Source organism: Odontesthes bonariensis, chromosome 17 (genome assembly GCF_027942865.1).
Source record: "Odontesthes bonariensis isolate fOdoBon6 chromosome 17, fOdoBon6.hap1, whole genome shotgun sequence".
In the NCBI taxonomy this organism is placed as follows: Eukaryota; Metazoa; Chordata; class Actinopteri; order Atheriniformes; family Atherinopsidae; genus Odontesthes; species Odontesthes bonariensis.
The window spans coordinates 7,094,544-7,201,567 of record NC_134522.1 but is presented as its reverse complement, the minus strand read 5'-3'; the positions used below and the strand labels follow the sequence as shown (position 1 = coordinate 7,201,567).

The 107,024-nt window shown below is 40.4% G+C and overlaps 2 protein-coding genes across 3 annotated transcripts; one reads left to right on the top strand and one right to left on the bottom strand.

Moving 5' to 3' along the window:
- Nucleotides 1-644: 644 nt before the first annotated feature.
- Nucleotides 645-54,860, bottom strand: sobpa (sine oculis binding protein homolog (Drosophila) a). 2 transcript variants are annotated; one of them, XM_075448241.1, is made up of 7 exons: nt 54,448-54,860; nt 38,094-38,214; nt 36,504-36,713; nt 30,933-31,084; nt 19,054-19,149; nt 5,765-7,811; nt 645-2,203 (listed from the first exon to the last, which is right to left on the bottom strand). In XM_075448241.1, the coding sequence occupies exons 1-6, from the start codon at nt 54,541-54,543 to the stop codon at nt 5,766-5,768; spliced, it is 2,721 nt and encodes a 906-aa protein (XP_075304356.1). In that variant the 5' UTR covers nt 54,544-54,860; the 3' UTR covers nt 645-2,203; nt 5,765. The 2 variants fall into 2 exon arrangements, with proteins under 2 accessions (XP_075304356.1, XP_075304357.1); XM_075448242.1 differs by lacking the exon at nt 19,054-19,149.
- Nucleotides 54,861-58,467: 3,607 nt separating this feature from the next.
- On the top strand, nt 58,468-96,806 carry pdss2 (prenyl (decaprenyl) diphosphate synthase, subunit 2). The gene is made up of 8 exons (XM_075448271.1): nt 58,468-58,947; nt 68,102-68,236; nt 78,681-78,879; nt 87,672-87,746; nt 88,655-88,825; nt 91,154-91,285; nt 93,105-93,140; nt 96,523-96,806. Exons 1-8 carry the CDS (start codon nt 58,700-58,702, stop codon nt 96,676-96,678), a joined length of 1,152 nt encoding a protein of 383 aa, XP_075304386.1. The 5' UTR covers nt 58,468-58,699; the 3' UTR covers nt 96,679-96,806.
- Nucleotides 96,807-107,024: the final 10,218 nt, after the last annotated feature.

Sequence of the window (107,024 nt, the reverse complement as noted above, 5' to 3'; positions counted from 1 at the left end):
AAAAATGCAAATCAACAGCCAAGAGAGAAAGAAGATGCTTAAAAGCAGCGTGTTCACCTCTTTAGCTTGCAGAGAAGTAAAGCAGAGGCAGTGAAGTGCTTAAAGTGACACCGAAGCTGCATGCTGATCCTAAATGGCTGACTAACAGGCAGCAGATAGAGTTGCACACTGCTTATTCTGAGTCAACACTGTGTAATCTCAGCTGGGCTCTCTGCTTGCACCTGCCTGACACACAGAGTTTCATTTACTAACCAGGTCTGACATGAGTATGTATGCCTGTTGTGTGTGAATAAGTGCATGTGGAAAGGTTGGGACTCTAATAACTCAGCGTCTCACTGTGACATAATGAAGTAAAACAACGGCTGCAGGACAAACATCTCTCTACATATTCTCACGTATCCTTTATGACTGTATAAAACAAAAACTGCACCAGCAATAATACTGCTTTTAACTTCCTCTTATTGTCACCTTCCTAAAATAATCGTCTAAGTCATTTGTCATCAAAGGTCATTAATTTAATCTTAGTTTTTATGAAAAACAATACGTGTTCTTATATGTCAAGCATCATCCTTTGATACATACTTACTGACTGAAATGATTATTTTATGCGATAATTTAACTTTTGGGGGGAGTTTTTTGTGTTGTCCTGAAAAACCTGAAAAAATGACTTATGCGATTATTTTAGAAAGGTGACGTTATGTTTTGCTGTGTCTTGCATTCGTTTGCAAGTTAAGTGCTTGTTCTTTTGGCAATAATAAAATGATCTGGTCCAAGCTTCAGTTTGAAATGTTTTGTCTCAACACTCCCGATGCCTTTGGCATTTAATAATAACTAGTCTGACACCGGTGCAACAAAACTCCCTCCATAGGAGTGTAAACTAAATGCTGGCTTTGTTTGACTGGGCCCCAGCATTTCACAGTTGTGATGTATGCACACAGAGCGTAATACCGAGTGTGACACTGGCTTGATTATTGGGCAAAAGAAAATTGAGTAACTTGTGGACCAGAAATGGAACATGTGCACCAGATTCTTTGTCTTCCTGCAGCATGTTTCCTCTCACAATTTATGGGAGAGCTGGCTTCTGTCTGCCCCCTCTAAATCCACCGCTGTCAGTCTCAAACGAACCCATGACAGGAACATCGCTGGTAATGTATTATAGAAGAGATTAAGCACTAGCCTGCGGTAGCGAGTACCCGCTTCATGTTGGCAAAGTTTCCACGCTGCCATGCCGTCTCGGTTCTTTCGGTGGAGCGTTGAGCCTGGAAATGCTCCCTGAAGTTCCCCGGCACGCCAGAGTGTTGAAGCTCACAGACAGCGTTTCTTCAAGTGTCAGTGAGTGGAATGATTATCATGACGACTCGGCCTCATTTTTGTGCAACGATGCATCTAAATTCAGCAAAGTTGAAGAGAGCGAAAGAGGAGATTGCATGATTCCACCCACACACCATTAGCTGCTGGTGAAGGTTAACATTGTGTCCAGTTTGTAGATGTTTGACAGAAATAACTCTCTCTACAAGACTGAGAGCGATTTTATATCCAAGTTTTCCAGCTTCTGATTGAAAGATCGACTTGAATTACCCTTTCGGTCATTTCGCATGAACTGTGATTTTGCTTTGAATGCTTGTTTTGAATCAGCCAGGTTGGCAAAAAAGAGAAAAAAATAACACTTATTTTGTACCTGTGGTTGTCACTACTTTCCAAACCTCAGCTTTGAATATTGAGCATAATAATTTAGTGCTCCGCATTAAAAAAAAAAAAGAGAATAAATAAATAACAGTAAGGACAGTGCTTGCTTTGAAAGTGGAGGGTGGGTAAAGTCTAAGGGGCAGTGTGGGCTTAGAGTCTCTAAAGAGGAGGGGAAGCAGCGAGGGGAAGCCCCCCTGTTGCAGAATCAAATTGTCTCAAGCTCAAAAGTCAAAGGTCAAGGGGTCCTGCTGGCCGTGATGTCCAGCCCGTAGAAATTCAGTCCATCAAAGTGTGTCGCTCGGACAAAAAGAGTCCTGTCCGCTCTGCTATGATACACAACATCATGTTTTCTTGGACTCTCATCAGTCGTCGAAGGCGATTTGTGGTGCTGGTAGACTGGACGATGTGAGGACGACAACAATGTGTGTGTGTGTGGGGTAGTTTCAGGTGGTAGGATTTAGAAGTTGGGGGTAGACAAGGGAGTCGTTGATGGCACTGCGGTCCTCCGAGCATCCATCTGCAAAACAGAGAGGGAAGAGAACGACCCTCAGCATTAGTTACAGTTAACTCGAGCACCATCTTTAGCACAGCTTACATGCACGGGAGCAGAATTCAGTTATAGACTGAAACACAAGTTTGTCTGACGTCACGACGCTGTGGGAGAAAATCAAGACATTCTGCTGTTCCTAATGTTCTCTGCGGGAGATATTTTGGGATTTATTCTCACTCGTTTGAGCAACCAGCATCAGCATCAACAATTTTAGACAAACAGAGAATAAAATTAGGGCTGGGCGAGTTAACTTGTTATTATCGCGTTAACGCTTTCATTATTTAACGCCGACAAATATCTTATCGCAAATTAACGCATGTTTTATTTTATTTTATTTTATTTTTTTAATTAAAAAAAATAATAACAATAATTTTTTGAGGGCTTTTGTGCCTTTAAATGATAGGAAAGTTCAGAGAGACAGGAAGCAGGGGGCAGAGAGAGGGGGAACGACATGCAGCACGGGATGTGGGACTCAAACCGCTGCAGCGAGGACTATAGCCTCTGTGCATGGGGCGCCTGCTCAACCCACTACGCCACGAACCACCCCTGTTTTATTATTTATTTTATTATTGTAAAAGTCTGTTGCTCACAGGCTTTTATTTTGTAAAAGTCTGTTGCTCACAGGCTTTTATTTTGTAAAAGTCTGCTGCTGTCTGCTGTGGAACCGGAAAAGAAAGTAATCGGCGGATCCACCAAACATGGAGAAGGGTACGGAACTTTTACTCGGCCATTTTCATTTTAAAGTTCTTCCAGACGGCGGAGTCGACAGAACCAAAGTCATCTGTAAACACTGCCAAGTTGAATTGTCTTCTCAGCGTAGTAGTTCCAGTCTAAAATATCACTTAAAGGCAAAACACACAACTGATAGCAGCAAGTCATTCAAGGAAACAGACAGTGGAGCGAGGCTTCTACATAAAAACTACAGAAAGATGCTGATGTTAAAAGTGTGTTTGCACAACAAATGTTATGGCACTTTCATTCATATGGCAGCACATTTAAAATAAAACTAAATGCTAAAGGCTATACACTACTTTTGGATTAATTTATGGATTTTGCGTACAAATACGATTAATCTTGATTAATCAGGGAAATAATGTGATTATTAGATTAAAATTTTTAATCGTTGCCCAGCCCTAAATAAAATATAAAGCTTTATCTGCCTTGGTGGCATCGATATTACACAATATTTAAAATACTTTACCATGACACTAAATGCAAAGGGAGAATATGAGAAACAGCATTCGAATATTTGCACTCTCCCACATCAGTAATGACACACAGCGTATTGTTAGATGTCTGAAGGTAACAGTACATCAACTCTGTTAATTTCAGCTGCTGCTTCGCTCTCAACAGTGTTAACAGTGCACGGGGGCTTGATTTCCATCTTTTGTCGCCGCTAATTAATCTTATTCAGAGCATTCGGCTCATGTTACCACAACGTGAATTGGTCTTCAAATTGCTCTTGACTACAATTTCATTTAATTAATAACTCAAGGAGTACGTCATTAAATTTAGCATTAATGTGCTGAATAAATCCTTTGACATGAAAGACTTCCCATTTTCCATTCTGGAGCTCAAAGAGGTAATCTCAATGTCACACCAAAGCAACGAGCTGGTGTGGAAATGTGTGTTTGGTAAATAATAAAAAAACGAGAGTGACTGCCATGGATTTCTTTTTAAAAGTTGCAGTTTGGGCTCGATCTATTTGCTTATCAGACACCACGTCTTTACACCTTTAGAGTCTACGAGCGCTCCTCCAGGTGACTTTTAAATACATCTTCTGCACACCATCTATCAAAGCGAATGCTCAGTGACGTGCACTCTGACATTACTGTGCGGTAATAATTCAAATGATGATTCTCTGACCTCTTTCAGACTCTCTGTGTGAGGTCACATTGCGTCTACCCTTGAATCAAGCATCACATTGTGAGACTCTGATTAAGTGATCAACCTTATTATTACACATCAAAATGCTAAAAAACTTTCCGGATTTGCAGATTATACAGTAAGACCGCACATTAAGAGCAAACAGCTCATTAAATAATGTTTTATAGATGGAGGAAATCATTTTGAGCAGTTCAAAGATACACTGTGGGAGGTGGGAAACATTTCAAATATCAAAACCGAGTGTTAATTTGATTGGCACCCCACTATGAACTGCAAAATGTCAGTGGAAAAAAATCTGAATGCAGTCATAATTACGTAATTACCGCATGCCCTCTTTCACATCTAAGGTTTTACATTCCAGGTATTAAAAATATCAACTGGTCTTTACCAGGTCTTAAAGTTAGGTAAATACTACCTCAGATGAACAACAACACATTAGATATTACACTGTGTCATTTAACAAAAACTAAGTGAAAATGTAGAAGCTGTGTGTGAAAAATTAGATTTATCCTGACTGCTTCCATAAGAATTAAGAGGGTAAGTAGCAGCCAGATGCTGCTGATCAAACACACTTAATGAATTGATCATCAGGAAGTGTGAGAACTTCTATAAAAGCAGAAGTTTAGTTGGTTTGCTGGTCTGGAGCATTCAGGTGTGTGTTAACACAATGCCAAGGAGGAAAGACATCAGCAACGATCTTAGAGAATTGTTGCTGCCCATCAATCTGGGAAGGGTTATAAGGCCATTTCCAAACTATGTGGAGTCCATCATTCTACAGAGAGAAAGATTATTCACAAGTGGAAAACATTCAGGACAGCTGTCAATCTTCCCAGGAGTGGACGTCCCAGCAAGGTCACCCCAAGGTCAGAAACCCAAGAGCTACATCTCAGACTCTACGGGCCTCAGTTAGCATGTTAAAGGTTAAAGTTCAGGACAGCACAATTAGAAAAAGAAGAAAAGGGCTGCAGGAGAAAGCCTCTTCTCTCTAAAAAGAACATGGCAGCACAGCTTAGGTTTGCAAAGCTGCTTCTGAACAAACCACAAGACTTCTGGAACAATGTCCTTTGGACAGAGCAGACCAAAGTGGAGATGTTTGCTCATAATGCACAGCAGCACGTTTGGAGGAAACCAAACACAGCATATCAGCACAAACACCTCACACCAGCTGTCAAGCACGGTGGTGGAGGGCTGATGATCTGGGCTGGTTCTGCAGCCACAGGACCTGGGCAACTTGCAGCCATTGAGTCCACCATGAACTCCTCTGGATACCAAAGTGTTCTAGAGTCAGATGTGAGGCCTTCAAACCTCAATGAGCTGAAGCAAGGTTGGACAGAAGAGTGGAACTAAATTCCTCCACAACCATGTGAGAGATAACGTCCCACAGGAAACCATTACTTCAACTTCCTGCTGCTAAAGCTGCTTCTACAAGCTGTTGGATCAGGGGGTTCAATTTGTTTTTCTGTATTTTGTCTTAATTAAACAAATAATTACATATGTTGTTCATCTGAGGCTGTATTTACATAATTTAAAGACCTTGTAAGGACCAGGTGATTATTTTTGATACATACTTAAAGTTGAAAGGACGAGGTTTGTCTTTTGTAACTAAATAGTGTCACTGGGATGGCCCGAAGGTGAACCCACCTCATTTGTTTTGATTGCGGATTCGCAGACACCTCCTCTTCAGCGGTGGCTCTAACTCTGGGCTCCCAGCTGCTGATAGTGGTGCACTGATGGAGCAGGACAGGATGGCCGTCTTGTCAGCAGTGGGCTTTGGCACAGGCTGGATGACAACACAGCCTCCAGCTGACAGCAGTGGCAGAGCGTAGGCATGCTCACCCTCCTCCATGCTGGAGTCAGGATCTGGCTTACCCTCCACTGCGTCCCCTTTCTCATCTTGTGGTGAAACCCGCTTCCCTGGTTCCCGTTCACCCGCGGAACAGTTGTTTTCTTTCAGTGCCTCGTGCTCCAGATCACCGTTGGCTGGTCGGGCCTCCGCCTCCTTGTCTCCTCCATCCCTGTCTCCTTTTCGGTCATGGCAAGACTCAAATGTAGGAGTGAGATGTGAATGCCATCCTGAGCCATTGACTATTACATTGCACATGGCAGCAGGGGTGGTTTGGAGCTGGGGCAGGGGCAGGTTGTGGGTCCGTACCAAACTGGGTGAGGGTACTGTGGTAAGGTTGGGGATACTGGGATTCAGCTGGCTCACCGGAGGATCAGATTTGTTGGGGGGGGTGTTGTTGCTTGAAGGTGGGGCTGGTGATTCTACCGTGTTATGGTTTGTGAACCCCTCTAGTTCAGTATCATTGCCCTGTGGGAAGAGAGTCCTTTCTCCACTTTCACCCGTACCTTCCCTCCCCAAACCAGCAGCTGGTGGAGACCTTGACTCAGCCTCTGGCTCCACTTTGACCTGGACTCCAGGTAGCATCCTCTGAATTACCTGCTGTTGGCATGGCCTTTGGGCCACAGTTAAATCAATTACTCCATCTATCAAGCCAGTACCACCAGTTAGACAAATGTTGCCTGAACTGTCCTCTGCCTTCACAGTCAAGTCCACTAATGTTGTCCTGCTCCTGTCTGAGCGTACAGGAGAAACATACTCGCCACCACCTGGCTCTATCTTCTGCTCCCCTCTGTCACCTCCAGAGGAACCCGAAGAATGAGGCCTTGAGGCTGATGTCTCAGAGGACTCTGGAGCTCTGTACACAGAGCCAGTGCTTTCTGGTTGGTCCCTGGAAGTTTTTTTGGGGTTGAAGGGGATTGGGATCGGAATAGGGATCGGGACTGGGAGAGGTACAATGACAGGATAGGGGACCAAGAGAGTTGGTGGGGGTACCAATGGAGCCAAGGATGGCATGTTAAAGTTCATCATTGGGGGCAAGGGAATGGGTCCATTATGCATCATGTTGACACGGGGGAAAGGGGGCAGGCCTGGCATATGGAGACCGGGGTGTGGTGGCATGAAACCATTGGGATTGGATGAGGGATGGGCATGTGGAGACATGAGAGGCCTGTGCATGGGACTTGATGATGTACCAAGGGTCCTTGGAGGAGGTGGTGGACCAATACCAGGGATTATGGGGTTTGACAGTGGGCTGTTAGGCCCTGCTGGGTGGACAGAAGGGCGAAGGAATGATGGCCGGATATGCTGCATCATTTGATGCTCCATGAACAGAGGCAGGGGCATTGGTCCTCGGGGTGTCATCACCATGGGTGGACTACCAGAGGGAACCCCAACAGGTGGGTGCAAAGTAGGAGCAGGCGGCGGGTGGAGTGTTGGGCTCTCATGAGGTCTGGGTGTGGGAATTTTGGCTGAATTGGACAAGGGGGAGCAGACAGCAGCTGTGTCTGAGGGTGAGGTGGCAGAGGAAGTGGAGGGGGCCACAGCAGAGGTGCTGGAATGTGCCCCTGGTGAAGGAGCTTTACGCCGAAGATCTGTTAACGGCGTTCCCCAGGATTCAGGAGTGAGCAGCTGCATCCCTCCACCGCAATCCGGCTTACCCTCCCCACCGGCCATGTGTCCGGGGTTACACAGTGCTCCAGGCAAGGCAGCCTGGGTCTCCTTGTAGAAAATGTCCATCTTATATTGGTTCAGGCATTTGGCACTGCAGAACTGCAGCCTCCGCTCCCCAGCACCAAAGTCCAGGTACTCCTTAGTGTGGCGAATATGTTTGCACCAGTCACACACCTGCAAGAAAAGACACACATAACATACAACGTTTAGTTTTAAGTGTCCTGAAAAACAAAAGGCCATCTGAAGATTCCTTTAAACCAAAATCATGCTGTTTCTACATACTTTTATAGCTGCATCAAAAGAAAACGCTGGACATAAATGCACTTGTTTGTGCTCAGTTTGAATTTTGAATGCATCTCCGTCAATGTGTTTTCTCGACTCAGCATTTACAGAGGTGAAGCTACACCTAATGACATTCTGCTGTTCAGTGCGGCTGAAGTGACTTTGCCTTCAATGATTTGTCAAAACAGGGAATTCTCATTTACACCTTCTGTTGGCATTTAAAAACCCTCAGTCTCAGGAGACGGCCGCTTAGAGCACAACAAACATGACGATTTCCCTCAAATGGCCTTTCACAGTTTGGTATTAAACTGTGCACCAAATAGTTATCTGATACAGTGTAATGATGATAAATGATAATGAGCTTTCAAGGTACTTTGAATGCTGCAGTGATTTACATTACAGTAAATATCTTCACAGGTATCAGGTGATTGCAAATGTGCAGAACTTTCAGATTTTCTAACATAAGCTCAGAGCAAAAAACACATATTTGCTAAATACTGATATTCAATATGCTGTTGTTTGTAAGTCTACTTTCTTGGTGAGTAGACAGAGTATAGCAGGGATTTTTAATGTATTATTGATGACAGTGAACACACATATTCTCTTAAAGAGAACACTCTACAAACATACACAATACACATATATAGTGTTGAAATCCATTCTGTTTTAAAAGCATTGAGCTGCCACGCGAGACCGAGGACAACGTCTCGGAAAGTACATTCATCAACGCAAAATCACCTCAAAAGACCAGAATGCAAAGCAGTCTTGGTTCCATCAGAAATATTTCTGTCCTGGGATGTTTTCGTGATTTAAATAAACGTTTCGGTGTGTAAAAACTGCTGTTTACTCCATGCTGCATCCATTGCAGTGTACATAGAGACACTGTCAAATGAGCCCTTTGTATTTTGTCTACATAACATAAAAAACAAAAAAAGTTGAGATTCTTTTATGAAAGTTTATCCCTGAAAATAGCGAGAGAAGAGTAATTATTTAGTTTTTAAGGGGGTTTGCAGGGATTCAGTTGGCTCTCTGCAGTATTAGCTTCGAACTGCTCTAAAAAAACGGGATTATTCTCTAATGCAGATCACTGCATGGGCTCAGGAACACTTCTTTAGTGCCTATGAAATTGGAAACCTGCACATCTGGAAAAGCTCCATCAATGCTGAAAGGTATGAACAGGTTTTAGAGCATCATATGCTCCCATCGAGACAATGTCTTCTTCAGGCAAGGCCTTGCATATTTCAGCAAGACAATGTTAAACCATATCCTGCATCTATTCCAACAGCATTGCTTCGTAGTAGAAGAGTCCGGGTGCTGGACTGACCTTTCACCACCTGAAAACATTTAAAATACAACAAAAAAGACCCAGGACTGCTGAGCAGCTAGAATCTTTTATCAGACAAGAGTGGGACAACATTCCTAACAGCTGGACTCCTCAGTTCCCAGATGTTTACAGATTGTTGTTAAAAGAAGAGGGGATGCTACACAGTGGGAAACACTGTCCCAACTTTTAAGAGACGTGTTGCTGCCATGAGATTGAAGATGATGTTAAAATGTCTCACTTTCAACGTTTGATATGTTTTCTATGTTCTGTTTCGGATAAATTGGAATTGAAGTTGTAAAACAACTTCAGAAAATCAAGAAAACTATCCAAATTTCAACAAGTTGAAATACAGAGTTGCTTTCGTTTTACAAACTTCGACTTTTTAGATTTTTGTAGAATTCTTTATAGAATTGATTTTAAACTTTTAATGATTGTTTTTAAAGCTCTTAGCGGCCTCGCTCCATCATATTTATCTGAGCTTTTAACAGTCCGCAATCCTGGTGGAGCTCTGAGGTCAACAGATCAATTTCTTCTGGAAGTGCCCAGGTCAGAATACAAACCCTGGGGTGAGCGAGCCTTTTCCGTCGCTGCCCCCAGGCTCTGGAATAAGCTCCCTGTTGAGCTGCGTCTTATTTCTGACCTGGGCTAAAAACCTACTTATTTAGGATTGCTTTTAATACCCAGTAGTATGATGACACTTTTATCTTATTCGATTTTGTTGTATTTTATTGCATTCACTGTTCTTTTATTGTTTTTATTTGTTTTTACTTATTATTCTCTTTATTTATTACCTGCTGTAAAGCACTTTGGTACACCGTAATGATTGTCTGTAAAGGGCTGTATAAATAAAATACATTTACATTTTTAAAAAGAAATTGTCATGGAACGATTTCTTTGTATCACATAGTTAAATGATCATCATCAGATAAGCTTTTACAGGCTGTAATCACATTTGTGATCAGCTAATTTAGCTTCTATTGTCATCGAATGTTGCTCTTTCAGACAAGATCGCATCTGCACGCAGAGAGCAAAGCAAAGCTGGTAAAAACAGGAGGCTAATTCAAAGAGTTGTCTCTTCTTAGCCACTGCAGTGGCACGCTGCTGCACTGTTTAATCAATGTTACACACCTTTCCAGTGCAAATCATGCACATTTTTCTTGGGGGAAGAAAATGAATGTGACCCTGGTAGAGCAGATAGCAGTGGGCGAGCCCTGAACACGGCGTTACTCGTCAGGCCACACACAGCTCACTCTGTCAGCTCATGGAGGAGTGGCAGGTCCTCGCTGGAGATAATTAAGGCATTAATCAGTTGTCAGACCTTTCAGCGACATCCATCCATCACACAGACCCTTTAGCCCCCCTGCTGCATGTTAATAAGTTCAGGGATGCAAGCGGAAGGTGGATAAACTCCTTTTCCAACAGCACTGGCTTATTTGGCGGGATCATGACTGGCAACAACCTCAAATGGGCTGCTTGGACAGATGCACTGCAGCTCTGGCTGCGAGTTCAATAGAATACATTGCATGCCGTCCTGCAGCTGCAAAATCTGATTCTTTGCATAGATTATGAGTTTTAAAATGTCCCACACCAGGTGGATGATTCCAGAGACTTACATTAAAAGAAAAAACAACTTAATATAACCGAGTAGTTTGGCTTCATCAGCTGGACTACCTTTAATTCTACATGTTTAAACAGCCTCTTTAGTCCCAGCTAATCCAATGAGCCATGACTGAGTAAAAGTCAAAAAGGTGCGCTCCCAAGTTGAGCTTGATAATGGCAGGCCTTGGATATTTTAAATAATAAATGTGCTGGAATTTTTCTCGACGAGGAAAGACAGATGGAGAGCACTTAACGACTTTCTGTAGCGTGAGTGAAATTTCACTGCACATTACACTAATGGAGATGTGCCTTCTCTTTCTCGCCGTCTCCCCACTCCTGCACACAGATGTTTGCCGTTCGATGTAATTACTGTTATTTATTTCCATCGTGGCCAACGAACCAGCATCGGTGGTGTACTTCATCCACTTTGCATTACAACAATTATCATGCTTCTAAACAAGCAGAATCACCTCAGCCTCCTCTCACCCTCCGACCTGGTAACCAGAGCAGCAAAATTCAAGAATCCTCAGATCAGACGGCAACTGGTTTAAGTGCACAATTAGCTCAAACGAACAAGTTGCTCTCAGGGCTCGGTGGAATGGATGAAGAGCTGCAAACGCACAAAAGGAGAAGAGGTTTGTGGACCAACAGGTTGTGGAGGAAGAAGGAAAAGAAGAGGATGTGGTGGATTGAAGGGGGAGAAGAGGAGGAGGATCCAACCCCTGAGGATGTTCATTCAGCTCATTTATCCTGTCAAAAATAAATAAAACACAAATATGACATAAAAGACTTTTGTTTTATAGCTGAACATTCTGGCTTTGTAAAATCACAGTTATTAATTTGTTTCTCCTCCGGCTTTTATGACAGCTTGCACACTAAATAATAAGAAGCAAAACAATAATCTTCATAAATCAGGTTTGAGCTTTCATGTATAGTAGTTGGAGTCTTGTCAGTTACTGTTTTTCCACGTTTCATTGGATCTGCACCAAACTAAAGCTCCAGATTGTTGATTCATCACCAAACATCACTTTCATCCAACCATCCACAGTCCATGACCGCCTCTCTTCAGCCCACTGTGACCTTCTTTTCTTCTCTTTAAGTGTTAGCCATGGTTTAAGTTGGTCTTTCCTGAATGGAAATCCCATTTCTTTAAGCTTATTTGTAACAGTTCAGTCACAAACGATGACTCCTTTTGTTTCTTTTCTTGTACATTTCCCACTTTCAGACATATTTCTTTGAGTTTTCTGTCCGACTCTGACTCTCTGACGTCTTCGTTCGACCTGTATGCTTCCCTTTGACAACCTTCCCATTTTGTTTGTACTTGCTCCACATCTCAGACACAGCTGATTGGGAACAACCAACATCTATTACATTGAGTCGAATCACCTTCTTGAAGGACTTTCCTGTAAATCAGCTCATTGGGTTCTGTAGGTGTTTGTTTTAGGGATGCAAATTAAAAGATGATTGCAGATGTTTTCCTCTACTTCATCGGATTAAAAACCCCAAAAAAGTCAATTTCATTCACATTTTTTTAGGTATGTCCTACACAGCTGTTTAGTGTAAAATTGGTGTTTTCTCTCTTTTTTAAAATGTATTTTCCCAAAACAAAAAACGCTGAATGAACATCCTCTAATAACATTTTGTTATTATCTCAAATTAGCTTAAGTGGTTTGATAAGAAGGATGAAGAGGTTTCTGAGAACGAGGAGGTTCAAGAAGGAAATTTACATTGTGTAGAGGCTATCAGCTAAGTCCTATTAATAGGGCTGGGCGAGTTAACTCTTTATTATCGCGTTAAGTTATTAATTATTTAATGCCTATAAATATTTTATTGCGCATTAACGCAGTTTTTTTTTTTTTTTTTTTTTAAACAAAAAAAAAATTGGGGCTTTTGTGCCTCTAATGGATAGGAAAGTTTAGAGAGATGGGAAGCATGGAGCAGAGAGAGGGGGAACAACACGCAGCACAGGGCCGTCTGATGCGGGACTTGAACCGGGGCCAGCTGCAGCGAGGACTATAGCCTCTGTACATGGGGCACCTGCTCAACCCAGTACGCCACGGACCACTCCTGTTTTATTATTTATTTTATTATTGTAAAAGTCTGTTGCTCACAGGCTTTTATTTTGTAAAAGTCTGCTGCTGTCTGCTGTGGAACAGGAAAAGAAAGTAATCGGCGGATCCACCAAACATGGAGAAGGGTACGGAACTTTTACTCGGCCATTTTCATTTTAAAGTTCTTCCAGACGGCGGAGTCGACAGAACCAAAGTCATCTGTAAACACTGCCAAGTTGAATTGTCTTCTCAGCGTAGTAGTTCCAGTCTAAAATATCACTTAAAGGCAAAACACACAACTGATAGCAGCAAGTCATTCAAGGAAACAGACAGTGGAGCGAGGCTTCTACATAAAAACTACAGAAAGATGCTGATGTTAAAAGTGTGTTTGCACAACAAATGTTATGGCACTTTCATTCATATGGCAGCACATTTAAAATAAAGCTAAATGCTAAAAGCTATGCACTACTTTTGGATTCATTTTTGGATTTTGCGTACAAATGCGATTAATCGTGATTAATCAGGGAAATCATGTGATTAATTAGATTAAACATTTTAATCGTTGCCCATCCCTACCTATTAAGGTAGGTGCACACATATTTTTAACACTTCTCACGATGGAAACGACACGTGTTTGAAGGGCAGTTTGTTGGTTTCTTGGATAAGCTGTCTTACACCTCGATAAAATCCTGACAACGCACCTCAGCGATGATAGAAGCAGGCAAACGTAAAACACGTGATATTATAACAGACTGCCACCTTCATGCAACACGTCCATGGGAAAAAACAAACAACACAGAGCTTAAACTGAGGTTTACACAGGAAAATTACACTTTGGCAAAGCTCAAAAGGCACCATATGTTATACGCAGACTGTTTATTATGATTAGCTAAACTGTTAGTTTACAGAGCCCCCATTCATTGCTGTGATGGCTATAATTATCTGGCCTACTAAAGAGAGACATATCTGGTTCATCTCCTGTTCCAGTGTTTTATCTACTACAATGTGCGCCCGACTTCATTAAAATCTGAATGGAGCATGAAGAGTTTAAACTGTAGATTAAAGCTAAAGAGGACCCGAGCTCCCCTCCCTGTGAGAAAACATCTTATCACAGGCAGCCGTCCCATCACTCTTTATGGATGTGACATGCAAACCAGGTGAGGCTCAGCGGCGGTATTTCACAGCACAGCACATGTTTGCCTTTCAACTTTAGCCAAAAGTTGGACGTTTCTGCTTAAAATTACACGACGAGATCAATAGCGGTCTAAAATCAAACATCAAAGTTGTTGAGTTTTTCCGAACAGAATGAAATCCCCTCACCAGCACCTTTAAAGCTCACACCGAACACCTTATAAGTGATTTGTTTAATCTGGACAAGAATAACAGCACACTGAGGTTTTAGGGGGATTCCATGTCAGACTTTTTATTACCAGGGAGCTATTATTTCTTTCCTAGTTGCTTGGCAACCTCGTGATGATGTCAAGACTTCTCATTTTTACTCCTTTTTTAATGGATCACATAAACCGGGTGCTGATTTTGTTATGTTCAGGCGGTGCTGGCGCTGAGCTAAGATACCGACTTTTTAGAAGATGTGAGCAGTGTTGATCTTTAGAGGCGTGCTAAATTATGAGCCGTTTGACCCCAGAGAGAAAAACCAGATGTAGAGTCATTTCAAGTCCCCATGAAATCAAAGTCGCTGTGTTTTCACGGGTTACGTCTTGTGCTGCACCTTTACAACTCGTTTCTCTGCGAGGAAGGACAAAGAGAGTTGCTTTGCTGGTTCGAGAGTGTCTGGAAAGCAAATTAAAACTACTCGCTGTGCAGCTGGAGGCATGAACCGGTTTTGCATTCAATAAAACACTTCATCAAATGTTTATATCCCTCTCATTGGGAATTAAATTCAGACGAAAGCTGTGGTTTTAACTACGCTCAGGCAGTTAAAACCACCAAATCTTCAGCACTAGTCATCAAGGTGTATTCAGTAGGAGTATTTCCTTCTGTTTAGTGTTCGGGTGGTCCTTTTTTATAATCGAGCGGACATTAAGACACAAAGATCTGCATATAATTGGCTTGATTGGCAAGTCAAGGAGCCAACATTTGGGTTTCTGTGCGGCACCATTATAGTGGTGCAACTGGGCTGCAGGAAGCAGTGCTTATTCTGGCTCCTAAGAAGAGATGACACGGCAGCTAACTGTGCCAACCACAGAAAAAGATGGATGGAGATTGTTCAGCATTGTGAAGAGCAGGAGAGGATTGTGGATCCAGGCCGGTAATCTGTTTTTTTTTCTTTGTATAAACACTGAACTTCTCTCATTTAAAAAGGTCTAAACATTTGTTGTCAGCTAAAGCTTCCGCATCTGGTGATTTATCATCGCATTTGATAACAAACATGTTGGTATAAACTAGCTCTCGCTCGTGCCTTGTGCGGCCTTGTTCACAGTAAAGCTCATTTCTCACAGATGTGGCCGTGCGACACTAACTTTTAATAACGAGAACAGAAACACACAGCTCACCAGCTCAGATCATTGTGGTTATTATATTGTTGGCTTCTTGTTTTAGTTTATATTTTCATCATTAAGTCATCATTATTAAGGACATTTATGAGTCTCGTGACTGTGACACCTCCAGTTAAAGGGGAAGTTTGTTTTTTTTTTTAAACCTGGACCTTATTTCTGGTGTAAAATACGTTCATCTACTCACCGATAACAGTTTGGTAAAAGTCGGCGTTCTTCGGAAGATATTTAGATCACTGGAGATCCGCGTATATCCATATAACGGGAGAGAACAGGGCAGAGACAATACAGCCTCTAAATAAGGCATTATCTGTCTTTATTTCACCAATACTTTAAGACGAATGAATGAATGAACAGGGGTGGAAAGTAACGAATTACATTTACTCACGTTACTGTAATTGAGTACTTTTTATGAGTAATTTGTAATTTTCTGAGTAGTTTTTGAAATGTGTAATTTTTACTTTTACTCAAGTACATTTTGACCCAAGTACTTTTACTTCGCTACATTTGAAACCCCTCACGTTACTGAGTAAAACAAATATTTATGGTGAAAAATTAAATGCGGACGGAAATTTAAACAGCTGTCCCGGAACTGAACGTCAGCTGGGTTTCACTTGACGTCACTTCTGTATTTTCTAAGCGCGCAAACCTAAGTGGTGGGCAACTGGAGCTGGGTCCCATTGAAAACACTATTTTGTCTGCCACTTTTTTTTGCCCAAAATGCCTCAGTTTTGTGCCGTTTTTGGATGTAGCAATCGGTCTAACTGAGAGAAGGGAAAGGGTTACTATCGTGTACCGAAGGTAATCGCCCATAGAGGTGAGAAATGGAAAAAAACTCACAGAACAACGCCGTAAAAAGTGGATAGCTAACCTACGTTTACAGACTGGAGGGGCTCAATCTGCAAATGCTCGTGTCTGCGGTGACCACTTCGTCAGAGGTATGAGCGAAATCTAACTGTTTTGTAGTAGTGCAGTAAAGTATTATGTTGTTAAATGCCAATCAACAGTAATGTAATACGGGCTACGTTTGGGCTTTGTTTTGAAGGCTGCCCCAGCGCGTTGTTGGCTACTGAGTCAGTGGACTGGGCTCCGACGTCAGTATTTGGATATTTGGATCTCGGCATTTTATCAAAACATAAACATTTTTTATTGTTATTCCACAATGAAGTCCCGCAGGTCAGAGGGTTCTGGGGAATTGGAGGGGTACCTTGCCTGTGTGTCGGAGAGCATGGACCTGCTGAACTCCTTCCCAAACATTAAGAAGCTGTCTCTGAAACTCAACACAGGCCTTCCAGCCTCAGCTGCCTGTGAGAGGCTTTTTAGTTCAGCCGGGTTGCTCTTCACAGCAAAGAGAGCAAGACTTACAGCAAAAAACTTCAAAAATCAGCTGCTGCTGAAATTGAACAAGAGCTTTTCCGGTCTAAAGTAGATTATTGGCAGATTTGGGGGATCCTGTGGGCACTGTATTTTGTATAGTGGGATCCTGTGAGCATTTTGTTTTATTTTGATTTGTGGTATCCTGTGGGCACTTAATTTTGTTTTTTTAATACTTTGATTGTAGTTTAAATTTCTTTATTCTTATCATAGTGTTGTCCATTGGACAATAGGACTGAAAATTCTTTGCACTTTATTCAATTCAATTCAAAAATACTTTATTTATCCCAGAGGGAAATTAAATGTTGATGTAACTCAATTAAATCAAGGAGTTATTATAGATGCTGATGGCTGTGGGCAGGAAAGATTTCCTGTAGCGGTCCGTTTTGCATCCAAACTGAAGAAGCCTTTGACTGAAGAGCCTCTGTTTTCTGATAACAGTCTCATGGAGAGGATGTTCAGGGTTGTCCATAATTATGGTATAAGTTGTGACTGTCCTTGTGAGGAAGTATGTTCCTGAGCCCAGTTGATCTTTTGCAAGTGTGGATGTGCACTTTAATACACCTCGAAATAGATTAAAACAACTTGTACTGAATTTGATTCATGACTCATCCTTTTTTGCATTAAGAAACTGAAAGTAATTAAGTAACTTTTACTCAAATTACATTTTAAATGAAGTAATTTTGTACTTTTACTCAAGTAAATTTTGAGATGGGTAATTTTACTTTTACTCTGAGTAGAATTTAGGCAAAGTAAAGATACTTTTACTTAATTACAATTTTTCAGTACTCTTTCCACCTCTGTGAATGAACACGTACTATTGCACTGTTAGCTCAGAGCTGCCGTGTTGTTGTTATTGAGGGCTATCGGGGGGCTTATAGGAAGCTTTCTACACACACATCTAGTGGGAAGACGTCATCGACGCACCGCTGCTGCTTCTTTAATGCCAGAAAAAACAAACTTTCCCTTTAAAGATCTGTGTTTGGTGGAGGTATTGGCTTGATTGACAAGAACTGGAGCCAATGGGAGTGACAGACTATCCTGAGAGACTTCAGGAGGTTGTGTTAAATTGTTTTAATCAGTCTTTGCTTTGTAGAACGTTCAATAACGAATATTTGTTAGCTCTTTCTTGCCACTTTGGCTTTTCCACTGCTTCTCATGCAAGAAAATCTGTCTCTTTTCTGAACTTTTCAAGTCTCACTTCTGCTGTCATTCTCCTTCCTTGGAAGTGACACGGAGCCTCGAGTGAAGCCCACCACCGGTGTCTAGACTAAGCCTTCCAATCAGCCACCATGGTTCCACCTTAATGCAGCATCAGAGTCTAACTGCCAACCTTTTTTCCCATTTTTCTGCACAAGATTAATAAATGTGTGTCAATCTTTCATTTGATCGCTCCTTATTGAAGTTAATTCTTTCGTTTATCGGACTAACACACCCATAGAGATTTCTGATATCCACTTTTTTCAATGGTTTTCCAGTTTTGATAGACTTAAAAGGCAGTTTTTGCATGTTTGGACCAAAAAAGGAAGACAAAAATGTCTATTAAAGTTAATATTAGTGTTGACATAAATGAGCTGAATTAGCCAAACTACTAACTAATTAAAATATGATCACATTTGGCAGTAAAATAAGCAAGATGGTGCTGTCCAAATGCAAAGTAAAGGCCTCAAAACAACAGACGGGGAATCTTTAATAGACTTATAAAACTGCTTCATTGCTGAGATATGACATATGTTGCTGTAGAAAAGCCTGTTTAAAACTATGAAAGTTATATTAAAGTTTAAATGCCTTCAAGCTAAAAGTCACTCATAAACTTAAAGTGGCTTGTTAATGGTAGATATTTCATATTTATATCGTGCTGAAGGCTTCAAAGGTTCAACAGGAAGAATATACCCAAAATCCTCAAAAAATATGACTAAACACATAAAAATAAAGCCAAACAATGCGCCTGTACCTCTGCATTCCTATAAAACTCAAAGCCACTGAATGGGATATTTAATGAGAATGAGCAAAAGCAAATGAGCATGAAAGAAAGATATGAAATGATTCAACTTAAATGTATGCAAACTTTATGTTTCTGCCTGTTTTTGGGGGGCTGAGGATGAGTCTGTTGTGTTAACGTCAGTAAAGCCAAAAACATGAGCCGGTCCGGTCACATGTCAGCAAGAAACTACCTAAGATTAAACACTTTTAACCAAAAGCAACATCAAGAAATATTTGAGCAGAAGACTTCAGGATTGAGCTATCTGGTGTTAAATGGTCGTGGTCCTTACAAGCACGTCGCTGTTTGTCTTGTAGACAAGCCTGGGCGTGTCCTGAGTAAAGCTGTGCTGGGGTAATTTCCCACCGAGGCCATCGTCGTCTCGCGCCTGGGGGGGGAGAAATAATGGCTTCTTTTTACGGATGGACAAAATAAACAGGTGAACAAAGGCAACAAGGAAACTGAGAAATGGAAAACAACAGTGACAAAGAAGAACAGAAATGGTGACTAAAAAGGGTTTGAGGACAAATCAATCAACAGGATTATCTGAAACAATAGAGTCCTGCATACATTAGCTCTTTAAAACAGGCGTGTTTATTCTCAAGACTTATTTATCAAAGGTTAAACAGAAAAAAATGGACACTTCTGTGATTAGAAAACAGTATGAAAAGGAAAATATAACATTTGCATGAATAATTTAAGATGTACGGGTGAGCTCAGATGTTTAATTTTAAGTCAAGTTTGTTTTTTTATTTTTTTTACTATCAAGGTTAATGAACCAAATTATTATTATTCATTTTCACGTGAATGTTTTTTTTAAGAAAATGTGAATGTTGGTTGAGTTGGTATGAAATAACCAATGTAAAACTTCAGGCTGAACACAAAGTTTAGAGGGATCTATTGGTAGAAATGCACATAATAATCATATTTACGTTACTGCCATGGTGGTGGAAAGAGCTACCAAATGCTGTTAGATCAAAGTTTAGAGAATACCTCCTCTCCTTACGCCTCTAACATGACTAACTCGCGCTTACTTTGCACTTATTTGCTTGCTCTACTGTCCTTTAAATAGATTTAGCACTTAATGCTAATGTCATGGTGTCTTTCTTTGTGATAAAGCTTAAACGTGTCTGCTAAATTAATGTATACCTCCTTTTTAATGTAGTAGAACTTCTTGGAAATATGAATTGCTGTGTTTTTGTTACTACAAAACATGGCAGGTTCTCCTCAATCTGCCAAGTAGCAACCGAAACGGACATTAATTTTCAACACAATCTCATGGCAATGTGTTGAAATAGCACTTTCATTTGAAACTTGTTTAATTTCACATTGTTAACATACCAAAATAGTAAAGGTTAGGGTACAAGTACAGGGCAGGGAGTCATTCTCTCAATGTACATATCGGGAAGTCTTTAATTCGAAAAATTTCGTGACAGCTACTTCGGAGGAGTACGAATTGGTTCTTTGGTTCAGCAGAAACCCCCCTACTCAGTGAGAAGGGATTGGTCAGTTGGCTGTAATCTGGTAGAATAACCACGATATTAATAGAAAAAACATGGTAATCCAGCACATATGTGTAACTGTAGCTGAATTCAATGCACAAACGTCGTTTTTACGTTACTTTAATGGTGATTTTGTGATTTCTGTCAGATGACGCTGCGATTTTATTAGAGCAGAGCGACAGTCTGGAAATGAAAGTTGACACTAAGTCTTAATTATTAACTCCTTTTCAGTCACAATATCTGATTCAACAAGACTTAAAGGGGAGCTTTGCTGAGAATTAACACAATTTTATTTAACTTTTCTCTGTAGAAATAACAAAAAGGAGCAAGCTTAGTTCTCATGTTTTAATATATATTCTTGCCATTTATCTCTGTCTTTTATCTATTATTACAGCTTTTAAAACAGCAGTCGACATCGGAAAAGTGGCGAATAGTATGTCGCCCTTGCTGCAGTGGCATGTGTCACATACTTAGATACTTCGTGTTTGATGCTACAACTGAGATCAGCAGGTTTTATAGATATTACACGAATTAAGTGTAAATACATGTGAAATTTTTTTAATCAAAACTCAATGTCACTTGTAATCCAACGTGTTTTTTAAACATTTTCTTTACTTCTTGCTTTTATTATTACACATTTGTAAAGCTGATTTATTATATATTTTTATTGGTTGCATTAATTTATTAGTAGTAGCTTACATTGTGCTATTTATTTCAATACTTTAAAAACATTTTGTTTATTTTATTGGGGCACCACTGAGGACATTTTATAAAAAGGTGATCTTTGTTGCACTTTATATAATATAACTTAATAATTAATTATATTATGATACACGTACAGTATATAGAAAAATGGACTGATTACATTAAATATTGGACACAGTAGAAGTCATTTAAAAACTCTTTTTCTGAGGTTCCTCATTAAATCTGACTTGTGATAAAAATGAAAAAGATTACCCTAAAGGCCTTTTCCTGCTCAGCTCTTTATGATCTGAACAACAGAGAATGAAGTTGGAATAAATGTGATTAAAGATGAAGGCTGTCCCATCCTAACGGACGCCAACACCAATAATTAATTAAAGATTGAAAGAGACTTCGGTCGGGTATCGTCTTTGACATGCAGCGGTTTAATCAAGCGTAAAATCACATATCTTAGGCTTTACATATTGTTTGATTCAGGGTTTGTTGGACTATATTTTAATTTATTTATATTGTGGCCATATTGGCTTGTGAAAATCCAATCTGCTGACATTACATCAACATTTTGAAGCATAAATTAAATTCTTTAGATGATTTACAGTCGTGATGTAACAAAAAATACTTTCACAAACAGTATAAAGAATATTAGGACTATTTCTAAACAATAACTACAATTATTCCAATGTACGGATTATGTTTGTCACTATTTCAGCAGAGAGGAAGAATTACAACATGACTTTGTTGAGTACATTCTTGTATTGAGCCACCGTTGTTCATCAAATACTGCTAGAAATGTTTGGGTCAGTCCGAGAGGTTTGATTAAGCTGATTAAATTCAGATTATTTCTTTAATGATTCAACTAAATGACATTAAAAGACTAAAACGTGTTGAAATAACACAATAAACGCCTTCACAAAGCCTTTAAAAAAAAGTGTTAATGTCTTAAGAGCGAAGGGGAGGTGATAAAACTTTGTGGCCACACTAAAAAGCATGTATTTGTCCACACTGTTCCATCGGGTTTGGGCAACTTTCCTGCAAAGATGTTGTTGGAAAAGCTTTGTCTGACAAGATGGCAAATTGCTCCATTGTGTTACATTAAATTAAATGGTCTTTTATATAATGGAGACCTCGGTGTGATATAATTAGTTCATATTTTAGTGCCACGGGCCACTGAAATGAAGATTTAACTTGTATTAGACGCGTTCATCATGCTGTTCGCAGCCCTGAAGCTGACGTTTCAAACTGAGCCCAGGTGAACCACCGGTCTGAATGGCTCTTTTTCACATTATGTTCCCTTTAAATTGCTCCCTCCAACCTTTGATTTGTCAGAGTAATTTAGCCTCCAGCTCTCTCCATCCCTCGTCGATACCAAAAAAGGAAACTCTGGCAGAGTTCTTTCACGTGTTTCGTCCAAAAAAACTGAATGAATTTGAGTCGGCTTCCATCTGCTTCCCTCACCTCCAGGCAAACGCTGCAGTCTACCGTCTCATAAAGTGATGTTTTGTGCTGGAAACAGTGCAAATCTCACCGATAAGATTGTTCTGCAACAATCAACATCGTAACAGGAGGTTTGGGGGGAAACAAAACCAGGGTTTATTCAGTGCACGGGCCGGCATACGTACGCAATAAGGGACACATCACACGGGCAGACTCATTGACAGTTAAACACACATTATCTAGGCAGGCATTTAAAGGACACACACACACACACATACATACAAAGATGCAGCATTGGGCTATTATTCTGTCTCCAGTTTGTGCTCTGACCCGCTGGCCCTGCGCCAGTTCATTTGCATATTGTACTAATGAGGTGTTGGCACTGCGAACGAGGCGTGAGGCGCACACAAGGAGCCACAGGCAGATAAAGGAGATGGCACACAGGATGGATAGATAGATAGATAGATAGATAGATAGATAGATAGATAGATAGATAGATAGATAGATAGATAGATAGATAGATAGATAGATCATTTTTGCCTCGCTGACAGCCAACTGCAGCTGCCACCCAGCTGAAATTCCTTCTAAGAGCGACAGAGTTCTCCTCTGGCGACGCCACAGTCCTGAGGGGATGTCACGCCAGCTGCCGCCATGCTAGCTTCCATCTGGGCACGCATACGCGTCCAGGTGTGTGTGCCCGTCACCTGCCAAAAAGAGCTGCTCTTCCCGAGGAAAGACGCTCGTAGGGAGGATTTTTCGAAATCCAAAACACAAACACTGCCGGCGCACACGCCCGAGCTCCTTCCTAAATCCTGGACTGAAGGTGGAGTCCCGGCACTATGCAAATGACCAGGCGAGAAAACAAAACCTTTCAAAGATAATGACAGAGAAACCCAACAATCACTGCGCTGTGGAAATTTCCAACCACATTCGCTTTAATTTATGAGTCTGCACCTACAAATTCTACTTTTTACGCCACAAAAAAACAAATACAACACCATATTTGAGCAAATTACAGCTACCTTTATCCCTAAGTTTTGTTTTTATTCTCGGAAAGAATCATGCAAGCTGATTTTTTTTGGTCAAATCATTTACAGACTCTACTAAATCTCTCCTAAAAGAGAGCAGAAAACGGTATCCTCTGCATGCCTCACACCAGAAAAACATCTCCTTAGCGCACATATTTTCTTAATCCACCTGAAATGTTTCTGCAAATTAAAGAAACTTCACTATAAGTTGAGCACATCCAACCTCCGGTACAAGTTAAAGAAAAGACACAAAAGCGTGCAAGTTCATGTTTACTATTACAGTCTCGACGCGTTGTTAGTTGGAGTTACTTTCGTCTTTATTTGAGCTGAATGGCTGGCAGCTATGAGATAATCACCTTCCTCTGCGTGCCCAGAAGCTGTGTGAGGCAAGCCTCAAGGCTTCCCAACCACCAGTGAGCCTGAGCTGCAGGATGCAGACACTTTGCACACTTCATCACGCACACGAGATTTCCACAAGCAGCCACATCCATGCACACACAAAGCACTCATACGCACACGTGCTCAGAGAGCCCGGTCTCCGTGGCGGCTGATTGAGATGCAAAGTTAACAGGGTTAAGGAGCAGGGAGGCGACCACGGGGCTGCGTGTAAGGAGCAGACGTGTGTGTGTTGGAGGTGATGTGACATTTCTGGGCCGACATGAAGCGACACTCTGCCCCCTCAAGCCTGGAGGGAGCTCCCGGGGAAAGACACTGATGGAGGTCTGGGGTCTCCGAGGGGGAGGGGATTTCAGGATGTTAACAAAAAGCCGTGTGCTGCGGCAGAAACAACCTGCAGGGATCCTTTAATCTGAAATTTCTTTACTTTTCCACACTCAGAATGCTTTGTTTGACAGCATTAAAAACATTAACTTGCTAATCAATTGCTTTTTAAATCTAAAGGCCAACTCGCTGAAAAACATTTAACATAGTTTTAGGCAGTTACAACCAAACTAAAGGACATTTTATCGCAGCAAAAACCGCAGAAAAGTGACATCTCTTCCCAATAAAGATGCCGCTTAATTGGGAAGAAACACTTCCACACGTTTCTGGTATGATTATGACATCCACCTTTCGTGTCCCGCCATTGTTTACTTGGTCTCAAAAAGCTTATAGAGAGGAAGGAGCTGCCAAACGTCAGAACTTTCTGACACCTTCGTTCAATAGAACGTTTTAAACACAATGTTTATAACAGTCATTGTGCTTTTTTTTCTTCCCTTCCACTTGTGATTTCTTACTTTTCTGCTGCCCTCCAACCTGACACACGTTCATTTTTAGCATTTAAACTACAGGGTTCTGGATAGAGTTACAACACATGGTTAGACAGCAACAAACATGGTTCCAGCAGATAACAACAGCCAAGGGAAACGTAACTATCTCTCGATTTGCAGCCATGGATTGTGGCGCTACTTTATATCAGACAAGCGGACAAACATAAGGACGTATTAGACATTTTCTGGTGAGATTTAGCTGCTTCAGTATGTAGAGACTTGGTTTTCCATCTCAAAAACTGCCATCATATATCACCTGAAACGATGTCGTATGGGCATGCAAAGTGTCCCAAGATGCCGTTGACTAAAACGCTTAAAATCAACTATTATAGTCGTAACTTTTTTTTTCAGATTCAGTGAATCTATTGGTTTGTCATTGGTTGTTAAATCTAACCAGTTAAAACATCTTAAGTGCAAAAAGAAGCCAGATTAAATTACTAATAATGTCTGTGATTTGCACAAATACATAAACATATGATAAAATACATAAACCTGATTACTCGTGCCTTGGTTTTATTGGTTCATTTTTGTAATCTCTCTGCAGTTCAATCACATTTGACTGTTATTGACAACGTTTTATGTGAAAACTCTTAAATTCTAATACATGTAAATTTATAACGCACTTAGAATGCATAAAACATACAAACTGGGCCCAAATTTAAATTTGAATGTAGACAGACTAAGACTTGACAGCATGGTGGCCACATGCATCTTTTGAATAGAATTTATCCGAAAAGCAACCTGCTGGTTGGATCATTTCTTCCTTTGAAATTCAGATTTTTAGCTTTTGGAGAAATAAAATAGATGGAAAATAGTCTGAAAACACAATTTTCTTTTTTATCTAGACCTGGAAAATGCTTTAAAAAACTTCTAACATACTTTTCTATCATTTTCAAGACTTCATATCGTGTAATCTCTTCACTACCTACTACATGCTGCTTTGACATGGTTTATTTAAATTATTTTCAAAGAAAAAAGACCATTGAGAGAACACATGTTAAGCCAATGTTTACTTATCTTATATTTTTATCTACATCCAGCTCGTCAGCGTCATAAAACCTCCAGAACTCAAACACAGCTGTTGAGATAAGCAGATAGTTGGAGCTATTTCAACAATATTTAATCCCACTTGGTGTTGCGGTGATGCATTTGCTACAAACTGCTCCGTGCAGGATTTAAAAACCAACATTAAATGATATGTAGATTGTATGTTTCACGTGGGGAACCTAAAGCTGGGAAGGCGCAGCGCACCTACATCTTTCCGTTTCCACGCTTCACACTCACAGAGGATAATTCATCACGGCTAATTGCCTAACTTAATCTTGGAGTTGAGTCCAATGAGCACACACTTGTTTGTTGGTGTGTGTGGGTGTTAGATAAATGGGAAAAAACATGCAGACGTGTGCACAAGTGTGACAGTTCAGCAGCTTTCTACCTACAGCTGAAAGCTATATTCCACCTCAAATCTAAATTTAAATAACTCCAAATAACCCGAAAACTACCAGAGCTGGAAGTTCTCAATGAACCTTTCCCCTCATTTTGTGTTTTCTCCACTCAAATTGGCTTTTTCCAGGGTGCCAAGTTACACAGCTTTACTAAAAACAAGAAAAAGAGCCAAGCTGTGCCTGTGAATCAACAGTGGACGGTCGAAAAGGGTAAAAAAAAAAGCAGCCAAAGTGAGGTGACAAACAGAATAATTGAGGAAGCAGCACCTTCCATACGAACTGATCCAGAATGCTTAAGGCGCACAGCAAACAGAAACATAAGTGATGAGCTGGAGTTAAACTATCAATCATCATCCGCCACACACAAACAATTCCACATAATGTGGAGTTATGCGGAGATGCGAGAAAGTAGCAGCTACCTAAAGGCGGGGGTTGGGTTGCACGAGTGAGGCAGCTGAGGATCTTTCATGCAACATAATGCCAGAGCCGGTGCCCACCCCCTTCCTCTCCTCCCCTCCCCACGTCTGCGCCTCTCTATCCGAAGCACACGCAGACACGGGATACTTATTTTCAGCTGGAAGAGAAAAAAGGAAGAAAAAAAAAAAGCCTGCAGGCTGTGTTGTTGTGTCCAACCTTGTGGGCGCATGAGAAAAGAAACATGTGGGTATCGTTTACACAAATGGCCTGCGAGATGTGCGCGAGCCAGACAAAATATAGAATCTGAGCCGCCGTGGCCTTTTCCGAGTTTGTGATGGTCGAACATGTTTATCCTGCTGATGAGTGAAAGAAACATCCAACGTGTCTTACATGTAAATGATAGTGTTTCTATAAACTGTGTTTGATGTGCTGATGACATTTTTGGACTGTGTTTGTGTTTGCAACTCAAATTATTCAACTTTAACATGCAATGTCTGACATTTTATTATACACATATGTGATAACAGCATCAGTTTCTTAACACTGATATGATATGATCTCCCGTGATTTAATTTTCTGATTGGACATAACTTTCTATTTCTTCATGTATACAGTTTAGGCATCAGGGCTGCTGCATTATTTGATTTCACTGCACCAATTCTGTGGCCAAAAGCGTGAGAAAATTATCATGAAATCGATTAAAAAATCAAATTTCTTATCAGTCTAATTTATCTTTGCTTTATTAAAATGTTTCCCTTTTCTTTGTGTTTTCTTTATCCCTCAAAATAGGAAAATTGTAACCAATCAGCATTCAACATTGTTTTAATTCTATCAGCTGAGATTGAATCACATTATTATCAATCAGCACAATATCGATATTTCATTCTTTTAATATAATATATGTCAATACAGGTTTATTGCAACACCCCTAATAGTTCTATAGCTTTTTTTGTGGAAAAACTGGAGTTGTTAGCAGTTTAAAAAGCCCAAAGAGACACAGTTTGGAGGCTGGTATGTGTGGTGGTCAACTACCTTTTGGCTTGAATTGGACAATATTATTGAAGTGCCTTGAGATGACATTTGTTGTATTAAAACTATACATAAAACTGAATTGAATTGAATTTGGTAGATACATTCATCTGAAATCACACTTTTTTTTTTTAAAACAAAGCCTTAGATCACAGCAAGAAAATAGAAATTTTATGTATTTTTTGTTTGTTTAGATGTCTTGAAGTGTACATAAGCTAGTTAATAATTAGTATTTGGCCCATCAGAAAGTAGTGTTCTATGTAGTCTGTAGTATTTCAAAATGTGTCATCTCATGGCAAACAATCAGAAAATGCTGAGCACCCAAACAAAACTCAGAGGTAGAATTGGGGGTGGAGCATGTTCAGGCCAGTTAAGCTGACCAATCATAGCAGACTTAGCTTTTGTGAATGGGCGTGGCTTCTAGAGCATCCTGACAGCTGTTGTATGAATGTAACATATGTCGTTTTTTTGTCCACACTGTCTGGTAACTTTAACTCTCAGATGCTGTTTGGTGTAGAAATTAAAAAATGATACAGTTCTGCCCGTCTGTAAGATGGGTAAAAAAAATGAATACATTTGAAAATATGTGTTGGATGTCACGGATAAAAAGCAGTATTTGTATTTTTTTATTCTGCAAGACTGGACTGAATGGAAATAGACAAAGATGACAGGCAAGATCTGCCATATAATAGTAAATTTCCAATGTGTGACATCAAGATTAATCTAGTGTCTAATTTTGTACAGTATTTAATTTCACTTATTTATAAGCCTTGAAAAACTTGAACAGAGCTAAAAATATCAAGTCTATGTTTTTTTTGCCTGTGTGTGCTTCTCATCACAAACTATATTATTTTCCCGTCATTTTAAATTTGAAAGTTTGAAAATTTCTGCAACTATTCCTTGCACGAGAAGCTGTCATCACACTGACAAAACAAGACGGGCCGATCAGGAGAGCATCGAAAATGGAAACGATATTGCAGCTTCTGGGCATTTTTTATCCACCACAACTCACAATGTATTTAAATTCCAATATGTACAGAAATGTCTTTCAAAGGAACAGAGCAGATTGCAGAGCTAATTGGGCTTAAAACAGATGTCATATCTGAACTGAAAAGAAAGAATATATACACCACAGGTGACTATTCTTGCTATTGTAGGGTATTATATATGGTAACATTCCTACTTTTAAAGTTTAATAAACTAATACGTTTTTTTTGTTTAATTCAAGACATGGCCCCTGGATTCATAGCAGGAAGCTACTCCACATGAGGTTCTTATTTGATGTAATGCTCCCTTACAGCCTCCCTGATTGATATGGAGCTGGCTTGTCACCTTTGTCAAAAGTCAAATGGCAAAGATTTGCTTTGACGTCCTCTGGAGCACAGAGATCAAAATAAAATCTGTTCAAAAAAGCTGCATTTTTATCTGCCATGAAGCTCTGCGGCTCCTGAAACTCTCACAATTTCTACTAAGTTTCACCAAGTCAAAGGCTCCTTGACATCTCCAGAACCTGCCAGATCACCTATCCTCCTTTCAATTTTTCGCACAGCTAAAACTACAAAATCCCTGTAAAAGTAAATGAGTCAAATGTTGAGGTAGGAAATTAAAAACATACCATGAAAAACAGTACAGTAGGCGCGACATTTGGCTTGATTTGACATGCTTAGGGGAAAAAAGTGCCAGAAAATAAACAGAAACTGGATATCACCAACTGAAATGAACAGACTAAGTGCATCCATATCTGCCTTTTGCTTCAGTGTAGTGCTTGAAAAGTGATTATGCTTGGATGAATAACTGACTTCAGGACAGACAAGCAGGAGAGTAAAACATGTTATACTCACGGCACAATTCCTTATATATCCAAGCTTTGGTACAAAAGAGAAAGGAGATTGTTTAACCACAGTAGGCTAAATGGGAAATAATGAGAGCCCATTAAAAACAATGATGAGTTACATCTTATGCATCAAGTTGAGGAAGAATTCGTGAAGTTAATTGCCTTTATTTGTTTGGTAGTAAAACTAATAAATGACAGCAGATTAGCTCTAATTTTGTATGTAGATAGCATTAGCATGTTAGCTAGAAAACATGCTAGGCTAACCATCAACTTAGCTAGCCTTATACTTCGCACACTTGTAAAATACTGTATTAACTTAGATAGCATTGTAGATAGCTAACATTTCAGTTTGTTGGGGTGTTAAGTCTTTAAAAATATGTCAAATGTTTAACAAATCTAACTATTTTCCCAGAAATTAGTGCTCAAGATTAGTGAAAATCAAATAACAATTGGGATCTTTTAACCTAGCTTGAAAAATCAAGCTGGAATGGTTAGCCATTCACAAAAAAGATTACCTTGTGTATTTTACTTTATTATTGTCAATATTATTATTATTTAATGAAATGAGCCAGCTAAATTACAATGAAGTGTTAATGTGATGTGTTAATGACACGTGTTAATGTGTTATGGTGGTAGAGGAGCTAAAGTTGCTGTCAATTCCCTTAGTTTATTAGCCATATCAAACATATGATTGAGTGTGTCAAGTTCTCATTTTCAATGATTTTAATACCTATTAATCATCAATAGAGCTGATCAAAAAGCCGCCACTTACAAAAGTTGTGAACGCTAACTAAACTGGGCGATGGCAATATTGTTAATGAGTCAGAAGATAAATATATCCTTTGATATTTAAGGAAAAATTGGCTTAGTTTCGGTAAAAAGAGTGTAATTTTGTAGTGTTTATGTTGTGCAAAAGTATAAGAGAGAGGGGATATAAGGATGAACCATTCTAGTTGTGTGACTTTGAATAAAAAGACCCTGGTTTGTTTTCTTTACTTGAGTTACTTTCTCCGGTTGTCGGTCACAATTTGGTTTGGTTTGTGAAGTTTACTTTCAATCTATTTTAAGGGGTCGCAGTTATGACTTGAGCTCGCTCCAAAATTCCTGTAAGACCAGGCTGAAAGCAAAACGGGAGAATAGGTTTTGAACTTTGGAGAAGGCAAAGTAAACTGCTTGTCCATTTTTATGTCCTCATACTATCCTATTTTTATCACCAGTATCCTCAAGCTGACAACTTAACACACAGATATGTGAATGGTTGTGAACAGTCCCTTAAAATGATCCTCTACAGCTGATGAACACTATGTAATCAGTTCTCATCAACCATTCACTTCAGAATAAGTGTAATACGATGCAAAAATTCATGCTTGTATTGTGCATTTTGGATGCATCAGTGCAATTTCCAAAGATGTAAGATATGATTGCAAGTAGATTTGTGGCTCAGTCTACCTGCAAAGTTTCTATAATATGCCATATCAAAATGTCCAGTGGGTGAAGAGGAAAAGGTTTTACCTTGTTTCTCTTGAAATAGGCTCTGCGGCAGGCGGCAAAGCATTTTTCACTGCAGAAGCTCTTCATCTCACTTCCCATGCTCAGAGAGTAGCGTTTGACCCCAACTTTCTGGCACCAGGCACACATGATCTGCACATTTGATGCATCTTCATCTGGAGAGAAAGACACACAATATTGAAAGGTAGGAAGTTGAACTGTTGACATCAAACTTTATCCAGCATATTCAGGCCAAAGAGCCTCAAATGGTTCTCAAACTACTTCCATAAAATAGATTAAACCTTGAGCAACTAACACCTAGAAAAAAACCCACCAAAATTCAACCAAAAGCCATTCATTTCACCGATTAATCCAGCTGCTCGGCGGGGTAAACCTTTCATGATTCCAACCACGAAACCACTGTGGGATTCATGGTGAAGCTTTGCCATTGGTACTGTAAATGTAGCTGAGCTGGACAAGGGTGGAACACAGGAAAATGGCTATTTGTGGATGAGCTCTGTGGTTATTAAAGAGTTTAAAGTGGAAATAATACTCCAAATAACAGGGGTCTGTGATAGAAAGAATAGACGCCTGTTTAAATTATACTCATAGTTTGTGCCAACAAATATATTATTGTTAAGTTGGGTTTGTTTCACAGAACTTTGTTGAAAACAAAACTCTTGAAACAAGTTCAAGGACACTTTTCGCTGTTACCACAACCTCCACTCACACACCAAAACTTATGTGAAATCCCACTTTAGCTGTGTTTTTATTCCACAACTATTCATTATAAGGGCTTTGAGGGCTGAGAGAAGAAGGAAAAAGATTAAAAACCAGACGAAGATAAATATAAACAGATTCACCAAGCAGCCAATAGGGCAGTCAGTCACAAATATTCAAATTAAATTTAGAGTTTAGACTAATAGGAGTCACTATTACAGGAAAGTATTGTATTACTATTGTAGTCTTTTAACTTTTACGAGTGTATAAATGGGCACATTTCTCAATGCATACAGTAGCTATTGTGCGAAAGTCTTGAACCACCCCTCATTTCTATTATATATTCTAAGGAAAATGGGAAATAGGTGCAGCTATTTTATTAAATATGTGCAAACATAAAGGTTCTTTAACACAACCTGAACCCGCTCGGTCCAACCCAGTCTCACAGCAAAACATGGAGGATTCGTAAAAATGTAATATATAGATTTTTTAACACTATTATGATGTTTTTTTTCATGCTACAACACACAAAAATATCTTTATGGAGTGACACAGTGTCACAGAATTGGTCAGGATCAAGTTCTGTTGTGACCATCGGTGCCTTCATGTAACTTAACTGTGAAGTCGATACTTCATTGTGCTTTCACTCACTGTTTCATTGCTCTTATACACATTACAAACTACTTGATTAAAGTTAGGCATTAAAGCTGCAGTCTGCAACTATTTTTCAAGCATAATGCCTGGAACTGTCCGGGGATTCTGAAAGTAGTACATTAAATACCCCAATACAAAAAAAAAAGAGTTCTCTAGGTCCCCTATATGTCCCGCTAGGTCCCTCCAAAGCCAGCAGGTTTGTTTACAAAATTGCAGACCGGACCGGTAAAAGGTAACCAATCAGGTTACGAGCTGGGCTCTGTTGCCTGTCAATCACCGATTGTGCACGCGCGATACAAGGTAGGCTCGTCCCCACGCTTATTTATCTAGACTATTGAACTTCATTCTATTTAATATTCTACTTCCAGAATCCCATGACAGTTTAAGCTAATATGACTAAAAAAAGTTGCAGACGGCAGCTTTAATAGATAACTTCCATAGCCTGCTTTGTTTCTCTCATGGAGAGCCTTGAGAGCTTCTGCTCCTCATTAAAAGCTTTTTTAGATATATCCTCTCCTGCTCCTTTTCTGCATTAAAACTGACCCTGTTTTAACAAATCACATCAAAATATCCTTTTGTTCTGCCCTGTCCCCTCAGCAAAACGCCCAAAACCTGCTGTACACAAGAACCAGACGCCCTCCTGAAATACCAGCTGGATTTATAAAGTAGTACATCATTTTCTTTTTTTCTGGGGAGGATTCATCCCTCCATCAGACCTGCTGCCACTGATTTTCAGCCCACTTCTTGTGTCCTTTGGCACAGCTCAGCCTTTTCTCCCTGTTCCCCTTCCTTAAGAACGGCTTCCTGACAGCCACCCTTCCATGGAGCCCATTTCTGATGAGGCTTGGGCCAACAGCAGATGGATCAGCTGAAGGTCCAGATGCATCTCTCAGCTCCTGTGTCAGGTCTTTGCTGGATGTTTTCCTCTTTCTTAAGGACATCACTTTCAGATCCTGTTCATCTGCTGTAGATAGTTCTTTAGGCCTGACACTTCTTCTTCTGTCCTCCACTTGTCCAGTTTCCTCAAATGTTTTAAGGACACACTGCACACCATGCTGAGATATGCCAAGTTTTCAGCTAACAGCTCTTTGGGAATCACAAATATAACATTTGGCTTCAAGGATCTGGCACTAAAAGTGGACTGCAACAAGTTGTAAATAAGCGTACACAGCTTTGCATATGTAGCATTTTTCCAGTGCAGATAACACGGACCAACACTTCTGTTAAAGCAGCTTTTGTCGAAATGTATGACCAGTGTGGGAGGACCAGAAGACAAAGTCCAGGAAAAAGTTTATACAGATATCATCTCTTTAGATTAATGGTTGGGATGTACACATTTGTGAGTAAATCCGCTGCCGATTTCCACCTATTCTATAATTCCAGCTCCTGGTTTTGACAGTTACAAATGAAGCATAGACAGTTTGGCTATGTGGTCGGTCTGGGCAACAAATTATTCTAACAGCCCCTCGGTGCTGGTGAAATGCCTCTTCTGTGGTAAACTGATGACGAGCTGCGGGCTTTTAGTGCAGGCGAAATGAGAGGATCCTCTGAGATTCCCTCCAGTATCTCCCAATTATCACATTGTGACTGTGCGCGGGTATGAGCGGGGGGGGGGGGGAGCGCAGGCCCATTAGTTTTTCACCTCTGTTCACCTCTTTATCACTGCCGGCTGGGTTTTTCACCTCTTTTCAGCTTAATGGATCTACAGGGCCATCGGATTTTAAGCAAAGACTAACTCACAATTAAGGGAAGAACTCTCTCGGGTCCTAAAGACAGCACGGGAGACTCAACGAGCATATTTTATATCTGTCTTTTCTGTCTGCTCTGCCTGCTTCTTAGAGTCACTGCAGGGATAAGGAAAAAAAAAACAAGAAATGGCTTAATTCTTAGTATGAAACAGCGGATACACCACAGCCCAACGAACAAAACTGAAGGCCAACATGAAAACACACCTTTCATGGGATGTTCCCCATGTTTTTAGTTATGTTTTATCATGTTTTAGGTTACGTTTTGGTTCTTGAGTTCATGTTTTGCCATTTGCTTTTCCCCTCACTTCACATACCAGCTCATTAGTTTCACTCACGTCACCTGTTCTTTGTCCCCAGCTGCACTCATTCACAATCACACAGTTCCCTATTTACTTTCCAGGCTCCCCTGTCCTGTCAGATCTTTACCTTGATTCCTGATTTTCACCCCTCATGCCACGACGTATTCAACACTCTGAGAAATAGGGGTACAGTACGAGTCCTTTTTTTTTGTCCCCTGAGGTACAATCTATACTTATGTACCCCCTATGGTTAATTATTGGACCTAAAGTTACCTATATGTAACTTTTTGAGGGTCCAAAAGGTACATATATGTAACTTTTTTTCTACATGCTGGGGTACAATAGATAGCCTGTGTTAGGCTACTTAGGTACAAGATTGGTCTCTGTAAGGTACAAACCACAAGGGTACAAAACTATACCTTCTGAGGATACTGCCCCAGTGACAAGCCATCGTACCCCTAAAGGTACAATTCTATACTTTATTTTCTGAGAGTGAAGTTAAAGGTAGGGTAGGAGATCCTGGATTTTGAGTCCAGCGAAGCTGCATTTTGACCAACCCTTTTCTTCACTTTCCCCCTGAAGGCACGCCTCTAGAGTACATGAACGCGCAATGCTTGTTCACGAGCACGAAGGTGCACGAGCGCTGTTCTGACAGCAAGCATCGATCGTTGCCGTATTTAGTATTTAGTATATGCTAACTATACGTTTAATAATGCTAGGTGCTAGCCAAGCTGGCTCTAGTTTAGCTTCCTGCCAAGCTTCTGGACGCGTAATTCGTTCACGGAGCAGGGTACGCGCACAGGGGGAAGGAGGGGGAGGGAGGACCAGATAGCAGTTTGATAGACGCATCAGAATCCAATCATCGTTAACGGTCCGTTCAGTATGATTGGATACTGTTTTTCCTAGATTGTACGTTCTAGAGGCCACTAAAATGTTTCATATTAATTGGTTGCAATGGGGGTGTGAAGAGTATTTCAAGCAATATGTAACAAAAAATGCTCCAGAAAAAGAACCCCTACCCCACCTTTAAGTGTTTTTTCATGTATTATGCCAAGTCTTTTGTTTTTCCTTAGTAATGTTTTTTTATCCCACAGTTTAGTCTAGTTATCCGGCTCAGCCGCGCCTTTTGTTAACCACGTTTTGTTTGTATAATAAACCCAATTTGCTTTCTACATCCTCTGAGTCCGCATCAGAGTCCTACCAACCCACCCTCACACGACATTCGCAACATTTTCTTATATGGAGAAATCCTGAGGTGGAGTTCCCACATCGCAGGAGCTAAAGAGCACATCTCCAAACACTTAGATCTGCATTGGGCGGGAAAAATGGGCCTGTAATTATGCAGCCTTCATTCTAAATGCCACCGTCATCAGCCGTACCTGCACCTCAGAAGGCCCTTTGTGGGATTTTTGTGGGGGCACATGAATAATTCAGTGTATGTGTGGATTGTAGAGGGGAGGAGGAGGAGGGGGGGGGTTGAAGGCGGTGTTGGTCGGGTGGTTAGTTGATGCTGGGCTTTAAGTGCGACTGCACCATCTGTTTCCCCGCATAGGCAGGGCCAGCGGGGACTCCTCTTGGGCGATGCCAAGGTGGCTCGCTTCCTCCACCGGGGCGTAGCAGCCTCCTGTCCACAGCAGACGCAGGGGATAATGAAACCCTATGTCTGGCCAGGGAGCGTGGACATTTCCACCGAGAGTTGACGGGGTAATTTTGACACTTGGGCAGGTGGAGGAAAACAAGGTGTACAGCAGGTAGCTCGCTCATTAGTTGCCTGTCTCAGCCTGAGACGGAGGCGAAAACCTTTAACACACTGCATACACATTTGTGTGTGCACGTTTTCTTGCCAAGTGATGCAGTGCAAAATCTGTGGAATGTAATCTGTTTGGAGAAAAGTTGCTGGGACATTTCCTTTTTTCTAAAATGGAAAAATGATCCTGCGTGTGTTTGCAGTTCGGCATCCGTGTGAATAAATCAGCTGTCACTGATGAGCTGAAAATGACCTTCATCTCACATCAAACTGTTGAAACTTTACCTGCTGGCTCTGAGGACACGTGTCCATTTGAGACTTTTTTTTGTTGTTTGTCTAAGTGTCTTCTTGAGAAGTCTAAGCCTAAACTACTTTTCAATTAATCTCCCGCTTTAATCTCTCCCCAAAAGGCGTCCACACTCTGTACCTGCAGGGGGCTTGATCAGTGGCGGGGGGATCATGGGGACCATGATGGGCAGGTTGCCATGCTCCTTGGTGCTGGGCGAGGAGGTGGACGGTGTGGTGGGGGGCTCTGAGACTCCGTTCCTGGATGCTGGCAAGGACAGGGAGCTGTTGGCTTGATCCGGAGAGCCTTCGCTGTTCTCCATTGAAGCTGGGTTTTTTGGCAATGAGTTTTCTGGACAGGAAAAATGAAGCAAAATGAAGAGTTTACCGAACAGCAGAGGAGCCGCACCCCCTGCAAATCTCACCATGATGTAAGAATCTAATACATGTGCGATTTCACTCGATGGTTTTCACCCTACAAAAGACAAGTGATACAACATGTCTGGTTTTTTTAAGGTGGAATTTAGGAACATTTCTGTTCAAAGCCCCTGAGGACACAGCTTGACATCTTAGGTATTTGTCTCTTACAACTAAATCAGTTTAAAGCTGGATCCGTTCCCAATAATACACAAAAATAAACAACTAAGAGGCTCAGTGTAATGTGCAAGATTTCCTTAATTTATACCTTCAGGGATTATTCTAAAGGCAGCAGCTACAGCTTCTCTCAAAAAAATCTGAGGGAGTCTTCCAATGAAGCTTCTCAAAGCTGAAACTTATCAAAATATTTGTGCGCTTCCATGCCACAGGACAGATGTGGGCTCCCCTTTCTATCAATCCAAAAAGGATGCTGCCCTCAAGCTGGAACACCAGGATTTTATGGCTTATAGTTTTGCCTCCAAAAAGCTTTTATGACAAATCGGACGGAGTTTGTCTCTTTTGTTTGATCAATCAGTGAATAAAATATTTAAAAGCAACACAAAAGCAGTTATTGCACAGTTATTCATGTATAAAATATTAAAGATTTAGATTAAAAAGGTGACTCCAAGGCACTCATGTCAATGCAACAACTGTGCTTGGATAAAAGTCGTCCTTTAACCTGAAGATGCAAGCTTTCAGCGCTCTGTAGCGCTTCCCAGAGGATAAAAGAGAAAAAAGGCGGTGGCAGGAATGGAGCTCATCTTTAATTACGACGTGAGCATTCACACTGCTGAGGGCTGCACACTCCAGCCAAAACAAACAGTATCCTCAGTGAAAAGAAGGGCTGATGCAGCACAAGGCTAAACATGTTTTAAGTGTGTTGCTGGCATTAACTCTTAAATAAAAGTTTAAACCAATTAAAAGTACACATTTGAACTTCTTAACTCTTCTGGAAATGGGATTTGTAGATAAATTCCTACGTGGTCAGGTGTACTGTGTATATGGTACAGCCTGAAACCAAGGCTCCAGATTGCTCCGGGTCAGCCTGAAGCTCTTTAGACGTCCTGCATTGTGATTTTTCCACAATCAGCAACAACCTTCACAGACTCCTCTCATTTAATTTCTTCTCAGCAGCACTCCTAAAACTGTTTTCATTGCTTGCAGATTTACAAAATTCAGCACAGAAAATTCAGAAATGCCATTAATTCTAACAGTTTCATTCACTTTTTCAGCAGCACGCGATAGCCTGGTGGATAACAAAGCTAAGCTTAAAAAAAAAAAAAAAAAAAGTATGGAGCCTGTTTTGATTGCCTACCTTTGAGGACAGAGATGTGTTGGGGGGTGTCTCCGATGTCCAGGTTGTCGGAGTCTCTCAGCTCCACCTTGTCGTAGCCGTACCATCCCAGCAACTCATTCATAGTGTTCTCTGCAAAACTCTGCAACACAAACAGGAAGCAGAGTCAGACTGAGCTGCTTTAATGTGGATATTACGCCTACATGTTCAAAGTAAGCACCAAATATTAAAGCTAACATTTAACATCTGCTGCATGACATCGACCTGAACTAGCCCTTTATATCTGTCTACAATACTGAAATCCAGCTCAGATATAAAACAGTGCCCAGAGAAAAACACTATCTTCTTTTTTATTATTATTCTGCAGGTTTTCTTCTTTTTTTTTTTTTATCAGTGTTGGTCAACCTAAATGGGACAAACTCTCATCCAAAGGCTGCAGTGTGCATCCGGCTGAACTAATGCACTTTATCACAGCGCAATGAAAGAGGAGGATCTTTATCAGAAGAACCCATCGCAGCACGCTAAGAAGCACAGGAAATGTAACAAATTGCAGTAAAACAAAAAAAAGGCAGCTCAGTAAAGACACGGTAACAGCTGTAAGATGGGACTGATGCATGGGTGCAGATCCTGTTACTCTTAACCTGCACTCTTTCTTCTAATTGGTTGAAAATCTTCCATGACTCAAATGACACTTCGAATGCTGAGAAACCCAACACACCAGAGACTATATTTAGACTATATACAGTAGATTTATTATTGCTGAACTATCTTGTAATATGTTTTGTAGCTAGAACTGAGATATTTTGATTAATCCCATGTCATACCATGCATGTAAATAATTAATCAACCCCCGGCAGTACACGCACACATACTGTGTGTATATATATATATATGTATATGTATATATATACATATATATATATATATGTATATATATATATATGTATATATGTACATATAGTGGATACATTTCTCCATCTCGCCTCTATTTTCTCACCAGAGGAAAAGGTTTCCGTGTCACCGCTTTCCTGTTCTCTGTTTATCATCTTGCTATTTTTTCTTCCTGTGCTTGAAACTGTACACGTTCAAGTCTTTTTGAGTAAAACCTCTGATAATAAATAATCAAAAATGTCATGAACAATATTCAAAATCTACAATATTTCAAGTTAATTTTGTGCGTTGTAACAAAAAATGTTTTAAAGGTCTTTTTCCGTATGTTTTCCTTTCGGTTTATGTTCTATTTGCTCAACTTCAGATGTACCAGACGTTCGTAACCATCAGAATCTGTCTGATCATTTTGTATTTGAAGAGAAAGCGTCCCCTGAATGCTGTATAATGGCAGGTGTTGTGCTGCTCTCAAATATTCTGGCACATGACCAAGATTTCTTGAAATGCTGCCAAAAAAAAATGACGAGCAACCTCAGCAAATTTGTGTTCTGTTGAGTAAACTTGTGATACATTTTGCGAAACTGCTGGACAAGAAGCAAAAAATTAAAAAAAAGGAATTATCCAAAATAAGAGATGAACAGTAGGAGAAGAGGAAGAGGTGGCAGTGATCTATTATCAGGCACGTCAGGCCACATCGTTGCATTTACAGACACACCAGCTGCTGAGGTTTACCTCGAGGAAATAGTGGGATATAGGTGGAAATAGGTGGAAATAGTGGGAAATTGGGCACATAATATCATTCAAGGGTTTCACAGTCTTGGGATCAATGCACCATATGAACAAAGTGCATTTTCAAAGTGCGTTAAGTGAAACCATCATGAAATCCGGAGAATTTCCTGTTCCAAAGGGAGTTTTTTTCTGGGTTTTTCAGAGGTTTTTAAGTTTTCCAGAAGAGTAAAGTATATAAATACATATTGTGTAGTTTATTCCCATGCATGCTGCAGAGGAGTTTACTCCGTGACTCCTCTGCAGCATTGCATTGACACCTCTCCTCTTATGTACCCAGATAATGGGATGCCGTCTGTCTTTACTCCAAAACAGAGATGCTGAATTTAGCAACCCTCAGGTTTAACACTGTTTAACCACATTTACAGTAGCTATACAAATTATATTGCGATGATTAAAGGTAAATCTATTCACATAAATTTATCTAAAGATAAAATCTGGTCTGTAGAAAAGTATAATCAAAGATATAGGGATGGCCATTTTGTTCTAAGTACATTTCTGTGCATATCCAGCCAATAATAGTACATGTTGTTCTTCATGCATTCTTGGTATTTGCAGCACTGACTAATCTTTCTGCATAGATAAAACGATAATAAGGAAAATAACCAGAGGAAACACTGTTATCTCTGAAGATGATTAAGATGGAAGACTTAAGTCATATTACATCAGTTCCAGCCATAAAAAGTTGGCTTTCCTTCTACTTATTACTTAGATGACAAAATATTCTCAATTCTGGTTCCAGTTTTGTTTGGTTTAGATAACAAAACTATTAGTTTGGGTCTAAAAAAGAACCCTTTATAGCATTAATCATGTTTTAGAAAGCCTTTCTGGGAAAGAGAAAAGGAAGGACAGCTTCTCTGTTTCTGAAATGTTCACTTTAGAGCCCCAATTAATGGCTTATTTTTCAAAAGATCCCCATAGCTTTCATTTAACTTTTAATGCGTCCACTTCAACCATCAGCAGATACGTGCATATGAATATATAAAACATTGTGCAGGTGAAACATTAAAGTATTTCCTCCATAACAGCCTCTCACAAAGTCAACAAACACTTTACTAAAAACAAAACCATAACCTCGCTAATGCATACAGTCCATTATCACCATACATCTCTCAGCTGGGAACATTCCCAGAGGCTTCTGTTCACTGAACCGTTGCTGTGGTAAATGGTTCGGCCTGACTCTTAAACGTGGTTACAAATGTTCTGCGAGGATGAATCAACTGCAATTATTTGGTCTGCGCGATCAAATATTAGTCACAGGTCACTAAGCTATCAGCGGAGCCGTGCCACGGGACACAAGTCGGCTCATTTCATCTGCAGCCAGTCCCTCTTTACTTTGTACGTTATCACATGACAGCAGCCGTCACTCATCAGTCACTTCAACAAGCAGTGAAATGTCGATTACGAGCAGCCTCCGTCCATATCAAGCATGTCAGAGCGGTTCAGCGCCACCCGGAGCATCAGACTCTTGGCTGATTTAAATGTACTAAGGTCTGTGGCACAGGAATGCAAACAATGGGGTGGTCTGTGGCGTAGTGGGTACAGCAGGCGCCCCATTTATAAGAGGCTAAAGTCCTCGCTGCAGCTAGCCCCGGTTCAAGTCCCGCATTGGATGGCCCTTTGCTGCGTGTTGTTCCCCCTCTCTCTGCTACACTGTCCTATCCAACGAAGGCATAAAAAGCCCCAAAAAATAATTAAAAAAGTAGAAGAACTCAGCTTTCGTGATGGAAAATGATCTTTCTCCATTTCTCAGAATCGTGTCATTGAACACCATCGTAGATCATGATCGAACATGTCGACCTATTTCACGCCGAATAAACTTTGGTAAGTCAAGATTTCTGAGGCGAGAGTCCCGGGGGCAGCTCGGAAATGTTGTTTTAGGTGGAAACTTGATACTAGCATTGAATTTGAGCAAATAAAATGAATCTACAAGGTTTCAGTGGAGCTGCTTTTGAAACTTTTGAAAACAGCTTTTTAAAAACAGTTCCCGACCTGGTGGCCGCTGAGCACGGAGCTGGCAGACAACAAGCCGGTCCATTGACTCGGTTAATTGATGTATATTCAGCACCAACAAAAAAGCGCACTTTTACTTCCAGTGGCCTTACAGAATGGGAACGGGAGTTCTTTGTATCACATCATAGTTACTTTCAGATCAGTTTAGCCTCATTTGTCCATAAAGAGCATAAAGTTTCTGCTGATCTAAGCAGATGTGCCGATGCCATAAGCAGGAGGAGCTGAATCAAAATGCCGGAAGACAGTTATTAATGAGGAGTGACAGGAGTTATTGATCCACCTGTTATGAAATACCACTGTGGCAAGGTGGTCGGTGGGTAGATGTGGCACAGAGGTGACAGGTGACGAAAAGCAGACAGCCCAGTCCCACCAGAAAACAGCTAATGTGATCATCTGTGGAAAACAGTGTCACAATTTAAGGTCAAAAGTTGTGCGATCGTCAAATTCAACTGATGAAAACCAGAATCTACGAGTACCAGAATGTGTAAAATGTCAAACACGTGCTTTTTTTCAAACCCCAACCATGTATTTTTAGCTCCGAAACTTAATATTCAGGCTTAAGAGCAAAAGGAGAAAAGCAATGAAACCATTGTGTTGGACGAGAGATGAATTTTTTCATCTATTTTGATGCATAACCATGGCAACGGGGAAATTGTTTGCATGTGGGAGCAGCTGATTGAGCTTTCCAAAGCTCAAGTCATGCCCAAATCCAGATGAGTGAAGAGGAGAGGTCTGGGATGCAGAGCAGGAGCAAAACGGAGAAAAAGGAGGAGGAAGTTTAAACCATTTCTTTCACTTGATCATCGTGGGAAGTATGAATGAATGAATGAATGAATGAATGAATCGCCTTTATTGTCATTATAATTTACATTACAATGAAATTTGGTTGCAACTCCAAAGGTGCTTATAAAACAATCAGAAATTAAAACAAAACTATGTTTAAAATAAATTTAAATATATTTAAATAAAATGAAGGCACAGTATGAAATATAAAATAATATATGGTAGTGAATGGAACAGAGTTATTTGATCTTATAAAATATTGCACATTTTTCCGGATTTACACATATTGCATGGTATATATTGCACATTAAGTGTATTGCACAGTTCTCATTATTGAGAGGAGTAGGAGATCACCGGAGGATAAAATGGAGTGTCAGGAATATTAATGTTACACAGAGAAACGGCTGCAGGAACAACTCTAGCACGTCTCAGATTTAAGACAATACGGACGGAGACTGCAGACAGAGGGGTGACAGTAAAGGAGGGTCACAGAGCTTGTTAACCACAAATTAAGGAATCCTGAATATTCTCTGAATCTCTGAATATTCAAACAAAACCTCTCTTTGCAAAACTTCTGTGCAGCAATATTACTTCCCAATTAAGGTATGATTGAACTGAACTGAATTGAGTAGCCCACCCCGTGGATTTAACAAACTGAGACATCCTCGCTTCAGAGTGTCATTTTAAACCAATTTCACCTAAAAAAAATTCAATTTCAGCTGCTTGTTCCACTTTATTTAGTCATTTCTTTCAGGTGAGCAGTAAACCTGTTTCTGACAAAGTCGAGTTTTACCTTTAATTCAGTTTAAACGGTAGGATTATATGCCTTATATGCCATGCCATGTGTCCTTTATCGTAGCTCCTCATGTTTTTAAGCCTTAATTGCGAACCTGTGAGGTATTCTAAATGTCGTCAGATAGTGGATCGGATAGTCCAGGTTAGATCGCCATGCATGTGAATTTGCAGATATTATTCGCACTGATTAAAATCGAACCCGTTCTTGAGCTCCTCTTTGTTCTGCGGAGGTATTTAAAAATGGTGGTTGAAGCAGCGAAGGTTGTTAATGAGGTCAGATGTAAAAACAATGATGAGTGACAGCAGTGCTCCCTCTGCCTGAAGGTTCCTGGGAGTCAGATTTACTTCCATAAACTGAAGTTGGGCTCTGACAACCACACACACAACCATGCTGTCACTCACGGAGACACTCTGAGAGCTTGTTTTTATCATAACATACACTCCATAATCATAATTTAATTTTGAACTGCAGTCGTCCACACATTTAAGAGCTTCTCATTCCCAGCCTGCCACATCCTGCTGCTCAGTGGGGAGCCTCTTGCATCAGTTTTCAATGCACAAGGCGCACGTTTAGAATCATTTTCTGATCCTCTACGGTTGCATATTGCCAGTTATCCTTCTGCAGATATAAGTGATTGCAAACAGCGACTGGAAAACATAATTCCAGAGTGCAGGATTATCAACAATTATCACAGACTGTGCAATGAGATGAAGATAGAAACCAAGCAGGCAACTCGTGGATTCTACATGTTTGAGCTCCTTTTTTTCTGTCCTTACGTTAACCTAACTATTTTTATTCCACTAGTGTAGCCTATTAATTTGTTAGATGATAAAAGTACTTGGCTAAGATTAAGATATACACAAAGCTTTGCTGACATTTGCCACATTTCCATTACGATGTACCCTGGGGCTGTTTTGCTACCACTTCAGGAAACCCTGCAGATCTAAAAGTGACACTTTGGGGGAATCCTCAAACCCCCAAAATGCTTTGAAGATGCCCCCAAAGTGTTCAAAACCAGTCCAGCAAAAAAATCTTGTTAGTTTGACAAAGAAATTCATGCTAACACGAGTCCGACCAGAACTGAGTGAAATTTAACACCCAGATAATGCAGCTGTAGATCAAATCACTGCATGTTTATGCTCAACTAGACCCAAACTGGCCTAGGTCTCTTTTTCACATCAAAGTGCGTTATAATAAACCTGAATTCCCAATAAAGCTGCTCTCGTTCACATATTTTTATTTTTCTTTGTCAGAAACTGTGACTGAAAATCTGCTCTAATTAAATCATGAATCACCTTTTAAGTAACTTAAAGACGACGTCTGTGCAGTGACTTCAGCCACACTTACATGTACGATGATCTCTCACAGAGGAAGCTCGAAGCAGCAGAATGTCTCCAACGTGGCTTCGGTTAATAAACTGATTTCACTCTCACTTAAATGTTCAATAGTTGTAACTGCAGGTTGATACTATTGCGCCAATCTTTCCATCTAAATAAATCCGTCCAGCTTGCCACACACATGCACAGACACTTGGTGTCAAATGTGTCCTTTAACCATCTTTTCCAACCTGTTTTCATGTCAGGGGGTTAAAAACAGCCACTGTGCCAGGACCCTGTGGTGTTCTGAAAGCTTAATGAGTTGTCATTTAGTGTCGGTGCCCTTTAGATTCACCAGCCACTGTAAAACAACAAGCTAAGAGCGATGTCATTCTGGAGTGTCTTCTTATGAGTCCTCATTAGGAGGCTGGAGGGGCAGGTGGTGTAAGCCACAGCAACTTTGAGACCAGTTATTTGTTTTCTGTTTCCTTTTGCTTTACGCTCAGTTTGAGTTGCCGTCTGGTCGGATTTTCGCTTCAAAGTCACTTGGTTTGGTTTAGCAAACAAAAATACTTTGTTAGGTTTAGGGAAAGGTTGTGCTCTGGTATCAAAATAAAACGCCACTTTGACGTCCCCTCACTTTTGAAACACGAGTGAGTGACACAGAGAGCTGCTTTCTTTTCTTCTTCACTCAGCAAAGTGTTGATCTACGTTATGGTTTTGATTGGAGAACGCACCCTGCACTAAGCCTGTGTTGTCATGGTTTGTTGTTCTGGTCCTTTGAGCCTGCTTGTACTTTATCTTTTAGGTTTTCACGTTTTATTTGGCTTTAGTTCCTGTTTTATTTCGATACAGCTTTTCATTTCCTTTGTCCTCGTTTCACACCTGGGTTCAGCTTAGATTCATGTTATGTTAATGTCCCCACCTTTAGGGTTAGGGTTAGATTTTGTACTTCCTGTCTTGCAGTGTTTTTTGGTTTGTCATTAAAATGATTCTTTTGCTTTTCATCTAATTGCCTCACCATATAACATTTGGATACAGTCTCGTGACATCTATTTCAGACATTAAGGGTTTCTTATTAACTTTATTAGACAAAAAAATGACCCTAAAGGGCCAGTCTGTGCTTGTAATGTGACACCAATGGGTCTGACCACGAGTCAGAGTGAGTCAGAGTGACAGGACACATGAAATAGGGCTATAACATGTGATATTTTTCATTATACACAAGCTTTCTGCCTATTCTCTACATCAATCATTATTATTTTTATTATTTTATTGAGAGATAATAGTTCGAATCAACACTTAATAACTTTGAAATTCCATAAAACAAAGAAAAAAGCAGCCAATGGGAAACAAATGAGAAGCATGGACAGCTTTGTGTTCTGAAACGATGAATAATTTACAACTGATTAGTGGTTTTTTTACGTAACGATTCACTGAAAAAGAGGGAAGCACCAGTGCAGCAATTAGTCCGAGTGTGAGGGGTGAAACCTCCAGAGGAACAAACGATCCAGGGGAAAATCCTCCTTTTGAGTCGCAGCATAACCTCAGTCTGAAAGTACTCCCGAGTAAAACGGATGTAGCTGTAAAGCAACCACCTTAAGGAGACAAAAAAAACACAGAATCACTGTGTGACTCCCACCACCCTGTCCTCTGTGTCACCCTACTACTTTGAGAAAGAGGGAATGTCATTAAGAGTGGAATCTAATCCTTGTTGGCGGCGCATCAAAGCAGCAACTTCGGGTGTGGGTGTGCTGCTGCCGCGGAGGAGGAAGAGGCACACAGCAGCTACAGATGTCTATATGTTACACTGGAGGTATATAGATATATATCTATATATATAGATATATATGTATGTATATGTATGGCCTTTTTATCCCGTTAAACAAACAATAAATCTGTTTATCTGCTTTATTCATCACTAGGCTTTGAAAAGCCATGAGCGTAAATGAGATCAGGTGAAAGTGGGGTTCATGAATGAGATTTCAATGTATCACAATATAAAAGTTTGTCCAGTTATCAGTGCAGACTGAGACTTAGTAATTCCCAGAGGATGTTCTGTAATCCCTGACCAAGTAATCTTAGTGTACTAAATCGCTAACGGCTCCCTTAAATCTGCAGATAATAGTCATGATCTCCAAAGAGTCGGCCTTACGGGGAGAAGATGGGTCAAAGATGGGATTTTTCTCCTGGAGTGTGGGAAAATACTGTGTCTTTCCTAAGTTTTGGACAGAAAACTGATGAAGATGAAAGCCAGACTGCCTGAGGTTCCAGCCTGCTGCGCTATCCTTCATACTGACTCACTACCAAAAATACCTTTTTGTTCCCCATTTGTTTGATTCAGATAGGATCTTACCTGATCAAGAACAGGTTTCCAGGATCTTAAATGCCTCCCTGAGAGGAATGCCCGAATATAAAAAGACCGCAGGAGTCATCTTGACAACCCCATAAAAGTGGGCCAGCTCTGCAGAGCAAACGCTTCTACCCAAAATTAAATGAAAATAACAGAATATAGCTGGATAACAGCAGGTTTTATAATTCCACAGCATCTACAAACATGTTATCAACAAAATCAGCTTCTTTTGCATTTAATTTAAGTAGATTTCTCTCTAAGTTTTTTCCTACAATTAGCTCCTTAATGCAGCCTCTAAAATCTCTTTGCAGTTAAAATTTCTGACTGAGAAGCCAGAACTTCTCAAACCAGCATGCAACTCACAAACAAAGTTATTATATAACACATCTTGTGAGCACATGACATCATCCCCGGAATAAACAAATGAATAATTATAAGATTTAGTGTACATTGCAGCCTTTGGGGGAACTTAACTATTTGGTCTTTTGTCAACAAAGTACAAGCAATGGCTGCATTCACTTGCACAGAAATATTCTGATGATAATCTGCCATTTAAACAGCATTTTATGATCCCCATATCCCAAATAAGATCATTTTCAGAGCAAGCAATAATCATTTTAAGCTATCGGGATTATTCTGATTCAGTTGGATTATGCTGACATGTTTTCACAACATCCTGCGACTCGCAGTGCTGATTTACAACCGATGCTCCAGGATTCAGAGCTGCCGCGTCTATTCATGAGGAGCAAAACTGAGCTTGTTTTTTAAGAACGCCGTCGCTTGTTATCACAGAGCGGAGTGCTTGTTTCTGTCACAAGGTCTGGCAACACCTCCTCAGCCGAGTTGAGTGCAGAAGGGGACGGCTGCACTTCAGAGGAGACGCACTTTTTGGGTGTGGAGAGGCGAGAGGAGGCTAAAGTTCGGTGTTTTAAAGGGATATAGCTGTGATTAAGACTTTGGATGGGTGCAAACATTGCAGTTGCACACAGGAACCTAACATGTAAACTGGAATGTAATATCTGCAACTCATATAAACACAATAATCAGAATATTGTCTCTATATTCAGGTTGTTGGTCAGACTATTGCAGGGTGTACATGCTGATTTTCTGTTAAGGATTAATTCCTGTGAATTGAAATGATTGAAGCTTGACTGATGGTTTGATGTTTGGAGGTATAGATGTGCTGTGTTGGCCAGGATTCACATATGAAACATATTACAGTGACTGTGCATGGTGATTTGTAACAGCTGTCACATTAATTAATGCGCTGGCGCTTGTGCTGACATTAAGCTGGACTTCTCTCAACTTTCCACAGCGAGCAACACAACAACTGACCATTTCTGACCAACATTCGAGTGTTGGACTCATCAGGCTCCTCGCCATCTTTATCAGCAGACAGGAGGCGCTACTTTACTTTTGGATTTTAATGGACGCAGCGGTGTGATCTCTCTCCAAAACGTGAGTTTGACAAAGGCTGAAAAACTAGTTTCTACATTTTTAAGTGTCGACTTGTTGAAAAGTCTGTAAAAATGTCATAATGTCCACCTTCCGTGTCTCGTTTGTGTACATTTGGACACAAATGCTAATAAAGAGGAATGTAAAGATGGAAGAGGGTGCTAATCCACGGACCCTCGTGCAAAGATGGATAGATTTAAAGTCCTCTCACTGTTCTACTTCCTCATCCCACTCATGACTCCTCACTTTTCCTCTCCAGATGTAGGTTTGGGTTAGATTTGACCAAATGATTTGCACATTTTACCACTAATGGATCCTTGATTCCCATCATGAAAACTACAGCCAGGGTGTATGTTGGCATGAGCTGTGACGCCACTGTGTTTTGAACATGAGGACAAACTTAGGCTACCTTTACACGGAAACGATCTGAAACCAAAACGCAAAAGTGGCGTTTCGTTTTCACTTTTAAATCTGCATTTAGACGAGCGTTTTAGGGTGAAACTCTGCGTGCATACGGAAACGCAAAAGTGTGTGACGTTTCATATTTATCGATGCAGTAAACACGCCAGATGGCTAGGTGGCAACACTACCAAGACCAAGTCTTTCTACTTCTCTTCTACCTGTTCACTCCAAGTGTGCGAAGTAGGCCTACAGTAAACAAAATGCCGAAGAAGAAATCAGACAATTTTGTGTGGACTGACGAAGAAGTTGAGCTTTTGCTAAATGTTACATTTAGTAGGCGAGTTGAAAGTCCGCAAGGACGGACATGTTGACAGCCTACTGATGTGTTTCCCACGGTTTCCTGGCACTTTATTATGCTTGTCACGTCATTTCTATGTGACGAGAAACGCAGTTTTGCAGTTTTCATCCTTTACACGGTGGCGCGACAGTGGAGCAAGAATTCCACTCTGGAGGGCGGTTTCACTTTTTTGCGTTTTCATGCCCCCAAAACGCCGTTACCATCTAAACGATATAGTGCATCCGCCAAAAGGTTTTGCGTTTTTAACTCGTTTTCGTTTCCGTGTAAAGTGCCCCTTACCAACAACACTTTTTGAGGTGGAACTGGGCTGCGTGTACATAAACTGGTTTTCTTTTGCAGTTTTCTACAACAATACGATGTTTTGGTGGATTCATCAACACTGTAAAAAAAAAAAAAGAAGAAGAAGCAGCCATCGTGGGGGCTTCACAGCGCCTCTTCTTTTTCTAGCAACTTAACTAAATTAGCAGGATAATTAGCGACACAATCACGACGTACTCAAGTGCAGACGCAGCTCACGAGCTCTCACTTCTCTGGTGTATTTTCAGGATCTCATTTGCCTAAAAACATGTCAGATTCCGCCTCTAAAGCCTTCCCTACCGATTCCCTCCAGTGACACCCAGACGTGGCCTGTAGGGCCTGTGGTGATGATGATGGTGGGTAAGGAATACTTGCGGTTAGAAACCAGAGCAGGTCACAGAACACCGTGATAAAATTCCCGAATCCACACGCCAAGTTTCCCTCTGCCTCCTCCTCCACTTTTCCACTCCCCTGCTGCTTCTCTCCTCCTCTGCCTTTCCCTTCTCCTCTGCTTTCATTCCCCTCTACTTTCCTAGATATCTGATCCAGCGGAGACACTCGGGTTACAGTTTTTACAGCTTAGCCAGCCCAGCGCTGTATACATTCCTTTCTCCCCTTGTTTCTTAGCCCACTCTCCAGCCTCTCCTCACCCCAGCATGCCCACTCCTCCTTCTCCCCGATTACTCACCGGGGCTTATTTTACCGTGGCGCACATTAAGCAGCCAGATGAAGGAAACACTGTCAGACTGTTTGGTTTTTCAGAGGAGTATGATCCCCTCACAAGGGCACATTGTGTGTCTGTGTGTGTCTTTTTTCTTTTTTTTTTCCTCCAGCTTCGGTCTGACATGTTGAAGATGAGAGAATCCAAATAGAAGCAGGGAACAAACTGGGACTCTGTAGTTTTTCTACAGAAAATCCATACATCAAACTTAACTTTAACAGGATTTACTGTTCTGCAACCCTGGCGTAATTTTAATCAACTGCATCTCTGACTGGTTTAATGTAACGATATATCCAGTTTACAGGCTTTGTAGCCCAGAGCACTAATTTGATTATCATGCATTAGCCTGATTTTATGTCTCATCAATAATATCCATGAGCTTTAAACCAATTTTACTCATTAATCAGACTTCAAAAAGATATTTTCTGAGGAGCACAAACAGCAGGTTTAACCCTCTATCGCTGAATCGGTGCAGGCGAAAGCTTGTGTGAGTGTATGTGATGCAGTGGGAAATCAGGATTGTGTGTTTAGATGCTTTAACCTCATCCGTGACCGCGTGAGGTACTTCTAGCCTCAGTGTGACCAGAAGTCCTCCAATCAAAACGATCAGATTTGTTCGTACCCTTCACAACTGTGTCCCGAGAAGGAGGAAAATGCAGCTCTCATGAGCGTCTCCACATCAGACCAGACATCGTTCTCGAGTTTTTTGTTTAAAAAGTCTGATTAAATAGGAAGGAGGCGGGCAGATGGCACAGTTACATCCAGCGCTTTCAAACACGCCTTCATCTGGCCTGAGATTAAGACCAACATCTGACAGCTACTGCGACACTTTGCTGAAAAACTCTAGTTTTACTTTACACAGTGACATTGCTTGTTTGGGAAAACAAATCCAAACTGCTTGGTTAAAAAATGAGCTTTTCAGGGGGAAAATGCATTATTTTTAAAGCATAACCCTCAGCTTCATGGATGCCATTTTGACGGTTGCCTAGGTCACATGTGAACACAACACATTACGATGAAACTTCAGCCTCTATGAACATGGGTTGCGCCTTATTGGTGCAAAAATAAGTCTCCAATGTGCCGTTGTTCCTCCTCATAATTCACACAAACATGGGCGGATCAGCCCCGCATTGCTGTGTCCATCGAGGAATCAGCTGAGCGACGAGAGTAATTTGAGTGGCGAGTTCTGCAATGCCGGCATGATGTGTGTTTCTACCTCCCTTGATTGACATCCAGTGACAGTGACATCACTTGACAAGGATTAGAAATTAAAGCTGCCATTTTAACACTTCCTAGTTGCCCTCATGACCACTAGAGGTCGCATTTTCTTCTAAAGAATGGGCAAGTTTTTGTCCCTATCAAAGACTGAATTTAACTTTTATGCTGATGACATTCTGCTCTGCGCTTACACCAAATCAGACTGTTGATGCTTTCCAGCAAACTTTGTGGGACTTAAAACTTGTTTTGAAGGCCAACAAAACTAAATTCTTGATGTTCTCAGATGCAAAACTGAAGCGCCAACTGAGGCTGAGTCAGTATCCCAGTACAAATATTCAAATTGATGATTCTCTTCTCTGTCCTTTACAGCTCACATTCAGCAATTGGTGAGAAAGTTTGAGTCAAAACTATCTGTTTTGTTTAGAATCGAGTCTGGTCTTCCGTTGAGGCCACGTTTTTCCACCACTTTCATGTCTGTACTGGATTGTGGCATTATTTACACAAACCCATCTTTGCTATGCTAGCATGCAGCAGATACAGTCTAAAATGGAGCACAAAAGTTCCTCAAAAACCTCACAAACCGATGCATATTGAACGATTGGGTTGGATGGTCTGCGATGACTCAAACGCTGGCATATTCTTATTTATAAAAGTATCAGTCTGCTCTCAACTTATCTTCAGATCTGCATCCTTAAAAAAGGGCATGGAATGTGAAATAATTGTTATTTTTATCTATCTCCAATGTCTGTAGGTAAAAAAAGCATTTAAAATGTGCTTCTTTTTCACTCAAAATTAACACATTGGAGGCAAATATGTCTGGCAGTAAATGTTATGGCTTATTATTCTTCCCATGGTTTAGCCTGAGTTGACTGTGGTGATCAAATATTCAGAGGTTTTTAGTTAATTAGGCTTACAATCTTTAAAACTACAGCTACTTTGTATGATTATTACATATAATTTTGTGTCAAACGTGTTTAATTGTGCTGACCTAATCAGAACACACTTGGAAATTAGATATTAAATCTCAAGATTTTCTGAATCCTGGTTAAATAAAGGTGAAATAAACTTTATTACAGGATATCAGCTGGATATTTATAAGGAATCCACATGCTACTTATGTTTGTACTGGCTCACATATGTCACCTAACTTACAGAAGTTGGGAGACAGAGCTGAAGATAAATGACGCTGCTTCCATCAAATGAGATGTTTTACTGACATGTCACCTCTTCAGAGCAAATTATAAAACACGTCAATGCCCGATGTCACAAAATCTATCATCTAACGGCAAAAAAACAGATGCAGACCTGCAAATAAAGCATCACCTCTGAGTGATGGCTGGCATCCTACAATTACTCAGTCAATGTGATGAATTATCAGAGGAGACATTCTGGGATTTTTTTTTATCATTTCTTTTTTTCCAAATGGATTTCTGCCTGATAAATGCTCTCGGTAATAATGACAGAACTGACAAAATCAAACCAGTACTTGTGCTTCAATTTGACAAGAAGACACCTCCTTGTGCCGAAAACGCTGGTCATAAAGATTTTGAACGCTCCACTGATGAGAGATAAGGAAATTCTCCACTGTGAGAGTTTGCCTGACACCAACCTGCATCCCTTCCTTCACAATATTCCTACACAATAATTCCTTCTCGTTTTTTCCAGGAATACTAAAAAAAAACCTTTTACTGACACCTTTCTTTGAACCTAAAGTGCATTCTGGGTAACAAGCGAGGACAACTCCATTAAGACTGAAGGCATCTGTTCCAGCTTGATGCACTGAAATGTAGTTTGCTGGTGATAATAAAGGCATCTCCGGCAGCTGAGCTCACACACAAAGCATCAACCTCACCATTAATAAAATGCGCGTAAGGTTTCGTTTTTTTACAGGCAGAGGAAATAAGCTGTGACACATGAACGCAACTGCTGATTCAAAAGGCTCCACGCGCACACACGTACACGCAAACGGCTTTATTCCAGGGGTTGTTTCAGGACTCGATCTCAGCCAGCTCCTAAAAATCAAAATCCCCGCAGTTATTGTCGGTGGGATCACCTGCACATCCATCCCGTGACAGTGAAAACACCGGCTGCTCCTGCGTCCCCAGCCAAATGTGTACAAACAATGAGAAGATGCAGACAAAGCGGACTGCCTCACACACACACACACACACACACACGCGCTCACACAGAAATGCCAGAAACACTTTTATGCTCCACAATGAACCGCACGGAGCTCAAATATCACAATGTGCAACAAAAAAAACCACCAACAGAAACAACGTGGGGCTGGATGTTGATGGGAGGAACAGTGCAGGCCGAACACCGGAGACAATGTGCTTCTTGTCGAGCGCGTAAAGCTCACGGACGCACATCTGGATCACGCCTCTGGGCAGCTGGACGGGACACACGCGCGCGCACACACACACACACACACACACACACACACACACACACACACACACACACGTGCACAAACACACGACCCCACGGAGACCCAGAAAAGCATAATTGATGGACGAGTATTCCCCCATTGATTTGCTAATTATGCACATTGGCTGCGCTCCCTCGCGCCGCGGTGCACTACAGTATTAATAGTAATAGTAGACGCACTGTTGACGCCTTCCACTGACGCACTGGATTTTCCATTAACTGTGGGGTAAGCCGTGAAAGGCAGGGTAACAAACGGCACGATTATGACACAGGGTTCCCGCAACTTAACAGAAGAAGAGCAGCTGTGAATGAGCAGCCGCGTCCATTGTGCGAGGCGGCGTGTTGGCACCGTGCGCGGCTCCGGCTGGCGTTCAGCGCGCATGTGACCAAAGAGCCAAAATCATAAATTAAAGTTTGTTTTTTATGCAGCCAGTTGCACTAAGGTGTGCTGTATATTTTCCACCGAGGACGCCTGGTTAGCGCTTCAAACACGCACGCATGCTCCCCACAACCACTCCACGCGCAATCAACATGCAGCTGGGCACGGTGCCCCCTTTACCTTCATCTCTTCATTAATTTCCCGTTTCACCGGGTGAGCTGGTTTGCGGCTTCTCTTATTTTCCGGAGGTCTGCCCTCTTTTTCCATCTCTGCCATGTTTTCCCTCTGATACTTCTGTCAATATTTGCGGTGAGGAGGGGAGAGGAGGGGGCGTGAGAGAGGCAGCGGCAGCTGTTTACAGTCGCCAGACGGCGGACGTCTTGCAGATTTTCAGCGGTCCGTGTGACGCTGGTGATGCCGCGGAGGGCTCGTGGCGCCCGGCTAAGTCAGCCATCTTCTGCCCGTATCCTCCACGGTCCGTGCGCCAGTGGTGAGCCGCCTCTGTGAGTCAAAGGAGAGGTTGAGTGAGAGGAAAAAACGAGACAGGGGGAGGGGCGTGCGCTGAAACATTATATGACGCGCTGGTGATCAGAGGTAGGCTATTTCTTCTCGCTTTCCCATGGAGCGCAATCAGAGCAGCCACATCCACTTACCGCCGCTGCCTCACAGTGACAGTCTGCAGGCAGCAAACAGGTGCCCACACACAGCCATCCAGATCCTTCAGGAGCCCTTCTGTTACTCAAGACCAAAGATCAAACCACAACTCAATAAAAATCGAGTGGAAATCGTTTAAGTGTCACCTGATATTGAGAAGATGGCTGTTTAAATTAGCCTTATACCGCTGTAAAACGCTGTGATAAGATTGGAGCAAGTGCACCGAGAAAGAAATACAAAGCCACAAAAGTAAAACCTTAACTGGTGGCACAGGCTGAAGTTACCAGTCGGACTTCAGGGTGTCATTTATTCCTTCTTCTGCTCATTTCTTTATCTAACAGCAATCTGGGGAGCTGTTATTATCATATTGGTATAGATTTTGCAGGTCAGTTTGAGACAAAAAGAAGTCAGTTTCAGCTCAGATTGAAGTCTTGGAGGTCCCATGATGCTCTGAGGGAATGTGGCCCAAAACAACTGAGCAACACAACAGCTTGAATGTAAATCAGATCTACATCAGATTTATACAATAGTTGTTGTTTTTTCCACAGTATGATCGATAAATCTCCCTGGAGTTGTACCAACACAATCCATTAGTCTATGGCAAATAAATCATAGCAGGTTACTGCAGCTGATCAATTATGTTCCTGTGGGAAAGATGCAACAATACACACATATATGCTGACCATTTATGATCTCCATACAGTCCTGTGGAAAAGAAAGCATCGAGACATAATAAAGAATCCTTTACAGGTCTTAAAATTAGGTAAATATAACCTCAGATGAACAACATATTAAACTTTTAGCAGCGTTATCAGTCTCTCTCATGGTTGTGGAGGACCTTTTTTCTAACTGTGCTGTCATGAACTTTAACCTTTAACATGCTAACTGAGGCCCAGAGAGTCTGAGATGTAGCTCTTGGGTTTTTTATCTTGGGGTGAACCTGCTGGGACGTACACTCCTGGGAAGATTGACAGCTGTTTTGAATATTCAAATACTCCAAATAGTTTGGAAATGTCCTTAGTTTTCTGTATATTATCCTAGTTTTGTTAAATATGTTACAATATGTCATGTGTTGTTGTTCAACTTGTATAACTCGGTAAGGAGCAGATAGTTTTCCATCATGTCCTGAATATTAAAACCTTAACATTTCAGTCTCACAGTACTGTCTTTGCATGCAGTGCATTCATTAGTATCACACAAAAAAAAAAAAACAGAAACAGATCTTTTAGTCAATAGATTTACCTCCATGCATGAATTTACCTTTCCACTGTGAGCTACATGCAGCTCTCTGAATTACAATGAGGAGAGCCTCTGAGAGGGCTGGGTGAGGCTGCTCATGGCAAAGTGACACCCATTTGAGGTGGAAAATCATCAGGAATGGAAGCTGTGAACCGTGATGCAGGGTCAGGGTGAGATGACTTGTGCTGCTCTTACCATGCTTCTCAAACTGGCAGCACAGCACCTGCATCATAAGATCCCTTCTTTAATCTGTCCTCCAGCTACAGCAGCTTGGTTTTACTGTAATTTAAGTGGGACGCCTTTTTCTGGTGTTAAACTGTGCAGTTATTCAAGCAGAAGCAGACTGCTAAACCTGAATCTATCAGAACCCGTGAAGAAAATGGAGAAAATACACTTATTTGAATATTTCAATGCAACCCTCGTGAATTAGTGGAAGCTTTTGTCCAGTTTGGCAGCAACTAACGTCATCTAACTTTATTTCTAATTAAGAAAAAGCCTTGTTTCCCCAGTAACACTGTGTTATGTTGAAAATAAAGGGATCAGTTGAAAGTCGGGATCTTTACGAGTCTTGGTTTTGTTTTGTGTGAGCACTCAGTGAAAGAGGATGCAGCTAAAGGTTGTGTAAGCTGTCCTTGACAGACTTTCTCTCCAGTTCAGTAACACGCAGAAGGAAGAGGGTTCAATGAAAGCATTGTTAGACGGCTGTGAGGGTATTCCACTATTATACTGTCGAACTGTTATATTGTCAAAGTGATTGTGTTACATGAATGGAAACACGAGGAGGTTCTCTTTTCATGATTTTAACTGTTGGGTTAACATTGATGTTTTCTGGGTTATTTTTTCCTCCTGACATTTGCCAGAATGGAAACATATAATGACTTGTGGAGTTATGTCCAGCTGATACCATTAATAGAAATGAATTGAGAAAAGCAGTGACCAAATGATACTGATGTTTCACTATCACAGAAAGACAGAAATAAATTGCAGGTGTCTGCAGCTTTGCAATATTTTTTTTTAGTATATTCATAAACCAAAGTAAGCTCTTTTTATTAGTACAGACACAGCCACACACTTAGGTGTACCAACTATTCAATAAGTTGTTCCACAAAAGTGCTATAAATAAACTACAAATTCTGCTTTTTGTGCAATTTAATTACAACTAAAATACACTTAGTACAAAAGTAGTTGTTCCAAAATAGTAAACATCAAGTTAACTAAACATTACCTCAATAGGATTAAGGTCTGTGCTGAACATGATGTCTCATGCACTCTTCTACTCGCTCTTTGAGCCCGATGACTTCCAGCATTGTCATCTTGGGATATACTCGTGTCATCAGCGTAGAAACAATTTACTGATGTAAAATCCTGCTGATTCAGTGTTTTCAGGAAGTCTGCTGACCTGCTTTTTTGGCACATAATGATTCTGAACCTTGACCTGACCATCAATATAATAAAGCTGCCCCCCACAGGCCAGCGCAGGAGGCCAAAGGCATGATGGGAGCTGCATTTCTTACCCTTATCACTGTGAAACAGGGAAAACGTGGGCTCATGAGAACATATTTCTGTGGCTCCTGTTCTAAATTTCATGTTTTAAAAAGCTTTTTAAAGTCATTTGTTTCAATTAGCCTACACAAGTAAGAATACACTGGTGTTTAGTGTTAATACTTTGAGTTTTCTTTGCATTGTTTGTGTGGAAATGCTCTGACTTTCACTTTTAAACATCACCACGAGTTCTATAGTTGGTTTCCTTTAATTTGATTTAATCAAACATTTAGGTGATCTAAAATTTTAGCCTTAAAAGTCTCACCACTATTCTCCCAGGTTTTAATAAAATCAAATAAAATCAAATCAAATGTATTTATATAGCACATTTCATGTACAAACAATTCAAAGTGCTTTACATGAAATAAAAGCATTGCAGCAGGGAGTGCAAGAAGCATTAAAATGCATAAAAGAATATAAAGAGAAACAAATTAAATAATTTAAATGAATTAAAAAAATTAAGACGATACACAGCTCTTAAACCACTGTTGGGCAGTAGCAGCAGATGTGAACTATCCATAAAAGTTAAGATTTTTACATCATTTGCAAAATTAAGCGCTGGGATTTAAACAGTTGAAATAATTAAATTTCAGGTTTTATCACTTTGAAACTGTAACTAAAAGAAAATAATTGATTAAAAACTTAAAAAGGAAGGGTGAAAACAAACGGGATATAAAATTGCCGTATGTAGTCTTCGGAGCCCCACCGGAAGTGCCCTCGTAGATGACGAGACGTCAGTCGTCATTACGTATTGTGTTACGTTTTTAAAGATGGCGGCTCCCTGTGTGGGGTCGTGTGTTGTGAAACACACCCGGCTGTTCTTATAGTTTCATATTTTCCAGTCTGTTCTTATAGAAAGTTTTATTTAGAGACACCGATGTGTTGCCGATCGGCGACTTATCGAAACGTTCGCGGCTGAATGTGGTCACTTGTTTTCAACATGGTGTGAGTACCTGAGAGCTGCTGGAGCGACTGTTTATTGGAAGTTGAGGAGAAAATGTTTCCAGCGACGTGGTCGCGACTGTCCCGTTTGGCTGCGTCCATCAGAGGGCAGAGGACGCTGAGTCTGTTCTCCAGCTCCGGATCCTCAGACTGGAGCAAAGTGGTCTCCGATGCGGAGAAGATCGTCGGGTATCCCACCTCCTTCATGAGCCTGCGCTGCTTGCTCAGCGATGAGCTCAGTAATGTGGCCATGCACGTCAGGAAGCTGGTCGGGACTCAACACCCTTTACTCAACACTGCGAGGTAACACAAATGCTGCAAAAGTCCTGCTTTCTGCCCGGGCTTCCACTCTCTGTCTCCTTCTGGGAGGCGACGCCAGACCAAACTACACAGAAAAATCAACGTAGTTAAGCTTCACTGTTCACCAGCAAAGACCCACAAATTGAAACAAACACATCTTTTTAAATTCTTGATTATTATGTTAATCAAGACTATTCGGCATAGATAAAGTTTATTAGATGCACTTAATTCTTCATTGCATTCAGTATTTCAAAACTCAAGCATGACATTCACCAGAAAGCATGGATTGTGTGGAAAGCCATTTAAATGAAGAGACAAGTTGGTGTAATTAATCAAACAGAAAGTTTTATTTAAAAAGTGACCTCTGCACAGTCCAAAAACTCTATTTGTGAAGTCCAAGGTGCTGTTTTCCTGCTTTTGTTGCACTTCCACTTCACACCTCCTGCACATCCGTTCTTAGTATCCTCTTTCATCCTCTGTCTCCATCAGGCCAAACAGCAATTTATGACAATCAATAGTAATTTGTTTGTTTTCTCTCTCTCAAGCAGCATCTGCTGCTGTCAGAATTCGTCAAATTCTTAAACAGAAATCTTTTGTGTCCCGTTCTCCAGGTGCTAAATGCTTAATTTAATTGATTAAACACGGTTATCGATGTGGATAGATGGAGTAACTTTGTCATGGATTTAAAAAATGTGCATCTTCAGTTTTAAGGGTCCACTAATAGTGGTTGTCTTTTCATGTGTGTAAAGCATGGATGAAACTAAGAGAAAAGCTCTTTTTCCTTCATTTTCCACCTCTTAGTTTGTGCCATTATAATAATTTAACCTCTTTTCACTAAATTTTTAGCCAAATTTATTAAATTTGATTGGTGTTCTTAGTAATTTTAGTCAACTTTAGTCAACGTTGTTCCCTCAAATGTGCTCCATGAATAAACTTGACCTTGACCTCAAGGTCGGGCCTAATTTAATAACAGTCTGTCAGTTGTAGTTCGATGAGCATCTGTCTGATTTTGGTCACATGACCGTGGCCCGTTTTGTCCATAGTAAAACGTTTACTTATATTATTGGAAGGTCTGATTTTCAGGTATTTGTTTGTAGTCCCAAATCCACTTCCTGTTTCCATATATATTGTTTGTTTTTTCACATGTCTTCGTTACCATCATCTTCTTATTGTACATTTAAAATGAAAAGTGTGGCCTGTGAGTAAAAGTTAAGTACAAATGCACCAGAGTAGCTCCATAAATACTCAAGAGTTCTTTGTGTTTCCAAAGTTTTCAGGTAGATTAGTCACATTAAGCCATTTTTACACACAGCGGGAGGCTTTCTGCTGGAGAAACCTTCACAGCTAAACATCTGGAGGAGGCGATAAGGGGTAACATCTGTCTAAACTGCCAAAGAGGCAGGACATGATGCAGGAGGTACGCTGTGGAAGTCACCGTTTTCTTTGTGAAACCTCACGGAAAATGGCGGATGAGGCTCCTTGATGACCGTCTTTGTGTTGATATCGGCAACACACGAGTCTGGTTGTATCCACGACAACAAGGAGTGAGTGAAAAGCAGCGCACAGCTCAGCAGAAAGCTCTAACTTACGTGCACGCTCGCTGAGATTTACAGTAAAATCTCCATTAGATTAGCCGCTAGGTGGAAAACCTCTGTAAGAATGTTGCCATCCTATTGGCTGATATCTAGATGATTTCAGGACTGCAGTACATGTGTGGAAATGGCTTTAGTTTTCAGGTCTGAGCTGAAGTGAATATCCAGTATTAAAAAAGAAAAAAAAGAACTGAGCTTTCCTGGCAGCTTGGCACCTTTTTTAATGGCTATGCTGAGGTGTGGATGTTTTTAGATTCAGTGTAATCACTATGAAACAGTCAGGAAGTATAGTTTTATTTCTCCGATTCACCGTTATCTTCCCGCGATCGTAGGATGTACCCAGCCGATCAGAAATGTTCAGCTTTGCGAGCCCCACCCTGTAAGTTTTTCCTCCCGACCCTGGTCGTTTTTATGCTACTTTTCTTCTTCGTCTGAGCTTCATGTTGTAGAAATGAAAAGGCTCAGAGATGGGACCATCCACATGTTCCTCAATTTGACATCATTAAGAGTTTGTTCTTTTCGTTGTCGGGCCCTGAATTCTGACTTCAGGATTGGGTTTTTTAGGCATTTCCTCTAGAAATAAATCTGTCGTATCTCAAATCTACCTTTCAAATCCAAATCATAAACATACCTGTTCACTGCAAGTTTAAACAAAAACATGAGTGTTTTAGCACATCTTTTAAATCACTTTACACAACTTCACAAATTTAACACACTGCTGAATGTATTATAGCATAGTGAATATGGTGAATAGCAGCGTTTGCTCTTAGCAGATTAGTTTAATTGACCTGTTTATGGTTAATTTTGGTTTCCCCTTCTCCAAAAAACCTTTTAGCCAAACAAAACAAAAGCCAAGTTGACAACAGTAGCAGGCGCAGATATTCTTACACTATGGAGAAACTACCACAGCATGCATAAAAATGTGAAGTACCTTCGAATTGCCTATAAGTTGCGTGAAAAGTGTGCCAGAAAAATGAGCTTTGATTAACTCCTTGGGGAGAACTTCACATTTACAGTGTGTGAATATGACCAACTCTGTTATAACACTGAGAGTGGAATACAGCTCAAATATTGAGAGAGTTTGAATATTATTTCTGGGTTTTTCTGTATCAACGTCAGTTTTATTGGTTCCAAACGCAAAGTCACAAACTGGCTCGTCTTTGCTTTACTTTTGGGAAGATGACCAAAGAAGGAAGAACCTAATCATCCATAACTGGAACTGCTGTAGATTTGGTTGCTTTTTTTTTCTTCCCAAAATATCGCCTCATCTCAAAGGAATTTCCTGAGTTTTCTTTTGTTTTCTCAAAATAAAATCACAAACTTGGAAAGAAAAAGAACTGGAAGACCGAGTCCTCAAACTCAATCCCGGCATGCGGACGGGTATGATGGAAACAGGAGCCCAAGGGTGTAATAACCTATACGCCTAAATCTGATATGACAATCCATTTGGGTGTTGTAGCAGCAGGGGGGGGGGTGCCGCAGACCTCTTGACAGTCTGACTCCTCACTGTCAGCTCGGGTTGGCTGGTTCGTATTTCCCACTGTGTCTCGGCCTTAGACGCACGGCAGATAAAAATATCCACAATAGCAGACAGGCAGCCCCTCGTGGAGTTGGGTTTCGGTTTTTCCTTTCCTTTCATTCTCAAAATCTGCTGCTCAGCTAACTTTGCCCCAAAGTGTGGAGTTACAGCGAGGGGACTGCGGGCCCAAGAGGAGAAACTTTACTGGCTTTAAGGACAGTCCTTGAGAGTTTGACTTGAACTAGAATTCCCTTCGACTGGTTCATACTTTTTTTTCTTATTCTAATAAGATCTTGTTTTGTGAACTTTCGGGTGACTTTAAATGATGCATAATAGGTCTGCGAGCTTCTGCCTCAGTGTTGACATTGAAACTTAACTTCAGCGAGGACGGAGCTTAAAAAACAGGCATAAAGAGCAGGTCAGACTGACTTTAGATTGAGGCCAAAGAACAATACTGATGAGTCAAGAAGTGAAAACAAATCACTGTCTCACTGTGAGATGTGCAACCTTCAAATAACTTCACAAAAACATCAACTTTTTCAAGTTTTTACATTAGTTTTTAATACAAAAATCAATATAAAACTTTTCTCCTTTGAGAGTGTTTTTATCACTGAGTGTTAGTGAAAGTGTTCAAGCCACTCGGGTCCGTTAGTGCTGCCAAATGACATATTTGTGCACTTTTATGAGCATAAAAAGCAGCAAAGTTGATTAGACAGCCAGAAATGATAATGTTGCGTTATCATGAGTGTTTTCTGCAGTAAATTGGCAGAGGATTTAAGAAGTGGCATGTCTGCTATGTGCTAACTGGCCAAATGTTTGGTTTTCATTACAATAAAATCTTTCTTTTCCACCAAAACATGTCCAGTGCTGGTTCTGACGAAGCTTCTGGACAGAAAAACTGATGCTGCTGTGGCAACAAGTCTGCTGGTTCAGAGCGAAGAACATCTTACGGAGGGCTTATGTGGACCAACCAGACCCAGACGGCCAAAAAAGAAGCTAACGTTGCTCCTGGTCTACTTAATCTGTAAGACCAATGTGTGCTAAGTGTTTTTAGCGGTTTAATATCACCTTCTACATTTTATAGATTCTGCTTGAAACGGCACTTATAAATGCAGTTTTCTGTGTTTGGGAACAGCATTTATAAAAACATATGGGTGGTATTAAAATGATTCTATAAGATCAAAACTGTTTCAGAATACACTGAAGGAAAGATCAGACAGTTTAATTGATTACACATCTAAAGTCATCTAATGTTGTGCCAGTTCTGATCTGCTGTCTGGGGCTTTTATGCCTTATGTAGTGGGATGAAAGCAGGAATGTTTAAAATCATGAACTGGAAAGGCTCCTGTACACGAACCCGACCATCAGAAACATCTGGCGCTGGCACCCCCACGAGCGCATCACTCCAGACTATTCCCATCCATGGTCCCCCATTGGTGGCCAGCAGCGTGTAATTTAACACGTATGCACACATCGGATCATAGAATAGAAATAGAAAAATACTTTATTCATCCCCCAATGGGGGAAATTCAAATCAGTCAAGTAGCTCAAAAAAATTATAAATATTTACAATGATTGTAAAAAGTTTCTCTAGCATTAAATCTGTAGGACGAGTTCGATCATATGTAAGGCGTGGAATCGGGCAAAAATGGCACCAAAACGCACCTTCCATCCAAAATGGCCGCCTTCCTGTGGACGTGGGACCATGGCGGCATGAGACTTTTTTGTGCGTCCGGGTATGATGAATGAGTCTACCGAATTTCGTCGTCCCACGCGAAACTAACTCCAATGCGGGGGCCATTTTGAAATATCGTAGGGGACGCTACAGAGTCGATGAGTGCAGAGCCGTTTTTAGCCGTTTATAGAGATTTATAGCCGTTTATCTCTATAAACGGCTCTGGATGAGTACGAGTACCTTTTGCAAAGAATAATAATAAGAACTCCTTCAGATACAATAGGGTCCTTGCAGTTTCACTGCTCGGTCCCTAATAAATGACTAAATAAAAAAATTAAAAACAAAATCAATCAATCAATTTGAGAAGAACTCAGCAGTCCCTGTTAAAAGCCTCATGGCTGTGGGGACAAAGGACCTCCTGAACCTCTCAGTCCTGCAGCCTCTCACTGCAGCTGCTCCTCCGTCCTGCCAGGATGCTGTGGAGACGATGTTCATTATTCTCCAAAACGGAATACAATTTCCACCACAGCACTGAGAGGGTCCAGCCTTCTGCCTACAACAGAACCTTTTTCACCAGTGCACTCTCAATGATGGTGTGATAAAACGTCCGCTGTGTCCAAATTTATCTGTTTTATCCACGATAGGGAGATTTATGAACTATATCAAAGAGCGCACCGAAGATTTTTCTTTGTTCTGAGTTGCTGCTGCTCACAATAATATCCAAATGTTACATGTTAGGACCTAAAACAAATTATTTCAGACAGAAGGTGACGAGAGATGCTACAGAAATGTACAATATGAGGCAAATAATTTGTTTTTTAACTCTAAAGCATTCAAGCTTCTTTTACCAAACCCCCAAAACAAAATCCGAGCTGACATTGGGTGTCACGGCCTACGATTTAAATGTCACTAAATTTCATTTTAAATCTTTATGAACAAAGCTGATAAACATATCTTTTAAAGAGAGATTACAAACGCAAACAAGAAACCGAAAACATGATAGAATTGATTTAGTTTTAGATAAATGAATTGAACTTTTCTTTTTCCATATTTCTGCCTGTTATATTTATTATCAAACAATTTTCAAATCGTCTTTATCGTCCTTGAATGATCTTGTTTCTTTTGCCAACATGTTTTAAAGGAGCACAGAAGAAGAAAAAACAATAAATACAGAAATCTTGCCAAGGAAATAGTCAAAATGTTTGGAATTTGAGCAAAAAATTTAATCATTTTTTAACTTAAAAATAGTTTTTAAGCTTCTCTGAAACCAGCTGCAGATTTTTTTTTTATCAGGATCTTTTCAACCTTTTATTTTTATTTTTCTATTAAAACGAGATAATCAAATCCTGGAAAATGCAAAAAAAAAAACTGTTGGTTCGACATTTATTATTATAAACATTTAATGATTTTGATCGATGGCGGTATCAGCTGTGGACAGCAGAGGCGTTTGTGTTGCATAAAATCTCTCCTGAGGTAATGTGCAGACACGTTTGGCCTCTTCATTCATTCATTCGTTCGTTACTTATGAAAAAACGTCGTGCGGAGGATCGATATGACACCCTGTGAGGTCATACATTTGCATTCATTAATTCCCGCGCTGGCACACGGCAGCTTTAGTTCCTGAGTTCTTGCAGCGCGGTTGCTGAGCGGGAGGCGTGGTGACCCGCTGGCAACCCTTTAAAATGACAGCAGCCCATTTCTCTCTCCCAGCTCCTTCTCTTCCTCACTGTCTCTCTTCTTCCACATCATCTTTGTGCCCACACCCCTTTACAGGAGGGCGGTTGTGATGGATTGATGCATGCTGGCGTGTATTGTGACATAAATATTCATCATGTGCCACCTTCAGGCCACCGGCTTACCTGGACTCTCCAAGAGGAGAGCAGCTTCATCATTTTTGCTCTCTGGACGGTTTTTGTCTCTTGCTGTTGAGCAAAAAAATTCAGACCGACCGTAAATATTTCTCTTGAGCTGTAATCCTGACATAATGTCAGCTGTATCGTAAATTTAACACGTTTTATGTGACAGGTTTGGGGGTTTTTTTTAGGGGCAAAACTGCAGGATATTTTTTCCTCTCAGCACCAGAACATTGTGAATCACTCGTATGTTTGCTTCTTTATACTCCTCTGATTCGGGTTCCTCCACAGAGAGGGCGGGGGGTGGAGGTTGGGGTGTCGAGGCCTGTGTCTGGGACATCGAGCGGAGGGGGGCGTGGTGGCTTGTCTGCCTCGGAGCTCCTAACGAGAGTGTGATTCATGGCACAAGGGGCTCCCATAGGGAAAGGATTAGAGGTGCTCTGTCTAACTGCTCCCTGGAGAGAGTAGAAAGATATTTAATCTGCCCACCATCCAGGCAGCTACCGCTGGGCTGTGTGTGTGCCTCCCTGAATGTGTCAGAAGGTTGTTGGCAGAGGGGGTTGGAAAACCCCCCATGAAACCCAAAAGAAAGAGCAGTCCTGCAGCAAAACTGATCAATTATATTCCTGATACATTTGCTAAATCATGCCCCACCGCTTCGACGGGTTTTGCTTCTTAATCTAATTTGAGATTATTTTCACAAAAAGCCAAGACTGACATTTGTTTATTTAGGCAACATCTGCCGCTTTGAATTGTCTCTTTCTTTCCTCGTTGATCTGTTCAGAGGTGTTAATGGAAACAAGTTCAAACTTTTGTAATGTATATTCACGGGCTATTCTGTTGTCATCATATAAATTGTGATTAACATCAAATAAGAGATGAAAAGATATGTGTAATAATATGTTAAAATTAGGTTGAAAGTTAAAAACTATGCCAGTGTATGTAAGACGCATCCATATAAATTGTCATTTTTGAACGGGGGTGGGAGCAAATAAGTATTTTTACTTCATCTCACTCCCTTTCGAGCGAGTATTGATTTCTGTTACCTTTGTTTTAGATGAGTATGTAAATTCATATATAGGCCTATTATGGAAATGTATTTATTTTGTAATCTGCCTGAAAATAAGCTCGAAATAAACACTCAATCAATCAACTTCTTAAAACACTGGCACAGATGGATGTGTGTCTACGAAAACTGACATTCTCCCAAACACCCAGTGGGGTTTCATTCAAATTTACAAGATTAAATAACATTTCTACTATTGCACTAGGAAACAAATCACAACTCCGTCATTTTCATGTAGACATGATCAAGTTGTCTATACAAGGTGTAGAATTGGACATTCTAGACTCACTCATGGTTTTTTGTTAACTGGAGGTGAACCTCCCCTATGTGATCTTTGTGGTAATCCCTTATCAATTAAGCATATTCTATCTTGCTCTGCCCTTAGAATAAAAAGGCAGCAGTTTTTTAAAGAAGGTACTATAGTAGGTATTTTTTAACAAGGTCCCACCTTTTAAAGGTTTTAAACTTTTTAAAGTGCATTGATGTGAACAAACTTATTTAATGTATTTATTTATTAATTTCATTGTTGGTATTTAGTGTCAAGTGCAATGTATTACCTGTATTAGCCATGAAATAGCCACAGCTGCTAAACTGGCTTTAAACAAAAACAAACAAACAAACTATTGCACTCATTCCTGAGGGTCATTTCCTTTTGTGGATGTCCACTGTAGTATTTGTTGTCATTTTCGTTTCCTGTTAGGAAAACTACGACTTCTACTCAAACCACAGTAGAAATTAGTCTGATTCACAAATCTTATTTGCAGCCTGGAAACTCTGATGGCTCTCAGCTGGTGGTGGGAATGTAGCTAATGACACCATAATGACCTGTGGGGTGTTTAGAAAGGGAGCCTTGTTAAACCCTCATGTTTTGGAGCCAATATTTCTATTGCAGCTTGAAATTCTTTTACATTGGTGTGTTTTTGACTTTGTGATCAGCTTATATATGCATTATTAATAAATTAATGTTCTTTGCATTAGATTTGACTGAAACAGAGTGGAGTTATTGTAGGTTCGAAGCCACTTTTACCCTCTGAGTGGCTGTGAAGAGGCTGAAATTTGAAAATAATACTTTGCTTTCTTAAACAACTCAAACTGGACATGGGGCTTGGGACACAAGAGATACGATATACAGTCGTTCTTCCCGATGTTCTTAACTTGCATACTTGTGTGGGGGGGGGGTTTTGGGAGGAGATTTTATAGGAGCTTTGGTATAAAACGGTTTTAAATGTCTTAAAAGTGGTGGTAGCTGGACAGTTAAACATTTTCTGAGGTGATATCCAGTCCAAAAAGAATCACTGACCCATCTATAGATATCTGCCTCTTAGTGTGATATTTTATTCCAAATCTATCCAGTTTACTGTGTCAATATTCCTACTTTAAATGAAGAGTTAATCAAAGCCTGTTGTTAAATATAGGGTCGAACTTTGACCTATGGATGGTGTTTCCTTACAGAGGGTTCGTCTATGACAGCAAGAACAACCTTCAGATGAGAGGACTGATCGTCCTGCTCTTGTCAAAAGCCGCAGGGCCCAGCCATGTCGCCTCCGAGCTCCTGGCTAACGACATGGTGAGCGGCATCTACCCCAGGTAAGCCACCTGAGATATACATATTTCTGTGCTGGTTTGGAGAAAACGGCGTCTGTGGTATTTCACTTTAGAGCCATAAGTTTGCACTTTTGTCTCCGGTACGTAGCTTCTGGGGGACAAACAGTGAAACACGATCCTAGTGTCAGGTAATTCTATCTTGTGGTTATCGTCCACATCAGTTCCTGTAAGTGAAGCACTACATTATCTCCCAAATGGATGGAATAATGAGGCAATACTCCCACAGTCACAAGATGGGGGGGTTAGTATTTAGACTTCTTAAAAAGGACATTTAGTAGCTTCTTTGGGCTTTTTTCATATTGGTGAACCAATTATTATTATTATTATTATTGTTATATATCCAAATTGGACAGTTTGATCCTCTTGGATCTAAATAATTAATAATTTATTAGGACTATAAAAGACTATTTCTTCTGGTCCTTGCAAGCGAGACAAAATGTTGGCTTAATAAATGCTTTCTATTAGCGGAAGTTTCTTATCTCTGTGTTTTTCTTGTTTTATTCACTTGGTTGCGAACTAAGAATATAAACCTTTTCTGTCTTTAATTGGCCAAAGATAACAAACATTAAAGCAGCACTGCTCAGTGTGTTTTTATGGAGGTCAACTAAGCCTTCAAAGTCCCCGTGGAATCAGAGTTGATGTTTGAATCTGATATATTATGGCTGAAAACTTAAATCTTTACTAATGTTATGACATAGGGGTTAGGCTTTCTCTGGATTGGAACGATACATATTGCGATGTTGCTTTAATGCTTCAGATAACGCCGTGAGGTCCTTCTCGGGCCTCCTCACACACATCAGCTGCCTCCATGCAGCTCCGAACAGGGATGTGGGTGTGCGCCAAGTGGTTTCCAGAAGTGACTGCTGTGTTTGGCGTGGCTGCGCGCGAGATGCCTGAAAGGCTTCTTTCTTACTGCGAGCTGGCACAAGCGTTTGGTCTGTGCAGAAGCATCCTAATAGAAGAGCTAAACGGAATAAACCAAGTACTGAAGCCCGGTCCTGTTCTGCCGGCGAGGCCGAGCCGTGTTGGTGCATGATGTAAGTTACTGTGCTCGCATCACGCCACAACCTGGCACGCGGCATCGGATCGCTGAGCCCAAAACGCAGCATTCTCTCAGTCATGAGATGGATCGTCCAAACCCAAGAACGCACACACAGTGACACACACACACACAGCATGACTTGATCACCTCATTTGCACTATTTTGCTCCCTCCATGTCTCTGCCCCCACCTCTCCTGGGCTCATTAGCACCTCTGCTGATGGCGAGATGGAAGGATGGAGGGAGTCGGGGTGGGGCGGGTTTGAGGAGGGTGATTGAAACCTCCGGGGGATGGTCTCCTCCCTTCTGACAGGCAGCATTTGTAAAACATTTCCCACTCTGCTGCCTGACACTGATGATTCACGAACGCACCACATATAGATAGATGGATAGACAGATGGCCACTAATACAGAAAGTTCAACTTGTACCCCTCACACCTTTAAAGCCATGTTAGTGAACAACATCACGTCTGACGGACAGGACGCCTCTTTAAACCGCACACACTCAGATCTGCGAGGCTGTGTTTGGTGGCGAGAGGGAGGAAAATGGAACAGAACAGTCAGGACAAGGGGCGTGGTAATGGGCGTTACACCTCGGCAAGATGGCATCGGTTGCTATGCAACTGGGAACCAAAGCTATTTATACACCGGCCCCCTTGTCCCCCTTTTTCCTCCCCAAGCTCCACTGCTACTGATCAGGATTGCTAGATTAGAAGTGTGGTTTAGGATTGTGTTCCCCGGGGTTCGACCGATGAGGGTTTTTTTTTTTTTTAAGAGGCCGTTACTTTGTGCAGGTGCTTCACTTTTACTGGATTTTTTGCCAGCAAGGCCACAAAAATGAGCAAGATTATGAATATTCTCATCCCTCCGTTCCCATTGAATTCTTTGTTTCTTTGCATAAATTGGTACAATCTGCACGCGGCGCCTTGTTAGATAAATGATGGCGGCTTCTGTGAAATAATTGACCAGTTCTGACCATTTCGCTTTGTACTTCTGTGACTGTGTCAAACTCTTAAAGGAGAATTCCGGCCATTTTACAAACATATCCCATCTGTTGGAGACCCAGGGAAGTTTGCCAAAGGGAAAAACGCGAGAAATTTTCATGCCCGCTGCGCAAAGTTGTCCAATTGCGCTGATTTCCATGAAAGCGGGCTCTATCGGGCAAGCTTTTAACCTTTCCTGAGGCTGAGAGAGGTAGGTCCGCTGTTTTTGAAATCTCAAAATGTATAATGTCTGTGCTAGCTAATGGTATGGTTAGCCCCTGTAGGCCGTAAGGTGAACCCCGTTTTCGTTTAGGTTCGCTCCGTGCTCTCCGAACTACATGCCCGTTAGCTGATAAAAATGACCAACTTATTTTGCACATATAAAAAAAGTTTCGCGTCACAGAATCCTGTACTTTTTTTAAACCGAGACGTTTTCTGAAGATATTTTCCGCAGGGCTGAATGACGATTTTGACGTCACAAGACACCACGTGACCGCGCTGGACCAATCACGTTGCCGATTTACGACAACAAACTGGAAAAATGACAACCTGCCTGGTGCTGTCAAAACTAACCTACAGAAAGGAATCTCGCAAAATATCATTTTAAAGTGAACATAAAATAATAATTATCAACGATAATGCTCATTCATGTATTTCTGAATTGAGCCAATTTAGCCATTTACCATTCAGGTATTCATTTACTGATTTATTCACTAATAACTATACAACACATAACAAAATCAAAACAAGTAGGGCATACACATCAACCGGCATAAACTTATATACATAACCATAATAAAAGGAAATGGAATAGAATAAAGGTAAAAAAAAAAAAAAAAAAACGCGCGCGCGCGCACACACATACACTATTCCTCACTGTCAGTGTCAGGGCAGCTGTCATCTTCTTTATCCTCTGTTTCCTTTGTGGTGTTTGAACAGCTGGAACACCTGCACAAGTCTACTTTAATAATACTTTATTAATCCCAATTTGGGAAATTGTTTTGTTGCAGCAGCATACAGTATATGAAAACAATTAAAGTAGTAAAAAACAAGCAAATAGAATAGAATAAAATAAATATAAAATAAAATAAAATAATATAAAATAAATAAAAATAGTGAATAAACATTTGCTATGTACAAATCTACAGTATTTTTTGTTTTTTGTTATTGTTTTTTAGGAGAGACTTCAAGCCTATTGAGGTTGAAGTTCTCTTCCAGCCAGAGGGGAGGTGTTGTATATGGTGATGGCTGCTGGTAGGAAGGATTTCCTGAAACGGTCCTTGTGACAGTGGAGCTGGATGAGCCTGTTGGAAAAGGAGCTCTGCTGGTTAACCAGCAGCTGGTGGAGAGGATGGGTGGGGTTATCCATGATGGATAACAGTTTGTTCAGTGTCCTCCTCTCCACCACCGATTCAAATGAGTCCAATCTTTTGCTTTACACATGACCTCATTATTTTAGCCTGATAATTTGCCCTTTTGCAGTGCTGGTGGAGGGCATCACTTGTTGGGGGGATAGATAATTCTGGCAAGGCTGATGATGCCATACAGAAAGCTTTGTACCTATAGCCTCATTGATGTTTTCTGCGGTTGGCTGATAGTATAAATGGCATACATATTTGCAAAGTAATGCAAATGTAGAGTGGTCCAAGTTAAATTCAGTCCCCAGATTTCTGAAAGCCTTCAGGTAGACATCTTTCTCGCATGCCACAGCAAATGTCTTCTTTTTGCCTTGTGGTGTCACACCCAGTGAATGTATGGATCCCAATCAAGGCTGAACACACACTGGCTCCGAGAGCTGATGACACCTTGGTAATGTCCATTATGCGTGTTCTGTTGCCCGTCCCTGTGAAAAAGTACAAGCTGCATGGCAAATCTTTCTGCAGACTCACAGCAATGACTGCTACATCAGTGTCAGGGCTCTGACAGTCTTCTGTTCCTGTGCAGCATGTTGTGCATGCAAAAACACCAGTGTCACATTCTTCGTGGTCACACTGCAGGTCTTCCACAGCATGAACAGACTGCACACCTTCCAGTACAGTCACACAGTGACATGTTGCTGTGCTATGTAAAGCTGAGGTTTCTTCCCACTGCTGTAAGATCAGCATGTGGCCACCCATCGTATAAGAACTCAGCAAGTGCTTCTTTATTTGTTCCTTCTGATTCCTTCCATTCCACCTTGTGCAGGTGAAATTCTGTGTTTCCTCATGCTTAACAGAAGATATGTGCATGTAACAAATATTACGTTTGGAAGATTTCTTTTTTATAACATTTTCAATCGAAATTTCGTCTTCTTCGGTACTGCTGGATGATCGCGCTTCCACTGCGGTACTGCTTCTGTTTACCAGCTCAGCTGACATACCAGCTATCCGATTCGTCCATTCTGATGACGTCTCAACCGTGGCACCTCTCGCGAGCCAAACTGTTATTACGCCTGCCGAATATGTACATACGCCTTGCCAGGCACTAGTTATTCCTTTAAACGTTGCGAACTAAAAAAGTACTATGTTCTGAGCGGCGAAACTTTTTTTTAAACCTCAACATAACTCAAATCTTTTTATGAGCTGAAGCGTGTTTGGTTCGGAGAGCACGGAACAAGCCTGGTGTTCTGAAGGAGTTTTCGAGGTTCACCTTACGGCCTACTGGGTTGAATTGTATTGCTACTGACACCACGGCCAATTCGGTAAAAAGTATTTTGATACACGTTAAGAAAGGTTAAAAGCTTGCCCTTTAAGTGACTTTGAACGTGGCATGGTTGTTGGTGCCAGATGGGCTGGTCTGAGTATTTTAGAAACAGCTGATCTGCTGGGACTTTCACCCACAACCATCTCTAGGGTTTACAGAGAATGGTCCGAATAAGAGAAAATATCCAATTGTGTGGACGAAAATGCCTTTTTGATGTGAGAGGTCCGAGGAGAATGGGCAGACTGGTTCCAGATGATGGGGAGGCAACAGTAACTCAAATAAGTACTCGTTACAACCAAGGAATGCAGAATACCCTCTCTGAACGCACAACGTGTGAAACGTTGAAGAAGATGGGCTGCAGCAGCAGGAGACCCCACCGGGTGCCGCTCCTGTCAGCTAACAACAGGAAACTGAGACTACACGTCGACGAGACCGCCGCCATGTTTGTGTCCAATTTGGCGGCACACACCTCACACTTGAACGAGACGGAGAGACAACGATATTTGTTAAAAATTAACATTATAGGTTGCTACCCATATTTATTAACCTCAACAGTATTTTGTATGCTAACTTCTGCAAAACGCCTGCCCCAACTAGTAGAATTTATGGCATAACCATTGAATAGGATTGCATTAGACTGTGGTTAATGCAACGGGAACAACGGTATTTCATTGTATTTAAGGACCCGCGCCACGAAAAAAAGTAGGTATGGATAATAGTTAATTAGTGGCTGATATCAGCTCAAACCACAAGCTTTTGAGTGTACAGTAATCAGATAAAGTTAGCCTACCTAACGTTAGCATAAGACACAATGTGAATCTATATTAAGCTAGCTAACGTCACGTTAGGTAACAAAGTGTCAGCGTTAATCATATGGCATCTGAAGTTTAATCATGTTTTTGGTGTGTTTTGAAAGGGGTTTCCAAAGACTACAATAAAAATTAGATGGAGTTGAGGACTTACCGGACACGAAGTGTTGATTTGCATATCCACAATTTGGATATGCTATTATTGGCTGCCAGTGGTCTCTTCTCATTGCAGCCAACCATTTATTCCGCCGGTCTACGTCCTTTGGGATGGAATAAAGCTGCAGTCCGGGGTTTCTTTGTCGACTGCTATCACAGCCAACAGCACAATATATTCCTGACATCTTTCAAATAACGGCAATGTTCGGTCACTCGCCTCCGACTCCACTTCTTCTGGTAACGTGGCAACGCTGTAACCTGTGGCAACGCTGTAACCTGTGGCAACGCTGTAACCTGTGGCAACGCTGTAACCTCTGGCAACGCTGTAACCTGTGGCAACGCTGTAACCTGTGGCAACGCTGTAACCTGTGGCAACGCTGTAACCTGTGGCAACGCTGTAACCTGTGGCAACGCTGTAACCTGTGGCAACGCTGTAACCTCTGGCAACGCTGTAACCTGTGGCAACGCTGTAACCTGTGGCAACGCTGTAACCTGTGGCAACGCTGTAACCTGTGACTTGAGTGCCGCAGGCGGACACAAATATGGCGGCGCGAAAATACTGTGACGTCATGGGGTCTTACTCAGTAGAAGAATGGGGGGAAAAAAAGTTGCCTGGTCTGACCAGAGCTATAGAGTAAATACAATAAATTCTTTTTACACCACTCTGGGTCTGACGACTCATTTTCAGTCGCAGTCGAATTAGTGACGGAACAGAGAAATTCAATTTCCGCTAATTCCGCTATATAGGGTTAAATAAAATTTCCGTAGTTCCGGGTTAATTTGTTTTAAGTTAACTGAAATTGACCCTTTTTACGCAAAATTAGTTTTTAGGCAAGATTAACGTATAATATGTCACGTATATTATACGTATAATATGTCAAAATTACCGCGTTAACGGTATATGTATACAAATCCATCCCTTTATGAGCACAGTGTGCCCATCTTCTGATGGCTACTTCCAGCAGGTTAATGCACCATGTCACAAAGCTCATCATCTCACACTGGTTTCTTGAACATGACAATGAGTTCCCTGCACTCCAATGGCCTCCACAGTCACCAGATCTTAATCCAACGGGAGATTGGCTATCATGTCAATATGGACCAAAATCTCTGAGGAAAGTTTCCAACACCTTGTTGAAACTACGCCATGAAGAATGAAGGCGGTTCTGAAGGCAAAACGGGGTCCGACCTTGTCCCTAATAAAGTGGCTGGTGTATATTTCCACTGCAAGTTGAAAAGACATAAATTTGTTTTTAACAAGCTCCAAGGTTAAAGTGATAGTTCGGAGTAGATTCCCCCTAGGGTTATTTGAACCGTGACATCCAGCCAAGTAGCCCACCCGAAGTTTTTTCGATATTGGCTGAACATCAACTGAGTTACCGAGTTATCCCGAATAGCTTAGTACAAGCGCTAATGGATCCTGGCAGTATCTCCAAAATTACCACACTAAAATCACATGCCATGACACCAAACTTCTACAGTAGTACAAATATGGTCTGTACTCACAAAACGATGCATTTGGAAGTTTGTACATAGTCCAGGAGTTTATTATTATCAACACAAGCCTGATAGCTTCTCTGCTGCTAAAGCTGCGTCGACGTCACTTCCTTGATCTGGGAGCTTCAAAGTAAGATGAGGGTTGATCTACTACTGTAGACAACAAAGTATATGCTATATTCTACATGGTTTTTTATTAATTTTTATGTTGTAGAGTTGTGAATTTATTTTATCAATGGAGAAATTGAGCAGCCTTGCTTTGTTGTCTACAGTAGTAGATCAACCCTCATCTTACTTTGAAGCTCCCAGATCAAGGAAGTGACGTCAACGCAGCTTTAGCAGCAGAGAAGCTATCAGGCTTGTGTTGATAATAATAAACTCCTAGACTATGTAACTTCCAAATGCATCGTTTGGTGAGTACAGACCATATTTGTACTACTGTAGAAGTTTGGTGTCATGGCATGTGATTTTAGTGTGGTAATTTTGGAGATACGGACCAGGATCCATTAACCCTTGTACGAAGCTATTTGGGATAACTCTGTAACTCAGCTGATGTTCAGCCAATATCGAAAAAACTGCGGGTGGGCTACTTGGCTGGATGTCACGGTTCAAATGACCCCAGGTTGAATCTACTCCGGAGTATCACTTTAAACAGAACATAGATAGTAGTAATGTTTATAACAATCATGCTTTTACTGTTGCTGTAGAAAAAAAGTCACCATTAGACCGACTTTGGATGAGATTTTAAACATTTCTGACCCCCAGTATCGGCTCTTTCGTTGTGTTTTTCTGTTTCTGTAACAATGCGTTTCTCCTCTTGAAGCGTAGCCAACACTCTGAGGCACCTTGAGAAGACGCGTCTCTCAACCTGTTAATTTTCTCTTATTTAAACCCTGAATTTATTAACTCTCATTCGGGGCGAAAGTGTTGTTGCTGTGCGTCACCGAGCGGAGAATCCAACCAGACAATGGGTGTGATTGAGAGGCAAAGTAGATGACATTATTGAATTTTAATCACATCTTTTCCACGCTGACGCCGAACACGGCAATTACCTAGCTGTGTGTGTGTGTGTGTGTGTGTGTGTGTGTGTGTGTGTGTGTGTGTGTGTATAGGAAAGGTTTGGAGCTCAAGGCAGACGACCGGCTCATCAGGTTCTCATAGCGGTTGAAAGAAGGTCGTAAGTGGCTATCAGCGCACCCGACCCTGTCTGGATGGATCCCTCCTGTCGCAGGGTGGTGAGCTCCCTCCATATGGAGAGAGGCCTAATTATCCCCCACCAATGACTGAATCAACATTTGATTATATCCTCCCTTCGGCTGCTGTGAAAGACTCTATTCATACACCACTGTTGTCTTTTTTTTTTCTCTCCTCATAATCAAGAATGGCTGTTATCTGCTAATGATAAGTTTAATTTCTTTTTTTAACACAGCCCCCGACACGCTGTGTGGCGAGATGTCTGTAATATCTGCTGGTTTATAAGCCCTCGAGGAAGCCGATACCGTTTTATATCCAAATTGTACTTTTAAAAATGAAAAGAATGAAATAGTTTTTAAGTTAGTGAGTCAGAAAAATGCAGGAATGTGACAGATTTACGGTGCAGATACGAGTTTCCCCAGTTGTTAGACAGAATAAAAAGAAACTTCACCTTTCTTTCGTGTGTGTGTGTTGAGATGCTGTGAGTTTTCAAACTGGTCTGAGCTGCTTATAAAGCTGTGAAAAAGTCTTCAGCCAACCTTCCTTTTTTATATACTGACAGGAAAACGGGAAATTGGTTCTCCAGGCTTCTTGAAGGACATCCCAAAGCTCTTCTTTGGATGTGGGCTGCCTTTTGTTGCGTTCTCTGCCAACATGATCCCACACTGCTTCAGTAATGTTGAGCTCCGGGCTCTGGGGAGGATTCATCCCTCCATCAGACCTGCTGCCACTGATTTTCAGCCCACTTCTTGTGTCCTTTGGCACAGCTCAGCCTTTTCTCCCTGTTTCCCTTCCTGAAGAACGGCTTCCTGACAGCCACCCTTCCATGGAGCCCATTTCTGATGAGGCTTGGGCCAACAGCAGATGGATCAGCTGAAGGTCCAGATGCATCTCTCAGCTCCTGTGTCAGGTCTTTGCTGGATGTTTTCCTCTTTCTTAAGGACATCACTTTCAGATCCTGTTCATCTGCTGTAGATAGTTCTTTAGGCCTGACACTTCTTCTTCTGTCCTCCACTTGTCCAGTTTGTGTTTTATTTTTTTGTGTTTTTCTGTTTTATTTTGTGTTTTTTGTGTTTTATTTTGGTTTTTGTGTTTTATTTTGTGTTTTTTTTTTTTGTTTTATTTTTTTTTTTCTGGGTTTTTTGTTTTATTTTGTGTTTTTTCTGTTTTATTTGGTGACTTTGGGTCAGATTTCCTCCTGTTCATCTGCTGTAGATAGTTCTTTAGGCCTGACACTTTTTGTGTGTTTTATTGTTTTCTTTTGTGTTTTTATTTTGTGTTTTTTATGTTTTATTTCGTGTTTTTCTGTTTTATTTTGTGTTTCTTTTGTTTTTTTTGTGTTTTTTTTTTGTGTGTTTTTTGTGTTTTAGTTTGTGTTTTTTCAGTTTTATTTGGTGGCTTTGGGTCGGATTTCCTCCTGTTCATCTGCTGTAGATAGTTCTTTAGGCCTGACACTTCTTCTTTTGTCCTCCACTTGTCCAGTTTCCTCAAATGTTTTAAGGACACACTGCACACCATGCTGAGATATGCCAAGTTTTCAGCTAACAGCTCTTTGGGAATCACCTTGTTGCTGCAGAAATCCTGTTTTCTGTCTGTCACACTGTGTTAAATTTGCTGGTTTTATATAGATGTAACTAAAGAAATGGGAACAAATGATGTGTCTCTGTGACAGGCTGCTGGGAACAAAGTGCCTAAATATTCCATTTAAAATGGCTTCTTCTGTTCTGTGTGGACACAACACTGGTTCATCCCTTGAGTTGGGAGCCTTTTTTATGCCTGAATGATTCATAGGTCAGAGTTAAGTGGCTTAACAAACACACTAGTTCCTCTGAAAATGTTCAGGTACAAGAACTGGACTGAAAATGAGTGGAAAAAGCAGCAAATGTCCAAAGAAAAGCTTTGAAAGAGCTTCAGAAAGACTGGAGAAGTAGTACTCAAGACCACCATGAAAGATTACAAGAAATGAGGGGTGGCTCAAAACTTTTCCGCAGAACTGTATTCCAGAGTCTAAAACTAAACCTCTGGTGAATTAAACTTTTTATTTATCTATTTGTTTGTTTCATAGCCAGAGGAATCTGGCAGAAATCACAGAGCTGATCCACACTGCTTTCCTGGTGCATCGTGGGATTGTAAATCTGAAGGAGTGGACAACTTCCGATGGCCCGCTGAAGGACATGGAGTTTGGGAACAAGATGGCCGTCCTCAGCGGGGACTTCTTGCTGGCGAATGCCTGTACCGGACTGGCCCAGCTGAACGACACTAAGGTAAACTGATGAGGTCATATCTCACCTGATTCTGATGAGGAAATCTGCTGTTATATGAGCTCTGATAGGCTGTGTCGATCTTCCACCATTTAAACAAAGCCCAACATCCCCAAACTGTAATCAAAATGTCTACAGATGCCAGTTTCTTATTAAAATACCAGCATGTTCACCTACAATATCCTCTTATTTTACTCATTTTTTCTGTTTGTTTCCACTGCATCCTCCAGATATTGTCTTACATTCAACATTTAAACATCTGAGCTCAAATAACATGTATAATTCATTAAAAGAGGCTGTGTTCACTCATTCAGGGCCTTTTCTTATGCGAGTAGACGTTGCTTGACAACAGCCACAATTCAGAAGATGTACGTACAATTGATTTTCAGTTGCCATTTTCACCATCCAGTTTAATCCCACTGATTTTTACTAGTGTTTATGACTATTGTCATATTAAAACACTCAAATATTAATACCGTGTTGATAATACACATGTGATAATATTGTAATTTGCTGATAAAGCCAAAACATTTGGGTTTTTGAGCAGTTTTCACAGTTTCTTACATCCTATATGTATAATCCAGCTGCCAATACAAACAAGCAAATGCTAATGCTATTTTTTTTAATTGATATTGCAATAATAAGTGAGATAATATTGTTATAGTTGATTATTTTGACCATGATTTTTTTTTTTATGACTTGTACTTTATTAGTTTTCCATAAATAAAAATACACAACATAGCATGTGCCAATACGATAATTAAGATTACTTAATAGAAAGAAAATTACTTAATAAAAAGAAAAAGAGTTAATAAAAAAAATAATAATAATAACTAAATAAAATAAACGAAAATAACATCAACTACCACTAACCAAAAATCTACGTATATAAATTAACTTAAAAATTATTATTATTATTATGATTATTATTTTGACCATGATAAGTGTGTGGCGAAAGCCCTAACTGGTAATATTGTGTAAAAGTTAACAGAAACACAGATCTAAGGTTTCATAAAAGATGGAAAAGTCTTAAAAGTTTTAGAAGGATCTCAGTGCAGGTCCCAAATATTGGATGCCTGCTTTCTGAGGAGGGTCAGGAGACGCCGGTCACGTGCACGCCACGAGAATCCCTCTGATTGAGTTTTCAGCTTTGGACGTCTGTGAGACGGTGGTCTCGTAGGGGCACCACAGATGCCCGGTAACCTGCCGCTGACAGATGCTGTCACCACACTTCTGTGCGGTTGCTGGAGTGGATCAAAATAACCCGCTCCCCGCCCACATATGCCATCAGCCGGACCGGCCCTTATCGCCGAAGCTTTTTCTGCACACACACTCTGGGCTTATGTCTGCTCCATGGCAGCCACGAGACACCCTCCCAAAAATATGATGTGAGCGATATCCGTGGCGTTTCTTCGAAGAAAAACCTAGTGGGAGTTGTGATGCTACAGGTGTGGCGTTTCCTTAAACTGCAGTCGTTCCCCTGAAAGGTGAATTAAAACCAGCTTTCAAAAACAAGAAAAAAAGTACAAAAATTAGGTGTATTTTGCTTAAAAATAGCAAAAATTATCTGCCAATGGAACAAGAAAATGTGGCTTGTCAAGATTTTTCAAAACAAGTAAAAATATCTAATCTCAATTAACCCGCAAATACCTTAGAATTAGTGTATTTTAACTAAAAACAAGTACATTTTTCTTAATTCTAATTAAATACATGTGGCCTATTTTCTCAATATATTGTAAAATATTCTTGAATTAAGTAAATGCTAGAGCCATTATCTTGACATAGTGGTATGCACTAGGCCTTATATTTCTTGAAACCAGCTTGGAAACTGTTGATATTCTAACTTCAAGCATGTACTTACTCAAAAACAGGTCACAAGTAACAAGCTGTAATATCTTATTTAGATAATTAACGACAGAAACACTTCAAACAAGTGAAACAGTCTAACATAAAAACTGCTTACTAAGAACAACTATCTTATCGGACAAAAAATAAGCATATATCCCTTTGATCTGAGATATTTATTTTTACTTAGATTTCACTTTTTGCAGTGAACCCAGTGCGAGCGAAATGATGGGGATGATTTAACCAAATTATCTGCAGAGGTGGGTAGTAACCAGTTACATTTACTAGAGTAAGTTTTTGAAAAAAATATACTTCTAGGAGTAGATTTAAATCTCTATACTTTTTACTTTTACTTGAGTAGATGTGTGCAGCAGAAACTGTCCTCTTACTCCGCTACATTAGGCTACAATGAGCTGGTTACTTTTCTTCTTACCCCTGAAAGCATGTTTACCTTACAAAGAGTGAGAAACAGCAGCTACATTATGTGTCTTCTGTGTCAACCAAAACAAACGCACATTTCAGCAGAAACTCAACATTTAACTTGAGCAAACATGTAGCGGGAAGTTTCCTAAACTCGTTTTTTTTTTGTTTTTTTTCATGGATAGGTGAATGTTTGTTTTTTAGGTTACATATGTTTTAAACATTTCCTAAGTCTCTTGATTTAAGCTATTTTGTAATTCATTCATTCGTTTTACTTTATTTTATCAATTGGATGAACTCTAATTTGCCTAAAGATGATTATTTAGTATTTTTGTCTGTCTGATTGAATGCTTGTGTTAACAAATAAATCAGACGTTACTCAACAGTTACTCAGTACTTGAGTAGCACTTTTTTACTCTTACTCAAGTAATTATTTGGATGACTACTTTTTACTTTTACTTGAGTCATATTATTCTAAAGTAACAGTACTTTTACTTGAGTACAATTTTTGGCTACCCTACCCACCTCTGGTTATCTGTGATGGATCTGAACATTTCGAGCATCTTCTGCTTCCATGTAATCCATTTTCAAAGTGAGAGTGACCCCATTCAGTCTCGGCTGGTCCCAAAACACCACACAGCAGCGCTTCTTTCCCCCTCAAACAAACCTGCAGCTCTGTTTATGAGGAGTATGAACGTAATCTGAAGCAACCGCAGGAAGTGTCCCCACTGTGGAAGTTTTTAATGGACATCTGATAGCTAGCAGTTACTCATGTTTGAAAAGGTTAGCAAAACAAAGTGAAGCGAGGGGGAAACCACACTAAAGCTCACAGTTTCAGCCTTTTTGTCACATGTTTTATCGCTTTAAACGTGTGAAATTACACTATTGTTCCAGGAATTGTTTTGTTCATGAGTTCGTACAAATTCTGTCCTCTGATTTCTTTCGGTTGAAAACTCAAACGGGTCACATAAAGTGGTTTATTTTTCTGTTGTGTGGAGATACGAAAGCTTTGAAAGTGAGCTTGACTCGAGAGGCATTCAAATCCAAGCATATTTAGTCATTACACCAGACTAAAACAGTGATATTTAGATGTTGAGTGTTAAATCTTGAGCTTGGACACAGATTTTAACAAGAAAAATTCAACTCCATGTCCAATTACTTACATATAACAGAACTTTTGGCTCTGTCGTGTGTTTTCTTACAGCCAAAGAGCCAAGAGATTCACTGAAAACTGTGTAATATTCACACCTTCAACTTCTGATGAATACTAAATTAAATTTATTCCAATTTAAAAAAACAAATATAATTTAAAGCTGAGTGGCAAAGTAAATAAATAGCAAAATTAACACAAGTTTGAAATTAAAGCAGAATTTTTTTTCTTTCTCATACCATTCAATAATTTTAACATAAATTATTTTAGTAGCATTTATTATCAAATAATTTATCACTCAACCTGTTTATTTAGCCATATATCTGTATATTTCTTTAAATCTTGGTTCTAATTTCTTTACTGACTTACTGTATTCACAAGTTATCAATTTAGTTTCTAAACTATTTTATGAGTATTACTTATTTTGACTCTACCATTAAATTCGTCACTTGTTTGCTCGCTACCAACAGAAATAAGTTTGAGATCTGCGGAACAGATTAATCAAAATTAATAACTGGATTATTAATTAAAGCAAGTTTCTGAAGTCTAAAGACTCGTTTTGAAGGACACCAACTTGTGTTAAGTGCAGTATGTTCATATGTTCATAACTGCTTTGCTTTATGGACATTTTTGCAGGTTTTTAACACCTTTTGCGTCCTTGTGGCCTCCTCAACATGACAACTAAATCATGTACATGGCTGTGCGTGTGCAGGGCTCACACGGATGACAGTGGTGTTACATCCCATAACTGCAGGGGGAGCCAAAGAGCCAAAAAAAGTCCTAATTCTTGAGTTAATTTACGTATGTGGGCTAAAGTAATACTATTGGTGCATTTATCCCCAAAAACTCAAAAAGTTTGGATGATATTGCTTGCCTGAAAGAGCAGAAAAAAAAAGTTATATGGAGCAAATACATTTTTTAATCCGTTCGTAGCCTTGATTTTCATTCTACCTCAGCAACAGGCGTGTCTCCAAAGGCATCTGATGGATCCTGCAGTCTTTGATGTCCCTGACAGGGGATCGCTGTCTGTGGATTTACGTGCAGCAGCATCGCTGTCAGTCCGAGCATCTGATCAGGCACCTGTCTGTGCAGCCCCTCCAATTATTTCCTGAATTCTTGCGAAACCGCCACCTCCTCCTGTCCTCCTCCAGCTGTCATCATGGAGACTCGGGCCAAAAAACATCTTCTTCCTTTATGCTTTATGAAACCCAATTATAATACTCAAAATAGTAAACTGAGTTAAGAATGAAACTGAAGGACACAAAAACACAGTTTTTTGATTTTCCTACAGCGAGATGCAGCAAATCAAGTGAGAGCGCAGCCACAAGTCGTTAGAAGGTCATTAAAGGGATAATCCGGAGTAAAACGCTATTTTTATACCTCTTCTACAGCTCCAAACAACATAACACTTACGTGGTAGTGAGTAGAGGGTCCCTAAAGCCAAACCGAAGTGTCCCGAGGTCTTCATGTGGTCGCATAGAGAGTCCAGAATGAATTTAATCAAGCCAGTACCTGCTCTCAATCAGAGCTCTTCCGTCAACAGGAGGCTATCTCACGCGAGACATCACGTCACGTGACATTTCAAAATTCCAACCTGTTAGTAAGCTAGGCTTTGCTGTTGCATACAACTTCATTTCACTTTCGAAAGAAATACTGGACTATGTGTGTAAAAAAAAACGGCAATGAAATTGTGAATTTCCAGAGCGAGTTACTCCACACTCAGCAATCAACTACGGACTTACGTGACGTCTCGCGTGAGATAGCGTCCTGTTGACGGAAGAGGCATTACCGACAGGCTGAGTGGTACTCCTCGTGTGAATTAAAGGCGGGGTAGGGGTTCTTTTTCTGGAGCATTTTTTTTTACATATTGCTTGAAATACTCTTCACACCCCCATTGCAACCAATGAATTAAAAGTTTTGACACAAAAATTAAAAGTTTTAGTGGCCTCTAGAACGAACAATCTAGGAAAAACAGTATCCAATCATACTGAACGGACCGTTAACGATGATTGGATCTGATGCTGTCTATCAAACTGCTATCTGCTCCTCCCTCCCCCTCCTTCCCCCTGTGCGCGTACCCTTCTTCGTGAACGAATTTCGCGTCCAGAAGCTTGGCAGGAAGCTAAACTAGAGCCAGCTTGGCTAGCACCTAGCATTATTAAAAGGTTCATTATGATGTTGAAAGGTATTTTCTTACCTGTGAATGAGAAAAAGTTAGCAAAAGTTAGCCAAACCAATCGATGCTTGCTGTCAGAACAGCGCTCGTGCACCTTCGTGCTCGTGAACAAGCATTGTGCGTTCATGTACTCTAGACGCGTGGCTTCGGGGGGGAAGTCTGAATAAAGGGGTTGGGACTTTTCACCTGTGTATTTTCAAAATCCAGGATCTCCTACCCTACCTTTAAGCTTCATGTGTAACATTGGTGTTTGGCTCCTTTAAACACTGCATCCAGCCTGGTTTACCTCCTCAACATGAATCAGAAATACGGCGGTTTTCGGGTATCAAACTTGGGATTAGCTCGAGGTAACAGCAACAGAGACTGTAAGAGATTATTTCCAGGCAGGAAGATGTTCGACAGTCTGATAACATTTCTGTTCATGCAGCCTCTAAGTGGTCGCTGCACCATCTTGTTTTAATGCAAGGAGTGACAGATGAGCAGTTCGTGCAGATTTTGAAGTTTTTCCTCATAAACCAGACTTATTTTTTTCTAGTGAGAGCGATGGAGATTGTATGTCGTGGCCTTGAGAGGAAACCTATGCCGCAACTTGTATAAACTGTAAAGTAATCTCACAGAGCGGCTCTGGTTTCTTCCCTCTCGCAGACCCGTCGGCAAAACACGATCTGGCTTGATTTGGGAATGGAGTAAGGGCGGGGGGGGAAGAGCTTATCTGATACTTTCCAAAAGAAATAAAAAAAATAAATGCCCACTGGCCCCCACTTCCCAAGACAGGCCAGGCGAAGACACCACATCTGGTAATACTGTAGGCACATTGTCCTTCCAGGTCTGTGGGCGAAGTTTCGGGTTTCCTCAATATTTCCCCTGGTGGGTTAAGTTACCCAAAGGGCGCTGCGAGGCTGACGGAGCAAGCCAGCGTCACCAGACTTTTCTGATGAACCAAGGGTGTCTGGGATGAGCTGAAGGAGCTCTAAATTTAACCTCATTCATCTGGGGAGCACAGGCGTGGCCTCGGCTGCTCCGACCACAGCGTTCTGTGGCTGTGAATGAAGGACGGAGAGATCGACTTTTCTCAATTTTACTCATTCAGTAGATCGCGAATAATCACTTAAAACGTGCAGCCTCTCATCAGGTGGGGCTGTAAGCTCAAATGTAGGCATGCATGCCCCCTGTTAGGGGAAAGTGGGCAACTACAGACCTTAAGAGAGAAAACTGAGACTTCAGCTTCTTCCTTCGAAGCTGTTTCTCCTTTTAACACTGGAAAAAATGCCCCTCCAAAAATAAGTAAAAAAAACAACAAATACAAGATGTTTTTGCTTGAAATAACCAAAAGAATCTGCCAATGGAACTCGTGAAAATCGGCTTGTCATGATTTCTTGAAATAAGATGTTATATTTAGGACTTTTGAGATAAAAGTGATCTTGAAATTAGCTTAAAAACCTCTTCAAATGTAAAAAAAAAAGCTTGTTTCATGTGATATGTGACTCAAAACAATTTGTTTTCAAGACTTTTTCATTTAACAAGATATTCCAGATGTATCATCTTCAAACAAGTCCCTATATCTGGCTGAAATGGTGCTTGTTAGGCAGTTGTGTCTTATATTAAGTGTAATGAAATATTTTGACTAGAAATGAGACAAATATACTTGGTAAGACTTTGATTTTTTTTTCCAGTGAAGATGTTTTTAATAGATGTTTGTACAGATGTGCTTTATTCTAAAAGGAATTTCAACTGCAGATGTTGTTTTTTAAGAAGCTGACAAGTCAAACCGGAGCATAAAAAGTGAAATAAATCTTTAAGTGATTAGCGTATTTGTGAAAAATGGGAGAAAAGAAAGACCCTGAGGTCAGATCATCACTCTGAAACCTTGTTAACCTCCCTGCTCTCTGGACACCTTCATATTTCATCTCGCCATCTGCCTTTGAGCTCCATTTCAGCGCTCCAGACCGGACGGACACGCGATCTGGCTCTCGCGGCCGGACTCGTCTATAAATACAAAGTATAACGAATGAAGGCGAGTCTGAATGCGTTTCATGAAATCACCAGGACACCCCCCCCATCCCCCCCATCTCCCCCATCTCCCCTCCCACAAACTGATAATGAGCAGCTGAGCTGCAGTTCACCTGACTTCCAACTCACCTCAGATTAATTCTCCAAACCAGCTGCTCGGATGCTTCAATCAGAGGGGAAATTGTGGTTTTAATTACAAAAGTCATGTACGATCTGACTCGTATCGGTTCTGATCGACCTCATTTCCATCAGCCTTTTAGTTTCATCTGTGCTGTTAGACTGATTGATAATGAGGGAGATGCTCAGCAGCTCGGTGCCTTCAACAGGCAGTTGTTGGAGAGCAGATCAACTCTGTAATCTTTGGTTCGGTACTGTGGAACCTCGGTGATTAATCCGTTCGAAAAAGTCTGACGCGGACCGAATGTACGAAAACTGAAGCAATATTTCCCTTAAGAAATAATGTAAATCCAATTAATCTGTTCCAGACCCCAAAAATATGAACAAAAACTACATTTTATAGAGAATAACGATAGTTTTACAGACAGAAAACAATGAGAAATAACTTTCTTTGGCCCCTTGGTGGCTATAAACAAGCACAAAAAACATAGATTATTACGAAATGTTTCGGATAAACGCGCAGGGTGAGGCAAACTCAACGGACGTACGAAAACTGGGACAAAATTTAGACAAAAAAAGTCTTCGAAAGCCGAGGTTTGACTATATGATTACATAAACGCACATTCTTGGCATTCTGTCAGCCGGCTTCATTAGGTCGTCACCTGGAGCTTTTCCACATGTTGAGCACCTTTTGGTCGCTTTGTGTTAAGTGGCTTAAAAAACACTTATTCCTCTGAAAATTGGTAGGTACAAGAACTGGTCTGAAAAGGAGTTAAAAAGCAGCAAATGTCCAAAGAAAAGCTTTTGAAAAGCTTTTAAAAACCTTCAGAAAGCCCGGAGAACTATTGCTCAGAAGCTAAATATAAAGAAATGAGAGGCTGTATCAGGGGTTTTAATAAGTTTTCAAAACTCCATTTGAATCACTTCTCTAAAATTCAATGAAATTTCCCGTTTTTGACAGATGTGCCAGTCATCTTTCAGACAGATGTGCTGTTGTTTGTTTTTCCAAGGCTCTCATAAAAGCTGAAAAATGTCTAAACCAAATAATTTGGAGGCTTTTTTTTCTGTGTTTGGCAGGTTGTTGAGCTGATCTCCAGCGCCATCGGGGATATAGTTCAAGGAATCTACAGTGAGAATAACATCAATGCTGAGGTAAATAATTAATTCTTCCTCTACAATCCAGCAACAAACAGAAACTATAGAGGTTTTTCAGCATTTCAATGATATAATTGAGACCGGTTTGGATGTATTTGACTCTTCAGTAGGAAAGAATGGGGCTAAAAACAAGGGCTGGTAAGTCAGAAAGCACTGAAAAATAGCCCAAAACACTGCACTTCTGGGTGTCTTATGGTGTTTTTGTGTCATTTGCTGGCAAAAAGTGCATATAATGACATCAGTGTCAGTCTTTAACAAGATAATAGTGCAGTGGAATTGATTCAGAGGTCTTGAGAAAATAAAGTTGCAGAGTTTTGGTGCTTTAAGATTAAAAAGTTGGCTTCGGCTTTGAGCAGAATAGGAGCTGAATGCTCCTGTGTGATTGATTCTGACAGTAGGCACTACTAGCTGACTATTAATGAGAGGGAAAACCAGAGAACTTCAAGATAAATTAAGAATTAAGAGAGCCTCCCTTTATTCAGATGGACTACAGTGCCGTCAGGTGCCAGTGAGCAAGAGTTTCCTTTAATTACTCTGTTTCTAGGATCTGCTGTGAACTTCTAAGAGTAAAAGCAAAGGTTTTTGTTGTTTATCCTGGAAGAAAAAGTCATTAAAATGCAGAATTACTGTGTAAACTGGGCCTTTACAGTTCATTTTACCAAACTCAAGTCAAAGTTTGAAGTGTTCAGCAGCCCTGTTTGAGCTTAAGTGTCTTTCAATATGTTTGGAATAACTGTGTTAGACGTGCTGTTGCTCAACCGTTTACCCGCCGAAAATAAGATCACACAGAAAGTGGGGTTTGTTTTTAGTGAGAAGCTGTGAGGTGCTCTGTGGGAACTTTGAAGTCGTACAGTGGAAGCAGTGAACGCTCAGCCCTGCGGTCTCTGCCACTGTTTGCTCTGCAGGATGGTCCCAGCGACGGCGTCGACGTGGCGTCCTGGGAGGAGCAGACGTTCCTGTCCCACGGGGCGCTGCTCGCCAAGAGCTGTCAAGCTGCCATGCAGCTCGCCCAACACGAGAAGGAGGCCCAAAGACTGGCCTACCTGTACGGCAAACACCTGTCGCTGGGCCACAAGGTGAGTCCGATCCAAGTGTCCAGCTGATACAGTCCACTTTTCAATGTAATCGTTGTTGAATTTCACATAAAATCAGAACTCACCCACAGTGCTGGTTACTTCTCATGTGAGATTTCTGCATTTGTGTTTTAGTCTTTCCCCTAATTTAAAGGATTTAAAGTAGAAACGTTGTCCAAAACATTTATCAGACACTAAATATAGACACCTGAGAGAGGAATAGATAAAAAAAATCACTTACTTTTACCACCAACACATAAAGCAACAACTTTTCTTCTATAAATAAATGACCATGATTGATATGTTAGCTTGTTTTAGCTATTGCTGTGCAAAAGTCTGGAGCTATCCCTTGTAATCTTTTAAAGTGGTCTTGAGCAATTGTATAGCTCTCCAGGCTTTCTGAAGACATTTGCTGCTTTTTTCACTCATTTTCAGTCCAGTTCTTATTCCTGACCATTTTCAGGGGAATTAGTGTGTTTGTTAAGCCACTTAACTCTGACCTATGAACCATTCAGGCATAAAAAAGGCTCCTAACTCAAGGGATGAACCAGTGTTGTGTCCACACAGAACAGAAAACTTGGCAAAGAAGGCACTTTGTTCCCAGCAGCCTGTGTTGTTTAGATTAATCTGCTAAAAACAGCAAAGATAACACAGTTTGACAGACAGAAAATAGGATTACTGGTTATTTCAGTGGATTTTCATTATTTTGCTTTTGTCCCGACTGACGCCCACAAATGTGTGATGGTAAAGAAAAACACCCTCACACTTTTTAACACAGTTAATACTTTTTTCTGTGCATAAGTCACTTCATTGGTGTTTTTTATTAAAAAAATTTTTTAGCCTCTCGTGATGGCAATAAGGGGATTATATTCTTTGGTGTTGAATGAATAATTCTGTCACTGCTTCTTTTCTCAAGCAAAGGAGTCAGCGAATCAAGTCCAGCCAGTCGAAGTTGGCAAATCATCACGTCGGCTGTCTTTAAAGCTGTTAGTTTCACATTCTCTGTGAGAAGCTCAGCCCCCATTTCTAAAATAGAAACATTTAAGAATAATAAATATATGTATTTGGGTCAGTCTCGGGCAGTTTTAGATCAGCTTCCCGGGGCTTTAATTGAGTCTTCGGGCTTATTTATCTGCTTTTTTTTGGACTGTGATCAGGTTAAATAAAGGGATCTACATGCAGCAACAGTGTCTGACTGCATGAGTAATTGGTTCCGTTTTATTTCGACTTTATGCTTCAAATGCTTCACACTGGAGCGGATTTTTAACCAAAAACAGATTTGGACGTACAACTTTAAACATATATTAATCGGACATTAAAATTGGGGATTAATATATTGTGTTTTTAGGTCGTTTTAAAGGGGACAAAAATGTCCCTTTTCAGAAATTAAGGAGGTTTAAGTCAGACATAGCATAAAAAAATTTAAATCCCTAAAAATCAATGTTGTTGCTGATCATTGACATATCCCAGACCATAATTATCCCCCCTCAACAATTCCACTTTGCATTCTATATATTGAAAATATAGCAGTTTTTATGAGTTTTTTTTTTTTTTTTTACAGAAATTGGCGTTTACATCATATAAACCAGTATTTAAAGGGTTAAATTTTTGAAAATAATTGAAAACTTGGTAGTTATAATCAGAACTGAAGTGGAATAAAAGATCTACCGGAAAAAAAGCGGAAAAAAATATTAACATATGATGTTTTTAGGTAATTTTAAATGGGGACAAAAATGTCCCTTTTCAGAAATTAAGGAGGTTTTTTTCTACACTATAAAAAATTGCATTGTATATGTGTGTTTGAAATTCGAAAAAATAGTCAAAAATGTACAACTGGACCAAATATGATGAGTATCACTATTTCCAGTGTGAAATTAGAGGAGAAAGTACACCCCAAGTGGACAAAAATGTCCCCTATCAGGGATTAGGGTTAATCGGACATTAAAATTGGGGAATCGGGACAAAGTTTGGTTTGTTCTGAGCCTAGATGTCATTAGGGTGTAATTTAACAGCTGAATCTTGCTGGTGAAGTCATTCATAATGATCCCACTCGCTGGGCTGTAGTAGTGCGTCCTCCCCTGCCGCGGGGCCTCGGCGGCTGCAGGGGATCTCAGCATGGGAGGAAGCAGAAATAAGGTCTTTGAAGGAGATCTGTCCTCATCAGGCCGGTTGTTTCTTTCACCATGTTTTCACCTCACCGCTCATTAGTGAGATCTCTGAGCGTTGGCAGGCAGAACGCGGCCTCGCTGTGCTGTGTTTAATTGGCAGCCTGGAAGTTGCGCAGCAGAATCCCAGTGTCGTTGACTCCTCGTGTGTTCTGCCTCTCTGTAGCTGAACTCTGACCTGCAGCCGTTTGTGAGGAGCGGGATGGGAGAGGCGACGTCGTTCAGCTTGAGCGCCGCCCCGGTGGTTTTCCACCGTCAGATCGTCGGCAGAGAGAGGTGGCATCAGCAGCTGCAACAGGTATAGCTCAGAAGGTCTGATGCTGTGTTTTTTTTAAATAACTGGATGTGTCGTTATCTTACATTTACAGTTGAGTGACAGTAAGTGTCTGTTTCATCATATTTAAATAGAACATACAGTCCTATTAACATCTATCCATTTTCTATACCTGCTTAATCCAATTTAGGGTCACGGGGGGGGGCGAGAGGCAGGGTACACATATCAAATCAAATCGAATCAAATTTATTTGTATAGCACATTTCATGTACAAAACAATTCAAAGGGCTTCTTGAAAAACGTTCAAGACGCCGTTATTCAATTCAGTTTTATTTATAAAGCGCCAAATACAACAAATGTCATCTCAAGGCACTTAAATAATAAAGTCCAATTCAAGCCAATTGGAATTCAATTCATTGTAATCCTAATTATTTATAAAAAATAATCCAATTCATTCATATAGAGCCGATTCAAAAACAATTTCCCAGCTAAGGAAACCAACAGATTGCACCGAAACTTGTCTTCAGTCCAATCTCCCGTTATAAAATCAGGATTTTATCAGAGCAGAGCGACGGTATTGATCACGAGTTGAAACGAATTCTTCATGAGCTGCTTTTCAATCTCAAATGCTGACGTGTTCAGCCGTCTGACTGAAGAAACCGAAAGGTATGCGAATGAGAGCGGCTTTATTTGTACTAATATACGCTTAAACTCGACTGGTTTTGCATCAAAGTTCAACTTTGGAGCTCCAGAGCTCATCTGAGTCGAGTTGAGCGTGTACATGCGAGAGTGATTTGACCCTCAACATGTCTAACACAATAATTAGTTTTTTTGTAGTGTCATGTAAACTGTTCTCACCGTCTAAATCACAAGGCTTCAGAAATGATTAGACAATACTGTTCAATGTGTCCAGAGCAGCTGTTAGTTTATGCAAAAAAGGGTTCACATGTGGCTCTGAGATGATAAATGTTCCTCCATTTTTATTTGTGGCAGGTTGAGTAGGTGTCATATCTCTGTCGGGGTCAAATGACACCCGTGATGAAGGGGTAGGAGACCACGATTCCTTAAAAGAAAAGGGACACCATACTAAAATAGAGGTTGGGGGGGAGGTGGGGGAGATTGTGATTGGGCGTCGGAGATGAAGTCATTTTGTCATTGTGAGTAGAGATTTAAAATAAAACAAAACCTTCATTTGGAGAGGACAGAAACATTTCTAACATGGGGAAGAAACCTCAAGATTGAACCCCAGAAACATGAAATCCAGGTTTCAGTTAGACTTCTTCAGTCTGATTTAAGCATTTAAATATCATTCAGCCTTTAAGATTTAAGGCGACCCACTGGAGGAAATTAAAAACGAGATGAAGTTAAACAGATTTAATTTATCACATAGAAATAAGAATCACCTTTTCACTTAAAACTGCCACCCAAAGATGTCACATGTCGCACTCCCAGCCTGAACACCTGCTCTGCAGCGGGCCGCCATTTCACCGCCATTTTGGTTTAATTTCACAATTTGCACCCCTTGATGCCCCAACATCGTAAGGAGGAAGTTTTAAAATGTCTCTTGCAAAAACTTTATGTAGTTTGGAATAGTTTTCATCGGTTTTTAATCGAGCTCGTGCTTGAGGAAAAAATAGATTTTATGACATAAAAGAGGCTTTGCAGAGGATGAATTTCTTCATTGCGTTTGGAAACTGGAGCAGTGATGACAGTTTCATCCCCGTGTGGGCCGGATATTGTTACAGGATACAGTGACAGATTTGACCATGTGCCTTGAATAGAATCGTTCTGTACCATGAGTAATATATCTGATAATAACTTTCTTTTCTGTCCTCTTATCAAGGCGAAAACTTTGAGAAACCAACCGGATTACTCAAAGGTAAGCTCAAAGATTCCCCTTTTTTCTGCTCCTTCATTTAGTTTGCTTTACTCTTGAATCATTCCTGCTGTTAATTCACAACATTCGCAGCCCTTGAACACTTATTCCTCTTTGCAGTCAGTCACTACATCAGAAACGAGCAGGATGTCTTTTCACTGTAACTCATATCAAAGTTGAGAAATGAGCTTTCCAAAGTCAATGTGTGAGGCAAGAAGGGGACCGATCGGGGTGCAAAAAGACACTGAAGCTACAGAGAAGGGGTCTGGCGGTGTGTCGGTATGGTGGGGGGGGTGGGGGGAGGTTATCTGGTCCCGTCTGAAACCAGAGCAGGAAGGATTAGTTTCAGAGGCCTATTTGTGGAGGAGACACCGAGGCTCTGAGACAGTGGCATTGTGAGAGAATCTCCTTCAGCCGAAAAGGGGAGAGAAGTTTTTACAGAGAAGAAGAAGTGAGGGGACGTGGGGGGGGGATTAAAATCTTTGCTTTCATTCAATACAATTTGAATTCATGATGATTGGGACAACTTAGCGGATCTCTTTCACCCCATTTTCCCTCGCATGTGGTGAGGTACTGAGAGGCACCAGAATCTTTGCAGCTACTGTGTAATAACAGAGAGTCAACGTTATAGAAAGGATGCCACCTTTTTAGTTGTGTCACATCTTTCAGGACCACCTGTTTTCTCCAGTTCTTGTACCTGACCATTTTCAGAGGAATATGTGTGTTTGTTAAGCCACTTAACTCTGACCTATGAACTATTCAGGCAGGAAAAAGGCTCCTAACTCAAGGGATGAACCAGTGTTGTGTCCACACAGAACAGACAACTTGGCAAAGAAGCCATTTTAAATTGTATCTTTAGGCACTTTGTTCCCAGCAGCCTGTCACAGAGACATATCATTTGTTCCCATTTCTTTAGCTGCATGTGTGAAAAACAGCTTCATAGTTTCAACTTTGTTGTACATTTACGTTAAAACTGCTTTCAGTTACCAAAAGAGTCAAATTAATATAAGAAATTCAGTTTAAAAAAAATCCTAATCCCCAAAAAATTAACGTTATCACGTCTAAAATTAGGAAAGTAGGAAAAAAACTGACAATAATAAGAATTATATGTTATACAACATCACGAAAAAGTAAATAAGATTCCATTTAAAGCTTAAAAAGGAATATAAGATATAATCTAATGACTAAATATGGAACAATTAATATAAATGAAATGATTAAACTGTTTTATGCCACCAGAAATGAATAATCTAGAAGCTCTTTGTGGGTTTTAGACTGAAATTAAGATTTGTTCCCGTTTCTTTCGTTACATCTGTGAAAAACAGCAAAGATAACACAGTCTGACAGACAGAAAACAGGATTTCTGCAGCAACAAGGTGATTCCCAAAGAGCTGTTAGCTGAAAACTTGGCATATCTCAGCATGGTGTGCAGTGTGTCCTTAAAACATTTGAGGAAACTGGACAAGTGGAGGACAAAAGAAGAAGTGTCAGGCCTAAAGAACTATCTACAGCAGATGAACAGGATCTGAAAGTGATGTCCTTAAGAAAAAACTATTACTGAAGCAGTGTGGGATCATGTTGGCAGAGAACGGAACAAAAGGCAGCCCACATCCAAAGAAGAGCTTTGGGATGTCCTTCAAGAAGCCTGGAGAACTATTCCTGAAGACTCCTTAAAGAAAGGACAGAAAGCTCCTCTGTAATGTCTGTGCTGTTGTTTTCCTCTAACAAGATTTCTAAGAGAGATGTGTTGATGAGACACTATATATATATATATATATATATATATATATATATACACAGCTCAGCCTGTCGGTTGTAAATGGGATCATTTGCCTGATCATTGCACTATTACTTCAGATTTTAGTTGTCTAGCAGTTGTCAGTCACGGTGCTCTCGCTCCGTATGGGTCCGACTGCAAAGATTTTTGTGCCTCTCAATATTTTACCCCAAAATACTGCTATTCTTACAGTTTTCCACCTGTAAATCTAAAGTCCAGCTTGGGTACAATTAGGTTTATCTTTCTTTGCACGAGAGTTTTGAGGCTGCTGCAAATACAGAAGGATCCGCTTGTAAAGTGTAAAGAAGTTTACTAAATGTGACGTGCAAACGGGGAGGATGGGGGATGATAAGAGATGAGGGAGCATGAAGCCGAAGCAGAATAAAATGAGGATTTTTTTTATTCTTTATTTCTGAATACATAAAAAGGAGTTTGACACCTGCAGTTTTTTCAGAAGAAGGAAGACCTACGGGGCTTTTCCACCTCCTGAATTCATGAGCCAAAACGCCCTCAGCGAAATGATGTCGCAGCACGGCAGCAGGAACGCTGTTAAATCCAAAGTCTGCAAACTTAAAGCTGCTGTTTGGCCTGATTTGACTTCCACTTTGTCTTATCTGAAATAACGCTGTGTTGCGTGTGTTTTCGGAGAGCCAGGCTTAATGCTTACTTTGCTGACCAGGAAACACAAAAGGGGAAACCAAAGGTCCGAACAAATATGAAAAGCATGTGCGTATCGAGCTGTGGGGGGACTTTGTGGAGCAGTCTGGAGACAGAAATAAAACAAAGTGCAAATATAATTCTGTTTAAAAAAAGGTACAAAAAAATATTTTTAAACAAGTACATGGAAGAGGAAGTATGTTAACGGAGGACGAAGAGGGATAGATACATGAATAGAATAGGGTTAATTGTTATATTGTAATTTAATTAGTATATGGTATATATGGTATATATTTATTTATGGGGATAGTTATATATATATATATTCATATTTACATTTATATTTACAAGGATATGTGTGTAGTATATATTTATTTTTGTGATTATATATTTATTTAGATATTTAGGAAGTGTATATATGGCATATATTTATATAGGTGTATAGTAGTTAGGATATTTACAAACTGAAGAGTAGTTAAAAAGGGGTGGGAAACTAAAAGAGAGTATTGTACTTCTTCCCGTTCCTTTTTCGAACAATGTGTGATGTTTTGTTATGTATTAGCACTTTATGTGATTGAATTTTTTATTATTTCTCTTTTTCTTACTTTTGTATGTACAAATACTTACAAACATTTTCTTTTTTTTATACATGTTCGAAAATAAAAATCAATCAATCAAAATCAAAAAAGGCGGTGATGAGACTGATATTTCCCCCCCTGTAGTTAAATGTGGAACGCTGCCTTCAGTGGTACCACAGGCAGCATCCATTCACACAAACATGTCACAGTGTTTTTTCCCTGTAATTAAAAGAAAAGCCCTATTTTTCCTCTCTTCTCTTCCTCTTCCTTTAAGCTAACTTTCTCCGGCTCTCTGCAGTTTATTATGTTGACGGCTGGATCGTGGCAGCACTGACACGAACACGACAAACTAATGTTGTGTTTTCATCCGCAGCTTTTGGCAGCGGTGAAGTCGGAGAAAGGCGTGAGCTCGGCGGTGGACTTGTGCGGTTACCATAGCAACAAGGCGCTGGAGGCCATCCAGGCTTTCCCCTCCTCTGAGGCTCGATCCGCCTTGGAGAACATCGCCTCCGCCATCACCAAATTCTGACCCGGACGCGCCCACGAGGAGAGCCGAGACACTTGACAGATGAATTTGACTCGTTTCAATCCGGACGCTGGCCTCACGTCTGGAGAAAACCGTGTGAAACCTGGAAAAATAAAGACACATCACCTCTGCGTTTTGTCAGCTCTGATACTCTTCCTCCTCTTCATGCTTATTGTTGCCTTCCTTATCTGCAGCGCCACATAGCAGGCCCGACATAAATTAAGATGTTTTGAAGGATTGTTTACAGTCACCTGGAAAATGTGCCGTGAGCAGCACTCATTCTGTGAACATTTCACCCGTTTCGAAGGATCGGTTCAGCCTGCTCGGAAATCGTAGCCTCTGGATGTCGTGGCTTTTTGCCAAATTGAAGAGCCGCAGCATCCAAATTAGTTGTAAAAATGTCTCAAAGTCGTGTTCTACCAGGTATGTGGCGCTGCCGATAAGCACAGCTGCACAGAGTATATTATAGAGTCGGGTGCGACGCTCTCTCTGCAGAGGTGGGACGGACGTGAATCAGGAGTAATGTCATTGATGTTGCCTTATTATGCTGGTCCCCGTGCCTGTGTGTGTGTGATCCAAGTCAGCCCAGGGGCGGGGAAAGGTCACCCAGCCTCTCCCCTTGGCCCAGCCAGCGAGAGCATTGAAGCTCCGCCAAGCAGTAATTATTAATGAAGAGACCTGAGCAAATGGACAGGAAATGCAGAGGTATTGATTGGGCCGGCTGCCCTGCTCTAAGCCGTACAGGCTGGCGCCAGCCTGGTGGCCTGTGGTTTCCCAGGCTGGTGGGGGGGGCACACAGCCAAGGTGTGAAACCAGGCCACCGCTGGCAGCTGTCTGTCACGTCCAGGCTACACCTGAAGGACGGAGGACCAGAGACCGGACGGTGGGAAATCCAGACCCAGGGTACAGGCAGGGGCGCCCCAGGAACAACCACTACCATGCATATTTGAACCAACATCCACCCTACGTTAGGCTTTTGGGACACTTGTATAGGCTAATAGTTATTATGAAAATAAATACATTTAAGACAAATATGGCTTCTATATCACAATTATGTGGTAGCCAACAAAATGAGAGATTATTTTTTAATTATTTGACTTTGGCTGCGATCACAGTGGTATGGAACGGGATAATCAGTTACTGTAGGCTGTAATTTTGACACCTTTCTTGGGAAAGAAATCAGTCACCAGTTGCTTTCCTTCATTTTGTTTCCTCTGTCTCTCTTGCCTTTCTTTTCTGAAAGCCTGATTTATTTATTTTTTTTGGATGACATCTTTCATGTGCTGGCTGCTGTGTTTAATGCCTAATAATGAAGTGAGTGAAATTTATTGCGCATGTACAATCTAAACCAATGCGCACTGATAATGGGGGTGTCTGATATAGATTATAGCCTATTTGCAGGCTGGGATATACATTTCAACAGATGTATTTCCAGAGAACATTGGATTTGCATAAATTACCAACATATTGACATTATTTAAAAAAAAAAAAAATTAAAACGAAAGAAGAAGAAAATTTCCCTTAGGGCCCCCCCCCCGTTCAACGCCGCTGGGTACAGGAGTTTGGATTCAGAGAGCAATCATTTTCTAAATAACTCCTTAATGGACTCGAGCCGCTCCTCATATCTTTAGATATTTCCAGGAAAACTGGAACTAGGTGCAGAGATTTACTGAAACATACCAACGTAAGTGTAAATACAGAATATATTGTAAGAACAGCGTTCACTGGAAAAAAAACGCCCCTCCAAAAATAAGTTTTAAAAAAAACAACAAATACAAGACGCTTTTGATTGAAATAAGCTAAAAAATCTGCCAATGGAACTAGTGAAAATCGGCTTGTCAAGATTTCTTGAAATAACATGTGATATTTAGGACTTTTGTTTTAAAAGTGATCTTGAAATTAGCTTAAAAACCTCTTCAAATAAAAAAAAAGCTTGTTTCATGTGATATGTGACTCAAAACAAGATGTTTTCAAGACTTTTTCACTTAACAAGATATTCAAGATGTATTGTATTAAAACAAGTCCCTATATCTGGCTGAAATGGTACTTGTTAGGCAGTTGTGTCTTATATCAAGTGTAATGAGATACTCAATGAGAAAAATATACTTGGTAAGATTTAGATTTTTTCCAGTGTTTATACAGGTTAATATTTGGTCTGAGCTCCTTTATTCTCCGACACAGCCTGAACCCTCTCAGACGAGCTTTCTGTCCTTTCTTTAAGGAGTCTTCAGGAATAGTTCTCCAGGTTTGTCCTCCACTTGTCCAGTTTCCTCAAATGTTTTAAGGACACACTGCACACCATGCTGAGATATGCCAAGTTTTCAGCTAACAGCTCTTTGGGAATCACCTTGTTGCTGCAGAAATCCTGTTTTCTGTCTGTCAGACTGTGTTATCTTTGCTGTTTTTCACAGATGCAACAACGATGCTTGAATGATTCATAGGTCAGAGTTAAGTGTCTTAACAGACAAACACACTAATTCCTGGACTGTAAATGAAGGAAAAAGCAGCAAATGTCCAAAGACGAACCTTGAAAGATCTTCAGAAATCCTGCAGACCACAAAAAAAATATGTTTAATTTGAGTTTGATACCAGTTAAAACTTAGAACAGGAGACATTTACCACTCCAACAGATTTTCAGATGCAGATGGACTGCAGGGAGGACAGTTTTACTGCAGCATTGTGCAAGTTCCACATGTGCACTGATAAGATAGAGCGTTTCCTCTCCTTTTTTAAGATGTAGCCTCCATGAGTTCCAAAAACCATCAGACGCTGTGAGCGGTCAGACCACATGATGGTTTTCCTCTCCGTCGGGACGCAGCAGCTGCATTTCTGGAACTTGTTGCGTTCCTCGCGTTGAAAAGTCTGAACTGTGGATGTAAATAGTTTTCAGGAGTGTTTCCAGGCCCATGCAGTGATTTCCTGCTCAGAATCGTGTCTGTGTTTTACTTCAGTGCATTCGGTTCTGTGTTTTTTAAGCTCTGTCACCTGCAAACGGAGAGTTCTTTGCACTTTCACACGTTGCAGAGCTCATCTCCAGCTTCACTTCTGAAGCACTCGGCCTCTCTGGTATGTGTGTTTTATGCCCAAACGTGTTAATGACTGTCGCTATGATTTGTTCCAAAAGCATTACACAACTTTTTTTCAGTCATTTGTTGCCCCTGTTCCCAGTTTTTGAAACACGTTGGTACCTCATCAGAGCATCTTTTTAAGCCTTTTATGGATTTATAGAATGATTTATGTGATCCCCTCCCAGTCTTTTCAGCAGCGATTACCTGGCATACATCTCAAACTTCTGGGTAAACTGCTGATGAATTTTGGGGCACGTACGTTCTACTTTTCCTTTAAATCTCACCACCAGGTCAAAGTTTCCCCTTTCTTTTTATTTTGGACGAATTGCACCTTAACGTGCATGTGACAGGCTGGCGCAACAGTGAGAACAGAGGGCTCCCAGATGAGGTGTCCAGTCACTTAAAAATCAGCTGACATGTTTCAGCTGCTGGATGGATTTCCATGTTATTTGATAGTTGTTTTTTGGCCCCCATCAGGATGAAATATAGCGGCTGTCTTTCCCCATACAGTCAATATCATCTGGTGAAAAGTAGCATTTGATTAATAATGTTGCTCGTGACTTAACCAATGTAGCTTCTGCACTCTCACTGCAGCGTTAATCTGACCAAAACTGGACTTTTAAAATGCATTTAAACACGTTAATCGGACAAAATCGAGCACAAACATGATCATTTTCTAAATTTGGTACCTATCTCTCATCACGCAGAGGCTCGTGGTTGAGCTGCTCCATCCGTCCTCATGATGGGAACCTCGTTGCTTCTTAAATGGAAGTCTTGAGAATAAAATCTGCTCAAATGAGACGTATTTCCCTTCTGTTGTACTTTACAGGGCGCTGTTATGAGTCATAATGAGGGCTGCTTTCGTCAGGAGGCTAAACAGCTCAGAAACTGTGACTTAAAATCAGGCCGTTAAGATTCTGACTTTATAACCACGGTTTAGTCTGACAAAAATCACCTTCCAAGGAGCTCAAGACAACATTAAAAGCATTTCACATACTAAAGCACATACTGATATCACCATAAAACTTCCTGGGTTGATAATTGAGATAAAAAACAGATGTTTATTATATTGTGTAAATCTAAATAGATATGTACTGGTTTGCATAAAGAGGTTAAATTAAAAATAAAAACATTACATTTGTATTTTAACTGCAATTTTTACACCCAATTGTGTTCTTTTTGCTAAAATATTGGACTTATTTTGCAGTTTTGTTCAACGTTTTATGAATAAATCTAAATTTGGCATCACAAAGCTGAATTTAATTTGTAAAACACATTTAAAAACAACAAATTTTTTTGCAGTTTGATAAAACTTAAAACAGAAACATCAATAAGAGACAATAAAACTAGAAGAAATATGAATAAATGAACGATAAATACAACATGAAAAGGTCTGAGGTCCTCACAACTTCACATTAAGAAATATTATTCTCAATTTGTAGACTTTTGCAAAGCGTCTTTACTTCTGGGAGACTCTGCCTCTCTAAGGTGCTCTTTTTTTTTTTTTTACCCACTGGTGTTACTGACCTGTTTCTAATTAACCTATTTAGTTGCAACGTCTTCGTCAAGCTGATTCTTTTTAGGATCGTTTACTTTTCCAGCTTTTTGGGGCATGTTGCCACCAAACTGAAGACGAGCTTTTCATGAAAAGGTCAATTTCCTCATTTTCGACATCAGATATGTTTTAAATGCCGTTAAGATTCTGACTTTATAACCACGGTTTAGTCTGAAAAAAATCAGCATCCAAGGAGCTCAAGACAACATTAAAAGCATTTCACATACTAAAGGAAATGAATCGACTCCCTTCCTGTCATTTATACCGATAAAAAGGATAATTAGTACAGTTACCTGGCCAAGTATCCCAACTGAAATGTGCATTTAACCGTGTCGCTTTTACCTTTTAAACCTGCTGAGGCTGCTAGCCGTGAATGTGGGAAACATACCTCGTTTTTTTTAGCTGCTCCTGTGGCCGTGGACACTTTTCTTAAAGAAAAACTTTGCAATCTGAGCTGTACGATGTGAAGAAGACAGTAATTTAGTCCTGTCTTGTCTGTGAAACCAAAAAGAAAAAGCCTAGGGGCTTGTTAGAGGAAAGTCGCTGCAGTGTAGCAGTTTAGAAAGTCTCTTGTTTGCCTGTTAGATGTAATTATATGATGGGATGCGTCGTAAAGTCAGTGTTTTGAAAACAAAAGGGCAGAGCTGTAGCAGAGGGCACCCGAGGGGAAGAGACGGAGGTGGATGACAGGGAAGATGAAGGTGGAGGAAGCTATTTTTTTTAAAACAGAACAAGCTCCTGTCTGTTGCTGGGCTGTACGTCCACTTCCTGCTCTGTTTTGGTGTCCTGGGTACAGCGAGGTGCTCTGTGGGCCAGCGAGAGCCTCGGGCTCCTCATGAAATATTAATCCTTGCCGTGAGGAGACATTAGGAAAGCTACATGGAAAATTAAAAGGACCAAACAAGGAGAAAGGCTGGGGCACTGCCAGAATGACAAATATAGTTCCTAAACAGAACTTTTTTTTAAAAAGAATGAGGAAACTGTTGCACAGATGTTCCCTGTCGAAACCAACCGAAGATGAATTGATGAGTTTTTGTGTCTTCAGCTCCAAGAGGAGCCTGTAGTAAAACTAAATGTTTAATGAAGAACAGAAATCATAGCTTTTTTTTTCCCCTCCCCGACAACATTCTACTGCCAGAATTAATCTATTTGATATCTCCTGCGAAGCCCGAATTAAGAGCAGAGTGAGGAAGGAGAGCGGCTCGTCGTTTTTTATATCAGCAGAAACCCGACTCTGTGTTTGCTTACTGTTTCCAGTTAGAGTCCCGGGTATCATGGAAGCAGGAGTTGGCAAAGCTATAAGTTTACATCCAAAACATGAGGTGGGGAACAGCGGCCCTAGTGTGGCTGGCTGGCCCAGACGATGAGTGGTGTAATTACAGCAGGGTCCAGTGGAGAGTCAGTCAGCACGGTCCAACAGATTCCATTACAAACACACAGACGCACACATAAACACGGCTGTGGGAGCTGGGGACGGGACGGCTGTTTGCCTCGGTGTTCGACAGAAAAGACCCAAATTTGAGCTTCAGTTTAACTCCAGATGTTTTGTGATCTGCTGGAGACACATTTGTTTCCACTGAAACAGATCAGTATTATTCAGAAAAACACTAAATCATGAAGTCAACTCATTTACCTACATTTCACCACATCCAATTTTTGATTTTGGCCATTTTTATGCTACTGAAAGGTAAATATATGTGTCAGATCTACGTCAGATGCCTTAATTATTGACGTTTTAAGGGTTCAAACAAACCACTAAAAACATTGTATATCTATAACTTTGCCAGCGGGGACAGATGTGTTCTCAGTCTAAAGGTCTCTTGTGAATTTGGTACATTTCATTTGGATTTTTTGTCAGTGCAGGTGCTCAAAATTAGGTCAAAGATCACTATTTTGTGCAAACTTAACCGTTTAATGTCAGCACTGAGTGAAAAGGCAAAGGAAAAACGTTTATTTGCTCTTTTTTTTTAATTCTTTGGGGCTATAATGAGCTAAAATAAATGTTTTATCCACAAAAATCCCTCATAATATTCACTTTCTTATAGTGTTATACACCTAAACTGAAGAATAGAGTTTGTTTAAGTAGGTTTTCTTCCACAAATCTTCGATAAGTTGCAGTACAGTCATTGAAAAATGTGCTCAATCAATGTTGAGCAGGACATTGAAGGGTTGCGGAGCTTAAAAGTATAATTTTTAAGTCTAATTACAGGCTGGATTCCACATAAGCACAAGCCAACTGATGAGCTCTTTTAAGTTTCTATCAGAAAATACAGACATTTATTGACTGATATCACCATAACATTTCCTGGGTTGATAATTGAGATAAAAACAGTTGTTTATTATATTGTGTAAATCTAATTAGATATGTACTGGTTTGCATAAAGAGGTTAAATTAAAAATAAAAACATTACATTTGTATTTTAACCGCAATTTTTACACCCAATTGTGTTCTTTTTGCTAAAATATTGGACTTATTTGTCAGTTTTGTTCCACGTTTTATGAATAAATCTAAATTTGGCATCACAAAGCTGAATTTAATTTATAAAACACATTTAAAAACAACAAAGTGTTTTACAGTTAGATAAAACTTACAACAGAAACATCAATAAGAAACAATAAAACCAGAACAAATATGAGTAAATGAATGATAAAATACAACATGAAAAGGTCTGAGGTCCTCACAACTTCACATTAAGAAATTTTATTCTCAATTTGTAGACTTTTGCAAAGCGTCTTTACTTCTGGGAGACTCTGCCTCTTTGGGGTGCTCTTTTTTTTTTTACCCAGTCGTGTTACTGACCTGTTTCTAATTAACCTATTTAGTTGCAACGTGTTCGTCAAGCTGATTCTTTTTAGCATCGTTTACTTTTCCAGCTTTTTGAGGCATGTTGCCACCAAACTGAAGACGAGCTTTTCATGAAAAGGTCAATTTCCTCATTTTCAACATCAGATGTGTTTTAAATGTTCAACCGTGAGTAAAATATTGGCTAATGCAACTCATAAATCATTGCAATTTGTTTTTATTTTCACAGTTTATTCTGCGTTCCAGCTTTTTTTTGGAATTGGGGTTTTACTTTATGTTTTTAGTCATATTTTCGTGTCTTATTTTCAAACATTGCACTGTTTTACCTTATAAAATGTGTCTGTACAATAAGTTGTGTATTCCTAAATTTACATTATAGTCGTATAAATAGTAAATTACATTATAAATTTGATTCATCAACTCTTTTTTTTAATTCATAAATGAATGCATTAGTCTCCAAAATCCCTCTGCATGTCATTTTTAAAGCACTTTCATTAACTTTGATTTGTTTTAATGTGCTATATCAATAAAGTCTGATTGGTTTATTGATCGTACGACTGGCTAAAATGATGTGTATTGATTTAGATCAGTCCTGGTGTGATGATGACACTTCTCCGTGCTTTGGAAGCAGTTTGTCCTGCTTCTTTCTGCACTCTTCACATCACAGCTGGACGCAGTAGGTGTTTTACCCAATCAAAAGAAAATTACTTTACGTCTTATTCACTCGCTAGATGTTGCCAAGAAACTCTTAAAAACCTAAAAATAAAAGCAGCCACTGCAGGTTTCTGGTGGTGCGATGATCCTCATTTGCAACCTGACTAAGTCTCCGTACCTCTCATCGTGTGACACGTGTCAGGGTGAATAATTGTGATTTTCTGTCAGTGTTTAAACCCTTTGATGGGCTGACGCCGGGACAAATCTGCCGACCTTGTGAACCCATTAGGAATGAGTCTGAATGGAAAATGACTGAGTGAGGGACGTTAGGATCTCCATTTGTCTTCCTCTGAATGGCCTATCAGTAAACACCTGCTAATATCATCATATGGCTGTCAGTGATGGATGGGAGTCATTCTCCTGAGATGGGAACAGCATGGCTGATTGGCCTCTTCGACACATGCGAGCATATTGGGTAAAAATGACACTTTAATGAGCTCTTCCCCGTGTTAAGTGCTGCGTGCAGGCCTCTCGTCGTAAGCCGCCGCCTGGCTGACCCCGGGCCGCGTTCCCACCCCCCTCCCTCTGCGCGGGGCCTGCTCGCTTCATTGGCTGACAGATCAGACTGCCATGGAGACAGCTCATTAGTCGAATAATGAGAGCCACACGTTGTCTTGTTATATCATCTTCGTATCGACATATTTGTGGCTGGAGACAGAACATCGGGTGCCACCGTGTGCGTGAAATATCCAATGATTAACGGAGAATTATGGTTTGGGGAGGTCTTCTCTTCACCTCTGACTGACATCAGAGGATTTCAAGCTCAGTTAAAGCTCTGTTTAATGGTTCCTGCCTATTAAAAAAATGTCTCACGCAAAAGCATTAGAAAATCCATTTGTCTCCCGTGTCAGAATGATCATTTCCCAGAGATCCTGTCTAGTTAGAGAGATTTCTATGACTTTGACACATGGATACGTTGTTTTGTGTTGATGAATCACGGTCATAATGTATCTCTTAACCAAAAATAAGTTTTACTGATCACTATCTTGATAAATTGATAGTTGGAAAAGGGATTATCATTTTAAAAAGTCAATCTTCAGGTATACATATCGTCGAGTAAAGTAATCTAAACAATAATATCAACTGTTGTATCCATCTGGTTTACAAACTAAGAGACTCCAGGTGGGGATTAATATGTTGTTTCAGTCTCTGGCCACATGGGGGCGCTGTTGTCCAGCTATTTTCCCTCTTCTTCTACCTTCTTGGGTTTCTGAGCTAAACAACTTTTATCGGTGGGAATATAAGAAAAAACGTTCTTTAAAAAATAACACATTTAATTAATTCTTTAAAGTTTTTCTCAGAAAAAGGGGGAACATTTTCTGTGACATTTTCTTATGAGCTCCTTTGTTTTCGGGAGGAATATTTAGATGTTTCATTATCTGTGCCTATTACGATTTGTTTTCAGGTATGTTGCAGAATATCAGTTATTTAACAGTAGAAATGAGCCTCCAGTGTTGATCTAAACATAAAATAATTTATAAAAAGAAAACATTTTGTGGCTGCTCGAGGAAAAAGTACCAAGTTACCGTTTGAATCTACGATTTGTATTGTGTACAAATGCAGTACTGAATACTAAGTAACTCCAACAAAAGGGTCAAATTGATTATGCTACATATACATAATAAGTTATATCATTTTTCATGTATTTAATTTGTATTGATGAATTTGAAATATACACAGTGCTGTTCAAGAGTCCTGATCAAGCCCTTGTTTCTTTATATTGTGCTTTCAAGCAGCCAGACTTTCTTGTTTTCTTTTAAAGTGGTTTCCAGCAACAGTTCTCTGGGCTTTCTGAAGGTCTTTTAAAGCTATTCTTGGGACATTAGCTGGTTTTTCACTCATTTTCAGTCCAGTTCTTGTACCTGAACAGTTTTCAGAGGAATTAATGTGTTTGTTAAGCCACTTAACTCTGACCTATGACTCATTCATGGACATAAAAAAGGCTCCTAACTCAAGGGATGAAGCAGTGTTGTGTCGACACATAACAGACAACTTAGCAAAGAAGCCATAAAAAAATAAATAAATAAATAAAAGATTATTTTCCAGCCTTTTTTTTTATTATTTATTTTTTTATTGCAATTAAAGAACAATGACAGAGACATGATATGACAATAAGGCAAAACAAGGATATATCAATGTAAAGGACAATTTAGATTAGGTTAGGCTACATTAAACAACTAAAAGAAAAACAAACAATAAACAAAACTAG

Bases quoted from the DNA above. Each gene is read 5' to 3' on its own strand.
- sobpa (XM_075448241.1), bottom strand. From the start codon at position 54,543: ATGGCAGAGATGGAAAAAGAGGGCAGACCTCCGGAAAATAAGAGAAGC. The intron at 31,085-36,503 runs GTACAGAGTGTG...CTTTCTCTCCAG, and splicing joins ACTGATCAAGCCCCCTGCAG to ATGAAGATGCATCAAATGTG. The intron at 19,150-30,932 runs GTAAAACCTTTT...CTCCCCCCCCAG, and splicing joins CCTATTTCAAGAGAAACAAG to GCGCGAGACGACGATGGCCT.
- pdss2 (XM_075448271.1), top strand. From the start codon at position 58,700: ATGTTTCCAGCGACGTGGTCGCGACTGTCCCGTTTGGCTGCGTCCATC. The intron at 78,880-87,671 runs GTAAACTGATGA...TGTGTTTGGCAG, and splicing joins CCCAGCTGAACGACACTAAG to GTTGTTGAGCTGATCTCCAG. The intron at 91,286-93,104 runs GTATAGCTCAGA...CCTCTTATCAAG, and splicing joins GGCATCAGCAGCTGCAACAG to GCGAAAACTTTGAGAAACCA.